We start from the raw sequence: 127,360 nt of genomic DNA on the forward strand, positions 1-127,360 counted from the left end.
GAAATGTTCCACAAAAGTTCTTTGCAGGTCTTGTGAGAGCTGCCTGCGAAGGAAATGCAGCTCTGTATGTGGGGTGTGATTATGCTAACGAGGCACTAAATTAGTACATTACATGCCCCATTTAGCACTACTGTGCAAAATCTGAAAGTACTAATAAATTTTGTTACTAGGGTCAAGAGTGATTCAAGGATGGATTCTCAGCCATTAATTAGCCAGGAAATTAAAGTCTGACGGCTGCTTTTCAGGTCTGATTTCCCTTAAATGGCAGTATTAAATTGGCATTTTTTTTTTGTAGGCTGCAGAATGCTCTGCACTCTTCACACAGCCCAGCCCGTCTGTAACTCTGACAGACATACTGCTTACGACTGCTGCGTGCTCAGAGGGCTATTTACAGGGCTGGCAACGTTAGACCTGCTGTGGGACCCGGTGCCCCTTTCGGTTACGCCTCGTAAGTGACCAGGGCTGGGTGTCCTTAGTGCCACATCTGCCAGGTTTTTATTACAAAAGAGTCACTTGTGCTGCAGAGGAGACCACAAGGGCCTCTGCTGTGCACAGGCGAGTCCAGAGCGAATGGCATGTGCCCCTCTGCCACGTACACTGCCCACACGGGACAGCCCCTCTGTGCCAAAGGACCAACGGACACAAGTCAGATGTCAGGAACGGTCACACACCCCAACCTGGAGAGGAACATTCTAACGTCTCTGGCCATTTGGTCATGGATGTAAAAGCAGCCATCCTTCCACAAAGGAATTTCACTAACCCGCTACAGAGAGAGTCTGCAGAACTGGAATTTATCTTCAGATTTGACACCATTACCCTAGGCCTAAATAAAGACATTAACTAGTGGGCACATTACAAAACCAATTTCTCCTGCCTTTAACATCTGCATTTGCACATCAATAGCTATGAATGAGACACATCCAGCCCATTTAATTACCGTATATACTCGAGTATAAGTCGACCCGAATATAAGCCGAGGCACCTAATTTTACCCCAAAAAACTGGGAAAAAGTATTGACTCGAGTATAAGCCTAGGGTAGGAAATGAGGCAGCTACTGGTAAATGTAAAAAATGAAGATAGATACCAATAAAATTACATGAATATTTATTTCAAAGAAAAACAATAACCTAGCTCTGTAAGTGCAAAAGGGGGTCAACAAAAACAATATGGTATCAAAAATACCGTAACTTTAAAAGTACAACAACCTTAGCTTAATCAGCAACCAAGCTAACACACAAGAGCTAAAATCCTTCAAAACTGGAGTTCTCCTCCTCATCATCTGTATGTCCAAACAGAGCTTCAGCTGGTGTGAGGTTATCCGCATAGACATTGTCATCATCACTGACAAACTATTATGGAGTAGTTTTTTAAGAAAGCATATTGGAATGTATTTAACTCACTTAGAAGCAGTCCCAGCTCTACGAACATCAAAATGCAGTATGTAGAAAAAGTTGAAAGAAAAATATAGTAAATCTGCCCTCTTCCACAACAAGTAAAAATAGCACCTAATGTAGCATCATTGCCAATCTACAGCAGCTATTCAAGTACATGAAAGTTTAAGTAAAATACTTCCAACTTAATCTTAGAAATGTTTTATACCCTTTTAATATATCATTTTTTAAAAAGTTCCTATAAAGCTACATGTGGCATTTCATTTCTTTTCACAAGTTTTAGGAACTGAACTGAGCACTTTTAATATGCTCTGGATTATAAATTCTCTTTAAAAGTTTATTGTGAAATACTGGCAAAACCAATTGTCATTCAACTGGTATATAAACGAGACCCAAGAGTATAATGAATTTCTATCTACAACATTTAGTCAAATCCACCAGGGAAGGGCAGTAATTTCTTTTAAAGTAGAACCCTTTAATTGTTCCTACGTACCTTCCAATATTCAGTTGTATTAAATACATTTCTTCAGACAATTGTCCTAGTATTCAGTCTTTCTTGTGTTTAGTTCACTAACAATCTAGCGTAAGTTACTGTACTAATATGAAACTATTCAGCAGTTTGACAGATTAAATATTTTTAATAAAACAGTACAGGCAGTCCCCGGGTTACGTACAAGATAGGGACTGTAGGTTTGTTCTTAAGTTGAATCTGTATGTAAGTCGGAACTGGCGTCCAGATTCAGCCGCTGCTGAAACTGACCGCCAGTTCTGACTTACATACAGAATCAACTTAAGAACCCCAGGCGTCCCCAAGTCAGCTGCTGCTGAAACTGATCAGCAGCTGATTCCAGGAAGCCCGGGGCAGAGCAACTCTGCCTGGGGCTTCCTGTAGTCAGCGCTGGTCAGTTTCAGCAGAAGCTGACTTGGGGACGCCTGGGGCAGAGCAGCTGGGGTGCTGCTGGGTTGCTCCAGTAGCTCCGCTCCTGGGTGCTACTGGACCAACCCAGCAGCACCCCATCTGCTCTGCCCCAGGCGTCCTGATTCAGCCGCTGCTGAAACTGACCAGCAGCGGCTGAATCAGGACCTGGGGCAGAGCAGCTGGGGTGCTGCCGGGTTGGTCCAGTAGTGCCCAGAGCGGGCGCTGCAGGACCAATCGGCAGCGCCCCAGCTGCTCTGCCCCAGAGTCCAAAACAAAAGCCTGGTCTGCTGGGGGGAGGGGGGGGAGCACACTAGCTGCGCCCCCCCCTCCCCAGCAGACCAGGGACACGGGGAGCAGAGCCTCTGAGGCTTTGCTCTGGCAAAGCCTCAGAGGGAGGGACCCCGCCGCGGCTGCGGCTTCAGTCCGGGAGCCTGTGGCCAGAGCAAAGCCTCAGAGGCGCGGGGAACCGCCGCTGCTGCCGCTTCAATCTGAGTGCCTGTGGTCTGCTGGGGACCGTCCCCAGCAGACCACAGGCTCCCGGACTGAAGCCGCAGCCGCGGGGGGGTCCCGCGCCTCTGAGGCTTTGCTCTGGCAAAGCCTCAGAAGCGCGGGAACCCGCCCGGTGCCCCTGGTCTGCTGGAGACGGTCTCCAGCAGACCAGGGGCACCGGAGCAGCTGTTGCCCCGACTTCCGGGGCTAGACCCGGCTAGACCCGGCCAGCGGCAGAGACGCGCTGAGCCCGCCCGCCTCAGTTCTCGAGATGCTGACTCGAGTATAAGCCGAGGGGGGCATTTTTCAGCACAAAAACTGTGCTGAAAAACTCGGCTTATACTCGAGTATATACGGTAACCTCATTAACACAGGTCCTACAACTGACAGGTACTACTTCTGCTGTTATACACATCTCTTGGTTTCTGTTATTTCCAGTCCAACTCATCTGAGGAAGTGGGTTTTACCCACAAAAGTTCATGATTCTGTCTATGTTGGTCAGTCTCTAAGGTGTGTTTATACTAGGAAACTCTTTGGAAATAACTAAATTCAACTTAACTCCCAATTTTACAAAATCAAACTAGCGTGTGCCCACTACAGGGAAGCCTCGAAATGAGTGCGAGGCAGCTCCCTTACTGTGGACGCGCTATCTCGACTTGGAGCCCCAGGAAGCACAGGGGAGTAATTAGTTCTGTTTTCCAGATGGGGTGCAGGCTCTGGGATGGAGGTTGGTGCAGAAGGGAGCTCAGGGTAGGGGACCGGGGTGCAGGAGAGGGGGTGGGGCCTGAGAAGGAGTTTGGGTGAAGGGGGAGGGGTTCACAGCATGCAAAGCTCCCTCCCCCCCAATGGTGCAGAGAAGCAGATGGAGCGGCCAGGTGGGACTGTTCCCTGCCTGTCAGTCCAGTGGGGTGGGCCGGGAGAAAGGCTTGGTGGGCTGGATCCAGCCCCCAGCCCGTGTCTGGCCCATCCCTGGTCTAGCTGGTGACATTTTAATCCAATGGAAAAAAGAAAAGATCAGTTCAGAGTCAAAGCTGGCTCCTCCCTGGCTCGTTTCAAGCTCAGATCCACGGCCCGGCACTGCCTGGTTTCTAGGTCGCCCGGGTATCAGCAAACCGGTTCCTTTGAGGCTACGCTCCCGTTTGCTCTTCCACAGGCACGAGCCTCGCACGCCCCGTTTCCCATTAGACGGGCTCATGGGATAAATGGGGTGACCTGGGTGATTATTGGCCTGTCGACCGGACACCGATCCCAGGTAAGAGAATGGAGGGGCTGACGCAGGACTCTAGCCTCCTTTGTCAATAGTGTCAGTGATGCCAATCAACACGGGTCAATGGACAATAGATCCTGTGGAACTGACAGCTGTCTCTTCCCGGATCGCTGGTAAGTTTGGCTGATAAAGGCTACAGCGTCGACACAGCGCACAGACTCTGTAAGGTTTGACGGGTGACAGCGTGATATTCTGATTGAAACACTACAGGGGTACCCGATGACTAGGGCCCACATGAAACGGATTAAAAACTGGCTGACTGATACGTGTCAACGTGAAACTGACACTGGGGAACCATGAAGGAGCAGGTCTGTTTCCAGCGGGCTCCTGCATTTTCATCAGTGCCCTGTGGGAAGCCAACCAACCGTCGCCGATACCACTGGCACGGGACCCAAGTGGAGGGGTGCGGGGTAGGGAATGTAGGGAAGTCGCCGATGCAGAGCAAGCCAGACGACTTGGCAAACCGGGCACAAGTCAACAAGAGGCATTGAAATGCAATTCAATGTATCCGTGTGCCTCTGGGTCACACTTACATGTGGGGGGCTTTCGGGGGAAAGGGGTGTCTGACAAAGATTTGGGGTTCGTGGCAGACAAACAGCTCAAGCAGGACTCCCAGTGTAGCCAAAAGAGCTAAAGCCTCCTGGGACTCTCGCGAAGGCCTGGAGAGGTAATTCTCACTTTGTAGCTGGCACTGGACTCATGAGCATTGTTACCAAACTCTGCCCAAAGTCGTGCTCTCACCCGGACGCAGGGGCTCTCCCGCTCCGAGCAGACAGACAGCTGGGAGCTGGGATGATGGCCTCATGTCAAATCGAACTACGTCAATGATAGCGACAGTCCACTAGGGTTGCTTGGACGGCTGCAGGTATTTGTAGGACTGGGCACTAAAAGAATTACCCTCAGCCAATCAGGAGACAAAAACAATACCATGTGACTTATGGAACCCATCGCAACTAATTAAGATCACTCGATTATCAGCCACTGCAAGCTCAACTCACAGCAACCGGCAGCCACTCCAGAGTCAGCAACACACTTAGTCTAAACAAAGTGCCCCCAAGTACATTTGAAGAAATAACGGTCCATGTGGACGCCTTGGTGAGCAGAACCAGAGACTGATTTCACTAAAAGATTGGTTGGAGTCTCTTCCCTTCATGGCACCACACATAGGTCTGCGGCATTTTACAAGGAGGTGACATTTTACTCCTGCAGATCACATGCGCGTTACAAAATTTGAGCTAATTTTGCCACTGCCAAAATGCAGCCCCCTCTGGGGAGAAGAGCAGCAGCCACTTAACACAGTCCCACAACCACGTCGTGCAGGGTTCTAGCCCTTTGCTCAATCTGGTTTCCATGTCTCTGGCCTTGGGGCTTCCTCTTTCTTCCCTTGAAAGGTTCTTCTGCAGCCCAGGTACTGCATCACCCCCACCAGCATTTAACACACAGGAGCCGGCTCTCAGCATCGCCGAGAATGGCTTACACGTCACGAGACGAAGACCTGCTGGGTTACTTTGCTTTCTGCTTTCTGCTCTCTGCTCTCTGCTCTCTAAAGTTGCTTCACGTTTTCTGACTTTCCTCTGTGACCACAAACATTCTCTGTGGCCTCTGACTGTTTAAAACACGGCGAGCGGAATCACAGGATTCCCAGAGCTGGGGCTATAAAGAAGCACACAGAGCTCATGAGCCTCGTGGCAAAATCACAAGAACTAGCAACTCGGTTCGGTTGTATTTTCTGTTATTCAACCTAAATTCTGGTTTTTGTGGTTGGCTGCTCTTACTCCCCATTTTGCCTTCTTGCGTCACCCTGAAACCATCGGCCTCGAATGCGATACCCCAAATGTCTTTTGTGCTGTGAACGATACGAAATTTGGACTCCAGTATGTCACGTTACTGGATTTTGAGGGAAGCAGCCAGATCACTGCTGCACCCATAAGTGGGGGTGTTGGCCCCAAAAATGGTATGTAAGTGGGCCATGTGGGGTGTTGAATAGGAGCTCACTGTCTGCTAATCCTGTGTATGCTGGTCATGTGATTGTATAATGTCTGTGTGTGAAATTATAAGCCTGTACTTTGTGTGGATACTGAATATTTCCCTGCATGTGATTGAGCATTGGGCAGAGCCCGGCCTATGGACATGCTAATTAGCGAGGCCCTGTGGGACAATGGCACTCAATGGGCCAAGGACACACCTGGGGAATGGTGACCGACACCTATGGGCTACCAGCAGGGAGCACAGGGATAGGCCGCTGGCCAGGTGACCTGCTGCAGACAAGAAGAGACCAGGAAGGATGTATAAAGATGCCATGTGGCTGACTCCATCTTGGTACTCAGCTCAGCACTTCATCCCAGAGGCAGCAGTGCAGGGATCGAAGAGCTGGAAAGTCCTGTGAACCCATCCTGGTCCTAGGATGTGTAACAAGGACTTTTAAACCAGCAGTTGTAACATCTCTGCTAGAGCCTGCATCGAGAACTGGGAGATTCGGTGCATGTAACGTATGATTCTTTAGCAACCTTACTCTCATGCTTTTGTTTCTGGTAGTAATAAACCTTTAGATGTTAGATGCTAAAGGATTGGCCCAGCGTGATCTGTGGGTAAGATCCAGAGGGTAAATTGACCAGGGATCTGTGGCTGGTTTCTTGGAACCGGACAGAACTTGTTCAGGGAAGGTGAGATTGGGTGCTAGGACCCCCCATCTGTGAGGCCCGGGGCCATCTGGGGCACGGATATTGCTGGGGTGTCGGAGGGGTTTTGCTTGGGAGGCTTCAGGCAGGCTGCTGAAGCGCTCTGTGGGACTGGTTTGTGGCCTGTTTGGAGAGGTCACCAGTCTGGGGGCTGTAAGGAGCCCTGGATTTGAGCAATTCGCCCTGAGCGGACGCCCTCAGCTGTGCCCAGACACGGCCCGGTCCGCCACACAGCATAGTGTTGTCTTTTTCTTGCTGAGAGCAGGGAGCTCGGCTCCAGCCATCCCACGATGACCACGTCCCTGGAGCTGAATTCCCAGGCAGGCTGCAAAGAGCTGGACATTATCCCCCGGCAGGCAGAAAAAAGGCAAATCTAATTCGTGCCCTTGATGGAGAAAAGCTCCCTGTTTCCCCAGCAAAGGCGGCTGAGGCGGCAGCTGTGTAAGAAAGGGGCGATTGGGAGGGTGCTTGAAAACGTTTGATGAGTCTCCTGACTTGAGCGTTATCTCCTATTTCCTTTGAGAGCCCCCAGGAGACGGCCTTCCCAGTGCAGCCTCTGAGGTGGCCTGTTCCGCTTTTGTCTCCCTCAGCAAAAAAATTTCTGCCCCAGTAGCTCTGGACAAGGCTTCTATTAACTCTGGCCCTGTGAGGGCAGCACGTGGAACAAAAAGCCCAAGGCTGCATCCCAGCCCTCAGACAAGCCTGGAAACAAATGTTGCAGGAATTTGTCCGAATAGAATCATCCGCTCAGTGTCACCGCATACATTTACCTACCTCAGCGCCTATTCAGGGCCTTTCAGAGAGGGGAAAACCAACAGAGAGAGATGGGACACCGTCTCCACGGCAACATCGCCGCGGAAAAAATGATAGCTGCCAGAAGAGAGGGAATCTTTTTATTTTTCAATTGCCAAGCGCCCTAAGTAGTCTCCCCCCCACCCCGATGAAAACAACGAGGTGTCCTATGGCCCTTAAAGACTAAGACATTTATTAGGGCATCAGCGTTTGTGGGCTGCTGGGCCCTCCCCCAGAGCTCTGTGGCAAGGCAGGAGAAGGTTAACCCAGGGATGTGCCGCGCCGGAGAGTGCGCAAAGAATGAAGACGTGGATCTCTGGCGCACTCAGATTGGTCAGCCAAGCGAACAGGCTGGCGGAGGAAGGTGCCGCTTGGAGCGAGGAGAGGGAATGGAAGACAAGGCAGGGTAGAGCCATTTCAGGGCTTGGTTGCTTTCCAGAGCGGTCCGGGATCCATCCCGGCGGGAAGCGCTGTACCAGTAGAGCACGTCGACGTAGCCATACGTGCACCTGTTTCGGTGAAGTCATCCCGCCTCTTGGGGAACGGTTACGTCCCACAGGACCATCAGGGCTTCGACTGGGAGCAGCCGGGCCTGCCTGCGGGAGGCACGTGCCGTCAGGTTCTCCTGTCTCGCGACGTATGTGCCTGCCAGCAGCCCTTCCTCCAATTTTATTTTAAAGCACCTCTGCCATTATTAAACACCCCCCTTTTTCCCCCCCATGGTACTCTGAAAGCTCCAGAAATCAACAGGCTTTGGGCCACGAGAGCAGAATATTGCTCCCTTGTACAGCATGTGCGTGCACATGTAACATGCGTGTGCACACGCAGAAAGTGTGATCGACACACTGACCCAACAATGTCAGTATCTGAGCAGCCCCCGTGGGCAAAGTCTGTTCTCTGCTCACCACTCGGGAAACATCCCAGGCAGCCGACACCGGCCACAGAACAGAAACTGGAGCAGACTCTGGTTTGCTCCAGTGTCAGTTAGGAGTAACCCCGGTGACACAAGGAGCATTCAACATAAACAAATGGAAAGTGCCTCCGTGAAGATCATTTCGTCCTCCGAGGGAACTCAAGCGCCACAGGGAAGAATTCCACGTAAGCGCCGTGGAAAGCCGTGACTGAATCGGATGCTGAATTACTGCTTCCCCGTCCACCAGCGCGCAGCAGTTCCCAAGCCCCAGAGCGACAGTGATGGCCACGCTCGCAGGTGCGAATTGCCCCGAGCGCCTGGCTTGCAGAGGTTGCTTTGACCCAGTAGCGAAAGCGAGGGACTGAGCAGCTGCTGCATTTGGATCTGAACCCAGAACTCCCAAGCCCGGCAGTGTTTGGGGCCGTGTCTATTAGTGGGAAGGGAGACAAGCCGCCAACCCGAGAGGCACGGGGTCAGCCGCTCAGAATCCAGTCCTAAGAAATCCACAGGCGTTCCAGCCGGCGGGAAGGGGATTCCCTGAATGCCTGCTCCAAAGCCGCCTGGCACCCAGAGCGTGTTGCGGATACTGACTGTACTGGGGCAGCACGTGGAAGGTGCCAGGGGGTGAGCAAGGGGACAGACAGGCAGGGGCAGAGGCACCGGCACACCAGAGGGGATGCGAAAGGAAGAGATTTCTTAAAAACCACTTCCAAATCCCTGGATTCAGTCCAAGTCGGGGAAAACGTCCGTCCCCCCCCCAGCCACGGCGATAAGAACATAAGAACGGCCGTACTGGGTCAGACCAAAGGTCCATCTAGCCCAGTATCCTGTCTGCCGACAGTGGCCAGCACCAGGTGCCCCAGAGGTGGGGGACCGAAGACAATGATCAAGCGATTTGTCTCCCGCCATCCCTCTCCAGCCTCTGACAGAGGCCAAGGACACCATTTCTATCCGCTGGCCAATAGCCTTTTATGGACCTAACCTCCATGAAATTATCTAGCTTCTCTTTAAACTCTATTATAGTCCTAGCCTTCACAGCCTCCTCCGGCAAGGAGTTCCACAGGTTGACTACGCGCTGTGTGAAGAAGAACTTTCTTTCATTAGTTTTAAACCTGCTCCCCATTAATTTCATTTGGTGTCCTCTAGTTCTTCTATTGAGGGAACTAATAAATAACTTTTCTTTATCAGCCCTCTCCACACCACTCATGATTTTATAGACCTCTATCATATCCCCCCTCAGTCTCCTCTTTTCTAAACTGAAAAGTCCCAGTCGCTTTAACCTCTCCTCATATGGGACCCGTTCCAAACCCCTAATCATTTTAGTTGCCCTTTTCTGAACCCTTTCCAAGGCCAAAATATCTTTTTTGAGGTGAGGAGACCACATCTGTACACAGTATTCAAGATGTGGGCGTACCATAGTTTTATACAGGGGCAGTAAGAGATTCTGGGTCTTATTTTCTATCCCTTTCCTAATAATTCCTAGCATCCTATTTGCCTTTTTGACTGCCGCTGCACAGTGTGGAAGTTCTCAGAGAACTGTCCACGATAACTCCAAGATCTCTTTCCTGATTTGTCGTAGCCAAATTAGCCCCCATCATACTGTACGTATAGTTGGGGTTATTTTTCCCGATGTGCATTACTTTACACTTATCCACATTCAATTTCATTTGCCATTTTGTTGCCCAATCACTCAGTTTGGCGAGATCTTCTTGGAGTCCCTCACAGTCTGCTTCTGTCTTACCCATTACCAAGATAGCTTCCCCAATTATCACCTCTAATACCATTAACTCACAAACATCCCACTCTCCCCACCTCTAATATCATCAATTCACAGACACTTACCTTCCTTCCTTCCCCCCCCCCCCTGCATCCCCCTCCTGTTCTGCAATGTGATTTGTCCTTTTCATATGTGTTCATTTTTTAATTGTATCCTTTGGTATATGTGGTTGTGACTATTTTCTTCCACTATTTGATCTGAGGAAGTGGGTCTGGCCCACGAAAGCTCATCACCTAATAAACCATCTTGTTAGTCTTTAAAGTGCTACATTGTCCTGCATTTTGCATCTGTCTTGACTACCCTAAACAGTTTGGTATCATCTGCAAACTTTGCCACCTCACTGCTCACCCCTTTCTCCAGATCATTTATGAATAAGTTGAACAGGATTGGTCCCAGGACTGACCCTTGGGGGACACCACTAGTTACCCCTCTCCATTCTGAAAATACAGCTTTCTACCTCCGCCTCCCCAGAGCGCCATCTCCCGTCGGGCACCTCGCCCCCGCTGGAGAAGTTCAACCCTCTCGGGACCACGCGGCGCCGGCCCTGGGGGGAGAGCAGGCCCCCCTGAGAAGTCAATCGTCTGCTGGAAGGCCCAGCTAAGCTGTGCCGCGGGGCTGGCGAGAGGGGGAACACGGGGGAGGTTTCCCCTCCAGCTGGCCGCCGGCGACACGACCTGCTCTGCGAGGTGGCCACGCTGCCATGGATACGAACATGCCCAGGGCCTGGCCACTGGGGCAGGTGTGCAGAGCTGTACTGAGTAAGACAGGGCCCCGGAAGGAGGCCGGGAGCGGAGCAGCCCTGCGTGCACGGGCCGGTCAAGCCTCCTCGCGGTACTGATCAGTGTCAATACGGGAGGAGAAGGCGAGAAACGGCCTCGTGGTTACACCAAGGCCAGGCCGCAAGCGACCCCCCGTTAGTGCCTGCTCCGCACGGCGTGCCACATCGATCTCGCGCTGGCACCGAAAGCCCGGGTGGGGGGATTCAGGGGAGTGCGCAGCGGTGCCCAGGGCTACTCTGGGCTGCCGGCACCCCCAGGAAGGTTTCCTAGGAGGTTTGTGTTCCCAGGGAGAATGAGACTCTCCAGCCCCGAGCCACGAAAACAGCCCGGTTCCAGAAAGCCCTGGGCCCAGGGCTGTGACTCGGCGGCTTTGTACATCACCAACCGGAGCCCATGGAAGCCAAAGGACTGTCTGTTCCCCCGGGTCCTGCTCTTCCAGGGTCCGTGTGCGAAAGACAGTGGGTCCAGGCTGAGAGCAGGCAAGGGCCAATGCTCATCCAGGGTGGGAAGGGAGGCACGGTTGCAAACCCACCGCTGTCCGTGCCATGCGCCAGCAGAGCTGAGCCCGGCTCTGGGCATGCCACGCCTGGGTGCTAAGTCCCAGAGGGGCAGTCGGGCTAGTATCTGCAAAACAGCGAGGAGTCTCGTGGTACCGTAAAGACTGACGCTAGGTCTGCACCAGACCTACAAGGTCAGATAAAGGGACGCAACTCCAGCGCCGCAGAATGGTAGAACATGTTTTGGCGTGCTCCCAAAAGAACCGGATGCCAGCGGGAGCGCCCTCTGAGTTCAATTTAGCGAGTCTAAATCTAGACTCGCTAAATCAAACTCCAGAAGATCGATCACGGCAGAGGCAACCTTCCGTTTAACGTAGACAAGGCCTAACCGATGTATTTGGGCACGAGCTTTCGTGAGTAAAAACCACTTAGATGTGTTGGTGTCATTTCCACACCCATGCATCTGACAAAGTGGATCTTTGCCCACAAAAGCTGATGCCCAAAGATCTGCAAGACTCTACGGCACCCCAGGACTCCTCACTGGTTTTGCACCGAATGTAGCCTGCGTCCGGGCGCGACGGACGCTGAGACAGCGATACCGAGTTGGGGCAAAGCACACAAACGTTTGTCTGTGAGAAATCGTCTCAGAACGAATTTGCCGCAGCTTTGTTTGGGTGCCTGTGGGCTCACGGACACGGGGAAGGATTAGCAGAAGCTGACTCTTAAATTCACAAGCACCAGTGTTCATGATGGTAGGACCTGTGGGCCTCTCTAGCTGGGAGCAGAGACCCTGCCACACAGCGTAACGAGGGCATGAACTCCTTGCTGCTTCTGTACCCGAGCACATCACGTCCTGCAGGGACTCCTGGCATCTCTCCACTTGCTGTAGCCAGGCTGGGGCGATCTGGGGGTGGAGCCCCAGCCGTGAGGCTGGGTGTGGGTCTGCGGGGGTGGAGCTCCGGCCATGGGGGGCCCAACAGCTGGGGAGAGGGGTCCGAGAATGGGGTAGTCCTGAGAGCAGGGGGGCCGAGCGTAGGACCAGCGGCCGGGACCCAAGGCCCAGGCGAGTGAAGGCTGGAGAGCGGAGGGTGGGCTGAGGATCGGGCAGGGGGCATCGCTGTGGGAAAGCCCCCCCAGCATTTACAGGTAGACCAACGACCGGGGAGCAGGATGCGGGCCAGCAGCCCCGCATAGAACCTGAGGGGGTGCAGCACCCCCCATCCCGGCTGCCCACGTCTCTGCAGGGCCCACTAAAGCCCTAGGCCACTGCTACTCCCCGGACAGCCCAGAGCAGCCGCCAAGGGGAACGAGTGTCTGTGCTCCCGCCAGCAGCGCTGCCATGGAACCGAGACGCAGCTGGGGGCAGAGTCGAGGGGCTGACACTGGGACACACAACGGGGTCCGTGGCCGACCAAGGGCAGAGGAACGTGGCTCCCCCCTCCCCTCACACACATGCTGACACACCGGGAACCGAAGGCTCGTAGGCCTGCCGCCGGCCCGCCGCGCACACAGCCGACCCGGAGCCGGATGAAATGCTGGGGGACGGGCGGGGGCCAGGCCCGTTCCAGCTGATGAGCGGCGGCTCTCGCTCCGTGCCGAGGCGGCGCTTGGCCTCGATCTATCTTCTTAACGAAGGCGGCGGGGAAAGCTCCCGGGAGCCCGCGGAGCAGGGCACGCCGGCGGCAGGCCGGGCCGCGCTAATGGGAGCTGTCACTGGGGCTTTTCCAGGTCACCAGCTAAGAGCAATTAAATCAAATTGGCGGCTGCGCGGGCAGGTAGGGAAATCATTAGCGAGGTGGGTCCTTTCCATGATAAATGGTCCGGGGAGTCCGACGTGCTGCTGGCCATTCATCTGGGCTAATCAGCTTGAAGACTGGGTTGGTTTATTTAGTAATTAACTGGCTTGTTGAAAAACCTGCTCCATGGCCCCGTGCGAGTGGCTCCGGCGGGCGGGCGGGGACAAGAATGCGGAGCAGCGGGGACTCTCTCGAGAGCAATTCCTGCCTTTTCAATCACAGCCTGAGAAATGGCTCCGGGTTCGTATTGACGCCTCGGAAAGAAAAGCCGCCAGTGCCCGAGCCGAGGGCTGGTAATTGCTCTCCGCCGCTCGCGGGAAGGGCGCTCAGCAAAGCCCGGCCTTTCAAAGTGCCTTGTGTCCCCCGGCCATCAGCAATAAAGGAGCCAGAGGGGGCATTGAAAGCCGGCAGTGAAATAATGGGGGGCCGGAACAGACGGATCCTTTGTCGCTGTGGGGGCTTGACCGGCAGCCCCGAGTCTCCCCACTCCAGTGCACAGGCAAAATGGGGAGCAGACGGGGCCTTTCCGGCTCCCAGGGGCATCCGGAGCTGGCAGAGAGGGGGGAAGTGAGCAGGACAAAGGCGCTGGAGGCTTTTCCCAGGACGGGAGGCACTTCAGCATCGATTGGCGTCGTCCCGCCAGCGAACACGGGAGCAGCCGCCCAGCCCAGTGCTGCGGGACAGGGGGTTCACGGCGCAGCACGCGGGAAGGACTGGCCAGGCCAGCCTGCCGCGCCGGGACCCGCCCAGGGACGGCTTGCTCCAGCCACGCCCCACCGGGCGGCCCGGGGACCAAACGAGACACGCCCAGGCCCTGCAGCATAACCCCTTCTCCGCGGCAGGCTCTGGGCCACGGGCCTACAACCAGCTCAATTCTCCTGGGGCAGCGCTGGCCACGGAGAAGCCGGCTGGTTGCAGGTGCGGGTTTTACACACCTCCCCGGCCTTGTTTCCGGCCCCGCTGCCGCCACCGGGGGAACCGAATTTGGGGAACCCGCCAGCAACCTCTGGTTCCCACAGAGCACGGGACACGCACATGGAACAGCACAGAGGCCCCTCCGTCGGGGGAGCGGCCATACAAACCCCAGAGCCAGGGAGAGACTCGGGGCCGGGGGAGCGGCCGTATGACCCCCGGCCCCAGGGACAGGCCCAGGGGAGCCACCGTACGATCCCCGGCCCCAGGGACAGGCCCAGGGGAGCCGCCATACGATCCCCGGCCCCAGGGACAGGCCCAGGGGAGCCACCGTACGATCCCCGGCCCCAGGGACAGGCCCAGGGGAGCCGCCATACGATCCCCGGCCCCTGGGACAGGCCCAGGGGAGCCGCCGTACGATCCCCGGCCCCAGGGACAGGCCCAGGGGAGCCGCCGTATGACCCCCGGCCCCAGGGACAGGCCCAGGCCCGGGGGACCCGCCGTATGACCCCCGGCCCCAGGGACAGGCCCAGGCCCGGGGGACCCGCCGTACGACCCCCGGCCCCAGGGACAGGCCCAGGCCCGGGGGACCCGCCATACGATCCCCGGCCCCTGGGACAGGCCCAGGGGAGCCGCCATACGATCCCCGGCCCCTGGGACAGGCCCAGGGGAGCCGCCATACGATCCCCGGCCCCTGGGACAGGCCCAGGGGAGCCGCCATACGATCCCCGGCCCCTGGGACAGGCCCAGGGGAGCCGCCATACGATCCCCGGCCCCTGGGACAGGCCCAGGGGAGCCGCCGTACGATCCCCGGCCCCAGGGACAGGCCCAGGGGAGCCGCCGTACGACCCCCGGCCCCAGGGACAGGCCCAGGCCCGGGGGACCCGCCGTATGACCCCCGGCCCCAGGGACAGGCCCAGGCCCGGGGGACCCGCCGTATGACCCCCGGCCCCAGGGACAGGCCCAGGCCCGGGGGACCCGCCGTATGACCCCCGGCCCCAGGGACAGGCGCAGGGCTGCTCCGGGGACGTGGAAGGGGCACGCAGAAGTGCCATGCAGCTGGCCTAAGCCCCGCTGCTCGGTTGCGCTGCTGTTTCCAACCAACTGCACGTCTCAGCTATTTGCTCTTGGGGCGCCTTTGATGCAAGCGAGGGGGGCGGGGACGGAGCAGGGCCCCGCCAAAGGCCACGGAACAGGCTGCTGGGAGCAGAAAGCTGGTGGCAGCAGGCAGCCCCGTGTGCGAGCCCCACCGCGAGGACCAGCCCCGCAGGAATGCGCAAGCCCAGCAGGCTGGGCCTAGAGCCGGTTAATGAAAACCTCCCCCGGGAAGCGGCTCACACCAAGGCCACACAGAAGCGTCAGATCCCCTTAAGCTGCACTTTGAAGAGCAGCCGCGCAGCAGAGAGATCAAGGGAAGGTCAGAGCCCCCGAGCCGCCTCCCATCGGCCGCACACTTGAGTTAGAAAATCATTGTTGCCATTTGATGAAACTTTGCAAGCGGACGACGCGGGATCCCCGATTAGGAGCGTTCCCGGGGTCCGTGCTCCCTGCCTCTCGCGCTCTCAGGACGGGCCGTGGGGACTAGACCAGAGCGGGACTCTGGAGGGGCGTAGGGCATGGTCTGCCGAGGGCTGTGCCAAGGGGCCTTTGCACCCCCCAGACAGCTAACTGCACCCGAGGGAGCTGCAAAGAGCAGCGACCCCGGCACCAGCCAGCAGGGCTCCCGGGAACGCAAGTTGTGTGCGGGTAATTCTCCTAAGCGGTAACAGCTGTCCCCACGGACGCTGGCGAGAGGGGCGGGATGGGCGCCACTGGGTTTATTTCCATGAAATCCCCCCGCCCGGCCTTTTTAGCTCCTACTTTAAAAAACACCCCTTGAGCGATCATTTCCAAACCAGCGTCGCTGAGCTGCCCGCGCCGGCCCAGAGGACAAGTCAAAGCGCCCGGGGCGCGGCAGAGCCCCTGGAAAGCCAGGGTGGAAAAGGCAAAGCGGAAAGGGGCCCAGCAGCCAAGTGCCGGGAGCAGGAAGCGTGATCCCGTGTTTGGTTCCTTTCACGCACCCCAGACTTCACCAGGCCTAAGGAATTCACGAGCACAAGGGCTCATGGGGCGGGGAGTTAGGACCCGTGGGCTCCATTTCTGCCTGAGTCACTTGAGGGCTCTGTGCCTCAGTTTACCCACCGTAAATTGGGGCTCAGGCTCTTTGTACGTGCTGATTACTCAAAAAGCAGCAAGACAAAGTGATGAGTAGCCAGCATCCTGCTAGATTCCTCCCCCTCCCCGCCTTCTGCTGGCATTCCCCCAGGCTCCCCAACGCTCGTCAGAGCTGCTCACTCCTTCCTCGGGCAGGAGACACAGGCCTGGGGAATCGTGCAGCACAGCTGCCCCGACTGTGTTGGCTGGGGACAGTGCCAGTCCTGCAGAGCCTGGCACGGAGCGCCCACTCCCAGAGGAGAGTTGACGGCGGAGGGCTGGGTGCCGGGGAAGCCAAGAGACTGTTGCCGGCTCCCTGCACTCAGCTCAGGCCTCCAGGGATGGGGAACGGCTTGGCCAGCTGCTCCTAGGGGCTGGGAGCAGCGGCCCTTGCTGGTGTCGGTCTGTACGCGTTCGCCGCCCCGAGGAAGCACCATGTGGAGAAGGGGGGGTTTGATCCGACGGGCTCAGCTGGAGGGTGCAGCCGAAAGCCAGGCGGCTGCAGCTGCCCCCGTCACGCTGCCCCACTGGGTCCGGATCTTGGCCTCGCATGTCCCAGCTCTCCGGCCTTGAGAGAAGCAGGCTGAGGGGGCCGGAGACCGGTCTCCCCGCACGCTCAGCTCTGGCAGGGACGACCCGGCTCCCTTGTTCTCCGTGGCCAGCTCGGGGGGCAGGAAGGGGCTGAAATCGGCAGCAAGGGAGGTTTAGGGGTGCCCTGAGCTCTCAGGGGCGGCGGCGGGGCCCGATCATTGGAAGCTTTACAGACACGTTGGCCAATCCCGGCTGGGAGGGCCCATGTGTGCTTGGCCCTGCCTCCACACGGGGGCCAGGCTCGATGGCGTCTCCAGGGCCCCCGCCGGACGCGTGGGTCTGCGCAGGAGGCCGAGCCGAGACAAGGATTTCCCCGGGACTGGTTCCCACCGAAGAGTGCCCTGGCTTCCGCCGAGTCCTGCGCCTGCCGCGGGCGCGTTGACCGAACGGCCCCGTCCGGCAAATGCTCGAGAAACTTCCCGAAAGGCAGCTTGGGAGCTTGCGCAAGGGCTCGCTGGGGCTGAGACGCCCGCCCACTGAGGGTCCAGAAACGGCCACCTGGGGCCACTGTCCATTCCCAATAGACTCCTGGAGAAGATCCCGGGGACCAGCCAGTGCTGCGGCCTAGCGAACAACGGCAGGTGGTGGCCAGAGCCGGAAGCAGAGAACCATTTCCCGGGGCGGAACGAGCTTTGGACCAAGCTCCCCGGCAGGGCCGGGCTCCCCGCCGCTCTCCAGCGAGGCCCAGGCGACGGGCTGGCCAAAGGAGCCTCCCGCTGGCTTTCTCCCGCCTGCGTCTGGAGAGGGGAGAGCAGGCGGCTCGAATGCTCCTGCCAGGCCCCCGAGCAGGCGATGGCTGACGGACAGAGGAGAAACCGCCAAAGTGCTGGTGGTGCCGGCACGCCCAGTCGCTCCACAGGGGCCTGCGCCGCGCCGGAACCAGCAAAGGGAAACGCAGCAGAGGCGGGACCCGGCTAATCCCCCCTGCTCCGGTCGCCGGCGCTGCGAGAGCTGGTCTGGCCTCCACAGGATTTTGGAGCAAGTCGCCCAGCCCAGGCGGGCAGACCCGGCTAGCAGGGCCCAGCCACGGCGTCTGCCGAGGCTCGGATGGCCACCCCCTGCTCCAGCCCGAGAGGCTTCGTTTCCCTGCCCTGGGCGCGTGCCCTGTGCCCGCCTGCCGCCCCCGCCCCACGGCCTGGCGAGCAAACGGCCGCGCGGCGGGAGGTAACCATGGCAGGGGCCGGCTGGCCGCGGGGCAGGGCCTGGCTCTATTGGCAGAGCAAACACTCGGCCCGGCTGTTGACAGAGCCGGATGCCGGGAGGCCGGCCCACGCCGCACTTCAGGGGACAATCCCCTGATCCTGCCACTGTCAACAGTGCTCCAGGCCTGGAGCCTTTCGGTCAATATTTGCCGGGGCCGCTCGGCCTGTTGACTTAGACGCCTCAATTACTAGAGAAACAAGGCGGATTCAGCGGCAGCTGCTGGTGCCCGAATTCCAGCCCAGCCCCGGCAACCGGGGGTTCCCTGCAGAGCACCAGGCAGCTCCCCTCCCCCGGCTCCCAGGGGGTTCCCCGCAGAGCACCAGCCAGCCCCCCCGGCTCCCAGGGGGTTCCCCGCAGAGCACCAGGCAGCCCCCCTCCCCCCGGCTCCCAGGGGGTTCCCCACAGAGCACCAGGCAGCCCCCCCCCCCCCCTCCCCCCGGCTCCCAGGGGGTTCCCCGCAGAGCACCAGGCAGCCCCCCCGGCTCCCAGGGGGTTCCCCACAGAGCACCAGGCAGCCCCCCTCCCCCCGGCTCCCAGGGGGTTCCCCGCAGAGCACCAGGCAGCCCCCTCCCCCCGGCTCCCAGGGGGTTCCCCGCAGAGCACCAGGCAGCCCCCCCTCACCCCCGGCTCCCAGGGGTTCCCCACAGAGCACCAGGTAGCTCCCCTCCCCCCGGCTCCCAAGGGGTTCCCCGCAGAGCACCAGGCAGCTCCCCTCCCCCGGCTCCCAGGGGGTTCCCCATGGCGCTCCTGAGAATCCCCTCCCCCGCGCCCTTCTGGGGCGCTCGGACGTGCCGCTTGGGTGAGCGCCTGGCAGGCTGGGACCAGGGCCCCCTGCAAACGCAGGCTCGGAAAAGCGAGAGTCTAACCCTGACGCCTACAGGCCCGGGCAGCCCACGCGGCCACAATGGGCCGTTCGCTTGGCCGCAGAGCTCAGCCGCACGCCCGGGCAGGTCCTGGCGTTTGCTCTGCCCTGGCTTTGGGGTGAAGCCTCCCAGAGCGAAATCAGCCCTGCCGCCCGCCAGCACCAGCACGGGGGAACGGGAGGCGAGCGGCTCTGGCCGAGCGACCACCAGGCACGTTTCCCTGCCCCCGAACTGCTGGGTCCATTGCTGGTCCCGGGGGAAACACCCAACCCGAATCCAGTTACAACCAACGTCTCCGGCGCTCCCTGCGCAGGCGCCCAGTGGGACGGGGCCTGGCGGTGCCGACAGGCCAGGAGACGTCCGGGGGCGGGGCTCAGGCAGGCTCCCTGCTGGTCCAGAGTCTGCGCGGCTCCCAGGACCCTGCAGCTCCTAGGCATCTGGGGTAGGTGGGGGGAGGCGCCCTATGCTGGCCCTGCCCCATCTCAGCTCCCATAGGCCAGGAACCCTGACCAATGGGAGCTGCAGGGGCGGTGCCTGCAGGTGTGGAACCGCCCTGGCCCCCAGCCTAGGAGCCGCAGGGACCTGCTGGCCATTTCCAGGGAGCCGCCTGGGGTAAGTGCTGCCCAGACCATGCACCCCAACCCCCTTCTGCAACCCTGAGTCCCTTCGGGCACCCCCTCGGCCCCAGCCTAGAGCCCCTTCTGCACCCCAAACGCAGCCTGGTCCCACCCCAGAACTTGCATCCCTCCTGCAGGTCAACCCTCTGCCCCAACTGCCCTCCCAGAGCTGCCCCAGAACCCCGCCCCAGCCCTGGGAAAGCGAGGAAGGGGGGAGGGGGACAGGTCCTTGGGGGAGGGGAGGAGGGAAGCGGGGCCTTGGGCTGGGACAAACCTGCTCAGTTTCGGGTGGTTGGCAGCCCTGCCCCCTTGCTCCCAAAGAGAGGGAGCCCCAGCCCTGCCTGGGTGCAGGTATACGCTGCGCTGAGCGGACGAGCATCTCGGCGCCGCATGCGGTGAGAAAGTCTGTGCAGAACGCGCCCCCCCCCCCCGGGCTCCCGGAGGTGGCAGCTTGGAAAACTTGCCCCCCGCCAGCGCCACAAAGCGAGGGAGCCTTGGACCCAGCCGGACTGGGCAGCGCAGCCTGGGTCTGCCTTGGGCACGGCCGGCCGACTGGGCAGCCCTCTCCCGGGCGCCCGGCCCCACGGAGGCAGCGTTGCACTGGCCATTCGGTCTGCACACCACAACTGGCAAGCCCTAGGGGAGTAGCTGCGCCCCAGAGGCTGGGCGGCTCCGTCCTCGGACACTGAGCTGGTGCCTGGTGCTTCCCGGCAGCGAGGGCTTCGCTTGGGGCCCGAAGGCTGCGCCCGGCGGGTCACGTGCCGTCGGGCTGGGCCGGGCAGCGGTGCTTGAGAAACGCGAGTGGCCGGCCCTCCGCCTGCTCAGGCCAAGCAGCCAGAGCCCGTGAAAAGGAGAGAGCAGGAACGCGCCGCGGGGCCGGGCCTTTGTGCTCTGTTTGCCGAAGGGATGAGCCACCCCGCCTCCCTGGGGCTCGTCCTCAAGAGTCATGAATATTCCCCTGATCCGCCTTTTCATCCCGGCGCCGGGCCCTGGCCGAGCTCGTCCTGCGCCCCGAGGGTGCCACATGAAAGGCAGCGCCGTCCCCCCCCCCAGTCCCTCACTGAGCCACTCCTCAGACTGGCGCCGAGGCCACCAGCATGTCGGGCTGCTGCCAGCCCTGACCCAAAGCAGGGCAGCTTTCCCCGACGCACGGCTGAATGCATTCCCTGCCCCCTGCAGATCGCACGGGGGGGCGGAAGAGAGGAGGGGTGTGTGTGTGTGTGTGTGTGTGTGTGTGTGTGCGCGCGCGCGCGCACGCCCCCTTCTGCAGTAGGCAGGGCTCGCCAGCCGCACGGTTTGGCATGGTGCGCAGACTGCACTACGCAGCTGTGCCAGCCTGTAATTTACTCGCCATAGGCAAGTAGATTACACTACTTGTCGAGCCCTGGCAATAGGGGTGTGATAGGTGTGTGTGTGTCTCCTCCTGCAATAGGGGAGTGTCCTTCTGCAATAGGGGTGTGATGGGGTGTGTAGGTCTCCTCCTGCAATAGGGGTGTGATGGGGGGTGCCTCTCCCTGGCTGGTGGTCGTATTTAGCACGGGAGAAGGGCTGTGGGATGGCAGAGTTTGTGCTTCCCTGACTTGAGTCTGATTTCCCAGGGGCTACTGGGGAGGCCCTTCCAATTAACACGCCTGCGCCAGGGCCCGGCTGCTGGGGGCCGAACCCACGCGCTACTCGAGGGCAGCCTGACCACAAGGCACCTTTCACTCCCACCTGCACAGAAGGTCGAAACTGAAGGAGGATGGCAAAGCTGAAGAGCAGTGGCTGTCGCTTCGCAGGGGTGGGGGCGGCCCTGTACCACCGGGCACCAGGCCGCCTTGCTCCCCCTTTCCGGGAACGGGTCTGAGATGGATCCCTGAGCGCAGGGCACGAGGGCCCGATCCTGGAAACGTTCTTAGGGTAGACCCTGATCAGGGGATGGGCAATCAACTCCTGTTCTAACCGCCCAGGACGTCAGCACCCAGCTGGAGACCGTGCTCTTCGCTCCAGCTCCTCTGCACGTCTCCAGCCGGGATGCGGGGCAGCATCCCTTCCCGGCCGTTGGTTTAGTAGCGCCTGGCCCCGCTTTCCTGGAGGCCGGGCTCAGTGGCTCCGGGTGCGGCAGATGAGCCTTGCCAGGCAGAGCGGAGGAAGCGAACACTCTGCAGAACAGGTGCCCAGGTGGCCACCGTGGTCACGTGCGAAATGACTCCCTCTGGCAGCTTCCCCCTTTAATCCGGCCCTACGGAAACAGCCGAGCACGTCTCCGCTTGTACCCAGAATGCTTTCTGCTCGGGCGGCTTCAGACAAGGGCTGCATTAACTCCCCAACCTGCAGGAAAACCACTGGACACAAAGGATTCTGCGATGTCCCTTTCCCTCCGACAAGCCTGGAAACAAATGGTACAGGGATGAGGTCAGCAAGGAATCATCCGCCCACCATCCTGCTGAATTCATTTACCTACCTCAGAGCCCATTGAGGGGAGGGGCGGGCTGGGGAACAAGGGATGCTATAAAGCAAATGAAGCTTTGGGGTCGGTTGCTACATTACAAGATTTGACAGGCCTTTACCAGCCTTCAGCTTCTTTGTGTCTCTCGCATAATGGAGAAACACAAACTGAGCAGCCCAAGATCTGGGGTTGCACTAGCAGACAGAGTAAAGCCTTTGCAAATGCTAATAGTATTGTAGCATCCTGTCAGGCAGTTACACAAAAAGGATGTTGATTTTCACATGAACCAGAACAGCCCCATTGTAGGGCGCGGCAATGAATGTGCCATATCTAAACGGCAAGCGGGCCAGGCAAGCACGCGGATTTGGCCCAACACTGTGCTAAGACTTCCCTGGCCTGGACGGCTCTCAGAGAGCTTCACTCGCATTCAGAAAGGAGAATGAGAGGAGACCGGCCTGGAAACTAACAGCTGGTGGGTTGGATGCAGAACTCACCGTGCGAAAGTCTGTGCAGGAGACCCGGCTAAATGTTCCCAATAATTTCTGCCGGCCCGTCTTGGCTGGGACGGTTCCTGTAGGACGGAGGTAGCAGTAAAAGCAGTAACTTGGGTTCAGGTTGGCAGGAAGGCTGATCAGATTCTCCCAGGACTGTAGCCAAATCTGTTTCCTCTTCCTGCTCTCCTGGAAACACAGCAGGTTTTAGACCTTGACAAATGCTGACCGGCAGCCAGCCCTGTCCTGCGAAATGGGGACGCATGCATGGGGAGGCAGCAGATTGGTTAGTTACGAACTAGCTGCAGGGATTACAGGTTGGTGAGCCCAAGGCCCTGACAGACTAGTTGGGCGAGGACTTTATTGTACGTTTGAAAACGTGATGAATATCCCCATAAGATCTGTGCAGCCCCAACTCTGCACATTCTACCCTCTAGAAACACATTGAACGGCATTTGTCAGCCAGCGCTGTGGTCACCTAAACTAGCAGATGAATTGCAACTAAGTAATAGCTAATAACACCCTGTTGATCCAAAATAGAACCCCCACTTCTCGCTGGCTAACAGATTGACTTGGGTTTCGGTTTCCAATCTGACTATACTCTAGCTCTGAACGCTTTGCTTTTCGCACATTTCTAGGGCTTTCATCTGTCCCCTACCTGAGGATTAATTTGATAGCAACACCCAGACCAGTGGTTCTCAAACTTTTTTGGCTCGTTGCAGACCCTTCTGTGGGCCACCAGCCAACCGCCCATGATGGCAAAATGGATGTAGGAGGGGGTGGGAATGCAGTCTGGCCAGGAGGGGGGATACAGGAGTGGGCTGAGGAGAGGGCAGTCTGGGAGGGAGGGCGCAGGAGCAGGCTGAAGGGTCTTGGCAGGACGACGGGTGTGTGAGGGGAATGGGAGTGCAGGGTCTCGGCCTGAGGGACACTTACCTGTATCCTTGCATCCCACTGCTCCCAGACACCGCCCCCGGTTGCTCCCATTGGTCGTAATTCCAGCCAATGGGAGCAGTGGGGAAAGCCTCCAGGTGAGCGGTTTCCTGCGCTGCGGTTCCTCCAGCTGGGGAGAGGGGGAGGGGTAGCGCATGGAGCCGCTCCCCCCCCCCCCCACAAGTCAAATCCAGCCCCCAAGGCTCTTCCGCTGCCCCCTCCCTGCAGCGGGAAGGTTCAGGGCTGGAGCACCAGCACAGGCCCCCCCCCCCGCGGGGGGCGGGGTAGGAAGCCCCAAGCCCCCAGCCCACCTGCAAGATGGTCACAGATCTAGACGCAAGGAGCCCGTATACTTGAAAATAACCAACATACCCGCTCCAGGCCTTTGTGACTTTTTCCAAAGAAATTTCAGGAGACGCTCCCCACCCCACCCCACCCCACCCCACCAATGGGAAACTCAAACATCAGGTGCGATAGCAAGTGTTGTGCATTCAAGGGAAATCGTCCCTCCTGTAGACAGCCAAGGGGCGGGGAATGGAAATCGAGCCTCTCTCCGAAAGCGGCGCTGATGTTAATCCTCACGGCTTGAAATAGGCAGGAATTACAATTGCATTACACAGACTCACTCCATAAGGTGTCCGTTCTCTCTCTGCTCAAGTCCCTGCCACACCGGCTTTACTAGTCTCTAAATATCCTGGGTTGGCTAGCTTGACTTTTTCAAGTACATAATAAGATTTTGGAGAATTTGCGCTCACTCTTGTACAAATCATAACAGTAATTAATTTTATTTTAATATAGTTTCAAGATAAATGTAGACAGCAAATCTCTCTCATTATGCTGATTTTACATCATTAAAAGGAAAAATCCATTAAGGGTTTTCTTTGCACTCAGAGATCTTCATAAATGTCTAACTTCTGGTCTTTCACCAACTGTAATCTATCTCATCTGGCTTTGTGGCTGTCTGATTAATCTTTCATTATTAACGAGTTAAGTGCAACCTAACTCCTAAAAACCAACCCACTCCCCGGGCAAAAACCACTAAACAAAAGATCAACATAAAAATCACCACTGGGAAACTGGTAGGCTGATTGGTCGTTCCAGCATACTTTGAGGTTGAGCCAATCAGATAGCATCTTTTTAGTGCATTCAGAGCTAGGACATTTTCTGATCTGTTTAAAATTGCACATTAATGTAATCGCTAGCACAACTCTACCCCTTTCAAATCTCTACTGTTGGCAGGGTGAATTCTTTTGAATTGACATTCAGTTCCTGGACACAGACAAACCACCTCCTTCCTTAAGGCAGGAGGCGCTTTAAAAGAGGCAGGAACATGTAAAGCCAACTGATGCATGTGCACAGACCAGGACGTAAATGCTTCACATCTGTTTTGCTTTCCGAATGTTTCGGTGTTTCACCTGGACCTTGAATTTTACAATCTGTTTAATATAACTGGCACGCCTTCTCAGTTGTCAATGGGTAGCTGTTAATCTGCACTGTATACTCAAGGCCTGTCATTTTCAGTTTTTAATTGGTTTAAATTTGCCAGAAATTCATGAGTGTTTATAACAAAAAAGGTGAAAGAAAGAATAAATATCCAGGTTAATATTTTGGGGCAGGAGGACAAAAAAAAGCAACATATGGAGAAAAGAGTATTGAAAACAAAAGCAGTTTTATGCTGTGGTTTTATTTCATAAACTGTTAAAACTGTGCACACATAACAGACGTACCCATGTGTATCTTCTGCTACATTGCATTACGTTAACAGACAACCTCATATTTACACTTAGTCTAACTCTGTACCATAAACACATCTACCTAATGAAAGGTACTAGATTTGCCTAACATATTTGAGGTTTTCACCTTCTCGAGCGCTCCCAAAATGTAGGTGAAATAAATCAGCAAAACAAAACTAATAGTTTTTATAAAACCCAAGAATTTTTCAGTAAAAATCTGTGGAAGCTGACAACAAAGAGCCTTCGACATGACAATGTGTTAAACTACTTCAATAGGCAGAGAGAACTTTTAAAAGCCTGACATTAAATCAGAATTATACCAGATGCATTCCTTTACTGGAACCAATACTTCTGTGTCCTTGATTGAATCTTTGCAAAACAGGTAACCAACATGTTTAATTTCAGAGTGTTACTTGTTCATTTTGTTATCGCTTTTGTAACATTTTCTGAATCTGCAAGGTAAGTTTTAGCGCTTCAGAATTTACCTGATTTGTTGACTCCCACTTTGTGATCATTTCCGATTCCACTGTCTTACTAAGCATTTGTGTGCTATAGCAGAACCTAACAAACAAATGTTAATAAATGCAAAGTAATGCATACAGGAAAACTTAATCCCAACTCTACGTATAAAATGATGGGGACTGAATTAGCTGTTACCACTCAGGAGAGAGATCTTGGAATCTTTGTGGATAGTTCTCTGAAAACATCCACTCAGTGTGCAGCAGCAGACAAAAAGCAAACAGAATGTTAGGAATATTTTTAAAAAGGATAGAGAATAAGACAGAGGACATCTTATTGCAACAGCATAAATCCATGGTGCACCCACATCTTCAATATTGCCTACAGATGTGGTTGCTTCATCTCAAAAAAGATACCTTGGCCCTAGAAAAAGTTCAGAAAAAGGCACCAAAAATGATTAGAGATATGGAACAGCTGCCATATGAGGAGAGATTAGTAAGCCTGGGACTTTTCAGCTTGGAAAAGAGATGACTAGAAAGGGAGGTGATAGAGGACTATAAAATCATGCCTGGTATGGAAAAAGTAAATAAGGAACAGTTTAACACAAGAACTAGGGGTCACCAAATGAAATTAATAGGTAGCAAGTTTAAAACAAACAAAAGGAAGTTTTTCTTCACACAACACACAGTCAACCTGTGGAACTCCTTGCCAGAGGATATTGTGAAAGCCAGAACTTTAACAGTGTTCAAAAAAGAGCTTGTGGAGGTTGGGTCCATCAATGCCTATTAGCTAAGATGGGCAGGGATGGTGTCCCTAGCCACTGTCAGAAGCTGGGAATGGGCGACAGGAGGTGGATCACAGTGATTATCTGTTCTGTTCATTCCCTTGAGGGGACCTGGCATTGGCCACTGTTGGCAGACAAGATGCTGAGCTAGATGGACCTTTGATCTGACCCAATCTGGCCGTTCTTCTGCTCCTATTAAAGTGCAGTACACTCAGGCTACGTCGACACTGCAGGCTTTTTGCACAAGAACTGTTTTGCGCAAGAGTTCTTGCACAAAAGCGCGTCCACACTGCCACGTACTTTTGCGCAAGAATGTCCATGGCGGTGTGGACGCTCTCTTGCGCAAGAAACCCGTTGCCCGTCCCCACTGCCTTCTTGGGCAAGAGGGCTTATTCCCCGTGGGGAGAGGAATAGCTCTTGCACAAGAAGCCCTCTGTTCCGACGCTTTACTGTAAATTTACTTGCACAAGAACGCGCGTGCAGCTTAGATGCTCTGCAAGTTTTTGCGTGAGAACCCTTCAGTGTAGATGTAGCCTCAGTATAAAAGTCTGAGAAAATTTCAGGCACACAGAGAAAAGCATCTATGCACTGCATAAACATGGGAGAGCTGGCAAGCTTCTCACGCAGGGCCCGTGTCTTGTTTGCCTGGAAAGCACTATGCCGTCTCTGGTGCAGTACTAACGCTAACGGAGAAATCCCCTCGGGTACGTGTAAGGCCCTTTGGTTTTGGTTTTTATTTTGTTTTGGGAATTTATCAGTCCGCATAAACAAATTAAACAGCTGAAAATCAGTGAAAGAAGAAAATGAAGGGCCAGAGGGCAAGGGGATTCTTCTGTTCCCCCCAGGCCTGGCTCTGCAGCGGTCGGCATTTTTGGCTGCCAGGACCTGGCTGCTTGCCCATCTTGCTGCCCCGCAGCACATGGGGCCATGCTGAAAGCCTGGGCCGGAGGGGACCCTGTCCAGTACAGAGAGCAGACAGGGGCTGTTCCCTGGCTCCCTTCCCATCTCTGGGGCAGTGAGAGCAGCAGGGATCTGTGTAGGGTAGTGAGGCAGGCAGGCAGGCAGCCCCTCTCAGCTTCCGGGACTCAGCTCCCTGCCGGTCTTACTCTCTCTCTGAACAGCAGCAGCCAGGAGACGGCAGTGACTCTCCTTTGTGCAGCTCCGTGGGGACTCGGTGAGGGGGGGAGTTCCAATGCTGGCAAAATGGGGGTTAAACCTGGGCTTTTTCAGAACCCGGGAAGTTGTCAGGAAACGTTGGTAAAAACCAGACCCAGGGGGTGGTATTTAGACCTGAAAAGAGTAAGTGCATTGAGCTGTGGCATAACGCTCTATGCTCAGAGATCTCAGCCCACTGAAAGTGGGGCACACTTCTCCTCCTCTTGGCTCTAGTTCCCTCTCTGTCGAGCGGTGAGGAGTGACTTTTAAACTGTGCATACAACATGAACGTTTAGTGGTCCAAGCCCGAATTTTATTATTTTCCCTTCAATTACATCTGCTTTCAATAAATACCCAACTCCCAAGGAATACATCATGCCAAGTCGCAGGTCAGCAACAGAGAAATTATAACCAAAAAGTGTACTGATCTCACACTGAAAAAAGCTGCACACTGGACCACTGGAGGAGACATTTTGCAACATTTACACTACGCAGAGATTTCAAACAGTGATCAAGTAAACCGAAAAAGGATTTTTGTACAGAGGAATTTCATATAAGTATAGACTCATTCACATGATAGGCAATCCATGGAATATGCTTTCCTTCACCATTGTGGAAACAACTTAAGTTTCTGAAATTAACCAGTCTGCGCCAAAAGATCACAAACTGATTTACCATTTCCCCCCTTGTTTTCCTGTAATAAAGTGGTTTTAAGTAAAAAGAAGTCCCAATGCTCAAGCTGTTAAGATTATCCTGTGATGTTTAATTTTAAGCACCACGGTATGAAAAACTACACAATGGTGTTTAGTTTTATTTTTGATTATCAAAGTGTTAGGGGTTTCCTGTTCCAGTTCTAGAATTGCTCTGTGCCAATCACAATGAGAAATGTGTTTACATACGGACTCCTCCTTGCTCTCAATTACCAGTAATTCAAATCATTCGCCTCTTTCAGAGGGCAGACTACAAGCCTGTGTCGATTTCTTATCCTACCCTTGGGGGTAATTGTACAATGAGCTGTTCCAACATCCTTTTCCAGGGCAGCATTCGCGCATTCAGCACCATTTGTCAAATCTAGCTGGGCTACTACACTAGTATTAAAAACAATGCAGGAAAAACAGAAAAGGAGCTTTAAAAAAGTACTGGACGGTCTGTGAAATTGTATTTAGACCATTTTCTTAAATCTGTCCCATTGACAATTTAACAGCAAGAGTAGCTAAGTTGAGATATGTAAAAAAGACTACGTTCTTTTAAGGGAGGCTGATGTTAGACAATTTATAACTGGTAGGCAAGTTAACAGAAGAAACAAGTAAAAGCGAGTGAGGACAATGCTATGCGATACCTCAAGGAATTGATGAATATTGGTTCAATACACCACACTCTTGTATGTCAATTACATCCTCTTTCTGGGCAATATGACAGACTGAAGGAAATGAACACCACCGAACATTTAGACCACACTACACTACACAAGGCAAGTGGCTCTGAAGGTACTTTACGTGTTACATCACTTTAAAGCAATTTGGGCCTTAAAAATTCTCAGTAAAAAGAAAATATTAAAAAATGTGTTTTTTTCTGAAATATTTATTTGAGAGGGTCAGACAAACTGAGTTACACTGTTGAATTATTTTTCTGTCTTACCCACACACAATCAGCTCACTTTCCAACGGGACATGGGGAAAGTTAACAGGAAACCCAGTTAGTGTCCATGCAACCCCTCGAAATGAAATGTTATTGGCTATGGGTCAGCGTATCACCATCTAGGAGGAAAGCATCCATCAAATGAGCAGCTGTTGACATTATTTCCTGAGCCAAATTTTTTAAGGAGTCAATGAATGGCAGATCGTGCTTTTCAAGTGAAAGGAGCTAGAAGAATTCCTTGGATGATAATAGCTCTGAAATGCTTAAGCAAAGTCCACAACTTTCTCTCTCAGATCTCCGCTCTCACCACAATGAATTTAAACGTTGTGTACGCTAGTGACTGAGGATGCTTCAACATAACATATACAGGTACAAACAATATTAGTTAGCAGGGCATTAATTCATGTATGTACAGATGATAAATCTTTATTTCAAACTCCCAGGATTATTTGCAGGCAAGAAACTAACACTGCCATACTCGACTGCTGCCAACAAATAAAAACCTCTCCTTGCTCTGAGAAACCAAACTGAATTGAACTTTGGCAGTCTCTCATCTTGCCATTTCATCCCAACAAAACCTGGATTCTGCTGTCATGTTTGCTTGCTTCAAAAATTCTAATGGCAGGTTTCATTCAATTCTTCTCAATCTCATGTGAGAACAACTTCCCTCACCCCCTTGGCATCCAGGTGCTTCCAAAAGATACGTCAGAAAGAAGAATGGGACAGAAAAGCCATTTCATTCAGTTGTCTTTGTGCAATGCATTTTGGGAAAGGACTGCATTCTCATGGTAAACGTTCCGCTGAAATATAAAAAGGCAACAAATGTAATTAAAACAGGCGCAATCATATTCTATACGAGTCGAGAATTAACACAAGAACTAGGTGACAGACACGAAAGAAGTCTGAAAAGGACAGTCAGGTCTGAGTGCTGACAAAAATAATTTTCACGTACACTAGCACTTTTCAGACACAGAACTCAAAATCCTTTACAAAACAGGTATCACCACATGTTACTGACAATGAGCTGTAACTGATCTCACATTTCAATGCTGACAAATTGTGCACTCAACGTGCATCGTAGAGCAGTTTCACAAGACCTGAATAATGACCCTAGAGAATGGAGCTGTGATACTTTTTTTGGACCAACTTCTGCACATGAGACAGACAAGCTTCTGACACACACACAACTCTCCTTCAGGTCTGGGAAAGAAACTCACAGTGTCCACCTAAAAACTCTCTGACTCCACCTACTATAAAGAACTCAGAAGTGACCTCCCAACCATAGTTTAATCAGGAACTTATGGTATCATCCAATCCTCCCTCAAACACCTCTTGGACAAACTCTACAGACTCATTTCCCACACATCCAGCCCCGGGGCCTTCTACATGCTTCGCAAGCCAAACAATCAAGAGGACCCAGGTTGAACTATCATGTCTGGCCATGGCACTCATTGAAGGGACACTGGGATTCATGCAAACCACTCAGCACACAAAGGACCAGCTTTCTCCAAGGTGTGTGTGTTCGTCCATCGAGGTCGATGAGGACCACCCAGTGTCATCAGTTTAGTTGGGGGTGGGTTCAGAGATGGCTGATTAGTCCAATCCGAGCCCGAAATTGACGGTTACAGTGGGGACATGAAAGATCGGACTGCCGACCGGAGGAAGAGAAGATACCTGTCCTGGACTTGCGAAGAAGACGTTTCTCTGCAGCATAACGCAGTCTCTTTTGTTCGTGGGCTATTGCACCATCATGTATTCGTCTGTGCCAGGCGGAACGATCATCAGCAATACTCTCCCAATTTCCAGGATCCATGTTACAGTTCTTAAGGGAGGCCTTAAGGGTGTCTTTGAATCTCTTCTTTTGACCTCTAAGAGATCGCTTGCCGTGTTCTAATTCACCATAGAGCATCTTCTTGGGCAATCGATCATCAGACATGCGCACAACATGGCCAGTCCATCTGAGTTGTGCCTTGCAAAGCATGGTGTGAATGCTTGTCATATTAGCCTGTAGAAGAACATCAGTATCTGGAACTTTGTACTGCCATCTTATCTGCAGCAGTTTCCGTAGACAGTTCAGGTGGAAGTGATTCAGCTTTTTCGCATGCCGACTATATACAGTCCAGGTCTCACAAGCATAGAGGAGGGTGGGCAAGACGACCGCCGAGTAGACTTTTAGCTTGGTCTCAGTCTTAATGCCTCTTCGATTCCAAACATTAGGTTGAAGTCTTTCAAAAGCTGCACTGGCTCTGGTGATTCTCCAAGGTACCAGTGAACTCCTTGACAAACACCACACCATAAACAGTCTCCTTTGGCACACCATCCTCACCACCAGGGGTGTCACTGCCCTACACACCAACAACCCTCAGACTGACATCACTACACACCTCCAATATTGACAAGACAATGGACAGTCCCCAGATCTTCACCCCAAACACCATACCATGATCATCCTCACCGATAACAATTTTACATTCAGTAACAAACTTTGTCCAGAGCCCGGGTACCAGGGTGATTCTCAAAATGCTAGACTCTTCATAGGCCACCCTGAAGAAGAATTTCTGAACAAATGTACCATGAAACCAAATGATATAGCTGAGATGCCTCAATATCTCATCTTCTAAGCAGACTGCTTAAACTCCTTCATAGATTCCCACAACCTCAACCACCATCACTCATCCATCAGGCTCTCTCCAATGTTCCCGCTCCAGCATTGACTTCTGGGACATCACAGTCAGCTTCCACAATGGAAACCACAGACAACCCATGGCTCCCCATAGCTACCTTCAGAGATCCAGTAAGCACCAGAACTCACCAAGAAATTTGTAATCTACAGCCAGGCACTCAGATTCCCTTGAGAGCATATTCTGTGGTAAGTCCAGGATGAACATCTGAACATGCTCAAAACTGCTTTCACCAAAAACGGACATGCCACACACAAGCTTACATCATGGACTGAGCCATCCAAATACCCCAAGAGACTCTCCTTTAATACATAAACAAACCCCTCTCCAATCTCACACCCCAGCTGTCACCTACCACCTCACACTGGAACCCACGAGGGGTGCTATCAAACCACCACAACTTGAGCTTGATGTGGACCTGAGCCTGAAAAAAAATCTTTCCTGAACCTCCACATCTGGCCTTCAAACAACCCTGCCCAAACTCATCATCCGAAGCAAGCTCTTCGCAGAACAGGATGCACCAAAACAGAACAGCACCAGACCCTACCAGAACAACAGATGCAAACCCTGCAGCCAGATCTCAACTGCCACCATGCTCAACACCCCCCCACAGCGCATCTAAGTTCCGGGTACACACACATGCCTATCACAACACGTGGCGTACCTCATACAGTGCACTACGTCCCGAGTAACAACGATGTGGGCGAAACCAGACAATCCCTGTGCTCTCAAACAAACTCGCAAAGGTAAATGAGAAGAGTCAAAAACACCGTCACCATGGGTGAACACTCTCCACAAAACGATCACTCTGTCAGACCTCTCAGTCCTCTGCCTCCCAGGAAACCTGCAGAACACTTCCAAGCCACAAGCCTGGGAGTTTCAATTAATAACTCTGCAAGACACGGAAATCATGGACCAAACAGACCCTGCATTCCTGGCTCTCTGCAGCAATCTGCAACCCACCAGCCTCTTGTTTTGTCCCAGGGCTGCAGAGGTACCTTGAACTGCTTGTTACTATATAGCGAACTCCTTCTGCTAAGCAATCTGCTCCACCTTCAATTCAGCTGCCACATCATGTGTTTGCTTCCCAGACCTGACACAGCTCTGTGTGGCTTGAAAGTACACCTCTGTCACCAACAGAAGCTGGTCCAATAAAAGTTATTTTACCCCCTTCCTCGCCTTGTGTCTCTAACCTGGAGAAAGTGTTTACACTACACTTCATGTTCTCTTGCAGTCAAAGGTGAATCCTGACACTGACCATTGGAAAGAGGCCAGGGAAAGCTGTAAAATAACATGGATATTCTGGAAGCAATTCCTTCAGCAGCGTGTGGGAGGGGCTGCTGGGTGTGGAGATGGTGAGAACGTGATACCTGCTTGATCAATCTACTTCTCCTGATGGAGGGCTTCAATGAAGACTTCAAGTTTTTCCTGGATTTCCCGAACTTTTTCTAGAAAGATGAAAAAGATTGCCATTCACATATCTAGCCATTTGACTGAGGATAGCTACATAGCCCCCCAACTATAAATCAGAACGAAATCCAAGTTTGGAAGCAAGCATTATCTTAGATGTGTGATGCATTGAATGCCTTTGTGTGCAGTTTCTGTATTAGACATTAATTAATACACAACCTCTTCAGGATGTTTTTTTTCTTTAAAGAACTTTTACAAGTATGCACCTTTTTTCCATAAATGCTAATTTAATAATTCCAAAATGCAGCAAAGCAATCTGACACTGAAATCACTGTGTTTTGAAAAGCTTAGATTTCCACGGATTCTCACACATCAAGTCTACAATGTGCCTGTTGTTACACGGTGGAAATTGTTGTCCATTAAGTGAAGTGCACTAATTTCTCTCTCTTTTAGCCAAATATTATTTGCCACGTTAGCAGCACAAACACCATTAATCATTCAAGAAACAGTTACAAGTTAGTGACCTGGTACTAGATAGAATTTCAAGTGATCAGAGCTCAGCATGCAACACGCTGGTACAAAAGACCTGTAGTGGCTGCAGTGAAGAACTCTACCTGAGTTGAATATTCAGTTAGTATTTAGTCTTGACCCTTGCATCTCAGCACTGCCCAAAAGGATGCAGTCAATTATATTCTGCACAACCTCTAAATCTGGAATCATTTTCCCCATCAGGAAAATCACTAACAGGGCAAAACTATATGCTGTTACTGACAATGAAATGTAAGGAAGAAACAACCCCCCCCCCCCACCTTTATTTTCTACCCTCATTATGCACCTCTCCCCCACTAAAGATCTGGTACAACATGCCTTACTGTCTATGTATCTTAGAGCGCGTCTGCCTGAGTCCGTTTGTTCAAGAACCCCCCTGAACAGTAAGAGCTAGGGCCATCACATTTGCTATGCAGTTTCTTCTCCTACCAAATCAAGGTCAGGGTTGGGTTGTGCCAGGACAACCAGAAGCCCCAGGAAAAGGACTGGTTTCCATAATGTGCTCAGGGAGGGGCAGCGAGCCATATCACATATCACTGGTGGCAGCGAGCCAGCAGGGTCCGCCAGGGACAGCCACACCACCACCGGCTGCCAGCAGAAAAGGTAAGTTGGGCCCCTCTGTCCAAGAAACAGCCCCTGTTGGAGCCCTCCACCCTGGTAGGGGCAATAGAGGAGGGAGAGAGCCTCCAACCCTGAGACAGGGGAGAGGAAGAGAGCCCCCGCCAGCCTCAAAGAGGTCAGGAGGGGAGGGGAGGGGGGGGAAAGAGAGCCCTTGCAGCCCGCAGGGAGGAGCCGGTGGGAAAAGCGTGCAGTCCCTGCTGTCCAGTGAACACCCCCACCCTCTGCCCTGACTCCTACACCCCCCATCTCTTGCCCTGACACCCTTCTCTTCCCCCCCCAGCCTCCTGCCCTGAGCTCCCCACAACTCCACGGCCCTGCCCTGACTCCTGCACCCCTCTGCACTGCCAGCCCCCTGCCCTGAAGGCCCCAAGCAATGCCAGGTAAATTGTCTAGTAGTATCTATACGTTAGGTGTAAACTGCAATGATTGACAGAACAGACTTTAAACCCGAATGGGATTTACAAGCCTCCATGCTTTTCCCTCCCTGCTTGAAGTTGCTTCTTGTAAAGCCGTGCTGAGACAGATACTCCTTTGTCAGTATGGGAAGGGAGGGCGGAAGTAGCTCGCTGCACTTCGAATAACCCTGACAAACCATTCAGTCTAATAAAAGGCAGAATGTGTGTGCACACGCTCACATCCAGTTTTGGCAAACTAAAAATATCAGCTGGGACAAGCCCAAGAGTCCCTTTCGGGAGGCTATAAGGGAAACACCTCGCTCTATTCTATTTGTAGGTTTCTTCATTTTCATGGCTACTTATTACATTTACAAAAGCCCAAGTACCCCCTAGTCGTCACCAAACAGGATACGCACACAGCTGGGAGGAAGCACCAAATGTGGTCACCAGGGGAGTGTTTGTAGGAGATTGCTAGGGGAAGCAGTAGTTTCATTGAACAATGGCACTATCTTCATGCTTTACACTAACGTGTTTCACAAGCAAGATTAATGTACTCTAATAAAGGAAAATTCGGCAGCTGAACCAGACTGTTAACATGATTTGGCTGGCCCTTGAAACAAACAGTGAAACAAGGCAGTCCTCCTTCTGTCAGGGTTTCCTGGTGCTTTGTTAACAGCTTGGCAGAAATGGAAATTTGACTCTTGTCCACAGCCAGGTGTGGACAGGCAGCTGGTGGGTAAGCTCTTCCATTGCTCTGTCTGTGATCTCTGGCTGGACTAACCTCTTGAGGGCCAGACACAGTGTTGTCTCCTTACCAAGTTGGTCCTGGGGATTGCAAGGAGCAAAGGAAGGATGTGTATGCCAGAGAAAACTTAAGGACAGTGTGTGCTGACTTGTGTTCATGGCTACCCTACACAGAGCTAAAACATCTACAAAGCACGTCACTGAAGACTTCAGGCGATATACAGAGTTCAGCCCGGTGGTGTCTGAATGCCTTCCAAAGCTAAGAATTAAATATTGACATGTCTGCTTTTCAACTGCAGCTTCCTCTCCATTCCCCCATCCTCATGTCCTGCCTTGGAAAGGACACCCGGGTTTGTTTGGTTAATCTGAGTGCATTCCTAGGCATCTCTCAGGAGTGGTGCTATCCAGGGCAGCCAGTCTTGGAGCTTGAAACAATCTTTCAGGTATCCCGGGGGTTAGCATTTCTACTCTTGCACATACAGAAGGTGACTTCCTGGCCCCATTAGAGTTAATGGCACAAGTCCTATGGACACCAGAAAAGCCCTGGTGCAAAAGAAGAAGTAGAGAGGGGTGTGTGTGTGCGTGCGCGTGAACGCGCGCGAGAGAGGGGACACAAGAGGTATCTTTAAAAGACTAATTTTGTATTATGTTTGAGAAATGCATCTCAATTTTTTTGAACATTTTGAAACATACATTACTACCCAAAGCAAGAAATAATTCTGAATTAATTATTTCTGATTTGGATTGCTTTATTCCGCCCAACATTCTTTCCTCAAATATGATTTTTATATTGATCAAGCTATTAGTTCCATTGAAAGCAGACATTTAACAGCATTAAATGCAAATATTTTCCCTACTCAACCCTTGGTTAGTGAAGTGTTCCAGGGCTGGAAATTCACAGCATCAGCAAAACCATAATTTATGAGTTCACCCTTTAGGGAAAAAGGGGCTGTGCTGGCAATACCTACGTTAGTTTTTCAATCAAGGCATGTTAAAGTAACTGGATAGCCAGTATTTATTCCCCGGACTGTAGTTGTCAGTTGTGTTTGCGCCTAGAGAACAGACATACTAAACTAAAGTTGTCTCTACAGTATCATAAGCACTTTTATTCATTTTTATACCTACATGGAATTGAAGTGACTCCATAACTGTAATAATTACGAGGTCTTCAAGTAACTTAACACTCTGAAAAAAGATTCTTAAAAAAAACAGTCAAACAGCCTGCCCAGAAGCTGCAATACAGCCTTACTAAGCTTTGCACTCCTTGAAGGAACACAGCTTACCACACAAACAGATACGAATCAACAGGCAAAATGTATTTCAGTCTAAGGTGCACAATGCAATAGTGCTCTGTTTAGTTTGCTTTTCATTGCATCGTGGCAGAAAGCATATTTACACAACTGTGGCCAGTAAGACGGTCATTTTAAATCCTCAGAGATCCTTATTTTAATGAGCAGCAAGGTGCCGTGACTGAGTTGGTAAGTATGTCATTACTTCATATCATTTACATTCAAACGACAGGACAGTAAGGCTAACTGGCCAAACAGAAACATTATATATTAACTACCTGAAGCTGGCTTCTGGCTTGAGCATGCTTTGCTGCGAGAGAGATTAACACTGCCGCTTCCCCCAACACACCCCATTTTGGAGGGGTCCTGCTCCAGTTCTAGATCCAAGCTTCTTGGTTTGAGCCCATCTCTAATTAAGCAGGACAATGTCAATACATTTTATATTGCAAATTAATACTTTCCAAAAAAACCAAACGCCTCCATGGGTTTCAAACCATGACACCTCTTCACATGAATACGCATTAAGGAGATGGCTAAGACATACAAAGGATATTTATGTAGCAATATTGTAGTCATCTAAATACAAATAATTAATTTTTATCCTCTGACTACAAGATAAACTAAACCTGCTAACGAGCATTCCTGTTTCTAACACACTGAACTTTCTCCAGAGTGACTGCCCAATGCTCCAATGTCACATCAGGCTTCTAAGTGCTATACTGCTGCTATAATTTACTTCACATGTTTGTATTTAGACCATTGCTCACAACTCTAATCACGTCAAAACAGATTTTGGCGTTATGAATGCATGATTCTTACATTTCTATCACTGTTCAACAGGTGGGGTAAGTGAAACCAGTGCCGGAAAATGAGAAGAAACCCCTTGGTTCTAACTTTGGAACAATGACATGCACAGGCCTACAAGCAATGAATGCTCATTGTACTTTCCATTTACCCGATGTTTACCTAAAAGATGAGCTCTTCCATACATCAATTCATTATGTCTCCTGATCTGGTCATGAATATTCCCATAATCCTTTCCCAATATCCGATAAACCTCCACTGACACAGAATGAAGAAATTCTTTATTCAAACGGCTCAAGAGACCCATTCATGTTTGTTCCCTCTTTATCTCCACATGAAATGATACCGCTGCCCACTCATTTTCTTTTCATTAATCCTCTGATCCTGACTCTAAAAGGCTCAAACCCAGACTAATTGATCTGTAATTAGGATTTGAATACATAGTGAATACAGAAAGACCCAGCCTTAGATAAGGTTTACTTTTGCTGTTAACATCAATTTAAAAAGGAGAAAAAAGCTGCAAAATATTCAGTCCTATAAAGACAGTCTACTTACTGGTCCCAGCGTATAGCTACATTGTTAACAGGCCTCACCAGTACAAGCATGCAACTGAGTGCAAGAGCTGTGCTGTTAAAAATCGAGGCCAGTTACTTTCCAAGAAAAGCTGATGAGTTGGGAGAATAACCAAAACAATATAGCTAAAAGAAACATGAGTAATGTTTCAAACCTGCACTTAAACATTGCATATACTGCAGTCCGAGAAAGAAAAATAATCAGCTTTATAATCAAATAACTATTTTTAAGAGAGATATTTAGTTTTCCGGCGTCAAACATTTCTCTTGTGACTGAAAAACCATGGTGTGTAAGTTTCCTCAGAGGCTAGAAATTCTCCACACCTAAATGCAGAGATGCAACCTGGCTGCTTTGAAACAACTCAAGAAAATGGGGCAGCCAACACTCTGTAGGAATCTATTCCTCAGACCAACACGCCTCTGTCGAACGTTTCTGCTGCTTTTCAGCCTGAAACTTTTGCTCAGCATCAAACTACCACCTATAAAGTTTATACTTTAAAAAGAGGAGGAAATCTTTGCACAGCCATGACATAAGCGTGCCTCAAAGCAGTGACCATAAAAGGCAGGCAGGCCTGTGACCCTTGTGCTTCATTGCCCTCCTTCCCTTTTGCTGTTTCTTGCATCCTCACTTATCTGTCAGCCTATCATTCAAGATTTCATTGTACAGTCTGATCTGCACAGGGCGTCACCAAAATCAATGGAGCCCATTTATAGATATTTAACTGCAAGATTAGGGTCTGAGAATATAAACTCCTCGACAATAGATCTCTCTTCTACAGGTGGAACCTCTCCAGCCCGGCATTCTCTGGCCTGACATGATTTTAATTAGCTGGATGTCCACTCATCATGAGAGTGGCTAAGTTTCCCATGGCCCCATACAATTGGTTTAGAGCCACCAATCCTGGCTCTAAGTGCTCTGTGCTGTCATTTAGCTCTAATTTACTCCTAAATGTCTTCTAAGAGCCCAGTAAGCAGTGGATGTGCTGGTAATGCTGCTGGTAAGACAATACTGAAGTCCCGTGGTGTGGCAAATTCTCTGGTTTGGTACCTGTCAGATCCAGAGAGTGCTGGACTAGAGAGATTCAACCTGTATGATGAACTTTGCTGGAAGATGCTAGTAGACTGGGGGTAGTACATCACCCCCGTAGCTATGGGTTCTCTCTCTTTGTTAAATAATTCCTCTGCTTTTTGTGTGTTTACACCTTTCTGATATTCACAGGTTTTGATCTGTCCTTTTATCTGGCGCTTACTTTAGTTCTTTTAAATCCTTCCTCAAGTCCATTTTCTCCATTCCGTTCCCTGAATTCTTTCTACACGAGAAATTAGTGTGTGACGGTTCCTTTAGAAAAAATCTTTGATTTGCTCTTGTGAACACACCATCTTTCCTTCAGTAAGCAGAAATTCCAGTCCATGGTCAGATTTCACTAGAATGCCCCGCATGACACACTTCATAACTGGTAACAAAGATTCCCAGTCCACTGAAGGAAATGGAATTTTAACTTATGGCTAACTAGCCCATCATCCCAGTTACATAAACAAAACCATACAGAACAAAAATAAAAGGGACGAAGTGAAATAATCTCTTCTTGGTTCAGCCCTTTGTGCCATGTTCCTCCATATTCTATAGGACCAAAGACAACTCCAGTTCTTGCTAAAACAAGGTGGGGGCAGCATGCTAAAGACTGTCCAAAAGTCAAATCCCAAAACATCCCCTATATCCACAAGTTGTAAAACTTGCGTCAACATGCTTTCTCCCACCTCAAAAGGCTAAGAGGTGCTATAATTTACTGATCATTGCAGGGTCATGTCCTGCTGTCTGTTTTTTTTTAAACTCTGAAATTGCTCATCACATTTTTTGCCAGTTTCCTCTTGTTCACATACCATATTTTCCTCTGGACATGTCAGGAACGCCAAAACTAAGAAAAAAGAAAAACCACCCAGGCAGCTCTTAAAGAGACAGAACATCATTAATCACCTGCAAAGACAGATTTATAAGAAGAGGGCCCCCTCTGTTCCTTTAAGACTGCAAAACAGATGGGAAGTGAATGGACAGTCAATGGGTCAAGAAAACACATGGGTGGTGCTGCTTGTCTGCTGTATGTATGTTCCCAGCATAAGAAAGAGGTCAAGATTGTAACTGCATGGCTGGGTGCTGGAAAGGCCCTTTCTTCAAGCTGATACAAAGACAAATGCTGTTCCTCATCCTGCTGTCAAACTGTTATAAATATTGGTTTGTCAAAAGCCCTTCAGTGGCTGAAAGTTTTTAAAAAGACAGAACAGGAGGATGAATCATGTGAATGATTCTTAAACAATTAGCTCAGTGTAATAAAAGCACTGCAGTACCGGAGAAGTTTAAATGGCATTTATAATAGTTCATACAGTAAATCCATGAATCATTAAAAGCACACAGCCTTAAAATGCAAGCTTGCAGAAAAGTTAGTGTACCACTTTGTTACTGGTAGCCAGAGTCGAATGAACAAAGCCAAAGTCGAATGATGTTACATTGGAAAAAAAACAACTTTCATTGTTATCAGAGTGCTTCTCAAATCTACTGCACCATGCAACTGATTCAAATATATGGCAAGACTTAAATAATACTTTCTGCACATTTTGAACTTTGAAGTATATTCATTGCCACTGGCTAATCAAGACACAAAAGCATTAAGCACATTTGAAAATAAGACTTCACATAGCTAGACAGATAAAAATAGCACTAATATGTTTTACTAGCCAGATCCCAAAGCTCCTGACAGAATTTAATCATAGTGGCACTAAGGCACCTTTCTAGCCCTTGCAAGTAGGTGGCTCATTTTTGGGTGCTACAAGAATCTGGATATTCCTCGTGGAGGAAGGAGGTGTTCTGAATGGCTGAGAGCCTATGTGAGATGCTTTTATAACGTATTTTCAGTGGATAGCATCATCTGAGAGATACTATCTCTCCGCCCTAAAACAAAAACCAAATATTTAGCACATCCATTTTTATAGCTACCCAAATATAACCAAAGTTTCAAGAGTGGACATGAGCTTCTCTCTGACCTCCTGCTGGTGAACCGACCAAGTACTTTGTTAAACTAGTGCACAACAGGAAACATCAGGGGACCCTGCTCCCCCACCAGAAAGAATGTCTCACTCTTTCCTGTTTTAGAGGAGGATTCAGCCAAAGGAAATTTAGCTACCTCAGCTTGTATGGCTAACACACTATAAGCCAGAACCATGACACTAGGTCAAACACGGCAAGAAATGGATACTAGGAACAGTCTGGATAGACAATGTATAATCACCATCATTCATGTCAATTTAGTGACTGGCATTAATGATACTTTGTCCTCAAATCACATTTCAAAGAAGTTATCAACTGCCACTTAAGACCCACCGTTGCTTCATCCGAGGGGACAGGGCAAAGCCAGCTTATTTGAAGACATGAAAGCTACTTTTACCAAGCACTCAGTGCTTGTTTTAACATTGCTAAAAAGCTTTTAGAAAAAAAAAAGACCAGCATAAAACATGAATTGTGCATTGTTCTGACGAAAGCGTAGGCTACTAATTAATCAACGTCTTGACCCACACTGGCCCGAGGTCTGCACACGAGCCCGTCTCGGCTAATGAAACTGTTTCAGCAAGACACTTTACCCTCCCCAATTAAAGAGAACAGAAGCTGGCTGTATGCCTCAGGCTGTCCCCAAGGCTCCACAGACTGGCAAACATGAAGTTATCATGCCGTTTGACAGCACAGGAGCACAGCAGAAAAGCCAGGGTAGCTTGGCTGAGGTGAAAATGACAACTACTGAGACTTTTGTCCTGACACTAGTCATGTTTCTGTGAACATGTCACGTGTCAGATCCTCTATCCTATAAAAGGGAGGTTAATTAATGCCACAGCACAACCATAAACAGTTCTCAGAGCCTCCCACAGGTTTCAAAATTTTCATTAAGCACAGGATTTCCAATTAACATTGCCAAAAATGAAACCGAATGGACATTAGTCCATTAGTCACATTACTATCTGGGTGCCTATCAGTCATCATTAAGACAGTGACCAAGAACCTATGGCTTGAATCAGCACTACAACTGTGGAAAGAAAACGATCATTTTCATTCACTGTAGCAGAAAATGTGTCCATTAACTACAGAGCAAGTAAATGAAAAACCAACTAAAAGCAAACCATGAACACTATGTCATGACTCATCCAAATACATATAAAGTTTAAATTCCTTCAGCTGATGCACAGAAGTCTTATGAGACTAACCTTATTACTAAAGGCGATTATCTGGGTAAAACCAGTACAGCAATGTGAATATAAATCCTTTTAAAGAAATTGATACATTGGGGTCCTCAAACCAAAGGACGATTGTACTCAATAGTTACTTGGATAACAAACCAGTGAAGTCCATCTACTACGACATTTATGTTAACTACATCATTAAAACATAATTTCAGACATTTTCTAACTAGAAAAATGTTTAGAGATAAGATAGACATCATGGTTCCTCTCTTCCGGCCAGGAATACAGAGTAATTGCTTAAGTGTTCCTGTTCTGAAAGACAAGATGTTACCTTATTCTTCATTTTCTTTTTTGCTGTTATTGTCATATTAATTACTATACTTCCTTCTTTCGTTTTATACTGCCCTCCATTTTGGAAACTAGATGAAAAAAACCACCACCACAATACCGAATAGCCTGGTAAAGACACACTGATGACCGTAGTTTCTTAGGACTTTGGGGGTTTGATTGATATATTTCACAGCTCAATAGTGGTTGAAAGGAAAAGCTGACCCTTTAATTCAGCTACCTGCAATAACTTTGCATTTCTACAAACACTATTATTTGTACATGAGAATCCAATTAATGCTGTGTATGGCATCTGTACATATAACTGATCAGATTTTTTAAAACTAGTGCCCAATATTTCCATTTTTGTAATATGCAGCAAACCATAGGAGGAGATTAAATTTAGTAAACATAACACTAGAACGCCATGCGTCGAAGGGTAGATTGCTGGACTAGGACAAGATTAATAGGCAGCAGATATACCTTCAGTCCTACACTGATTTATCATTATCTTTCTGTGCTGACTTTAAATGATGGGCTTAGTTGGTGAAGAATGTGCTAAACTTTGTAAGGGCCCGGTTTTGAACCTGGACATTAGCGCCTGGCTCTTCAGCAATAACTTCAAGTAACCACAGCACTTGGATTTTTACCATCTGGGATTCTGAAGTTAAGAAAACCACAGTGCTCCGCCAGAGGAGGTTTTGAATTGATGCATGCTCTCCCTTGAGGATTACTTCTCTCTTTGACAGGATGCGGCTCTTTAAAGCCCTTTCTGCCATGACACAAAGCAGGAGCTACCTTATCTGCACTTTGACACAAATAATCCTACACATTCCTCCAGCAACTGCTTTACTTTTTCTGTTTCACACAGCTGTCCAAAACTAAGTAAATTCAAGATGCCTCCACTTCCACAAAATACTTTAGACAGGCTCGTATGCTGGGATTAATTGAATTAAAAGTAAGGCAACGGTGACTAGGTAAATTCAGCTATCTGCACTATAACTGAACAGATTGGAGTAGGAACACTCAACACAAATAGCTGAATACATTTTATTATCAATGATAATAATCTTATTCAGTGTGCATGTGCAAACTATACATGTGTTCGCTCTCTCTCCTCCCCCGCCCTGCACACGCACACCCTCTCCCCACAATTCAGCATGCACCTGGGGAGTGTTGTGAAGAAGCACGACATGTTGCCTCTAACATATCCACCTTATCAGATACAGATGTAGGTGAGCACTCAACTGAGACAGGGGCATAGCTGGGGGTGCACTAAACAAGGAGCAGATCCAGAAAAGACTGAGGTGATATCGGTCTGTTGGGAGGAACCAGTGGAAGGTCTGAGGAAGATAACAGCGTCTCATAACGGAGGGCATATACCGACTTGAATCCACAGGCTTTTTAGTTACTCAGCTGCTGCAGATGATCAGATAGCCAGGCCTGCTGTTTGATCTGCACCTGTTCAGAAACTTACAGCATTTTCAGATGCAGGCCTCAATACTATTATCCTTGCCTTTGTCACCTCAAGATTAGACTACAGCAATGGATTCTTAAGAGAAAACCCTAAGGCCATCAGGAAACTTGTGCATACCCCAAGCTGCCCTTTGTTAAGTGGTGTATCTCACTATTTGTAAACGTACCATCCTCTCTCCAGTCAAATCTCTTCTAAAATCTCTCTCCTTCTATGGCAATAATTAGCTCTAAAGATCCATGTATGTTCTTCCTGCCTTTGGATTTTCAAGTCCAAGTCCATCTCCTGGAGTCCCTCTTGGGGCAGAGACTATATTTGGACCCCACAGCAAATGCTTACAGCATGAGATCCTTCAAACTTTGTCTTGCAGATCCAAACATATTGTTGGCAACTAACATTGTAAGCACCAATATGAAATAAAAATAGCCGCCGGGCCGCTGCACTGCAAACTGGTTACTTGTTGGTTTCTAGGGAGAGTTTAAGGTGTCGGTTTTGCCCTAGCGATTTGAGCCTTCCACCTTGGGAGACTACCCCTCGCCCATGGGTGTGACCAGTCGAGAGTTTTATCGGTCCTTACGTTTAAAAGGAGGAAGATCCGATTTCGAAGGAAGAGAATCTAGAGCAAATGGAGGACAAGACTTTAAGGAACGTGTATGACCAGCAGTATGGCAGAGGAGGATGGAGTATAGATTATAAGCTCAGTCCAGGAAAAGGTCATTAGAAACCTTGTAGTCATCCCAGAGGAGTGAAATAGCCGGGAGGGAGGCGAATGGTTAGCTTGCGGAGTAGCCCTCTGCCTGCTGTGGGCATGAATTCTTATTGGTTACTCGACTATTCTACAGTCCCGGGGTTGGGACAGGCAGCCAGTGCGCTCTGGCCTCACTCTCAAGGAGCCCCTGCCACTCCGTGCTGCTGCCTCTGCATCAGAGGCAGTAGAACACGGTGCCAGGTGGGAGCTGATCTATGAGGTAAGCCAGTTTAAAAATCAGCTCCCTTTGTGGACCAGCTGCCTGTCACCCTGTGCTGCTTCTTCTGATAAAGAGGCAGCAGCGCGGGGTGGCAGCAGCCCCTGCCTGGGGCGGGGGGGGGGGGGGGGGGGGGGGGAAATTGAGCTCCTGCACCCAGCGTGAGCTGGAACTGAGCTGGACTTTAAATGCAGAGCTGCAGCGGGAGTAGGTCCCGGCCCCAGTGTGAGCCAGAACTGAACTGGGCTGTCTGCATGCCCTGCTCCTAATACACTTTAAATGCAGAGCCACAGCAGAGGAAGATCCTGAATCCATTGTAAGCCAGGACTGAGCCGGGCTGCTGGCCAGCCTGCCAAAAAATGTACTGGTGTGGCAGGGGGAGGGAAATGCCTGAAGTCTATAGCATTAACCGATAAGCTTTTGCTTATCAGTTAATCAACTACATTCTTACATCTCTAGATTAAATGGGATTTTACATCCCTACTTGGCACCACACTATAAAGTTAGTTTCATGCAACATTTTCATTCCGCAGCTCATAGCAATGTAGAAAATAATGTCACCACAGAATCACAACACACCAGAACTGGAAGGAACCTTGAGAGGTCATCAAGCCCAGATTCCTGTCCTCATGGCAGGACCAAGCACTGTCTAGAGTGACCATCCCTGACAAAAGCCTATCCAAGCTGCTCTTAAATATCTCCAGTGATGGAGATGCCACACCATGCAGTATTATGCTATAGCTGCCCCCCAATTATTGCTAATGGATTCTGGCCCCCAGCTACACTTAATGTAACTAAACTGAGGTGTGTTTTTAACCACACTTCACTGTAAAGAGACATCCCAACAGACTCCAGGAACACCCTTACTTGAATGGAATCTAGCAAATGGTCATCTATAATCCATACACTTCAAAACCTGGCTCCACTAAAACCTCAGCATTTTAATTATCAGGCTAATCTGGTGAGAAACTGGACAAAGATTAGGAATTTAGATGGCAGTTGGCTGATAGGTTGTTACATTCACACTGAGGCTTGAATCCAATTCTGATAAATTCACAACACAGGAAACAATTTAATACAATGACTTCAATAGGCAATTAAACAGCAGAAAAGTGTTTTGAAGTATTAGTTTAATTATCTTTGATCTTAAGAAGAAAACAAACAACAGCTAATTCAGTGCATCCAGATTGTATTTTAGAATTATGACAGAATTTAAGAAAATAGCCCTGAGGTAAGAAATTTTGTGTGCGCACGTTTAAAACCTTCGTCTGATTCAATAGGTCTTTGTGTAGGAAGAAGTCTTGACTCGTCTGTGACACCTGCACAGGTGTAAATGCCTCATGCGCTGATAAAACTACTTGGGGATTGACCCCTCCACAGTCACACAATGTCATTTCAGAATCAGGTTTCCATCATTTGCTGCTGATTCCTCCCCTTCCAACTGTGTTTCCTGCCAACCCCCACGCCACAAATCTGAGCTGCATGGGGTTTTGTTCCTGTTTTAGGGTTTGTTTGTTGTTAAATTACCTGAATTATAAGGGAACACAGTGAATGGCACACAGAACAGCAGAAAGATGCTTTTCATATTAAACAATTCTTACATGCCATGTACTATGCAGAAACTGGATTTTTAAGACAAGCGTTTTTGTTTTTTCTTTCAGCATTCATCGTTAAGCTCTTCAAAAGAAAGGACAGCCTGAGATCTAGATTAAGTTTCTTGGAGGAGAAACCCTGGTGAAACTTCGGCACTACCAAAGTCAAAAGCAAAGTCCCCTTTATGTCTGTATTGATGGCTCCCACAGTGCGAAGTGCTATTACAAGCTACATCTATAGTCTCTTATGTATCTTCAGAAGTGAAAAAGGCCTCATGAACTGTTCTGTGGCTTATTTTCCAAATGATTTGCAAGATTATTTTTTGTTTATAATAGCAGCTACTTACTGAAATTACTTTGTAAAGCCAAACTTTACAGTCCAGCCATGGCTAAGAACTTGGCCGCGTAGCTACGACAAAGGAAAAAGCTTCACCACCAGTTGAGCAGTGCAAAGTGCTGAGGAAGAAAGAGCAAGAGCACGGAAAATAAGAGGCATGCCCAGACAAGTGCTGTATCCTCCCAAAGAAAACCACCCAACATCTGAGCAACACATGCTCATTGCCCGGGCTGCCAAGAAACAAACGCTCGGTGCCTGGATGATGCTTAGGGTTCAAAGAGTAAAGCACAGTAACCATAGGTGGGAGGCCTGGCAAGGCACAGCGCCTGCCTGCTGATCCTTCCAAGTGCCGCCTCAAAGGCCGGATGTTGCCACCTTGTGTTAGAAAGCTGCTCAGCAACTCTGAAAAATCTCCAGTGATGGCGATTCCACAACCCCCAGGCCATTTATTCCAGTGCTTCACCACCTGGACAGGCAGGAAGTTTTTCCTGATGTCAAACCTAGAAGAAGTCAGTCGGAGTGGAACTCTTCACACAGACAGATATTTCTGGGATCCATTGCACTGACACACTCAACTGCAAAGACCATCTCAGTTGGGAAGAGTTTTGCTGTACGATGAAAGCCACTCCCACCACATTCATCTCCTATATAGCTACAGAGTCTAGGTGCTAAAGTAATGGTCTGGATAACAGCACTGCCCAGATACAGTGCTTCTAATTGACCCACTCAAAAGGTCTGAGAGCCTGCACAAAGCAGCATGCCCATTAGCAATTGCTTACCCGTGATTGGTGCCACTGAAAAGCTTTTTGATGGTAACAGGAGCCAGTAACCAACCACCTACTATCTCCCTAACAGCACAAGCACATGCATACTAGCAGAACCACCGCTTTAACATGAGTAGCTATTTGCCAGCTCTTTGAATGTACAAGGCCAACAGAGAAATAATATCCTGAAATGTGCAGCATGGACTATATTAGCGAACACAAAGAAAGCAGAAATGCAGGAGAAATCATTATGTACAGGTAAAACACAATCAAAGATAGCATATTCTAGTCAAGGTGATGCATAGACGAGCCCTTTCCCAAGCTGTAACCATTTAGGTAGCAGTATGCCAGCTCTCCTTTATTTAAGCAGCAGAACTCAGGCTATAGAACTAGAACTAGAACTGTAAACTGTTCTCTGTGCATGCGGCCTTAGGCATTAGCATGGATTTTATGTTGCTATCAATATACGATACAGGTCGTGTTCATGGTAAGCTGAGCACTTAGGCTGCTTTTATGAATGCAAAATTTACTTTGTACAACATTTTAAACCATTACCGCTTTAATCCTCACCCCTATGTACTGATGCTAGTAGATCCCACGTATAAAGTACAGATTTAAGGAGCTGTCCTGTGTGATGTTAAGGGTTGCTTTGTAACCTGTGCTTCACAAGTGAAGCTTACTCTTGTTCCATCTGGGGTCCATGTGAACTACAAATACCAACAAGGCAGAGGACTCAATTACAAAGCATTTTTGTAGCACAGACAGGACTTCAACAGTAGCCTACAGATAAATGAAAGAATTGGATGTGTTTCGACTCAAGCTATAAAACACAGGTAAGGTCCCATCTAGGAGTTAGGGGACAAGTGAGTTGCCAGCAGGTCCCACCAACTGCCAAGTTTGTAATCTAGAAGCACTAGAAGTGCCCAGTTAGAAAGAGAACAAGACATTTAGGTGATCCATGCAACTTCCTCCTGTCTGCAAATATTATGCAAGATAATGAGGATGGCTAAATATTCCTTACAAGTAATAAATAATCTGTGGCTTTCTGGTAGCAAATCATTTGTGCTTTGTTCAATGTAACACAAGTCAAGCTTTTAGGTTGGTCTGTAGACAAGACATTTAAAAAAAAAATCACACTGTCTCCAGTCAATTACTCCCCCCCCCCCGCTTTGCCCCCCTTTTCCAGGTGTTTCTGGTTCCACAACAATTAGCGTTATTTCGATCACAAAGAGTAAGGTGGCTGCTCTGCATTTCTCTGAAATGAATGATTATAATACCGACATGCACATGCACCCACACACCCTTACACTTCCCCCCAAAAGAACTTGAATACAACTTTCAACACTGGCTGTATTTTACAGTTTGTGCTTAGCTGTGGAAGGAATCCATCATGAACAGGCTTTGGAATAGCTATCAATAAAATGTGGAAAGTAAGCTACTGTGACAGTGTTTGATTCAGGGCCAGAGTGATATTACTGAAATACGTATAGTAATAAAACCACCATTCCACGATTTACAATACGTACAACAAAAACATGCATCAGTCTCCTTATGAGGCTGTATCACCTCACCTCAAATACTTAACATGCCATCAGTTGGCATTTCAGGGCAAAAACAAACCAAACATTTTCAATGCTTCGGTGTTAAAAATGTGATGTACCATAGCAACACCGCCAGACTTTTGTTATCAGGAAACAAGTCTTGACATGTCCAAGGTATTTCAATAACCTAGACTTCCGTTACAAGGAGAGCTTCAAAGTCGGAAGCTAAATCTCAACTGGCAAATTAAAATCCAAACATGTAATGAGTGCAGATTGTTACTGAAGATTTCCTTTCCTGAAGTAGTCCAGTTCTGTTTGCCATTTCATGCTTAAGGAGGAGATTACTTGCAGGTTTTATTGAGACATCAGTGCCCAGTGAGATCAGAAAGGATCTCTCCCGTGTATGAAAATGGCAACAAAGACAAATATTCCCGGTACACTAAAGAGAAAGCCAAGAAATCTTCTCAACCATCTGCTCATAACATTAGTACCAATTAGCAAGGAAAGCACGCACAGGACAGCGAGGAATATGTTTCTGAGTGGACTGCAGAGCCAAGCACTGATGGTTTTAAAATCTTCCCAAAGGTACAATAAAACAGAACAATGTCAGCATACATCATCTTTGCCTCTGCATTCACGGACAAGGTGGGCTCTCGGACTAATGTGCTAAGTGACGCAAGATGGGATGAAGACGGACAGCCCTTGGTGGGTAAAGAACAGGTTAGGAACTATTTAGAAAAGCTAAATGTATACAAATCCATGGGTCCGGACTTAATGCATCCGAGGGTACTGAGGGAGTTGGCAAATGTCATTGAGGAGCTTTTGGCCATTATCTTTGAAAAGTCATGGAGATTAGGAGAAATCCTGGATGATTGGCAAAAGGCAAATGTAGTGCCCATCTTCAGAAAAGGGAAGGATGATCCAGGGAACTTTAGGCCAGTTAGTCTTACCTCGGTTCCTGGAAAATTCATGGAAGGGATCCTTAAGGAATCCATTTTGAGGCACTTGGAAGAGAGGAAAGTGATTAGGAATAGTCAGCATGGATTCACAAAGGGAAAGCCGTGCCTGACCAATCTGATTAGCTTCCATGAGGAGATAGCTGGCTCCGTGGACATGGGAAAGTCAGTGGATGTGATATACCTTGACTTTAGCAAGGCTTTTGATATGGTCTCCCACAATATTCTTGCCAGCAAGTTAAGGGAATGTGGATTGGATAAATGGACGGTAAGATGGATAGAAAGATGGCTAGAAGGCCGGGCCCAGCGGGTAGTGATCAATGGCTTGATGTCAGGATGGCGGTTGGTTTCTAGTGGAGTGCCCCAAGGTTCGGTTCTAGGACCGGTTTTGTTCAATATCTTTATTAATGATCTGGACGAGGGGATGGATTGCACCCTCAGCAAGTTTGTGGATGACACTAAGCTAGGGGGAGAGGTGGATACGCTGGAGGGCAGGGAAGGGTCCAGAGTGACTTAGACAAATTGGAGGATTGGGACACAAGAAATCTGATGAGGTTCAACAAGGACAAGTGCAGAGTCCTGCACTTGGGAAGAAAGAATCCCAAGCATTGTTACAGGCTGGGGACCAACCAGCTAAGTAGTAGTTCTGCAGAAAAGGACCTGGGGGTTACAGTGGAGGAGAAGCTGGATATGAGCCAACCGTGTGCCCTTGTAGCCAAGAAGTCTAATGACATATTAGGTTGCATTAAGTGGAGCATTGCCAGTCAATCCAGAGATGTGATTATTCCTCTTTACTCGGCTCTGGTGAGGCCTCATCTGGAGTATTGTGTCCAGTTCTGGGCCCCCCCACTACAAAAAGGATGTGGACGCATTGGAGAGGGTCCAGCGGAGGGCAACCAAAATGATTCAGGGGCTGGAGCATATGACTTACGAGGAGAGGCTGAGGGAGTTGGGTCTGTTTAATCTGCAGAAGCAAAGAGTGAGGGGGGATTTGAGAGCAGCCTTCAACTTCCTGAAGGGAGGTTCCAAAGAGGCTGGAGAAAGGCGCCATGGGCTCAAGTTGTGGAGAGAATATCCAACCTGGACCTCTAGGAAAAACTATTTCACTAGGAGGGTGGTGAAGCACTGGAATGGGTTACCTAGGGAAGTAGTAGAGTCTCCATCCCTAGAGGTGTTTACGTCTCGGCTTGACAAGATTGGGATTGGTCCTGCCTAGAGCAGGGGGCTGGACTTGATGACCTTCTGAGGTCTCTTCCAGCTCTAGGATTCACTGGAACTGTGCACTGGATGAGGATTAGTTAGTTAAAAAAAAAAATCCATACTTCTGGCTACGGCCTGGACTGGCAAGAAACAGACTTGGGCATTTTTTGTTGAAACATTTTATTTCATTAATATAAACTACTGGAGACTCATTGACATTCGTGGACTGAATTCACAGCATGTATGTAGGGCCCTACCAATGTGAAAGCCATGAAAAGCGTATCATAGACAGTGAAATCTTAATGTATATCCCAAATTAAAAAACACAGTAAGAGAACCCAAAAAAAAGCGCCACCGGAGGCCCCGGGCTGCACGTGGAGTGTCAAAGCGGCAGCGCCGTGTGGAGTCCGGGGTCAGCTGGGGACTCAGAGTCCCCAGCTAAGCCCAGGCTCCATGTGGTGCTGTCAATTTGAAATGCCGCAAGGAACACAGGGCCAGCGGGGGTTCTCCCTGCAGTGCTTTCACCTCTGAAGTATAGCCCTCCAAAGGTGGAGATGCCCTAACCGACTAATTGAATAGTCCATGCAAATTGCATCAACTATTCGATTAGCAGAATTAATCTAAATGTAACATCCCTAAATCAGAGTGTGACAAATGGCCCTTGCACCTCCAGCTGGGGTAGGGACACCCATTCCCCAGGGAGTACCTAAACTGGCAAGGGCACAATGCAGTAAGTTGCCAGTGGCCAGGACTAACAGCTGGGAGAGACTGTACCCACCTCCACCCCCGCAATGTCCTCTAGCAACAGGAAGCTCAGTGGCGTAGGAATGAGGATGGCAAGCCTTTGACACCCCCCCGCCCAGCCTATTTTTGGTTGGGACCAACACAGTTACATCAGGTGTAAACATCTGACATCGTGAACTGGACTAACTTGAATTGGACTACACCCTCTGGCTGTAAAATTGACCCAAATGGTTCATGAATTTGGCAGGGCCCCATATACAAGATGTCTGTGGTCACAAGTCATCCTACTGTCACTGGAAGTCTTGCTTTCTGCTTTAGATACCTTGTGGCAAGAAGCAAAGGTCGTGTCCTTCAGCGAACACAACTGGAAACCACAACAGTCTAGAAATATTCTACAGCAAGTAACACTTCCAAGGTTGTCTTACTGTCCAACTTTTAGCTTTTATAACTTACGTTTACTTCTCAGCACTAGGTAAGTAAGTAAAATCACCAATTCATCTCTGAATACTTGTGACAGCAGAATTTTCCAAAGCCCCCCCTTAGCAGCTGCCTAGCACCTCTCCATCTCCTCACTGGCCATTCCCTACGGCAGTGACTCACCACCATCATTCCCATGATCACTTAAAGTTATTTCCATCTCCTTCCTCACATGACCAAAGGACCCAAGTCTGTGTCTCCTGGTTTCTAACAGCAGGCTCTGCTTCCTCCCAGGTCATATTTCTAACATCAATAGTCATCTTGTTTCAACCCAGGGAATACACAAGAATCTTTGCCAGCATCACATCTTCAAGGCTTCAATTTTCTCCTCGTTTGCAGCACCAATTTACCAAACTTCCCAAGCATTTGTTTTACACACGTACTGATTATTTCTAAAACAGGGCTACTCAACACGCAGCTCACGGGGCCACATGCGGCCCACAGCCCGTTTATTTGCGGCCCACGGTGAGGTTTGGGTTTACGCAGGGCTCAACACGCGGCCCGCAGGTGGGATCCTTTGAACATGGCCTCCACTGGGAACACGCTCTACAATGGCGAGGCGTCTCCCAGGCGGGGCGGGCATTGAAAGATGCAAGCAGACGGGCTGGCTGGAACAGACAGTACAGGATGTCGGCATTTCTAGCCCCCAGGGAGGAAGTGCCAGGAGCACTGGGGCATTGTGGGAAGTGCTGGCTGCTTAGCCTGGCGGGCAGAGCCTGAGAGGTGCTGACTGGCTCACACTGGCCGCGTTCGGGTCTGGTGCCCTGGTTTAAGGCTTAATCTTGGTATTCATGCCCGTCAGTGTGAAAGAAGCTATTTTCATACATCTGCATATCAACGTGCATGTCTATGCAACCACGCTTACGTTGGGGCCCTTGGCATGTGCCGTGTCATTGTGACGCCCGGGGCTTCCAAAGTTGAGTAGCCCTGTTCTAAAAGATATCACCCATACAGCACTGAATACTGAAGGACAAACCAATGCTAGCAGAGAATGATGCTGTCATCCGAAGCTTTTGCAAACAAGAAGAATAGTGGATAGGCATCAAAGCAGCAAAAGGAGTATTAAAAACACAATATTAAGCAACAGAAAATGAACAGCACTTCTCACCAATCAAGGAAATCATTTCTCCCTTAAACTCATACTACCCTGTAGTTTAAATATCAGATTGCTTCTCGTTTTTCTTTAAGCAGCTCGAAGGCACAGAGGTAAAACCTGGTACTAATAAAAGATTTACCCGGTGTTGCTGAAATCTTTAACTCAAATAAGTCTGGTTTTTTTCTTCATTTAAATCATTGCTCTTGGGCAGGGCTGGGGATGAGGGGTTTGGGATGCAGGCTGCCCCAGGAAGCGAGGACAATCCCGGCCCCCTCTCACTGCACCTGTCCATGGCTGCTGCAGCCAGTGGAGGGATCCATGTCCCCCAGCTGAGGGAGAAAGAGACACCCCGATCTACTACGTATTTCAGAAAGTGTAAGATAGCTGTCCCTTTCTCCACCCCTGCTGGCCCAGTGGGGTTATAGTTGTCCCAGTCCCCATCTCTGGCCCCTGGCTGCCCCTTGTGGCCATTCTGCTGCATAACTATCCCACCAATCAGACCCTCCCTTTCCATTGTATGAGAAACAGTCGCATTCCAGGCACATCCCATTGTCCAAGTACAACCAAGCCAAACCTTACTTTAAGTTATGATAAGAGGAAGCCGCATACCAAATTCGCTGGCGCTAGCACTTACTTTTTAGGAGGAGATCTTGAATAAATGGACAGATGCGCATTTCTAAAATACATAGTAAGATTACTGTGGGGCTGACGTGGGGCTTCTGAAGCAATACTGATACTTTGTATCAACAACCAGCTCCAGCTCCCTATTTCACATAGACACTAAGATCAAGAAATAGACTAAGGATCTGGACTAAGCCACTTCAACAGCCAAAATTCTCCTTCACAATAATCCCAAAATACTAGAGCAACACCTTCTATGGGAACTCCTCCCCCCAATTTGTTTACACTTTTAATTTAAAGACAACACCGCAGGTTGTCTCTGTAACCATATGAACTGGTGATGTCAACAGCATGTCCTATTAGCCATGGAATTTGTTTTCGTATAGGATTGTTAACATTAGCTATCATACCCTTTGCTAAAGAAAAACATACATATACTAGGAAGATATAGCAGCAATGAGAGATGCAGCTTTCTACGAGATTAGAACGGCTTAGCTAAGTGAGGGAAAGCTGAGGAACATGCTAGGCTACGCTGGATAGCCTTCACTACTTACACTAACGCTATGCTAAAAGACAATTACTTAGTCGCTAAGTCCAGTTTTTGAAGTTAGGAAATACATATACTAGGAAAATGTATTGTTTCCTAGTATATGTATGTTTTTCTTTAGCAACGGTCCCCTGCAACTGTCTCCTGTGACCTTAATTTGGACCGCTTGTATAGCCCTCAATTATGTGATCAGGCTTTTTTTGCACAGTACATTTTCCTCTCATGGAGGCTCTGCTCTGCTTGCAGGTCACAGGAGGTACAGGGGCACCATGCTCATGACATGAAGGATTTTGGTGTGATGCCCCAAAAACCAATCTGTGCTGGGTGAGCAATGGCACTTTTCGTTGGTTTACAGGTAGGCCAATTCTGAGCAGCTTTTCACGAGGCCAGCACAAGACACTTCCCTGACGCGAGGACCATGCCCATGCCCAGGCTACATTTTAAAAGCCTGCTGCAGTCATGGAGTGTACAATGCTTCAGAAAGGGGTGAAAGAATCTATTACAATGGAAAGCATTAAGCGGCCTACAAGTAGAGGCAGCTTGTGTTCCCTGATCAGAAAGAAACAGATCTTAACCCTTCCACCCCGACAGCCTGAAGGAGACATGTACGTGGGATCCAAACATTCACTTTCATCAGGACACCACAATGAGCAACACACTAGTCCTCCAGCATAGCATGGCGTTGTTCGTATATTGGGTAAGATCCAGACCTAGCTCGAGGATCAGGATCTATATTAACATTTAGTATTGTCAGCAAACAGGCAAATTCCATGCAAGAAAGGGCCAGTGCATTATCTATTTCCTTTCCCAGCGTATGTGAAGTACACGTAGAACAGCTACTCACTGAGATCCTCTGCCAGCTGGACCCTTTTGCCTGTTAGTAACTTCACCTTCTTGTCGCTGTCCTCAGCAAAGTCCTCTAGCACCTCCTTTACATTCTTCTCCAAACGTCTGACTGCAAAACACAGGGCAAAAGAGTGCTGAATTGTGTGACAGGGTTTAAAATGAAAGAAATGTGCTTTCTTTTGCAGATTCCTCTTTTTTTGGAATGGGATGGAAAAAAAGAAAGAAAATTCCTGGTGTTTTGCGCTTTTAAAGTTTTGGGGATGATGGTCTGGGCAGACTGAGTTCACACAATTATTTAAACAACTAATTAAGTTTCCAAGTTTATCTTGCCTTAGATTTAATAAAACCTATGTATTGGATATTAAGCTATTAATTGAACTTAATTTTTAATGTCTAAAATACGATATCTAGACACACCTACAAACTCTGGTCTTCCCTAGAAAATCACATTTGTGCATTAATCAATTAACACCATGACAACCACTACTAAGGAACTCCCAAACACTCAACCAATCTCTCAGGAAAAGCCTGAGCAAACAGATAAACTCTGCCATTTGCCCTGAAAAATCAACACTGTCCACAGAGACACTCTAGCCCCAGATGTACAAATCTCCCAATTGTCCTCTCCAAATAGTTCAGCTGATCTCCAAGTCTGGCTTGGAGCATAACGAGAGATGGTCTCTAAAATACACAGGACAAAAGCGTAAAGGGACTCTAGCTTGGATTCCTGGAAGGAAGGCTGTTAAGACTCTTGTAGAGCATGAGGATTTTGTGCTCCATGTGTAAAATGCCCCCCTTCCCTTCAAAAAAGCCTCTCTCTCTTTAAGCAGTGAAGGCGGACAAAAGTATTCTTGGGTATCACGTTATCTTGGCATCCAACAGGAGCGTAGGAGCCAAAAGAACCACTAAATGGCAAACTGTTGGAGAAAAGTTCTGAGGGGTGAGGGTCTCATGTTCCCTGCACCATTTCTTCAGGCTGTAGAGCCATCTCCTTCATTTTCCATGGGCACAATCTCCACCAGATGCTTGGGAAGCCGAGAGAACGTCCAGTGTAGGAAACAAAAACCAGGACTATGCAGCACTTTAAAGACTAACAAGATGGTTTATTAGGTGATGAGCTTTCGTGGGCCAGACCCACTTCCTCAGATCAAATAGTGGAAGAAAATTGGCACGACCAGATATACCAAAGGATACAATTAAAAAAATGTAGGAAGTGAGAGGTCAAGAGCTGACGAAGGCAGTGCAGCTTTCCAGCCTCATCTACACGCCCTGACATCAGAACTAACAGCCACGTTCGGCAATGAGCCTTCGATTGCTCTTCCCGAGAGGAATCTAGGTGACAGGAGACTCTGCCCTGCAGCCAAATAACTCAGAGTTGTGAATCTCCTCTGGCTAGAGTCAGGCTTTGTCATGATTCTCCCTCTGTTCCTTGCTGAGCATTTTCATACCACACCCCCTTGTGCCCATTTCCTCCTGCATCCTCTGGGCTTGCTCGGAACAACCTTCAACCTTTTGAGGAGCGTACAATGAGTTAGCACCGGAAACTAGTTGGTGGTTGGCTGTTTCCCTGGTTTATGATATTTAACACGTTCCCAACATGAAAGCCAACTGAATGTTTCACACCTCTCTTTGCCCAAAGCCAGCCTTGCAGCGTAATGAACCTGGCAGTAGCATCCAGACGGGAGAGAATATTAGCACTGTGCTGCAAACAGGGCAGTCGAGCCAAGCCTCACCTTCAGTGTTAGTGAGTTGCTGCCTCAGCGTGTTCGCTGTAATCGCCAGCATTCGCTGTATGCGCCAGAACAGAACCACGTCGTTGCATTCGAGCTGGAACAGAGGAAGGTGTTAGCGCTGGCTGCCTTCCTTGCGGAGCCCCTGCACTAGAACGGTGACATTGCTCTGACACACACCCCGAGAACAGCGACTGTAGCAGAGACATGTTTTCTGCATGTCTTCGCACAAGTTAAGATGGGCTGTGTATGACCAAAAAACCAGCCAAAATCCCTATGCCCAAGGCCGCTCTCGACCTCGTTAAATATTTCTCCTACCCCTGCTGGCATGCAGTTGTTCACCCTTCTCTAGAGAAAGGTTGTGAAGGGACACAGAGGAAGCGACCTGCAGGCACGACATACAAACTGCGTTTGTGCACATGGTGCTCTCGGCTGGATCAGATCCACAAGGCGGAGACAGGCTAACTCCAAACTTTGTCTTGCTGCCTGACAAAAGCTTCCCAAGACAATGTAGGAGTTAGGGGTTGCACACGTGGTTGCAGGAGATAGCCCGGGTCCACTGGAAGCTCCAGTGTCTTAGAGGGATTGCCAAAGAGAGTAGAACATGGAAGGGACGCTGACATATCAACTACAGCTGGGTTTGCTGCCTTTAAGCCTGGTGTCAGTGGATGGCAACTCCCCAGCTTCTCCCTGAAACCCATCTTATGCCAACTGCCCCGCCCACACCAGTCCTGCAGAAAGGCTTCTATGGGAGGGACAAGGAGGGTTTCAGACTGTACATTGATTCTTTCCCATTAATCACGGGGAGATTCTTCGGTTTTCGTTTTTTGGCAATTTTCCCTTTATTTCAGCACACTGATTAAAGAGCCTAAAAACAAGCCTCCCTTTTGTACCTCTGCAGACAGCACTGCACTCATCCAACTCCCACAGTTTAAAATACCAACCATATATGAAGCTACAAAAGGTGGCTCTCTCAACAGACGAAATATTGTCAGCTTTATCATCCCATAATTGTGAGTATAAATCTGTGAAACGTGCTGAGCCATTTCCAACCTCCAGGGATGATGTCCATTAGCAGGATCAAAAATAGATTTCCAAACCACTGCACCAGAGCAAAAATCACCATCTTTCTTCTAGCGTTTCTTTTACAAATACTGACAGTTCCCCTGATACGCTAAAAGGTTCAACAGAGGAAGTCTGAATGTTAGCTCTGTGGCGGATTGTTAAAAATGAAAATTACTTACACATGGCCCACATTTTATTGTGCCAAATATTAACCCTTACTTCTCTTTCCAACATTACTTTCCTACCCTCTTTGCAGAAAAGCCACTCTCCTTAGCATTAAGGCTTTTCTTCTACTACAGCTTTGAAATCTAGAAGTAAGAAGAGAAGACTTTAATTGGAGAAGGGGGGTGGGGATGGGGGTGGAAATAAGAGGATACCAGCGAGATGCCAATAGTCCACCAGGACAGTTGTAACATTAAATTGTCATAACACACTGAAGAGTGAGAATCAGGTAAATAGATGCTTAGTTGATTACTGACATCTAGTGGGCGTTTTATATAATTACCACCTCATGGAATTTTGTCCATTTAAAGCAGTGAGCTGGGATTATAAATACCATATTGAATATTTAAAAGCTTATAAAAAAAGATTAATTTTAAATGGCTGCTTTCTTTTTGACTAGGTCTCAATAGACATTGCAACAGTATGCATTCCCTAAATTCCCTTGTTTTCCTTAAGTTACCTCAGAGTCCACAAAATGCCTTTGGTAGTAATAAAAACCTCTTCGACACAGATTACAGTGGCTCAAAGCAGTCTTCAAGAAATGTCTTCTATAAACTTGGTGCCATGTGTCTTTAATCTAAGAAGAAAGTGGATTAATTGCATAAGCATTCTCCGGTTAATATTGTATGTATTTTAATAAGCACATCTCATCCGCAAGCACAAGAAAAAAGTTCAGAACTGATTTAAACATTGAGGGAAAAGGATTGTGCAAATGTTATGCGGTTAACAGATAGTAAATTAATGAAAGCTACATATAATCAACATCTTAACTGAATCCAAAGCAAACATTAAAAAGGATTCTGTCAAATAGCATGTTTACATTTCTGCTCTACAAAGTCTGCAACATCCTCCCAGAAGCTTAACATGATTGTGTGCAGACACTGTCTGCATGTTTAAATGGCACACAGTTACTCTGAGTTAAATGCAAGTAACATCATACGCTGCAAAGACTCATTTGAGCACAATGGATCAAGCGCTCTGAATGACCTACGCTAGTTAACTTGCTGTTTAGCCAGGTAAGCATATGAGTGGGTCTTAGGTTTCTGAAGGAAGTGCTCACACTTAGAACTTTCCTTGAGCAGATTTCTTTAAGCCCCAAATCTTGAAAACTCTTCAGCACACACTCTGGTGTCTTCTCACAGCAGTGTGTTCTAGCACATGAAGGACTGTGCTTGAACTCTGAAGAAATGGATTCTGTTCTGACTGCCACTGACTAGCTGAGGGCCCTGGGCAAGTCATGTCACTTGACCTCTCTGCCTCAATTTCTCACAACTCTAAGCAGGGGAAAATGCCACTACTTTCTTCTGTAAAATGCTTTGAGATCCTCTGATGAGAACTGCTGTATAATAGTTAAGCATTACAACTATGTACTTAGCTTGAGTGTTCATGGTAGTAAAGTTAAGCATGTGCTTAAGTGTGTGCAGGATTGGGGCCAAAGTTACTACCAAACAACACAGCACTGAAGAAAATGTTCATGTACCTAATACTGACAACATCTGAAATTTCACTTAACTAATTTTATAAGCTGAATGTTTAATGAAATGAAGAGCCTAGGACTTGAAGAACTTTATATGACTGGAACTGTTGACCTTTTTCCACAAGATGCTAACCCTGCTGGCCCAGCCCTTGGACAGAACATGCTCCCTTTGGCCAGAGCGAACTTCAACCTCCTTGGCTACTTCACCTCATGGACATAAAACATGAACTTCAGTCAAACGCAACTGCACATACAATTAAATACAAATCACAGAGTCTTTGTAAATAACTCAGAATAGATATAATTATTACTCTGTTCTCTGTGGAAGATTTGCCTCCCCTACACACTGTATGGACTATGCTATTTAGGGACAGACATGCTACCATATGGGCTTTTGTCACAGGCAATATATCTGCATAGCAGATTCGGATTCCACCCTGAACTGCTGAACTTCAGTTATTTGAGCCAACAAATAAGGCCTACAACAATGTGTGTATTGCGTGAAAACATTCATTTAATCATTTATTTTGAAACATCTGAATTCCAAGTTTAGTTACTTAGATAGTTATTTTTAGGACACCTTGGAAGAGCATACAAATACTTCCATATGTTCTGCTAGTAAGTTGCATCTTACCAAACACGGGTCCACTGTTACGCCTTTTGCTTCAAGGTTCTTTCGGACAGTTGTCACCTCGTCATTTGCAAGGTAAGCTGCGTGGTCTTCATTGCATTTGATCATCTTCTCAAGTTCATTTTTTGTTTCACTGCGAATATTCTTAAATAGAAGAGATTCAATTCAAACACAAACACTCCCACAATACTTGCAGTTGGTCATTTCCCAGCACTACCATTTGTGTGAAGTTGTCACTCTGTTTGCACGGCATACTATATCTATGCCATTAGGCCATACTAAAGAAACCCTTAACTAGACTTAACCCTTGAGCATGTGTAGTAATAATAAATATATCTCACACACACACACACACGCGCACACGCGCACACGCGCACACGCGCACACGCTACGTCTAGACTGGCATGATTTTCCAAAAATGCTTTTAACGGAAAAGTTTTCCGTTAAAAGCATTTTCGAAACAGAGCGTCTAGATTGGCACTTTTTGCGGAAAAGCGTCCGTGCCAATCTAGACGCGCTTTTCCGCAAAAAAGCCCCGATTGCCATTTTCGCGATCGGGGCTTTTTTACGGAAAAGAAATCTCAGCTGTCTACACTGGCCCTTTTGCGCAAAAGTCTTTCGGAAAAAGACTTTTGCCTGAACGGGAGCAGCATAGTATTTCCACAAAAGCACTGACAATCTTACATGAGATCGTCAGTGCTTTTGCGGAAATTCAAGAGGCCAGTGTAGACAGCTAGCAAGTTTTTCCGCAAAAGCAGATGATTTTGCGGAAAAACTTGCTGGTCTAGACACAGCCAATATGGACAAAACATCTGAAGTGCAGATTGCTTGACAAGAAAGGTTTTAATTAAAGACTGCATTGAAAACTCCACCCAGCTGCACTGTAATTTCACAGCCTGTTATCTGCTCCTTAGACAAAGTACCACATTCAGTCTTAACTTCTCACAGAACCAACCTTTTTCGAGTCACCCTGAATATCGAATGCTGAGAAAGCAAGCCATGGAAAGAAAATGGATCCGTGAACTCTGTCAACCCAATAGGAAAATTTTCAAAACTCTTTCTTATCTTGATCTTGCTGCTGTTAAATATTATTCACGATGCAGTCTCCTGCCTGTGCTATGTTATAGCATGGTCCCCCCCTCCAAGGTCTTTCTACAGCAGAACCTCAGGGAATGAAACTCCCAGGAAGTGGAAGCTTTTCACAACCCTGAAAAGCTCAGAACTCTAAACAAAACATTATGGTTGGTCTTGCAAAAAGTTGACAACTGAACACTGATTTATGACAGCTTTGAAACTTTACTACTCAGAAGAAAAATGCTGCTTTTCTTTTTTTTTTAGTTAATGTTTTTACACAGCATTGTTCTGTACTGGCCTCTTTTTTGAGGGGTGTGTGTTCTGTCTAATTACATACTTCTGGTTCTAAATGAGGTTGTGGTTGACTGGTCAGTTTGTAATGCTGGTGTTCACAGCTTTGAGGACCTATTGTATACAGATATTCTCAAGATTACTCAAAGGGGAGTTGAGTCCCAACAGACACATTACATTTAATGGAAAAAAGTTTCTCACTTGCTCATAACTTAGAAGAGTGTGTTAGACAACATTAACTATCCACGGGCCAGCTGTAAAACTGTAGTTTGTTACTGAAACAACATTATTTAGGCATGGTGGAATACTTCACTGTGTGATGCAAAAGACTAAATTAATTAACCTCCTGCTTACATATAGGTTTATCTACCAAGAATAGAACTTTCCTCATTACTGCAAACATCCAGCGTAACAACTGAAGAGTAAAACACATAATTCCAATGAAGTAGAAAGGAAGTAAGTTTATAATCTTTTATCTAATGCAAGTGGCAGATCTCCAAGAGAAATAATGTCCTCTGGGCTGACACAAGCTTAGAAATGATTACTGGGAAATGTAACTGTATACACAATCACCTATTTGGCATGTGCAATAGCACCAGAGTGCACAGGCCCATAATTTTAAACTTTAGTCACTAATAATCACCATGCCCATAAGAGTACGCAGCTGCAAGCCATCCAGTATTTGTTTGCTTTTACCTGTTCTTTAGTGCGGCCTACCCAGTAGAACCATCTCTTTTTCCAGTCTGGGCCCACCATGTCTTCAATTACAGATTCAGCTAGAAAAGGAAACAAGATATTAGGTATCACTCAGAGGCCTTGTTTATACTTACCAGAGGATCAATGCTCCGGCGATCAATCTTCCAAATTCGATTTAGAGGGCCTACTAAACACCCATTAAATCAAATGCTCAAGGTGCCCCCATCGACTGTGGTACTCCTTGCAGTCACAAGGAGTCAGGGAAGTTGATGGGAGAATTTCTCCCATTGACCTCCCGCTATGGGGCTGCCCTGATAATCAATGTCAGGTATGTCGACTCTAGCTATGCAACTGATGTAGCTGGAATTGCGCAACTTATGTCGATTTTCTCCACCAGTGCCGACTAAGCCTCAGTAAAATACATGCTACTAGAAAAGTTGCTTCTTAAGCTAAAACCTTAAGTATGATAAAAAAAGTGGACTTTAACTCCTCGTATTCACTTTTTAAATGAGGTTTGAAATTTTCAAAGCTGTCTAGGGGATTTAGATCTATCGTTCATTAATTCTAAGTGTGCGAGTATTGCATCATCAGTGAGTCTGATGTGTACTCCACACCGAACACCACTGTAATTAAACACCCCCACAGCCCTGCACAGAAAGCTTTTCCCTGTCAGCAAATAGAAAATATGACACTCACTATCTTTGAGGCGACTCTGGAGAGTCTCCTCCATGAAGTGAATAGCTGCATCCCACTGCTGTTTATCCGATATTGACCGATCTTCCAAAGCATTGTGCTGTATCACTCGCTGGCAATGCAGACAAACAAGATTAGGGTTTACAGAGCATCTTTTCAGTTGGCAAAATAAATGTAGAACCTACCTTAAAGACTGAAAGTGGCAAACAAAAAGTCAAACTTAAAACAATATTTCTTACAATGAAAACATGCCCCATTCAAAAGTGATTTCTGAAAACTACTCCGTTTTAGCAGTAAGTGCTAGTCAGAAAATCTTCATGGACATAGCACTTACTCTGTGTAGTACACCAGTAGGACAAACTTTCTGCACATCACCTAACATTGCTTTGTCTTGATATTCAGCCCCCTATGTTTCTGACAAAAGGCAAAACATGTGGAATGATAAGTAGAAGAAAGACAAGTTGGGTACAGTAACCTCTCTTTTATTGAACTAACGTCTATCGGTGAGACACACAGGCTTTTGAACATAGAGGTTTTCCTTCATGTCTGGGAAACAGGCTCGGTGTCACAGCCAAATATAATGTGGAAAAGATTGTTTGGGTTAAGTATTAAGGCATATTAAGGTGAACTGGACCATTAACATCCTTCCGGTCACAGGAAGAAAGGAACTGGGTGAGTGCGAGCTGTTAGTGAGTTATAAATTGTTGTTATAAGCTATAAATCCAGCACCTCTATTCAGTCCATGATTTTTAGTATCTAGCAAAATTCTGAATTTAGTTACCAGGCTCATGTTTTGAAAATGCTGTGCAGGCTTCCTTTAAGTATGAGGACAGAGGTCAGATTTAGAGTGATTTAGAGAGTGCCACTGGGAAAAGTGTTCACCCACAGGTAACAAGACGTTTTTGTCTTTTATCATTTTTCTATGCGAGTTCATGCAAAAGACATAGTTTCAAGGACATAGCTCTTGTTGGGACGTGTTGTGGTAGGTATGTCTAGGATCCATAGAACATGAAAGATGTTTTGAGGAGAATGTTGTTCATTGTAGCAGCAGAGATCTAGCTGCAGGTTTTGCTTTGTTCTGGCAGGGTCTAGTGCCGCTTTGAATTGGTTTGTCCAGGTTTGTGGGGAGCTTGCTTCTAATTAGGAGTTTGGAGAGGCTAGGGGGTTGTTTCAAGGCAGATTCCGTTCAGGTTGGGATCTTCATTGATTACGACTGCAGTTGTTTGAGGATACCTCACATGCGTTCCAGTGAGAGGTGGTAGGTGACAGCTGGGGGTGAGAGGTCAGAGGCATTTTGTTTCTGTATTGAAGCATTTTCCTCAGAGTATCTGAGTGGCCCATTCCACGGTGCAATCGATTTCTCTAGTGAAGAGTCCTTGTACATCACAGGTGGTTTTGAACGGGTGACGGTGCATATGCCAAACTTTCTCCTTTGAGCATATTCTGTGGTACCCAAGTGCCGGTGTGTAGAGAACAGAAGGCTTGTGTGCTTGGGGTGGTTACTGTATCTATGAAGGTAGGTGTGGGGATCAATGGGTTTCTTGTTTATAGCTGTCTGTTGGGTTGCCTTACTGAGGCTGATCAGACAGATATACACAAGAAACACACTGCTCAGCTTGACTCCCCCCCAACAGAAGTTGGTCTGATAAAAGATATTATTTCCTCACCTTATCTCATCTCTCTAGTATCCTGGGACCAACACAACTACATTCGACTGTCAGCCAGGAATCCCTCTGGATCATGGACCCAGCCTACCAGAGGGGCACATAACTACTATTTACTACACTCTTAAGTTTACATTATTCATTCATTTTACTTATTTATGTGATTTTCATCCAGTGGGTCGTGGGGCACAAGAAAAAAAAACCTCAATAAACCTGAGGACCAAACAGTGAGATTATTGGGTACTGGGAAGGTACCTGTCCATGAAAGGTATGGTTAAAATGAAATAAAGTAAAATAAAATACAAAATAATAAAAAATAAAATGAAACAACCCCCCCCCCCCCAAAGAACCACTCATTCACATCATGCCATTCAAAAGCAAAGATTCAATTCCCTAGAACTTCTCCCAACAGTTTTATGATTTAACACAAAAATGCAAGTAAAACGAACAATGCCTCTTAAATCAAAATGAGTTCAAAGGCAATAGCTTGGCAGCCACACGAATGACTACCACACCGTACCAGGCTGTCTTCTGCTCTCTCATTCCACTTGTGTCGTTTTATACTTTCTTCTTTGACAGCTTGTTTCAGTTTGTCAAAGATGTCATCATGCTCTTTTCCTTTCCTTTCTGTCATGAAGAGAGAAAATTCTTCCTGCAGAGTCTCCCAGGCCACCTAGAAAATTAACAGAAAGTTTCCTTCTGGAGCAGTCCATTGCTGTGCATGTATCGCAGTGACTAGCACAATCTCGCAAGCGTGCAAATACTCGCTCACCAAGACACGAGAATGTAGTGATCTGCTTCCGTGGCTCACATATCAGAGAAAGGAACACTAAACTTTGCTCACTTAGCGGCAACAGAGGAACAGAAAGATGAATTATTCAGGTGGGACTGGGGGAATATGGATACATTTAGCTTCCAGCTTTGACACTTAAGAGGAATTTGTATTGGAAAATATTTAGTGGAACAGTCAAATAATGTTTCCAGTGGTTTTGTGGCTCTGAGCTCTTACAGATTAGCTGGAATGGGCAGGAGCACGGCTGTCAGAACAACAATCAGAACTGCTCTTCTGGTGCCATTTAGTTTTAATTCCTAACCTTCCTTTCAGGAGGCTTGCCAACAGAAAAATGAAAAGTTGTGAATATGAAAGCAAGGAGATATTTTTAATTAGAAAACTAAAATGCATTCTACCAAATAAATTCTAACCTCTACTGCTTTATTAGGCAGTTGTTTGTCAGTCCACTGCTTCAGCTTGATGTCCACAGTGGTGTTGAATGTCCCTGAATTTGTGGTCTGTGCTGCCGGCAGGTAGATGTTCTCAATCACGTGAGTAGATACTCTTTCCCACAATGTTTTCTGAAGAATCTCCTCCCTAAATTGAAAAGTAGAACATCTCTGATGACTTCCAGTCCACAGAGCTCTAATCCATATGGCCAATCCACCTTAACCTACTTTAATAAACTAACAAAACAGATGTGCTCTTGTATTGTCATTATTCCTAACGCAAACCCCTATCCATGAACTGCCTGGAACTTTTACCAATGTTCAGAGGCCTGACGAATAATGAAACTAGCTAAGGAGTTATCATGAATATACGACACAGTTCATTTGTTATATTAGATTCTCATGTTGCTATGGACCGAACAACCATTTTTCCTAATTGTATTGTATAGACAGTAAAGAAAACACAGGCTTTATTAGTGATGATTTAGCTCCCCCAAATCATTTTTAAATACTGTTTTAAAACATTTTAGAGAGACAAGGTGATTGAGGTGACAACTTTTATTAGACCCTTTTCTGTTGTTGAGAAAGACAAGCTTTGGCACTGACAGAGTTCATCTTCAGCTCCTCACCCTCCTTTTTCTATATCATCTTGGGACTGACACAGCTACAGGGACACTGTATGAAAATATTTTGGAAAATTTCACATAATAGGCGCTAAAGGGGACAGCGTTGTCATTCAAATATTCAGGACACAGCAGGCTCAAGGCCAGCTGATATGCCAACTCAAGAGGAATGTCTGAGGAACTTTTCAGAAGTGTCGCTCCACTTCCTTCCATTTCACTAGCATACTAGTAAGTCGGCCTTTGCTGTACTTTTATTAAATATCTTTATTCTCCTCAAGCTGTAGTAACTTCAAATCTGTCTGCCTGCCACATCAATACAGACGGGGCTGAAGTCACTCCATTCTTTAAATTTGGGAAAGGATTTTGGTTTAAATATGTTTTCAAAGCTTGTAAAACTATTCATAGGAACCTTCAAAAAACAAGAAAGAATTCTGGAAAATTTACCATTAGTAAATAAAAATGGCTATGGTCTCTAGCAAAAATGATGGTTTCCTGAAAAGCTTTTGTTCACACCACAGTAAGTGTGAACGACAAAGCACAAACTCCTTTACTGGAGTAAGGAGAGCTCTACTGAGAGTGATGATATTGCATGATACTTTTGCTTAGGCCAGGATGCTGGAACCATCAGGGAAGGTGTTTGTCCCTTACAATGAGTAACAGAGTGAGGCTGGATCCTCTGACTATGAGCAAATGCAATCTCAAAAGCTTCCTTATTGTCAGGCCAGTTTCATCAGATCAACAAATCAACCTTAAAAAGACACAATGGAAAGTGTAACACGTTAGAACAATATGCAGTCCTCAGCAACTCGTCACTATCACTTTGCATGTGCTGATCACTTGTTGCATATCATTCTGTACTCAGTGTCTAACACATGGATATTTTTATGGCCCAGGTTGCCAGTTTCCATGTCACCAACAGCAGACTTTTTAATAATTAAATTGGATCATGGTGGTGACATGTTAGCATCTGACAGATCACAAGTATAGCAATATTGGTACTTCTCACACATGTGATACAATGGGTGGAACAGAGGAACCTGGGTCAGATTAGGCAATGAATGCACTGAGCTCTGAAACCTTAGGCCAAAATAGGAACCCAGAAGAACGTACTGCACAGAAAACAGTCACAGCCGAGATCTGTTTTGAGGGAATTGTTTTCTTCAATGGACTGCAATTGCCCCAGATTCTAACCTGTGACCAAGCTGCAGTTTCCGAGGCAGAGGGTGCAAAAGTGGCTGAAGCTAGAATGTGGGAATGTTTGGGCTATGCTCTTTCCCCTAGCTCTCCTGTCTTACTGGATAAAAGACAGTTAGAAGTAGAACGGTGTCTGTTAGCCAGGGACTCCTCTGTGTAGAGGGAAACCTCAAAAGGAACCGTTAATTCTTAGCCTTGAAGTTGGCTTATCTTGTCTTTCAACCCCCAGACTCTGATTTTCAAAGAAATTACAGAAATTAATATTTTCAAGATTGTGTATGGAAAACATGTGCGCTACCTCAGCACACTTGGTGGTACATGAATCAAGAAAATTAGAAGGATTACAAAAATTCACACTTAGTGAGAACATGACCAACTGTTGATCCATTATCAAAATGTAAAAGCATCCTTGCTTTTGCATGTTCAGGTTCACGCCTGGGACTATCATTTTTGGAAGAGGAACATATAGCATAAACGTGGAATTGAATAGTTACTGTACCAGTGCTTTGGTGTGACCTGGCTCAAACTTATAACCTCATCAAGGATTTCATTCTTCGCTTTCTCAAACAGTTCATTCTGTGCAAAGACAAGGATGGAAATCAATGAAGACCCTGTGATGATGTCTTTACCTTGAATATGTCCAGACTTTAGTTTTCTATGAGGTGCAAATGAATACTTTTTCATGGCTTGCAAATCTAAACCACAACCTTCCAGTTGTGTTCTGGACAGCATTCACTCTTACACACGCTAGCCCAGTGCATAGTCCTTAGTCGTTTGTTCCGCCCAGCTGCTCAATTCCTAGGAGCAAGCTGGGGGATTAAAACAGAAAAGAACCTTTACAAAGGACCAGAGAGAAAGACAATTTCCTGTCTTCCTGCAAGGACAGAGAAAACAGGATGAGCTGACAGAACAATAATCTACATGATTACAAAGAAGCATCATTCCTTGTTAGAACATAAGAACAGCCAGACTGGGTCAGACCAATGGTCCCTCTAGCCCGGTGTCCTGTCTGCTGACAGTGGCCAGCGTCAGGTGCTCCAGGGGGAGTGAACAGAACAGGGAATCAGCAGGTGATCCCTCTCCTGTTTCCCATTCCCAGCTTCTGGCAAACAGAGGCTAGGGCGAGTAGATTGACTCAGTAGAGAATACAGGATTTCGGCAGCACTGCAGCTATTTGAAAACTGAGACTTACGTTTTGTTAAGCTCAAGTGACTAAATTTTTGAAGCAACTGATTTCATATTACCTAAGATCTGATTCTCATTTACACAGTTCTGGTGGCTGCAAGAGGCCTTAAAAGTGAAATGAAGATGAATTATGCCTTTAAGGTCCCCTTACAAAGCCAGAGTGCTGCAAAGGAGCCATAGTACGAACGAGGATGAGACCTATCATTTCTAACCCATAATATTAACACACAATTTCTAATGTATCAAGTAAATGTGCAATGGAATTTACCCGATCAAGCTCTCGCAACCGGGGGTAGTTGTTCTTCCACTCGGTCTCAAGATTAAAACGTGTTGCTATCGAAAGAAAAAGCAAAGAGATGCAATTAAGACATTTATACTCTGTTCAGAATGCTTAGCTGACATGTTTTATTTTGCTTAGTAACTTACTTTGATTTGTCTGCTGTTACATGCAATCACTTAAATCCTACCTTTTATACCTAATGAAGTCACTCTTGTTTATTAATAATTACTTACACTGAGTAGTGATTATAATCTGGGGGAAGGGAGGGAGGAGATAACAGCTGTGCACAGCTCTCTTTCATTGATAAAGGGGGCTAACAACTTACGAGCTCACTCTGAATAAGGATTTTGGTCCCACTGGGGCTGTGCACCTGATGGCTGTGCCAAGTCCCTTTGATTGAGCCTTCCCAGAGCTGAATGGCTCTTGGAAGAGCAGCCCACAGGAAGGGAAGAGAGCAGGAAATCTCCAGTTTCATCCCCCCTTCCGTTTTCTCAGCTGGGGCCCCACACTGGGCGAGTGATTCTCAGCCTGTGGCCCATCAGCGGTAGATGGGGGTGAAGTGGGTCAGGATCCTGCTCCCACGCCCCGTTCTCCTTGTGCTGCGGAATCTCAGCTGCTCCATCACCCACAGCCAGGAGAGCCCAGCACCCAGCCTTCTCATTCTGGGGCCGGGCCGGGCTTCCACTTCTGGGGCACCTACGGCAAGATGCTTCTTGGAGGATTGTCCACCCCAGGTCTTACCCTTCCCCCCTGTAAGACAGACACAGCGCCTCCCTCAGAAGGAGCGGCGGGTCTTCTTTCCCCTCCTCCTTTCCAGAGGGAGGCAGGGCCGGCTGCCAGCTCTCTTCCTAGAGAAGGTCGTGGGATTCCTGATCTCCACTCACACAGCTGCAGGCTCCTTAATCCCATGTTACATTCAGGCATGTCTCCCCCTCTCCCTCCCTCCCTGAATGTCCCCACAGCGGTCTCCAATCAGTGCAAAGGATTCTGGGGCACATCTGAGGAGGTGTCCCACATGCTGTGGGCTGTGACCCCAAATCTGTGCCATTGCTGGGGGAGTCACCAGAGGTGCTGCCTCAGCAGGACAGTGTAGTGGGGTGCCCCAGAGGACAGGCATGCAGGCTCAGTGGTATGATCAGCACATCAGGTTACAGTCTCAAGGGGATCTCTGTTATGGGCTCAGTCTCAATCAAGAACACTTTATGCACATCTCTGTTGTGTTACATTTATCAGCTTAGCAGCGGAGTGAATTCAGTTACTGTAAGAACACAAAGGCTGAAACTTTCTTTTCAGCTCTCCTTGTGCCTAAAAAGCTTGTGAGGGGTAGCGAAGTTAGTCTGTTACTGGAAAAAACAAAAAAACCATAAAAAAACCAAACTTCAAATTCGTTATTTTACTATTTTTCTTGTAAAATTTCTCTTTGTGGCTAAAGATATTATTTAGCAAACTGCAAAGGGTTCCCAAACTGGAGAGATGCCAGTTCCTTTACAGAGAAAGGAGCAGGAGATCCCCATTATATCTGTACAGGAGGAAAATGTGGACTTCTCAGCACAAAAAAGAAAAACGTCTAACAAATTGGACTCAAATAGGAAGGCCTCTCCGCAGCAGTGGGAAGACAGGCAGAACCCTTAGTGCCACTGCAAAGATGGTAGGGCCCGTGGGAGGAGGAGACCCAGCTGCAGCACATGTAGAAGGCTAGGAAAATGGTTTCCGTGGGAGGAGGAGGAGGATTCGGTTAGGGTTTTACAGTAACTGGGATGAAGCTTGGCGGAGCACGTTGCCACCAGAATGTCAAGAAGAGGAAAGATCATTTAAGGACACTGTGGATTGGTCAGAGCGATGACTCATGTTCAGCAACAAACAGTTAGGCCCCTCACTAGCACAGTATGAATTTGGTCAGCCCTGGACACCCCTACCTTCCACAAATTCATAGGGCAGCGGAGATGGAGTTGGCTTTCCTGCGGGTTTCCTGTGTGGATGCCAGGGCTTCTCATCCCTCCTGACTTAGTTACAGCCCAGCTCAGCGTCGGGCTGTGCCATAGGTCGCTCCTCTGGATCTAAGGAGCCCTCTTAGGGCTTGCCTACCCTGCAGCTGACAAAGAGACTCACAGCTTAGCCACGCAGTCTTGTGTTAGTGGGACTCAAGTTAGCATGCTGCAAAAGCAGCCTGGATGTTGTTACTTGGGCATGAGATACACAGCTCCGCCCAAGCGGCCAGGCCAAACTGCTATCTGCAGCCCGGCTAGCGTCAGTCTGTTGGCCTGAGTAGCTGGCTGGCTGCCGGCTGCAGTGCAGGCAGACCATTAGTGGCTGGGAGGGGCTGAGCTGCACCCGGTTAGCTGAGCTGGGAGAGACGCAAAGGGCCATTCAGTTTCTCCTTCTGCACCAAGGTTTTCCCTCTTATCCATCCACTAGCAGGGGAGGGCACATGCCCAATGGTTCTTTTCTCGGGGAGGTTGGTTTATTGCTGACTGTATCATGGTGAGATGTTAATTTGTTTATTTAATAAAGTCGAGGCCTTTGAGCCACAAACTACCCTTCACTTGAGATCCCTAAGGCAGCACGACACGGCAATTTCTCATGAATGATTCCATACAAGACAACGCGCAGATGCGCACTGGCCAGAGGACGCCAAACACTGGAATTACAGATCATTCATGCAACTGTGCACAGGACATTAGCAAAGCTCCATGACACACTATGGCTAACACTAGCCAATACTAGCAGACTTTGTCGTTGGGGTATTACCTTTAAAAGCATCCGCTTGCTGCTCCACCGACTCTCTCACCATGTTCCAAAAGCAATCAGACACAGCAAGACTCAGGTTCCGCGTTGTCACCTGGTGTGCCTTCAGCATACACGTCCTGTACAGACAGAGCAGCATTTTAAAAGTGCCTTTGCTCCAGCAATAAATCTTTGCTTTCTATACTGAAGAACAATTTAACACCAGAATATGCATCATCCGAACCTAAAACCTTGACTCTCCCCACAAAATATCTAATGTACATAACGGTATTCGGAGTTCTCCTTGAATAACAAGGGGAAAAAAAGTGTCCTGCAACCCCAGAAGGAAAGTCTGGACTTCACTGCCTAAGCAACATGAATCCTACTTCTTTCCTGAGCTCAAGTGTAAGTTTGCTAAATCAGGGTGGGCCACACAGCTGCACGTCTGAAAGGACAGCTCTGCTTGCCACCAAAAGCTCTGAGGATTAGTAGACCCTGTAACATATACATAGAGCTTTCATGCTAAAGGTCTGCAGCAGAGTTAAGCTACAGGAATGTATGCTAGCTTACTGATGAGAGTCACTTTAGTATCAAGTATAAATAGCAACCTACTTCAACAATTTTGAATTTTGAAAAAATTCCTCTTCATAGTCTTTAATAGATTCAATACTTTCACTGCTGTTTCCTGGAGAAGGGAGAGAGAGCCATAACAATTCCATTTAGACTTTGATTCTGTATCAACAAATAAAAAAGAACCAGGAACAGAACTCTGATTACCTTTTCCTGTAACGACTGCAAAGTAACCCAAAGCCTTCATTGGGAAGAGTTTACCTTCAATGATTTGTTGTATCTACGGAAATAAAGTACAAAAGTATGCTGATCTTGTATCCATTCTCTTTTTAAATCCATATATTAAAATGTCTCCAATATATTCCACAGATAGACTATATAGGAGACTATATAGGAGATTATACAGAGGTTTTATTGCACTTTGAAAATGATAATTAAAGAAAGACTCGAATACAGGACAAACTCAATACCAAAATCCACAATAAATAGCTCGAGGGTGGAAAGCCACTTCAAAATCAATGTTCACTGGACTGAAAGTTCTCACAACAATTAAACTTAAATAAACTTATGAATAATAAATGTTTTCTTGACTGTCTTGGATATTACTTAAAAGAAAAATACATTTTAATAGCAAGCTATTTAGCGTTTTACTTCCATATATTACAAATAAGGGAAATATATACCTATTTTACAAATGGAGAAAATAAGAGAGTTGAAAGGTCTTTTGAAAACCTTCCCCAAAAGTTAGGTGTGATTTTATGTTTGTATTTGCACCACAATCTTCTGCACTAGTGCCCTTTTATATGCTTTGACATAGAAACAGAGGGCTTATATAGTTACCCTGTTTGGGCTGGCCACGTTTTTCTCAGCAAGGTCCACTTTAGTCAAAACAAAGATGGTCCTTTTCCCATGAGGATCCATTTGACTGACTAAATCAGTGACGATACTACGTTCAGCATCCACCGACCCATCTGAAAAGATTTTTAAAATGCCATTTCAAGAACTACTGTACAATCTTCAGTGCTCAATCTCTGACTACTCAGCTGGCACTACAGTTATTTTGTAGCAAATTGTTTAAGTTAAAAATAGTAATGTCAGAATGCTCCTCATTATTTTGCTTTTAGTACAAGTAGCACAAATTTGCATCAGAAAATTATTTTCACCTGGTGACTAATAATGCAAGTAAGTTTCCACCAAAACTAAAATACACCAAGACTTGAAAGTATTCACCAAAATTATTTGGAAAAAGTACATGATACAATTCTTTGTACAAAAATCTCTCTACTGTTGTTAAGCGCAGGAGAACACTGTTTTGGGGAAACCTTAAGTATAAACAGTTCTATTGCGGTCTTGGTTATATTTTAAAAGTAATAAAAATAAATATAATATTTTTTGTGTTAGAGGCAAAAGGGTCAAACAATGGCATGAGTTTAAGAAAAAAAATGTAGATATCACAGTGTACACTGTGGAGCCCACAGTGCAAATTCCCACAATATTTCAAATGACCTGCCTCGAGAGCATTTCCTAAAACTGCACTGAGAAATTAAGAGCTTTTTGACTTCTGTTCAGGGTTACTGTTCTAGAAATCTAGATGAATGATCTAAAGAACACACTGCAAGGTTTTAATTAGCACAATTTGCCATTTATTGTCTAGAATCCTAATTTACCTTGAATACAAAGGATGATGGCATTAGGGTTCTGCATGTAGGCCTTGCTGATGCTAAAGATAGTATCCTTCGTGTCCGGAGCCATACCAGATGTCACAGTCTTAAAAAAACCAACAGAACGTATTTTTTAAAAGAAAGATGGAATGAAAGATTGCATCCTTTGGGGAAGACTGCATTAATTGACTGCTCTCTACTTACACTAATGACACCGGGTAAATCTACCAACACCATCCTCTGCAGACCAGGACCTTTCACATTTAAGGAGATAGTCTATAAAAAAAAAGTTGGAATAAACTTTTCACTGAGGGGGATATGATAGAGGTCTATAAAATCATGAGTGGTGTGGAGAGGGCTGATAAAGAAAAGTTATTTATTAGTTCCCATAATAGAAGAACTAGAGGACACCAAATGAAATTAATGGGTAGCAGGTTTAAAACTAATAAAAGGAAGTTCTTCTTCACACAGCGTGTTGTCAACCTGTGGAACTCCTTGCCAGAGGAGGCGGTGAAGGCTAGGACTATAATAGAGTTTAAAGAGAAGCTAGATAATTTCATGGAGGTTAGGTCCATAAAAGGCTATTAGCCAGGGGATAAAATGGTGTCCTTGGCCTCTGTTTGTCAGAGGCTGGAGAGGGATGGCAGGAGACAAATCGCTTGATCATTGTCTTCGGTCAACCCTCTCTGGGGTACCTGGTGCTGGCCACTGTCGGTAGACAGGATACTGGGCTAGATGGACCTTTGGTCTGACCCAGTACGGCCGTTCTTATGTTCTTATGTTCACTAGGGGGTATGACTTTTTTTTTTTTTTTTTTTTTAAATAAGAGGCCAGCTGACCAAGATACTCAACAGCAGAACCATTTTCATGGTATAAATATGTTTCTCTATACAGTACAAGATCTTGAAATAGCTACAAACTGATCAGGCAGAGCCTCATAGTCGATGGGACAAGACTTCGCATGAAATGAATGGTGAACCTCACCTCAGCACTGACGGTACAGCCTTCTTTCACACTCTTCCTCATTCGGATCTCTATCTCATGTCTCAAGGCTGCAAGCTGGGGTCACACACAGAGATCACATTATATTCATCACAAGCAAATACTACTTAATACTCAAGAACAGACACCAACTGTGGCAAGCAGGATGACTTAGCGGCTGTACAAAGCCCCTCCCCCAAAGGTCAGCGTTACAGTCACTGACTCAGCCTCAAAACAAAGCAGAATATCAATTTGATAGTTTGGTAAATGGAAACACGGTGAGGGTTACTGACTTGTCCCAGGACTCTCAAAACTCAGTCACCTACCAGGGAGCAGGAGTGGTTGCACTCAGTTTTCTGCTATATTATGCTCACTTCATTGCCATTCAAATCTAGGCAGCAATGACACAAACTGAGGCCAAGTCTTTGCTTATCCAGAAGTTCAAATTAAGATACGCAACTCCAGCTACGTTAACTGCATGGCTGGAGTCAACATACCTTCATCTGATCTTTTGCGCCAGCTTCACAGCAGGAGGTCGATGGGAGCAAATGCCTCCCTTACTCCTTATGAATCCAAAAGGACCAACATTGATGGGGGCACACCTCCGAGTTTGATTTAGCAGGTCTTTACTAGCCACCGTAGCATCAATATTCTCCCTACTATAGACCTAGCCATCATGTAATAGTTAACAAAGTGCCCCACTTGGTTCAACAGTCTTCTCCTTGTTTTACTCAGTGGGCAATAGCCAGCACAGACATCTATTTTTCCACACAAAGAGGTGATCAAGATTCTTGTACTTACATCCTCTTCCTTGGACAGATCAAACTCCCGAGAGCTGTCTTTGAACACAGCCACGTGATGGGGACCCTCGCTAAGCGTCACCTAATGGTTGGAACGAAGAGATGGGTAACTAAGAACATTTGAATAGCCAAGATTTACAAGACAGAAAAAACCCAAAAGCAAGAAACAAAATTGGGGTTTTTAACATTTACCATCTTTAGTTAAAGGAGTTTACTACCGAAGAAAGGCATTTGATTGACAGCTCTCTAAATGGAAGCCCTGTAAAGATTCTCGGAACTGATAAAGTGTGGCTGAGCGATGATTTTCACATGCATTCGTAGCAATCATGAATCTGAATAAAGCCCATGACAAGCCCACCCCGTAGCAGCAGTTCCTGTGTTACGGGGCTAGGCCTAGCATCAGCAACAGAAATGGGGGAACCAAAGGGCCAGGCATTCCCCCTCTGTTTAAACATGGCTGGGAGGGAGGATGACGTGGTCCATCCCGAGAGTCTGGCCCCCACCCACGCTGCTTTGTTCCATGTGCCAGCTGAGACGCACTACGTATCACGCCACGTGACAATGGCCAGGCCCGCACCTGCCAAAACCAAGGTGGCAGCAACTCTTGGCATCAGGGACCAGCTGGGTCCAGGAAAATGGACAAACCCATCGCCCAAGGGCTTTGGGCTAACCAGCAGGGAGCGTGAGGACAGGAGCGTGGGAGGGTTTCAGGATCTGTCGAAAAAGGCTTTCTCTCTCGGCAGATCCCCCTATAGACTGCCGCTTTTTGCCGACAAAGTGCTGAATCGGCAAAACGCTGTGGCCATTTTTATGCAAATTAGGCACAGGATATTTAAATCCCTGCCTCATTTGCAATGTCGACCTGCCTAATCTGCATAAACAGAGGGCTGCAGTCTATACACACCCAGAGGGAAGGGAATCAGAAGCTTCAGGAGGGTTGGACCTGTGGGGGAAGGGACAGTAGGTGCTGGGGGGTGGGGACCTGGCTGCCAGAGTCATTCTGGAGCCCCCAGATGGACGGGGAAGAGCAGATAAACTAAACCAGAGTGGGGCTGTGACTGTGTATGTCAGGTCACAACACCTGCACCAGGGAAATGGGCCCACTGCTGCAGAGTAAGTGAAGGGGGGTTCTCTCTCCAACCTCCCTGCCAGCTCCCGGCCCTCCCCTTTCAGCACCCACTCATAATTCAGTTACCCCTGCCCGGAGTCTGCTCTTGTCTTCTGTAACCAAACATACTGCCACTAACAAAATCTGCTGTTTAAATTATTGGGGGGGGGGGGGAGAAACGGGGAGGGGGAGAGGAGGCGGAAGGAAGGAAAGCATTAGTGTAATAGTTCTTGGTGACAGCACGGATTCAATCATCATTTCTGGTAAATCTGACGGTTTCAAAGGAGGAAATGTATAGCTTTCCCTTGTTAAGGACGGCAGGTGGAAATACATTATTTGGTGACCTTTCAAGACTTTCAGTTTTCTCCCTGCACTTCTACCATGCAATTTACTATAAACTTCTGTGCCAGATTTGTAGGCGTAAGAACGGACAATGGCTGCACATACCTTCAGTTCTGTGTGTCAGACATGACTGCACTGGCTACCTCTAGAAATAAGAGCTACTCCGTGCTCATTCAACCGGTGGGCGTCTCTAGTGAGTGCTGATTAGTGGTAATGCCTGTCCGCTGGTCCCCAGGCCAGTTCTTAAGTCAGATGGCAGCGGCATTTCATCCCAAACCAAACACTTACACATTTTTTCAATTTTTTTGCCATCTACACAATCGGTTTCTAGTAACTTTTTATCTTAAGCAAGTTTTGTTAGAAGCTTGTATGATCCATGAATAAAAAATGGCCTTGCTAACCTACAAAGTGCAGGCATACAACTGATTTGCCCCTTCACTGCTGTCAGAGGGGCTCTCTGCTCAATAACGATACAACTAATAACCCTCCCCCACACACTTCAGCTGATATTAGCACTTTTCATCAGTATGTAGCAGGGCACTTCACAATCTTTCCAAAGCATTTCTCATCAAATCACCCCAGGAGTTAGAGAAATAGTATTCATTAAAATAGAGGATGAGGCAGAACTACTATGGAGAGACAGAAGCAGCCCACATTTATATATTATTTTGCATTTAAAAATTACAGCCCCAATTCTTCAAATACCTCTAGGCATAATGTTTACTTAGCATGAGTAACCCCAACTGAAACCAGTGGGGCCGCTCACATTTGGAACTGCTACACCCTGATACAAAGTAGTGGTAGGAGACCGGCAACAGCCCATTTATACTGAACGCTTTAAAAACACACCGAGATATGCAGACAGAGATAATTTGGCTTGGTTTCAGTCAGCTTATAGTACTTGGACATTTTACAGTATTTTGAACTTGAAGACTTGCCCAGCATTGTGCGGGTCATTTGGGGTAGGGGGCTGGTGGTATGGGGGGGTGGGGTGCAGGAGTCAGAGCAGGGTCACGGGGATATGAGGGGGTCTCTCTGCAGGAGGCTGGAGACATGGGGGTGAAGGAGTCAGGGCAGAGGGTTGGGGGGGGGGGGGGCTCAGGGGAAGGGTTGGAGCAGTTGCCGACTTCTCCCGGGATCTGGCACAAGGCGCAATGGGGGCCACATGGCAGCTGCTCCCCGGGGCAGGCTGAGGTGGCAGGCACTATGCTGCTGGGTTACTTGCTGCCCTCCCTCCACCCTCATGGTCATGCATGAGTATAACTGTCCCTGCTATTACACCCTCCTTTTCCCTATGACATGAAACAATCAATCACTTTCCCCACACATCCTATTTTCCCAGCACAACCCAAGCCTGGCCTTGCTTTAAGTCATAAGACCTACCTGCCTAACAAATGTGGTGGTCCCAGCTCTTACCATTTAGGAAGAAAACAATGAGTAGTCCTGTAGCACCTTAGAGATTTTTGTTAGTCTCTAAGGGTCTGCAGGAGTGGCTTGAGGCCGGCTGCGGCCGTGACATCATCATCGGGCGCCCGGGCCAGCGGCACCCTAGGCAACTGCCTAGTTTGCCTAGGCTCATGGGCCACCCCTGAGGGTGTCTAGACTACAGGGTTGTCGACAAAACTATACCTGAGTCTACACTACTGCCGAGTTCTGTCGACATAACGTCGACAGAACTTGGCAGTTTTGTCAACGGCGGTAAACCTCATTCTACGAGGAATAACGCCTTTTGTCAACAAAGTTCTGTCACCAGAAGGTGTTATTGCATCTACACTGTCCTTTGCATCTACACTCTCATGTCGACCAAGCAGCTTGCATTGTCGACAGAACTGGGTGTAGTCTAGATGCTCTTTTCCTCTGTGTACAAAAGCCTGTAGTCTAGATGTACCCTAAGGTACTACAGAACTACTTGTTTTTTTCAAGTTACAGACTAACCCGGCTCCTCCTCTGAGACATTCAGGAGGAGTTCTTGAACACATGGACTGACAGATGGACAGACAGACATAGCAAGACACGGTTAGGATACAGTTTCTTACCTTAACAGGGGAGCGTGTCATCATTTCCCCCGAGCCTCGCGGGAATATCCGGGCTTGAGCAATCATCTCTAGCACACTGGTTTTTCCTGCACTCTGATCTCCAACCACGACAACCTTCAATGAAGGTATCAGTAGTCACTGGCTTCTCATACTTAAGTTAGTTTCTTCAGTAGAACAGTTTAGTTACATAATACACTGTAGCAACCATCTGAAAACCCATAGTAGAGCTGGATACATTTGTTAAGTTTTGACAACAGAAGTAGTGCCACAAGCAATGCATTCCTTAATAGATTCACATCCATTTATTCATTTATTTTTCCAGTTAAGGAAAAGCAACAGCATCTGGATCCGGATCAGGCCTTGTCTATGGTTCAAAGCCAAATTAGGCTTTGATTCAATGATGATGAAGCCACATGGTGTATTCTCACAAGATTTTGGTCACATCTGAACTGAAAAATAAGCCTTTTTCGATCTGGATCTGAATTTGTATCCAACTGCAAATTGGATGCAGACATTCAAATCCAAAATGATAGCATCCCTGGGCATTCAAAGAAATGGTTCATATTCAAGGCTGCTGGTTTAACCAATCATTTAATAGTGAAATGGACCAAACATCCAGAAGTACACAAGAGAGAAAAGTCCTGCATTATCAGGCTTATGGACTCTCTCTACTTTTCATTATTCTAGGATATATGACGGTCTTTAGATTAAATGCGTAAATTACATTTCTAGAATGTAATATTAAAATTGCCTGTAACTCTTCATTTGGGGTCTGCAAACCAATGCATATAACTTATTCATGCACTTTATACTACAGTACTTGTTCCACAAAGTACAATTTTCTGCACAAAGTTAGGAAGCCCTTTCAGACTTCACTGACTTACCCGAGGTAGATGATCTTGGGTATTATAGCTGGCATCATAGTCAGACAGAGTGTCTAGAACCTCAGAGTACATATCAATCAAAGATTTCTAAAAATAATTGAAATACAAGGGAAAAAAACTCAACTGGTTTCAAGAGTTAAGACCAAGTGCTAAGAGTTTTCATCTTTAGGACCTACAAGAGAAAATTATTGCATGCTTATCCCTTAACAAGGTTTGAGCCTTAAACTTTCATCACTACAGCCCACATCTCTTCTGTTTTAGCTAAAGTATTAACGACAATAACTGGCAGCATTAGTAGTCTGTCACCCTCCACAAGAGCATTTCTAGCTTGCTATAACGATGGGTACATATATACGTGATGCCCCATTTTATAAACCACATAGCCGAGTCCTTAGGCATGGCAGATTCTGAAAGTGGCTGAGGGATTCTCACTGTAAGAGATCTAGGTTCAGTTTTCAGTTCAGATAGAGGGTTTGCTCAATAAGAAGAGTTGAGAAGGAAACAGAACTAATAACCTGTCAGTACAATGAACTCATTAGATCCTGGTTCCCAAGAAGAAGATTAATTTTGTCTGTGCCTCATCTGGAAGGGCTCTACACAAGGAACAGTGGAGAGCGCTGATGGATGCACGGTGCCGATAGAACACTCAGAATTTTTTACAGCTAGTGAAGAATGAGCTGTCCTAGGCAAAACATTTGGAAAATGGTGGGTCTTTTTCAACACGTCTTTACTCATTAAAATCTGCATGAATTTATATGGGGGTATCAGAAGACACTTCCTCGTCCTCAGAACTGCCCCTCTGCCAAATTTCAAAGTCCCTTTTCAAACCATGAAAGGCCTAGAGATAGCATATAAACATCTAGAATAATATTTTTATAATTAAATAAAAATGGAGATTTTAGTTATATTATGATGCACAAACCACAAATCCAACTTTTTTACTTCTGCAATCTTCAAGATAGACGTAGTAACTTCAGCAGTGTTCTTGGTATGAAGTTACTGACACATGTAAGTACATCCAGTGAAAGCAGTTAGAAATGCGGTTCATCCAATTGCATAGCCAGTATCCTTAAATGCAAAGTGCCACTCATCAACAGCTAAAAATGCTAAGATGAATTTTTAAGGCTAAAAAAAACCCCAACCGCTACGTAAGAATTAATGAAGTTAAGCAGTTTAGAGTAGCACTGTAGAGCGAATGGCTGTGACGTAGTGGGGGGTACCTTGCTGGTTGCTATGCTGGGCAGTGGATTGTGAGTGACCCCCACTGGCTGCAGCACGGCCCAGCAGGGCAGGGGATGAGTCATTATGCAAAGGGGGCTTTGAACCTGTCTGACGAGCTCTTCCCCAGGGAGTGGAACAGTGTGAAGAAGGGGGAGTGGAACCCTGACTGGGGGGCAGGGCTGGAAATGAGGAAGTTAGTTTCTGTCTGGGGGCATGGAGGAGACAGCCTAAGGAAAGGGGCTGGAATTTAGGGGTTCAGCCTCCCCCATCTCAAGGGGGGCTGAGGCATCCTAGGCCTGCCCTGGAACCAGATTACATCTGAGCTGTATTCTGGAGAAGCAATAAACACCCTCTGTTCTACTGGCTGGTGGAGTCTGTCCGTGCCACTACGGCGGTGCAGGAGACGGGAAAACCCCAATGCACCGTCACACTGGCCTAATTCTGTTTTGACACTTGTGAGAGACTGTTAACAGTACCTTTAGCTTCCTTTGATGAATGCCCTTGTCATCCTTCTGCAACACCAGCTTTCTTAGTTCTTTGTTTTCCTTCTCTAAGCGCTCAAGAATTCGTTGATATTTCAGCTACAAAACAGTCATACAGAGTAACCAAGTAAAACAGAGTGCACAGATCAGTAAACTTTTCCCTAAGAATTTTACTACATGAGGAAAAAAAAATCATTCTCCAAACAAGTCCTTCCGAATCTCAGAAAATATTTAAACTACTGAAAGCTTGTTAAAATCCTATATAATCAAGTGAAAACTATTCAAAAATGACAGACTGAAGAACCAATTTGGCTATACCATCATCATGAATGAAATGAAAAGTTTTAAACCATCAGAAAAACAATCAAACCACACTGAAAGCCATGGATACAAGAGACCCCTCATTAAAGTGTCCTTTCATTTGATAGTCCATTCTTAATGAAACTAGATAGAGATACAACATAGCAAACTATGGTCCATGAAAGATTTCTTGGTGAAGCAAGACAGGGCAGGAATGCAGCTCTCTGATAGGTCTTCTACAAATTGGCTGTGTCTACATTGGCCCCTATTCCGTAATAGGGATGCAAATGTAGCACTTTGGAATAGGAAAATATTGAAAGTAGGAATAAGAGATCCTCCGGAAAAGAGCTTATTTTCCGGAGGATCGCGTCCAGACTGGCGCTTTTCTCCGGCTTATCTACAAGCCGGAAAAAAGCGGCAGCCATGATAATGCAAATGCCGCGGGGGATATTTAAATCCCCCGCGGATTTGCCTATTCCAAAGTGCTACATTTGCATCCCTATTACGGAATAGAGGCCAATGTAGACACAGCCATCGTGTACACCCACCATTCCCATAGACATCACTTATATACCAGTGAGAGCTGTGGATGCTTGCTATCACCAAGACAAAGACCCTTATTATTTAGTGTCTACATGTGAATGTAGATGCCTGCTTTAGATCTATAATTGACCATTGTGACTCTACTGCCTGTCACAGCCTCCAGAACAACTGTTCCAATTCAATCCTGGCTGACATGAAAGAGACTATTTTACATTATGTCAGCTCAAGGAAAAAAGAAAGCTGTTTTAGAAGTTGTGCAACATCAGCTAGTTTTAGAAAAAAAATTAAAAAAGTGCTGGGTCATCTGCACAGGTTGGAAAATTGAAGCGCTCTGCCTGTAGTAGTCAGCATGGCTCAAAGTTTTAAGATACTTCCCCCAAACAGTTCTATGGGGTTCAGTGTCCTAAGCCCATGGATAAATGGGTCAAAATACCCAAAGGAAAACATTCCAGAACTCTACCATTAGCACCTTTTCACACTGCAAGCATAGCACCACATATTTTAATTGTGTCTATGCCAACAATGCCACTCTGCTCGTAGAAAACGAAACACACCGGTTCTTGTGAATTCCCATCTGGCCATAAACAGAATAGACTATCGCTTTCTGTGGTTTGTATTTTACAAATCATTCTTCTCCTATTCTACATTCAGGCTTTGTCTACACTGCAAGTTTTTGCGGCAGAAAATATGCTAATGAGACTAATTAGCATAAGTCACGATGTCATTAGAATATTTTCTGCTGTTTCTTTTTGCGCAAAGGTTTTTGTGCAAAAGGCAGTGTAGCCGCTTCCGTTTTGTGCAAAACCCCCAGAGAGGATCTTGAGCAAAACGGGGGTTTTGCGCAAAACGGAAGCAGCTACACTGCTTTTTGTGCAAAAACCCCTTGCGCAAAAAGAAATGGCAGAAAATATGCTAATGACATCACGATTTATGCAAATTAGTCTCATTAGCATATTTTCTGCTGCAAAAACTTGCCATCTAGACAAAGCCTCAGACCCCCGAGCTTGATCATCTAATTCACTTTAAGAGCTTTTTGTCTCTCCTAGAAATGCCATTTAATAGATTAAGAGATTCAAATGTCATTTTACCATATATAATCCCATTTCCCATGTATAGCAAAAGCATGCTAAGGAAGCAATCATTAAAAATATCAACACATCAAAATATCAAAAACGGTAAATAAAAACCGCTGCCCAATTAAGGAAGGAATTAAAGGCTTCTTCTCCAGCCATAATTTTTTTAAAAATTCCTTCAATTTCTGCAAGATGTCTTACATTTTCAGTCCATTTTGTTCAGTGATTTCAGTTTTGCACACACGGTGCTCTGATTTTAGGCCCTTTTTACTAGACTACATACCTGAGTGTGCAGAAGTTCTTCTTGAAGCTGATCAATCTTCTCCTTGTCAGAGACCTATAATGTTAAGAAACAATCATAGCCACTGCTTGGTTAAACAGCACAAATGTTTAGTTTATCCTCAGGATGCAACTGAATCCCAAACCAGAAGCTTTACTGAACATAAAATAACTGATTTAGCATGCCTTTTGAGTCAAATCAAGTTCTTAAATCAAATCATTTGGGATGGAAGGTGGCTAAAAGTTCCGTCCAGAGCAGGAAAATCCTATCAAACGAAGTCTAAATCTTTGTTCAAGCCAATATAAAAATTATCGCCTTCAGGACCAAATACTGAGAAATTGGGCTTAATGATAAACAAAATTCAGTAGCTTCCTCAGAGAATCTCCCCTCCACCAACGGATTAATAAAGTCAGGTAGCCAAACTGTCTGGGCCTTACTTTATTTTTTTAAGGGATTCTAAAGGTGCAAACACTAACTTGTATCAATTTGGTTCCAACACGATTTTCCACTAGGTATGCCAAAACACAAAATCTTTCTAAACTATCAGCATCCTCTAGATTGCACAGTGGCTTTTTGTTTGGTGTTTATATTTAAAATGCATGAACGCCAGAGGCTAGGCATCACATTCTTATTTGTGTCTTGCACACAACTGAGCACCACATGAATTTATTTATGTAGCCAAATGTAACAGGAACAATGTATTCTGCAAATAGTATTAAGTATATTTTACTGTTCTATTATTTTCATTTTTCAGTATGGAATCTTGATGGGATGCTTTACATTACCATACATAGTCACACAGACAATAGTAAAAAGTAGGAAACAACGCCGAAGAGTGATCAGAATGTAAAATTTATCAGTAGACAATGACCTGAAGTCTGATCCTACTATAGCTGTGAAAACATGAAGGGATTTTTAGTTAAATCCTTTCAAAAATGAAACTGTAAAATAAAGTAGCTCTTAAAAAAAGATAGGAAAATCAGATGTTCAAAACAACTTTTACATCTGTTTCTTCAAAAACATGCATACTGAGCTTGTGACTTTGTAATACTGAAATAGGCTTTTATGCAAGTCTTTTAAAAATAATGTAGAGCCTAAAGGACAATCAAGAAGAAATGATTCATGAAAAGTTAATGAAATAATTATAGCAATATAAAGAAATTCAACTCAACTTTAAATGAAGTCACTAACAATTCAAGCAAATTAGATTAAAGTCAAGGGAGTGAATCAACTCAATGCATGGATGAGATGTTTACAGGACATAAACCAACGCAGTCACGCCAATTCATAGTAACTGTTGGCCAATTAACAATTCCCAGTTCTTCGTGGCACTTGGTTTGTGGGAGTTACTTAACCTACAAGCGTCACATGAGTATGCATTTAATTTGCAAAAGGCAATGACAAATTACAATTCTCCCTCCATCCCATTGTTTTCTTATTCATGAGCTGATCCTTGAAGCAGTGAAGATGACGTGTTGGAAGTGGGCCACCTTCTGTTTCTACCATGGACCAGCAGCAAGGGGAACATGTTCTCTTAGCATCCCAATGCAAGAGAACGAAGAAGAGTTCTGCCACAGGGATGGTGGCCTGATGCCTTTAGCCCCCCCTCCCCCCCACACACACCCCACACACTTTCCATTTAAAGTATGTATATAGAGGTGAGCACTAGGATGTGAAAGGTTAACTGGTAAGCACCACCCTAAACAGATAACGCTTACTGGCTCCCGTTAACTAGTAACCAGTGGGGGCTGGAGCAGCTCCCTGCCCATCGCAGACAGGAGGCTGCTCCAGCCCCACAGAGGACAAGGGCTACTCTAGTGTGGGCTGCAAGCTGGCAGAGCTAGAGCCAGCACCAGTGCAGGGCTGGAGGTGGGAGCCCCATGGGGAGGGGGCTGTTCCAGCTGGCTCGTAGCCGTTCCCAGCTTGGATCCCACTATAGTCGTTTAACCAGTTAAACGTTAAGTTAACCCAATATTTAACCAGTTCATTGATTAATGGGGATTTTACATCCCTAGTGTGAGCACCACCCACCCAAACAGAAAGCACCCCAGAGATACGACAGGGCAGACAGGGATAAGAAGCGAAGAAAAGAGGACAGACACAAAAAAGGGAATACAGACAATGTTTCTGGGCTATGCAAACATCCAAAGAACAGCTATGTCCCTCTTCTCATAAGCATTTCCTGGGGGATTGAGAAATCTAGACAAACATTCCACATCCTCTCCCCCAAAATGATTACTGAAAACGTTTAAAGAATACAAGGAAATATTACAACGCTCTCAAAGAATGCTCTAACGCAGCCCTCAAAGTGGGGCATGACTCTTTTCTCCACTAACGGCACTGTACCCTTCAGGAGAAGGTGGGTAGATAATGCGCTAACTTCTCTTCTCAGAAGAGCAGGGATTGTGGTAGCCTTAATCTAGTTCCTAGAAAGCAGCCCTCTAATAATGTGCCACAAAACAGAGCAGGAAAATACCCAGCAGTGTGACCCTTCTAGCAGTAACGTACAGACAAGTGAACTACGTCAGAACTAAGGGCATGTCTACACTACACACCTAAATCGACCTATGTTAGGTCAACTTATAGCCACTGCAATAATTACTGCAGGGGGCTGATGTCCACGCTACCCTCCTTCTGTTGGTGGCGAGAGTCCCCACCAGGCAGGCTTCCACTGACTGAATGGGGCCGGGGAGAGCAAGAGCCAAGGCTCTCAGCTTGACCCCTAGGCTTCTTGCCTCAGGGACCATGGGGGTTTACATAGGCTTCTCGGCTTCCAGAGCAGGGAGCTTGCAGGCAGCAGCCCAGCTGGGAGTGGGAAGCCAGTTTCTAGTTGCCTGGCTTTCTTGTCAACAAGACAGCCATAGCTGATGGAAGTAACAGTGTCCACCCAGACGTTGCGTCGCCTAACTACACCAACTGGAGCTCTACACCTCTCGTGGAGGCGGAGTCATGTCAGCGTAGTTGGACACCTAGGGTGTGTCTAGACTACAGGGTTGTGTCAACAAAAGTGGACTTTTGTCGACAAAACTAAACCTGCGTCTACACTACCGCTGAGTTCTGTCGACAATGTCGACAGAACTCAGCAGTTTTGTCGATGCTAGTAAACATAATTTTACGAGGAATAACGCCTTTTGTCGACAGAGTTCTGTCAACAGAAGGCGTTATTGCATCTTGTGACGGCACGTTGGGGGTTCCCCGTCTCCTGCACCCCGAAATGGCACAAACAGACTGCACCAGCCAGTGGAATTGAGGGTGGTTTATTGCTCCTCCAGCACAGCGCAGCACAGATGTAATCTGGTCACAGGAACTGGGCTAGGATGCCTCAGGCCCCCTTGAGATGGGGGAGACTGGGCCCCTAAACTCCAGCTCCTCTCCCTAGGCTGTCTCATCCATGCCCTCCGACAGCCAGCAACCAACTCCCTAACTTCCAGCCCTGCCCCCCAGCCAAGGCAGCATTCCACCTTCCTTTGTTCCTCTCCATGGGGGGTGTCTGGCCACTGGTTTGCATAGTGACTCATCCTGTTTTGCTGGGTCGTGGTACCCACAGCAGCCAGTGGGGGTTCCCCCAGAGCCAGCAGCATAGAAACCAGCCAGGTACCCCCACTACGTCACAGTTCTCCCCCCTCCGAGAGCGAACTGAGCAGGGTCACTCCGCTCGTGACCTAGGGAAGTTCGGGTCCTCTGCGTGGGAACCCGCCCTGGGGACATGGGTGCTCCCCTTGACTCGGGCCGGCCGTGGCGAGGCCCCACATGAATTGGCTTCCCTCTGTCCACTCGCCGCCCCGCTCCAGGGCGACTGGCACAGGCCTGTCCTCGGGGGTCACACCCACCCTTCCGCTGGCCTTGATCTCTGGCCGGGGTCTCTCGGGCCAGGGCCATGAGCCCAGCGAGCCTTCTCTGGACAGCCAGGGCGGCTTCCACCCCCGATGCTCCATCCAGGGAGGACTTCCCCTCCCATAACTCTCTCAGCAAGCCCAGAGGGTCCTCTATCTGGGGTAGAGACCCCCAAGCCGCGTTCCTCCTGTCTTGGGCCTTCCCGCCCCTCTGGCAGGAGTCACAGGACCGGCAGTACCGCTGCACGGCTGTAAAGATTCCCGGCCAATAGAAGTGCTGGAGCAGCTTCAGCCGGGTGCTCCGGATCCCCCGGTGGCCCCCAACGGGGACATCGTGGGCCAAATACAGCAGCTTGAGGCGATACTTTCGGGGGACGACCAGCTGCCGCTGGACACCCCATGCCCTCGCCTTCCTGGGGGGGAGCCACTCACGGAACAGGAGCCCACGCTCCCGCAGGAATCTCTCCTGGCCACCTCTCCCCCGGGGCTGAGCTGCACGGAGGCCAGCCTGGTCCCTCAGCCTCTGCAAGGAGGGGTCTGCCTGCACCTCAGACTGGAATTCAGCTGCTGAGGCAGGGATCGGGACCTGTCCCCCACCTCTGCCTAGGTCCGGAGTCCCAGCCTGGCTGGACCCCGTGTCCACTGGGATGGGACCCTGAGGACGCTGCCAGGAGTCCTTCCCTGGACCCACGTTGTCAGCCCCCCGCTGGCTCTGGCTCCGGGTAGTGACTAGAGCCCGCTGGGATTCATGGGGCCACTCCTCTAGGTCGTTCCCCATCAGCACCTCGGTGGGCAAGTGCGGGTGCACCCCCACTTCCTTGAGGCCTTCCTTCGCCCCCCATTTCAGATGCACCCTGGCTACAGGCACCTTAAACGGGGACCCGTCTATGCCCTTCAGGGTCAGCTGCGCGTGGGGTAGTATCCGCTCCTGGGCCACTATGTCAGATCGGGCCAGAGTCACCTCCGCCCCCGTGTCCCAGAAGCCCGTCACCTTCCTACCATCCACCTCCAGGGGTATGAGGCACTCGCTCCGCAGGGGCCGTCCTGCCCCCACCCGGTACACGGAGGAATCCGCCTCCTGAGAATCAGACCTCCCAGGGGAGGTGCACTGAGCATCCTTCCCCTCTCTCTGAGCTGAGGTTTGCCTGCCAGCCCCTGCCTCTGGGGCAGCCTGCCCTTCCTCCCGCCCCAGCCAGTTAACCCTGGACAGTCCCCGGTCCTGGGACCTGGTGCACTGAGCCCTCTTGTGGCCTTTTTGCCCACAGCGATGGCAAGTTAGGCTTTGGGCTGTCTCTGTCCAGGCCCTGGCTGGTTCTCTGGGGTGCAGACGACCTGTTCCTTGGTCTCGCCCCGTAGTTGACTCCCTCCGTCGCTCAGCCGAGATCCGGTCTCTGCGCGGTTCCCTTTCTCTCCGGGACTCCCGTTCACACCCAGACCGGCTCTCCGTGAACTCATCCGCCAGTCTCCCGGCCTCCTGGGGGTTCTCTGGTCTCCGGTCCTTGAGCCACAGCCTCAGTTTGGGTGGGCACGCTTCATAGAACTGCTCCATCATGACCAGCTTGAGCAGCTCCTCTGCGGTCTGGGCTCCAACTCCAGACACCCACTTGCGGCAGTATTGCGCCAGGCGGGAGGCCAGGTCCACATAGGTCTCCCGTGGCCCTTTCTGTACCCCCCGGAACTTCTTCCTGTATATCTCGGGGGTCAGCCCGAACTTGTGCAGCAGGGCCTCCTTGACTCGGTTGTAATCCCCTGGCTGTAGGTCCTCCAGCTGACTGAGCACTCCGGCCGCCTCCTGGCTCAGTGCGGGGATGAGCTCCTGCAGCCAGTCAGCTGGGGGAACCCGTTGCAGTCCACAGGCCCTCTCAAAGGAGCTGAGGAACCCGTCTATGTCACCCATGTCCTTCAATTGGGCCACCACGAGCCTCTCCAAGTGGCTGGCAGCCCTGGGACCTTGGGGCCCATCCGCACTTGGCGCAGCCGGTGCCCCGCCGGTTCTCCGCTCTGCCATGGCCAGCTCATGCTGTCGCTGCCTCTCTCGATCTTGGCGCTCCTTCTCTCGGTCCTCTACTTCCAATTCCCTGATCCGCAGCTGGATCTCCAGCCGCCGCAGCTCCGCTGGGCTGGCCCCTGCCCTAGATGGGCTACGGCTTGCAGGCCTCCCGGGAGACGCTGTCTCATCTCTCCGTTGGGTTCCAGCGCTCCTCCCCCTCTCTGAGCCTGACACACTCTCAGGGGGGGTCTGGCTGCTTCCCCTGGGGACAAGATCCTGGCCCTGTGGCTGGTCATTCTCTTCCAGCTGGGTAATCAGCTGGGCCTTGGTTGCTTTCCGCACAGGCAAGCCCCTCTCTCTGCACAGCCCCACCAGCTCTGCCTTCAAGAGTCGGGCGTAGGCCATCTGCCCGCTGGGCCCCTCGGTGCAGACTCACCAGTCCAGTGCTGCAGCGCCCCACGATTCCCAGGAACCGCTTCGCTCTGTCTCCAGCACGCCTGGCTCCAGGGCTCTTGCTTCTACTGCGCCTTGTCGCTTGCCGCTGGGAGCTTCATCCACGGGGTGCAGTGCATCCCACTTCTGACACCAGTGTGACGGCACGTTGGGGGTTCCCCGTCTCCTGCACCCCGAAATGGCACAAACAGACTGCACCAGCCAGTGGAATTGAGGGTGGTTTATTGCTCCTCCAGCACAGCGCAGCACAGATGTAATCTGGTCACAGGAACTGGGCTAGGATGCCTCAGGCCCCCTTGAGATGGGGGAGACTGGGCCCCTAAACTCCAGCTCCTCTCCCTAGGCTGTCTCATCCATGCCCTCCGACAGCCAGCAACCAACTCCCTAACTTCCAGCCCTGCCCCCCAGCCAAGGCAGCATTCCACCTTCCTTTGTTCCTCTCCATGGGGGGTGTCTGGCCACTGGTTTGCATAGTGACTCATCCTGTTTTGCTGGGTCGTGGTACCCACAGCAGCCAGTGGGGGTTCCCCCAGAGCCAGCAGCATAGAAACCAGCCAGGTACCCCCACTACGTCAGCAGTTTTGTCGATGCTAGTAAACATAATTTTACGAGGAATAACGCCTTTTGTCGACAGAGTTCTGTCAACAGAAGGCGTTATTGCATCTAAACTGTCCTTTGCGTCTACACTGCCATGTCGACAAAGCAGCTTGCTTTGTCGACAAAACTGAATGTAGTCTAGACGCTCTTTGTTGACAGAAGCTTTGTCGACAGTATCTGTCGACAAAACTTCTGTCAACAAAAGCCTGTAGTCTAGACGTACCCCATCATTGGTGAGACCAGGCTGTAGCACACACACTGACACAATCAGGTCAGCTTACATCCACCTCACTGTGGTACTGGCCAGGCCTCAGGGGCACCCGCAGAGGAGCACAGTGAAATATGCAGCTCCACTGACTTCCCACTGAACCGGAGCGTCACTGATTTCAATGGACCTGCTCAAGTGTTCCACTGGTCTGGAAGGTCTGTGTCACCACGGTCACTTTGAACATTTCATTCACAACAATACTCCCAAGCATTTCAACTCTGCTCATTGATGCAGTACTGGGCAGCAAGCTACAGAGTAATAAATGGCCACCCATGCCTGATGATAATTGACATGACAAAAGAAACTGTCGACTTTTTTACCAAACATACATGGCTATTTACGACTCGTTTTAGAACAGATTTCAATTGTTGCATGGATAGAAATGTTTGATGTTCCATTTCATCCAAAAAGCCATAGACAACACCACGACTACCATCCCACAGGGCCAGATAGGGATCTAAGCGGTATGTCTGAAAAGCCTCAGAAGGCACTTATCTGCATCTTTAGGCAAATAAGTGCCTGTAAAAATCTGTGTCTGAGTCACTGACATGCGATCACAGAACAATGACAAACCATGGACATCTCACACTCATACATTCAGAGCTAGAACAATTCTCACTGGCATCACTGAAAACGTCAGTGCACAGAGAGATGCAGCCATGGGTTCTTGCGATACAACACACCCCCTCAGGTAAATACAGTATTTGTTAAGTGGGTAATAATAGTCTACAAGGAAAGAATTACAAGTATATGAAGGGATTAAAAATGAGAGATGGAGTTATAAATTTGCATCTAAAATAGACAATCTATATTATATAAAGAGTCTAGACTGAAGATCAGGGCTGTGCAAAATATAGCCCAGGGGCCGGATCAGGCCTGCCAAGCCACCAGATCCAGCCTGTGGACACAGCGGGGGACATCAGGCAGACTCCCTGCTCGTCCTGTGCCCCACTTGCACGGCTCAGAAAAGCAGCTGTGGCAGCCGTTTCTCTTTCAGCTGTAAGCCCTAGAGGGAGGAGTGGTGCTTCACTGGCAGCTCCTGCCCCCAGCACAATCCCATTGGATGATTTCTGGGCAATGAGAGCTGCCCATCTGAAGAACAGGCAGCGAGCAGTGCACCCTCCCCACTACCCTCAGGCATAGTCTCCATCGCACATGGTCCCTGCAGCCTATGAGAGGGCGGGACAGCAGGGAAGCGGTCCAATAACCCTACAGGGCTGCTGCCAGGAGTCACCCAGGTAAGTCTCCCAGACAGAGCCTTCCTCTGGCACCCCAGGCTCACTCTCCCCTCAACCCTCTGCCCCCTCACTCCTCCCCCCCACTCAACACAAGCCAAACCCTCTGTCTCCCTCCTGAGCCCATATCTCCCAGACCCTGCACCTCAATCCCCTGCCCAAGGTCACAACTCAAATCCCTGCACCCCCTACTGCACTCCAATCCCCTGTCCCAGGTCACAACCCCCTCCTGTCCTAGGTCCCAACCCATACCCCCGCATCCCAAACCAGTGCCCCAGGTCACAACTACTTCCTTCACCCAAGCTCTCAGACACCACACCACCCTTGTGCACCCCAATCCCTTACCCTAAGCTCCCTTCTACACCCAACTTCCATCCCAGATGCTGTACCTTCTCCATCAGTATCATGGAAGAATGGGGCCCTCAATCACTTTCTAAAATCTTGGAGTGGACCCCCCATCAAAAATTATTTTATATCATTGTTAGGAGGATTTGTAGACCATGGCACTGGTAAGTCCTTCTGCTGCTTGATTTGTTTATTCTGCATTCTGACAATGCCAATGAAATATTAAAGTAACAGGAATATTCAAGCTTAGAGGAATGGAAATGAAACAAAATCATATTTTTAAGTCGATAGGAAACAGATAATCTTGCAAAATAAAAGCAGACCAAGTTGAGCCTGGTATAAGTGGGAGCAACTTGGCAGATTTCAGTGGGAATCGCACCTGTTTCTACCAAGACACAGTTTGGCCCTATGACTGGAATCTTTAAATTTTATCATTTTAAGGTGTGTACTGCAAGAGCTCTGTTTACTCAGCCATTCAATTTTTCACAACAAATGGGTTAGTTGCAGCAAAATAAAATGCATCACCATTCCTTGCCACTGGCATGCATCAAAGTACACACATCCAGGTGATAGCCCTGCAAGTAGCCTGCCTCTTACTGAGACACATCGAAATGTGTTTGCCAAATAGCTTTGATATTTCTACAAGGCATGTGATGCTCAAGCATCTTGGACACAAATTTAAGACTTTCCCTTATGGGACTGTAAATCATTTACTGCTAGAGACATACTTTTTTTCCTGCAATTCCGAGGCCATGGGATTAGTAGCAAGAAAACGCTAATGATGGTGAATTGTCTGTAAGAATAGATTCATCCTCTCTGTGCTAGGTCCTTAGAAGATGGAGCTTTTAAATATCAATTACTGCATTCCCTTTCCAGCAGCCGTAAGGTTTCATAGATCCAACACTACACAAATAGGAACTCTTCTTAATAGCCTTTTTAAAAAGTGGGAATTACACTTGGAAAAGTTCTAGAATGTAGTCCCCTTCAGCACAAGTCAATTTAATGCATTGCACTCGAGACAAAAATCCTACCCAGCTCTGTCTTAAATACAGACACTGCGTGCAACCTGACAAAAGACTGAAGGAGTCACTCTTAATACGCAAAGGAATCCGTAAACTAACAAGCCGGTTTAGTATGCTGAAGGTATCTCTGGTCTTTTGCCAGCAACACTGCTCTGGACGGGAAGTAGGAAGGACTATGTAGCCTACCATGGGACAAATTCGGCTCAGAGTAGTCAGACTCCAGTGCATTACTCTTCCAGCATCTTTATTACAGATCATTAAGTGCCTCACTGAGGGCAGGACTGGCCAATTGTCTCTAAAATCCAATGTTACATTACCTAGATGAGAGAATACCTCTCGCCCCTTCACTACTCATCTGTCCTACAGTTGTACAGAGGAGGAGGAAGGGCAGTTCTTGAACTGCAACGTGGAATGGAATGTTTGCTTAACATTCAACAGTAGCTTGAAAAAGGGCGGTAGATTTTAAACTTCTTCAAGCCCTTTGGTGCAAATCAAACACTTAACTTCAGACAATGTTACGCACGGAACTTTAAGTCTTTCCCATCTCTCTCAGATACAACCACAGAGGCAGCCTGCTGAAGGCGTGTATCTAGTGATTAGTTCAAAAGCTATGGAACTATGGAAATTCAGAAGGAACTGTAGGCTCTATGGACACGGAAACTAGAGATAACTTTGTTTTCAAAGTCACAGAAGCAGTAAAGAATTACACTAGCTACAAAAATTAGCTCTGAAGAAATCTAGACTACTAAAATCATCTCAATCTAGTAGGTAGTATGCCAGTAGCATTCTAATGCTAAAAAATTACTCCAGCGCCTAGTAAAACAATGGAGAGATGACCAACAGCCTAGCTACACAAAATCAGCTACTGAGATATATTTATTAGGTTTGTATTTACAAATACGAAACTTTGCCCACTGACAAGCCTACTAATTTTGTCATGGGGAATTTTTATCATTGCAACTATATTGGGGAATTCAATTACTACAGTTTCATCCTAACACAATGTTACAGGTTGCTTTACACAGCATTATCACTCCACTGGGAATAAACTGAACTAGGCTGTCTGAAGTATCCTTTTAAAAAACTGCATCTGATGTCAGAATTGGAAAGCTAAATCAGCATTTGCTCAGCTTGAGACTGACTTGGATTCTTTGTTTTCCCTAAATCCAATTTCTAGAAATACAGTAACTTAAAACACAAGTCAATTTAGAAGTAAACCAAGGTTTCAGAAGCAGAAGCTAAATTACTTGTGAGACTGCCCCCCCCCCCCGGATATCCCCAATCATTTAATGGCACCCCAATTAGAGCAACTGGAAGCAGGACCAATTTAGCACCACGTGCTCTTGCAAAAAGATTTTTGTAACAATCATTTCAGCCTGTGATCACATTAAAATGAGCTGCTTCCACACCGAGTGAAGGCAGCTGAAGTGCTTGGTTAGTGCGAATATAGTACATAGCGCCCTTTGAACCATCACCTTTCGCTTCTGCTGGGAGGAGCCCGTGCTATATTGGCCAGCGGCTCTGCGTGCTTCCTCTTCATGCTGCTGGATTTGCTGTTGTAATAGAATGAGCTCACCAAGCAGGCCCTGCCATGAGTTTACAACAAGGAGAAGGAAGGGAAAAATTGGGGGTGGAAGGAAAACAATGTTAAACCAAGGAGTGTTACATAAAAACAGATGAAAAAGACAGGACTGAATGGGTCACTTCAAACAAAAAACGGAAACCTAATTGCAATTACTATCCAGCTGGGACTGGAAACAACTAGCCAGCCTATAAGTCATGTAGCACAACAAACAGGCTCCATTTTAGAATTAAAATAGATTTTTAAACAGTGTCCAAATCCTAAAAAAAGGTTTAAATTAGCCTTGGTTAGAGAGAATTTGTGGAGATTTTCAGCACCTCATCCTCAATTATTCACTTCATGATATTTGAAAACACTTTTGATTTTTTAAAAACAAGGCAAAGAAGAAAGTTTAACAAAAAAAATCTGACGTTTGGATTAGGGTTGTTAAATTCAGATCAACTAATCGAATAGTCGATGGAATCTGCACCGATTATTTGATTAGTCGATAAGGGCGCCTCTGCCTTTGAAATGTAGCAACAGCTCCACCAGTTCTTGCCACGTTTCAAAGACAGAAGTGCCTCGGGAGCACAGGGCCAGTGAGGACTCAAGCAGGCCCCTGCTGGCCCGGTGCTCCCCGTGTGCTTCGCTTCTGAAATGTACTAGAGGCCCCTGGGGCTCTTGTTTAGTTCAAAAGCAGGGAGCACAAGGCCAGCGGGGGACTGCTTGAGGCCCCCGCTCACCCCATGCTCCCCGCAGCACTTCTGCTTTTGAAATGCAGCAAGAGCCCCACTTTTGCTACATTTCAAAGACAAAAGCGCCACCAGTTCCCTGCTGCGCACTGCCCTGACACCTCTACAGAGACAGTGCTGGGGGAACTGGCTTCTAAGCCAGCTCCTCCCTGCACTGGCTATTGCTCCCCCCCTCACCTTGCTGTCTCTCTCTGACAGAGGCAGCAAGGGGGCGGGGAGCAACTAGTCGAGTCACTAGTCAACTAGTCACTTACATCCCCAGTTTGGATGCTCTTCCAAAGTTGTACACAGAGCCATATGTGTAACAGTTAAAACGCTCAACTTCATTAAGAATAAACAAAGGTTTTTTTTTTATTCTTACCTACCTCAGCTGCATGGATAGTGTATCAAAAGAGGATTTGCCCTGATGCACCACCTCCAAACTTGAAGGAATGAAAGACTTAAAAAAGAATATTTAGGGGGAGAGAGAGAGAGAGAGCGAGCTCTCTTCCTCTCTATAGCAGCTTGGCAATGTCTAAACAAACTTCATAGTTCCTCTTACCCATTGCAAAAATATGACATGCTTAATAACTTCAACTTACTTTCTAGTTTCTCCATGGACAAAGTGCCTAAATTGCTTTTGTCCAATTATCCTATAAATGTGTCTTTAAAAACTCATATTTTTTCAGAATAGTGTGTAAATTAATTTTTACTGAATTTCTCATACAACCAGTTTTAAAAGTTGGAGATTAATATTAAATATATTAACATATTTAAAAAACATTAAGAAGTCTTTGAACGATATTCTGCTCTACATGTTCATTTAATGAAAACATTTAATAGGATTATCCATTTCAAAATATATAGTGTTAAAAATCAAACTTCTGACATTTGAGGCTTGTTTTTAAAGAAAAACAATTTAGTTCTTCAGAGCTCATGTATCAAACACACACACTATATATATATTTTCACAGCACCAAAAACCCACGTACATAGGCATGTACACATAAGTAAAGGCATACACTATATGGATGGATACAAAAATTGAACAGACACTGTCGAACAGGATACAGTGCAAATAAGATTTTTTTTTTTTTAAAGATTTATCAATCTTTGTAGGAAGAGAAAGATTCTCATATTTATATTGCAATAAACATAAAGGGAAGATGTTGTTTTGTTTTGTGTGTGTTTGTTTTTAAAATCTCTGCACTGCTGGAAAAAAATCAAAAGCATCGTGCTAATGCATGAGAACCAGAAATTAAACCAATCCATCAAGTTTCACTGTCCATGAGCAAAAAAGCTAACAAATAAAAATGACGCCAGTTTCTAGAATTCGGCTAAGTAACACTGTCATAGCTAATGAGAAAGGAATTTCTCAAAATGACTTGACAGTGTCCCTTTAAAAATTACGGTAAGGGTCAGGACAAACAAAAGGATGGACCTATGGAATGTAAGCTGCTGTTGAAGCCTTTAGTATTTAAACAGGCACAGCATATCGTGTAACACTGTTCCACATTATCAAACGTAGTTTTTGTTGACTTTATGATTACTTGCAGTAATATGTTCTCTGGGCTTAATGTTCCCTGGGGAACTAAGAAAAAAGCTTCTGAGGGTATGTAATTGTCTTTAATACAGTGTCGGAGCACAAATGGTGGCAGTGTGAGGAACAAGGGTACTTTAACTGCTTTTCCTTGGTTTATCGTCAGAGCCATAGCAGTATTACATACATTTCCTCTGGCTTTTTCTTTTCTTTAATGACAGCATTGAATTTGAAAGAAAATTCTCTGAATGCCATAATGGCACACACAAGAACCATGTTGGCATAGACAACAAAAGCAAACAATGGTTACTTACCCTACAGGAACAGAGGCTCTTCGAGAGGGTGTGGCCTGTGAGAGTCCCCCTGTCGGTGTGCATGCTCTTCTTGAGCACAAGTTTGGGGTCTTTGGAACAGCGGTGTCCTTAGGAACCACACACGCGCACACACCCTGAGTCTCCTTGTGCTCCCTTGTGAGGGTATAAAAGGTGGAGGAGCTGCAACCCCCCCCCCCCCAGTGGCCTACAATCCACACCCTATCTCTGCTGAAAACTCCAGAAGTGGGCCAGGCGGGAAGGCAGCTGTGAGAGCCACGCACACGAAAACATTTCAAAGAAACCGTTATTACAGGATAAGTAACTGTTCTCTTTTGAATGCACCTCAGGGTAGGCCTCACTGTATTTGACTGGCAACCACCACCAGATGGGGGAAAATTAGGAGTTTCAGCAACATCCGTCAAGCAGCGATGGCAGTACTGCACTCCCAACCTTGGCATCCGAACTTTTGGCTAGATCCAAGCACAGTTTAACAAAGGTCAATGGTTGGGTGGAATGTGACTAGAAGAATGGGTTTTCAATGAAGGTGTTTGTAAATAAGCTACAGAAAGCACGAACAGAAGTGGGCTGGACAGTGCTAGGTTTCAGCTCAAGGCCACGGGCAGTAGGAGAGAATGGAGAGAGGATCTGCGTCTTTCCACCCTTTATGTCCTCACACAGGAATATGGTGAAGTCCCAGAGCACCTGCATGGCTCAGACAGGCACTGATATCCAAGACTAACGTTGCATGCACACCTAGAGGGGCATCTACACTGACAGACACATGCTCAAAGAACCATCTCTCCTTCCACTGACCTTGCCATTGTTTTCTCCTAACAAAGTTAACCACCACTAAAAAGTAAAATTCTATTAAAAATAACAGAATTTTACTCAGTGAAACCACCATGAATGATTATATAAAGCTATTCATGGGATTTTGCATGAGAAGACACTGAATTAATTATTAAAATGCCACTTCTGTTATAAAGATCAATAGTTTTATCCATTTGCTGATGAAGTACAAATCGCACAGAAGGAATGCACAATCACATGAAATGATGACAAACTACTGTATAGGTTACAACTTTTACAAATGATTGCTTTTCATAACACAAAAGTAATTAGTTTACATTAACAGATGTATTTCTCAACTTACTCTATCAGGTTTTAGTTATATAGGGTCAAATTTTCAAAAGAACTTTAATGGCATAGGAGCCTTGGCCTATAGACACTTAAGTTTATGCAGGATGCAGTCCTAACACATGTGCTTAACTTTACTCCCCTGAGTACAGCAGAAACTCAGAGTTATGAACACTAGGGGTACTAAGGGAATGTCTCCACTACAGGGAGATCAACATTGCAGCAACTGATCCACAGGAGGTTGATTTAGCGAGTCTAGTGGAGACTCACTAAATTGACCGCAGATCGCTCTCCAATTGATTCCAGTACGAGAAGCATAGGTAAGTCAACCGGAGAGTTTCTCCCATCAACCCAGCAGAGTGTACACACTGCAGTAAGTTGACCTAAGCTATGTTGACCCCAGCTACTTTATTTACATAGCTGGAATTACATAACTTAGGCTGACTTAACCCTGTACAGTACACCTGACTTAACTGACTAGTCAACCACACACCTCTTTTGGAACTGGAAGTATGCAATCAAGTAGCAGCAGAGTAAAAATCCAAATAAAGGACAGTACAGGTTGAACCTCTGTAAACTGGGACTCTTGTCCTGGACCATCCATGGTCCTGCCAGAGCAGAGAGAGTCCAGATGGAGGGCTGGTGCCTAGGAGCCCTGCGGACTGGCAGGGTTGTGGGCTGCTGCCAGTAGGGCCAGGAGCCTAGATCCCTGCAGCAGGGCAGCCAGGCATGCCCCAGCAGGGCTGCTCATCTAGGCTGCCCAGCACACCACCCCTGCCGCAGGGCTGCCTGGCGGGGCTGGAGCCTGGCACGCCACAGTGAGGCTGGCCAGTGAGGCAGGAGCCTAGTGCACTGCGAGCTAGGCTGCCCAGCATGGCAGGCAAGTGGGAGGCAGAGACCAGCAGGGCAACAGAGCCTGTAACTGGTCCAGCCACCAGGGGAGGGAGTGTGGTAGGAGAGAGCCAGATACGACCTTTTCTGGTCTAGCAAAATCCCTCATCTGGGACTGGTCAGGTCCTGAGAGTGCCAGGCCAGGGAGGTCCAACCTGTAGTGCATACTGTTACAAAAATACAGGGAAAGTTAAAAAGGCAAGAAAAGTGTTTCTGGACTTGTTTCATTTGAATTAGGATAGTTAAAAGCAGCCTTTTTCTTCTGCATTAAAACGTTTCAAAGCTGTGTCATCTCACTGTTCAATTGTAAACTTTTGAGAGAACCAGTGTAACATTTTGTTCTGAGTTACAAACATTTCAGAATTACAAATAAGCTCTATTCCCAAGGTGTTCATACCTCTTCAAGTTCCTCAATGGGGCTATTCGTGATGGTGAAGCACACACACCAATCTTTTGCAGGATCAGGGCCTATGATAGATAATGGGATTCTGGCTTCTTTATATCATCTAAGAGCTTTTGAAAACTGTACCCACAGAGCCTAATGAGAGAAGACTTATATCAGGGATGTTAAAATGTGCTTATTTATGCAATTTCATTGTGTAACCACTGACATTTTCAGCAGTTACACATTTACATGGGGAGGGGGCAGCAGACGGCTCTCACGGAGTCACCTGTTCCCTCTTGCTGCCTTTGCAGAGGCAGCAGCAGAGGGAGTGGGGAGGGAGGCTGCTCCCCAGGAGCCGGTGCGCACACAAGTTGGTTTGAAATCCAGTTCCCTGTGTGCACTGTCTCTTGCCTTCCCCCACCCCCTGCACAGCTGCTTCTGATACAGAGGTAGCAGCATTGGGTGAGATGGCTGCGTGTAACCGTGCACATTAACGTTACAGGCTCACATCCCTAATCCATACATTAAGTTGAGATCTCTGACCAGAAAAAGATTGACCAAAAGTTGCCAGAGCAAACTACTTCATAGTGTAAATCAGAAGTCACTGTACTTCTTAAAATAATTAATACAACAATAAAATCAAAATCACCGTAAGACTGACAACATATCAGACCTATATAATTTGAAATGGTAAGCCTTTGAAAACAAATTTAGAGAAATCAGCAACAGTAACTTCAGAGCTGTGCTCTCTGGAAAGATGGAGTCATGAGAACAAGAATACGTTAATGCAGAACCAAGGAAGTAACCAACGTCAGGGACTTCTGTATTAAGGTATGCATACTACTTCTTACTCTTTAACATAGCCTAATATTGGCTTGAAATGAACAACCCAATGCTGATCAGAAATGGAATGTACAGTATGAAGAAAAGTCATCTAACCCACTGTGCAGAAAACAAAACATTTTGGTTGTCAATGACCCAAGTTGCTATGCTAGCCTCATTATCCAATTCATCAGTGAAAGTCAAGCTTCAATCACAGTCTTAAGACCAACATCAAGTCCTGAACAGCCAGGATACCTTTAACTCTTCGTTTTGAGGAGTCATTCCCTGACAGTAAGAAAGTTATTCCATTAGCAGAGCTGCTGGATAGAATTAATATAGTTAAGGCAGAATTAACTTTAAGAGGCCCACAGACTTAATCAGAGGCCTGTTTTCCACAATACAGCCATGAGCTGTGTGTATAACAAAGCTCTTTGGTTACAAAGGCATGAAAAAAAAAAAAAGGAGAGGGTTTCCTCTTTGTCCCAGTCAATTTAGTCCTCGGAATGCAAAACGAGGTCGAAGATGCATAGGACAAGGTGAACAAGAAAATGGAATAAGAATTATTCCACTGCCCACAGGGTATAAAGAAAGGAAAGAGCAGGCAGAGGCAATTATGAGATAAACAAATTATTGCTAACTCACTAAAGAGGGTCTGTGGTACAGTAACAGCCATTACTGGACACCTGATTTCTAATTCTAAGGCTTCCATAAAACCTTCATTTCACTAAATAAAAGGATAGCCATTGACTTCTGTGGCAATTGTAGCAGGCCCATAAGCAGCAAATTCAAGTCTAGAAATGCTTTCTTGTGACCGTAATATTGCTTACCATCCAAATACTCCCACAGTGAATGCCACAGACAAGCCAATCTCCAATCAAAGATTTGTAGACTCCTCTTTCTCTGTTTTCATATTCCCAGTAATACAGAATTCAGCGTAGCCAGTTACAAACATAGGTGAAGAAAATCTTCATATGAAGAGAAGATCCTTGGATGAATTTTCACTAGGAATTCAGATGAGTGGCCATAGCATTTTGTCTGACTAGGGGGCAGTTAGTCATTCAAAGATAAGTGGGGCTTCCACTAAAAGTTATGAAAGAATGAAACACCTTCTTAAAATTGATTTATTATAAAACTACTTATTGCCTCTGTTTTATGACTTGATCTTTGCATTTGGAAATCAAGCTTAGTGAGCATTCATTACATGTGTGGTACTCAACAAAATATAGACAAAAGCAAGTAATTTGGCTTAGCCTCATAAATGAGTTGTACGACAACAGTTAAGAACTTCGCTTCACAGTCCAAGCGGAAAACACTTCAACTTTTGAACTGAAAACGCCTTTCATAAGCAATCTTTCAAGGCAGACAAATCTATTCAAAAAAAGATCAGCCCCTGGATGATCGAGATAAGGAACACTCAAAGACGATAAAGTCATTGCAGAGAAACTAAATTATTTTTTTCCTTCAGTCTTCACGGTTCAGGATGTCAGGGAGATTTCCAAACCGGAGTCATTCTTTTTAGGTGACAAATCTGAGGAATTGTCCCACACTAAGGGGTCATTACAGGAGGTTTTGGAACAAATTGATAAACTGAACCGTAACAAGTCACCGGGACCAGGTGGCATTCACTGAAGAGTTCTGAAAGAACCCAAATGGGAAACTGTGGAACTTAACTGTGGTTTGTAACTGATCCTTTAAATGGGCTTCTATGCCTACTGACTGGAAGATAGCTAATGTGCTGCCAATATTTAAGAAGGGCTCTAACGGTGATCCTGGCAAGTACATACTGGTAAGTCTAATGTCAGTACCGGGCAAATTAGTTGAAACTATAATAAAGAATAAAATTGTCAGACACATGGATGAATTTAATTTGTTTGGGGAAAGTCAACATGGTTTCTGTAAAGAGAAATCCTGTCTTACTAATCAGCTAGAGTTCTTTGAGGGGGTTAAACAAGTATGTTGGCAAGGGGGATCCAGTAGCTATAGTATACTTAGATTTCCAGAAAGCCTTTGACAAGGTCCCTCACCAAAGTAAAGTAAGTTGTCATGGGATAAGAAGGAAGGTCCTTTCACAGATTGATAACTGGTTAAAAGACAGGAAACAAAAGGCAGGAATAAATGGTGAGAATAGAGAGAGGTAACTAGTGGTGTTTCCCAAGGGGTCCGTACTGGGGCCATTCCTATACAACCTATTTATAAGTGATCTGGACAAAGGGGTAAACTATGAGGTGGCAAAATTTGCAGATGATACTAAAATGCTACAGATAGTTAAGACCAAAGCAGACTGTGAAGAGCTTAAAAAAAGATCTCACAAAACTAAGTGATTGGGCAACAAAATGGCAAATAAAATTTAATGCTGATAAATGTAAAGTAATGCACATGGGAAAAAATAATCCCAGCTATACATACAATATGATGGGGACTAATTTAGCTATGCCGACGCAAGAGAGATCTTGGAGTCACTGTGGATAGTTCTCTGAAAATATCCACTCAATGTGCAGCAGCAGTCAAAAAAGCAAATACAATGCTAGGAATAATGTTAAAAGGGATAGAAAATAAAGACAGAATATATCTTATTGCCTCTATACAAAACCATGGTACACTCACATCTTGAATACTGCGTACAGACGTGGTCACCTCATCTCAAAAAAAGATATATTGGCATTGGAAATGGTTTAGAGAAGGGCAACAAAAACCATTAGGGCTTTGGAATGGGTCCTATATGAAGAGAGATTAAAAAGACTTGGACTTTGCAGTTTAGAAAAGAGGAGACTAAGGAGGGATATGATAGAGGTCTAATAAAATCATGACTGGTATAGAAAAAGCGAGTAAGGAAAAGTTATTTATTTGTTCCCATAACCGAAGACCTAGGGGTCACCAAATGAAATTAACAGGTAGCAGGTTTAAAACAAACCAACAAAAGGACGTTTTTCTTCAAGCAGTGCACAGTCAGCTTGTGGAACTCCTTGCCAGAGGATATTGTGAAGGCCAGGACTTTAACAGGGCTCAAAAAAAAGCTAGATAGATTCATGGAGGTTGGGTCCATCAATGGCTACTAGCCAAGATGGGTAGGAATGGTGTCCCTAGCCTCTGTTTGTCTAGAAAAAGGGTGACAGGAGAGGGATCACGTGAGGATTACCTGTTGTGTTCCCTCCCTCTGCGGCATCTGGTATTAGCCACTGTCGGCAGACAGGACACTGGGCTAGATGGACCGCTGGTCTGACACAGTATGGCCTCTCTTATGTAATAAGAGGGAAAACAGAACATTTCAAAATGCAGAGACTTTGCAGTGCTCCTAAGACAAGAGATTGACCAATAAAAGGTGCTTTCTTGTACTGTTTTCACCGTAAGCATGTATAGTAAGTATGCAAATGTAATAGTAATATCTTGTGTGTGACTCCTGTGTGAATGTATTAGATTTCATTCTGATTTGTGCAGAATTTTTCAAAATGTACAATGGCAAAAATGAAAACTACAGGTTGAACCTCTATAGTCGGGCACCCTCGGGACTTGACAGAAGCTGAACCAGAGAATTTGCTGAACCATGGGAGGTCAATATTGTAGCAAGTGGGTCTCTTTTGATCTCTAGTTCGCTGAGGCGAATAAACAGAATTATGCTTAATAATGTATGATTATGCTGATACACCCTATATACCTATGCCTAGCCAAGGCATATCAGCTTGCTTCATAATGAAGTGTTAGCGTTACACAATTTCACTGTATTGGCACAAGGAGATAAGCAGATATATTACAAAAGTTATGCTTATGCTCAATGATATTACCAACACTTCCACTGTTTCCTGGGCTCTTAAAAGGCATTTAATGATAAATTAGAGCTAAACAGCACAGAATATGGAGCGCCACAATTGGTGGCTGTAAACAAACTTCACGGGACGGCAGGAAATTTGGCCGTACCCATAATAAGTGGACATCCAGATAACTAAAAACATACCGGACCACAGATGTTAACAGACCAGAGTGTGCCTGGACTAGAGAGATTCAATCTGTACTATAAAATGAAATTTATCAGACAGTGCTGTTAATCATGAAATGCCATAATAAAAATAAAATCTATGATCTACAAGTATGCAATTCTAAACTTTACTTCTCTCTCCTCACTGGCAAGGCAAAAATTAATGATGCAGGCTAATAAACTTTTTTAACCAGCTGATGTGACATTTCACAAAGCAAAGTCATCTTCCAGGACCAAAACCAACCAACCAAACAAACCCACCCCAACCTTTTCTAGAAAATAAGCAGGCCCATAAAAACAATTGCAACACTACGTTTTAAGCAGAAAAAAAATTAAATCCAAAACTTGGTACATAATAGTTCAATGGAAAGGTTTATCAGATGAAATGCTTTAGGACATACAACTAAAGCTGGGGTATGATGCAGCACTCTGAATTTTATATAACAGCCTGAGACGACAACACCGTCACAGTCACAAGCAGTAAGTGCTAGCATGGTCAGGCTGCATACAAATTCAAAATAAATAAAGAATGACTTCAGTAACATGTCCATTACAACTCAAGTCTTTAGAGAATATCATTGTGAAAGAAGATTTAATGACTTTACATTACTCTCTCCTTCAGCACAAGACATGTTAACTGTTAATCTAGCTGCTATAAATTACAGTATTACTAAATCATTTCAATTCTCTCAAGCTTCTTTAAACTGCAGTTAGATTTATTATTGAAGTGCCCTTTTAAAAATGTAACTGTTACAGAAAAACACAGATTTTAATTTTTAAAAAGCTTTATTATTGAATGACTAAATATTTTCTGTAAACATACCTTTTTGTACTGCTTGTCATTTTCATATCCCTGGTCTGTAGCTCTGAATGCTGTTTCTCCCTGGGAACCTAAGACATAATTACAGAAAATTAACTGAAATGTCTTAATACCCCGTTCGAAACCCAAAACTAAGTCTAACAGGAGGTCCACTTTTTAGTGCAACTCAGTACCCAGGAATTTACTATACAAATAACTTTTTGAAATTATAATAATTCTACAGATTATTATTAATAAGCATAGAAACAGCTTAAAACTGATTTATTATGTGTACCAGTCTAGTATCCACCTCAAACGGAATGGGCTATTATAAAAGGTAATAGGAAACTTCAATTAGACCATTTAAGTTCTGAAGACATGTTGCTGATGAAATGACTGCGTGTGCTAGACATCTGATGACGGGACATATGTTATTTTATCATTTGTGTTAAGAAACACAAAATATTCCCACATATTGTAAAGAATGTTGTTTCTGAGCACACTTCTGAAAAAAGTCTAGCTATAGGCATCTGTTTAGTGGTCTGACAGTGAGCCATTAACTGTTTGTTGCCACTGTAGGAACTGAATTTAAATAGTTATGAAACGTTTCCAATTCAAGATTGAATTGCTGCAATTAACTGCATTTTTGTTGTTATTCACTTCCTTTTTAGTGTACAAGTATTTAATTTATTTTAAAGAGGCATGTTAAGGGCAGTAAAAAGGGCTTTTTACACACCTAACAAGAGAAGCAGATCAGAAGCTCCTATGACTTCACTAACCAAATTGTAACCTGTGAAAAACCAGCAAAAAAGGGGAAATAAAAATTATAAATACAAACAAATGGCAAAGCAAAGATGTGAGGGATTTCAGTCTTAGAGTTGAGGGACCAAGCAGTCATAAGAGCAAATATGCCAATCTTGGTAAGCTAAAAAACGCAGCAAAAAGGATAACAAGTAATTCACACCAAAGTCCAGATTACATTCCAATTAAGAATACCTTAAACGCATAGGAGGTCTCATCTACTTATCTCTGGGTTCTGATATTGACCTTCTCATCACCCTCACACTCGAATCCCATTTAGATTCTGCTCTCTGCACATTTGTTTTTAGACATATTATGCTTTCTAATAATATTAAATACACATTCCTTGCATGAAACAATTTTGTTTCAGACAATGCAAGTACAACATGCAAATAGAACACCAACAGTTACAACATTTTCACACAAATGAAAAAAAGTGTGACTAAGACGTTTATACGTACATCTACGTCTTTCTAGCTCCATCTACATTTACAAAATGCTGGTATTAGGCAAGATTAGATGTGTTTCTAAAAGATCATCTTCATTTCAGCCACAAGTTTAGGGGGCTGATAATGTTACACCTGTGTAAAAGGGAAGGAGAATTCTCACCACTGCAGGAATGGCTGGCTAAATGTCTACGCAGTAAGTCCATCTAGAGTCTCAGGCCCTACCGGCTAGAAGGAACCTCCCCTGATGACTACTATGAATCTTTTTGGATTTAAAATCTATTAATTTTCAATGCCAGAACAGATTTTTAGAACATGTTAAAATGAAAAAAAAAAAGATTAGAGATGAAAATCACTAGAGGATGGACAATTAATAGGGTGTGCAAAATCATAAAATGGTCATCCATTTTCCATGTAGTATTTGAGTTTTAGAAGTCATTCATCGCCCTTGCTTTCAGTCAGCCTGTCTTGTAGTCCTTACACTTTTACTCAAGTAGAAAACAGCCAGGACAGCCCCTGAGAGATTACTAAGTCAGTCACAAATCTTCTGCAGTCTACTTACTGCTACACCTAAGGCAAATGGAGATATTTTGGTAGGGTGGTAATTTTTTTTTTTAATCTACCACCCAGTGCCTGAAGCATATTTCTTTAATAAAAGCATTCTTTCCTCCTATCATGAGCAAAGTGTTGAAGAGTGCTAACTAGACTTCTCCTTGTGCCATCATTGGCAACTTAGCTCAAGCACCTCATTGAAACATTTACATTCTAAATGTATCTGTTTTTAGTTTGATTGGGATTCTACAGTTCCCTGTTCAGTTTCACATCTCTCAGGTCTCACCAAATATTTGTTACCACAATTTATTGGTGCACAATTTCCATAAACCTTTTTCTTTTGTTGTTTAAAGACATATTTGTGATCTCATATGATAAGAATAAACATTCTCATAAGTTAAACAAAGTTGAAAAATTGTTCTCACCAGGTGAGAAAAAGCCCTTCAGTGAACTGAAGCTCTCTCCAATCTTGTCAAAGTCAGGCAGAAGTTTGGCAAGGTCTTCTGCATCAGGAAGAGCCTTACTAAGTTTTTCTAGGGAAAAAGTATAAACATTTTTTATAAGCGACAATATTTTACACTGTAAAAATCTAATAAACATCTAAAAATTAAAACACATTCACATGCTCAATCCATTTTTCTTTATCAGGAACCAAAATGTTTCTCTTAAAGTTTGTTTATATTTCTGTATATATGAGACAGTGAGAAAGAGCATCTGTATAATATAATTACTACAAACAAACATTTCAAAGATAATATTTTCGTATGTTTCAGTTTATTTGGTGTATTCAGCAGCACTTATAGACAGGATGTTTCATGGTTCCTTTTGCATATTCAGTCAGGTGGCCCTATGATTTGTATGAGTCTTTCACACAACAACCAGAAAGATAAATACTCACAAAAACAGACATTTTTGGAATACAATACCAAAAAACCTGCTGGAGTTTCCAGAGCCAACTGTAGCACCTTCTGCTACTTTTAATTGTTTTCTAACCAAAACCAAAACCAACCCTCTCTCACCATCCCCAATGGAATTTCAGGTTGAGAGCATATATGATTAAATTATAGATATGGAATATTTAGATTTTTTAAAATCTCTTCTTAAGCAATAATTCTATAGCAAGAATAGATGATTAATCACCTCCACATATTCATGTATTTTCCTCTTAGAATGCATATGTGAAGCACAAGTCTTTCTAAGACTCACCTCTTAGTGCATATCTTATTATCACGTTATAAGAACATCTATCTAGAAGCCATCAACTTCTAAGAACCCGTACTCTTAAATCCCAGTGTTGCATGCACTAGTATTTAGCAATTAAAACACATTTTAGCTTTTGTGATACCAAAGTCAATGTGCTCATCAAGCTCCCAGATGAAGTCAGGAACAATCCACTTATAGTCACTGAGATCAGGCAGCATCTCCTTCCATTGATCATATGTCTAATACAAACACAGAAAAAGAATGAAGCATATAAATCTTCCGCTTGAAAGAATTTACCTATTAATCTGCATTGTGCTGGCCTACCATTACAAACTGGCTTTGTGACACAGTTAAAGAGCATCTACAAAACAGTCACCAAAACCTCAACTGATTTCTGTCCAATAAAATCTACTATAGTATTTGAAATAACTTGACCCTCTCTAATCTCAGACTCATCTGTCATCAACTGACAGAACTCTACATTTCAGTGATTGCATCTATAACTACTATTCTGAAATGTCTATCAAGCAATATGAAACATAGAAAACGGCTTCGTCAAATAAATACCTTTTTTGCTGTATAGCCGCCACCAACAGCTGATCCTAATACAAGATAGCGAAGTTTTAGAAGTCTTGAAGCCAGTCTAGCTAGCCAGAAATTCCTATGGGGTGGGTAGCCATATTTTACAGATAAAAGTTTGGTTTTCCAAAAGGGAGGATGATTAAGAGAGGAGAAACGATGAACTGATATTCTTAATGGAAACTTTGAACTTGGATAATGGGGATGATGAATACTTCGGGAAACAAGGTGCACTTTTTGCAGTGGTAATTTTCTTTTTACTCCATAGCTGCTATTTGCTAAGCTTTGGCAGACAACACTGAAAGAAAAAAAAACAACAAATTAAGATTGCTTTGACAGCTCTACTCAAAACACCTTTAGTCCAGCTAGCCCTGTATCCTATCTTCAGCACACAAAATGTGTGTGACAGAGAGAGAGAGAGGGTGTGTTTTTACATTATATATAGCATATAAATATACAGTATATAGTATATAAATGTATATGCATAAATATAGAGTTCTGCAAATAAAATGTGCACACACTTGGTTTTGTGCATGTACCATAGGAGTGGAAAGTCCATACAGGAACATGGCTGCCATGTTTGATTCGCCTCTTAGAGAAAGAAGAAAAAACTTTTTACAAAAGACACACGATAGAGAGTTTACCAATCTACCTTTACACAGAACTGCATTCGAAAGCTCATCTGGGTTTCCCAACCTATGCATTGGGACCCAAATGTGGGTCGCCATTACATTTCAAAAAGGTCGCTAAGTGTCTCCCTAGGTGGCTCTGCCCTCCCTCCTCTCACCATTTTTGAATTGTCCTGGGTCATCAAGTCTTCCTGAATTGCCAAAATGGGGCCTCATCTGGAAAAGATTGGGAGCCCCTGTGCTAGAGGCACTTTCACATCAACAACTCCAAAGCCACAGTTTCTGTTAAAGCCTTAATTGATGAGTTTTAATCCTGTTGTGTTTTCATTTCAAGGTAGTGATGGTTGGAAGGGATTATGGGACTCCTATTGATTGGGCTCCTCGTCGCTTCCTCAGTGACACAACTTCTTAATTTATCAAAATAGAACAAACATCCTTCAATTATTTTTTCAAAACCATACTGTTTTTAGGAAAATGGACAGTTGGTAATTGCAACAGAGCCCCAGAGCCTCACTTCTTTTCACATATAGTGATCCTCTTTGAGAGCTGTGTGCAGGAGCGTGTGAAGGATTGAGTCTGTGGGGAAGGAAACACCGCCTTTCATGTACATTTCATTCCAACCTTTTAATCTCATTGCAGCCATAAAAGCTCACTTTCAGGCTCAAAGGTCCTTTTGCACCTTTGCCTTCTTCCTAAGGAAAGTCATCTTATGAGTTGTAGTGGAATGTTACGGCTGCAGGAGGAACACTCCCATGAAAGGAGCAGGCCATCAGACCTCTCTTTTCTTCTGGCAAATGTAACCAATTCACCGCCTCTAGTCAGAGAGCTAGGTAGGTGAATAGGGAAGAAGATGGGATTTCCTCTGGCAGTGGGAGACTCATGCATATTGTTATAACAGCCTGGACGGATGGCTGGAGTGGGAGGACTACTGTCAAATGAAATACAGGGCATGCAAAGTATTTGTAAGTAAATGTAAAAAATGTCAGTTTGATTCTTGGTGCTTTCTGATTTAAGGCATCTTAATACTGATTTCTTTGGTGTTGTCAATAGTTAGGCCAGTGATCCATTGCTTGGCAGAAAGGCATTTCTGCAGTTCTCCAGCCATGCCCAGGGAGAACACTAAACGGAGTTCACAATCCTGCAGGCAGCTGTGTATAAAAAAGGTGTTATTTCCAGAATGTTAGTATCATTCGGTTTTTGGATTATTTTAAATAATTTTTTTTTACTGATGCTGATATGGTCAGATTGGGCAAGAACAAAAGGAATCACTCCTTGAAAAGCTATCCACTCTTCCCTGAGATAGCAAAATAGTTTCAACAAACTTTTATAGTTTAGCGTTGAATGTCTTATAGAACACTCAATAAAAATAACAGAGAATGGGTACAGGGCTTTGTTCCATCCTACAGATGGATTCCACTGATTATAGGCAGTGCAGGTGGCAATGTAAATACATGTTGAACCTCTGTGGTCCAGGACTCTCTCGTCTGGCAACATCCATGGTCTGGCAGGACCACGGATGTTGCGGTACTAGGAAGCCCCAGCGGCAAAAGTTGTTGGTGGCTCGGAGTAGGGCTGGCCAGTGGGGATAGCGGGGCAGCGGAGCTACAGCTGGGAGGAAAGGAAGACAGTGGTGGTGGTGGGGGTTGGCGCTCACAGAGCAGTGGAGCCTGTACCCGGTGCAGCCACCAGGAGCTCTTGTGGGGCTGCCACAACTTGCGAAGCTAGGAGGCTGGGGAGAGGAGCCCAGTGGGGAGGCTGTCACCCTTTCCCAAACCTCCTCTGGACTGAAACTTCCCTGAGGGTGCCGGACCAAGGAGGTCCAACCTGTATTTACAGTTGCTTGGCACTTTCCATGATAACATCCTGTTTTCAGTTGCTTATGACATTGTGAAATTTAGTTTGTTCATACTGAAATTTCCATACTGGTGTTGGCCCGAGGCTAAATTATTCTTGGAAAAGTTTAGGCCGAAATCGTTCAGCTGTTTTCATGAATGAGATTACGGTAAAATAAGTGATTTTTGCCCATGTTTAATTAAAAATAAAGTAAACTATTCTCCTGAAAAGCTGAAGCACATAAAAATCTGTGTCATGGAGTAATTATATCTATCATAAAACATATTCACAAGGGACTGAATTAAGGTTGCATACAATGACATTTCCTAATGTTTGAGTGCTTGACTTTGTGATCTTAATAATGACCTTTTAATGTAGAGCAGTGGTTCCCAACTTTTTCCAGATGGGGATCCATTTTGACAATTCAGGAAAACTTGGTGATGCAAGGCAATTAAAAAACGGGGCGAGGAAGGCGAGCAGAGCCACATGAGGAGACACTTGGCGACCCTTTTGAAATGTAATGGCAACCCATATTTGGATCATGACCCATAGGTTGGGAAACCCTGGGATAAATCATAAAATTATTATTCTGAAAAAAATTCACTGGGTGATTTTTTGGTTTATCCTGAACATTTATTTTTTGCCTTATATTCAAATTGCATTTCCTTAGCTTTCACAGCAACTAGAACTGAGTTGACGATCATATTATCATTTGAATAATATTTAAAATACCAAATCCCTTTTGCTTTAAAATGTTCGTAAGAATTTCATGCCACTTCTCATAAAAATAAAGGCATATTCCAGAGTCATGCCAGGATCTTAGTTATCCTCTATGCTGTCTCATACTTTGGTCAGAGCTGGTCAAAACATTCTCAACTGAACAAGTTCATCAAAAAGGCAGCTTTTCAAAGTCAAAATGTTTTGTGAGAACACGCTGATTGACAAAGGTTTTTAGTGTGATAAAGTTGAAATATTTAGTTTCAATAACGCTATTTTGATTATTTTTATTTCGACATTTAAAATACATTAATTTTAAAAGTATAGTATATAGTGTATAGTATGTTACATCTATTACAAAATATAGACGTTTTTTCTTCTGAATTCTCATGAGTAATTTTGGCTTTCCAGCTCCCAACCAGTTCAACTGATGGTGTATTCCTGGCTGCCACTTCAGCAACTGTTGTATTCTAGTACAGGCTGAACCTCTCTAATCTAGCGCCCTTTTGTCTAGCAACATCCATGGTCTGGCATGATTTTAATTAGCTGGATGTGCACTTATCATGGGTGTGGCCAAGTTTCCCACAGCCCCATAAAGTTTGTTTACAGCCACCAGTCCTGGCTCTCGGGGTTCTGCGCTGTTATTTAGCTCTAATTTACCCCTCAATGTCTTCTAATAGCCCAGCAAGCAGTGGCAGTGTTGGCAATGCTGCTAGACAATATTGACCTTCTATGGCTCAGTACCAGTCAGGTCCCAGACTAGAGAGTTTGAACCTGTACGGTTCTGTGGATATCTGTAAAACATTTTTTCTGATCTTATATAGTATTCTTTGGTACCACACACAAGCACCAGGGATGAAAGTCAGTAGAACTGTAAAATGTTAATCATTAGCATACTGTTTTCAACTACAAACACACCCAGCATCCAGGGTCCAGTGTCAGGACATGAGCCATCCATTTCTAATGTATAAGTATTAAGCGATTTTTTAGTTCATAGATAGATAACCTTCCAAATATGAACCTTCTTGAGTAAACAATTGGACAACACTAATGTTTCTACTGTTGCTTCCAAGTTTGCCAAGAAACAGCAGAGTGAAATTAACAAGACTGTTCAATTTCACTGTTGTTGGCACAACTGGGCAGCAGGAAACAGTTAAGAATCCTATTAATGTCATGCTACCTCTTGGAAAAGCTACTGGATTGGCTGGAGAAGCAGACAGTGGAGGAATTTATGAGCAGAACTCAAGAAGGATTATCGAATGGTAAAGCAGAGAAGACCTTTCCCTTTCCAGCAACCAAAAACTCTAGAGAGAGACAAGCTAAAGAGAATTTTCCAATAAGTACAGGATGTGTGGGGTTTTTTTTTATTTTTTAAATAGCTGCCAGGAAGGGCTCAGGTGAAAGAGAAAAAACTCCCAAGCAAAGCACAAAGAAAACAAAGGTAGAAAGTAGGCATCCTGCTGAGATGGCCATATTCAAGGAGAAGTAGATAGGAGAGAATGATTGACATTTGCATCTGTCTGTGTGATTTTTGTGCATGAAATGGTGTCTATCAGTCCAATGGAAGCACAGAATCAAATAATGTATTTAGATTTTTAAAGGGACTTTGAGAAGATCCTTTAAAAAAGGCTGCTAAAGAGCCTAAGTAATTTATAGGTGTGAGACAAAGTATTGTAATGTGTGAAAAGCCAGTGAAGAGACAGGAAACAAGGTGTAGGAATAAATGGCCAGCTTTCCTTAGAGTAAATAACAAGATGCTTCAAGGTTCTACGTTAATTCTGGAGGCGTTTAATAATATTAATCTGGGAAAGGGGGTGTAGTGAAGGAGTAAAATTTGCAGATCACATGGTCATTTACATTAGTCCCTCCCCCTGCCCCCCCAAAAAATACTAGGAAGCCTTTCTGAGGGACTTAAACGAGCGAGGCAACTAGGTTACCCCAGAGCAGATACAATTCAACATGGAAAAAACCAAAGCAACACAGACTTGAGAAAGAAAAATCAATCGCCCAACCCCGTCAGGAAAGGGAACCGGCACATCGCCGCTGAGAGCTCGAGCTCTGCTCACACACAAACAGGATTTAAAAAATCAAACGGCCTGGCCGGGCACGCGAGGCGGCGGTGGCACGGGGGCGTTAGGACGCGTTCCCGGGTAGGGATCACCCTGAGCGGGGCGCTGCGCTCACTCGGTAACGGGCGCCCCGGCCCGGCTGGGGCAGCCCCCGGCCTGATGGGAGGGGGGGCGAGTTGCTCCAAGGATCCCACATCCCCACTCTACGGACCGCAGGGGGCGGGAAACCTCGAGCTAGCGCCGCTGGGTGGCTCCGGCCCGGCCCCCAGCAGGGTCTGCCCCCCCCGGCCCCCCCCGCCCGCCCCGCGGGGTGAGCCCTGGCCGAGCAAGGGGCGTTTCCCCCGTGACCCGCCCGAGCCCCCCCGCCCCCGTGACCCGCCCGAGCCCCCCAGCTGCCCCCGCCCCCCAGCCCCCGTGACCCGCCCGGGCCCCCCAGCTCCCTCCGCCCCCAGCCCCCGTGACCCGCCCGAGCCCCCCAGCTCCCCCTCGTAACCCGCCCGAGCCCCCCAGCTGCCCCCGCCCCCCAGCCCCCGTGACCCGCCCGGGCCCCCCAGCTCCCTCCGCCCCCCAGCCCCCGTGACCCGCCCGAGCCCCCCAGCTCCACCCCGCCCCCCCCAGCCCCCGTGACCCGCCCGGGCCCCCCCGTCCCCAGCCCCCGTGACCCGCCCGGGCCCCCCAGCTCCACCCCGCCCCCCAGCCCCCGTGACCCGCCCGAGCCCCCCAGCTGCCCCCGCCCCCCAGCCCCCGTGACCCGCCCGGGCCCCCCAGCTCCCTCCGCCCCCCAGCCCCCGTGACCCGCCCGGGCCCCCCAGCTCCACCCCGCCCCCCAGCCCCCGTGACCCGCCCGAGCCCCCCAGCTGCCCCCGCCCCCCAGCCCCCGTGACCCGCCCGGGCCCCCCCGTCCCCGTGACCCGCCCGGGCCCCCCAGCTCCACCCAGCCCCCGTGACCCGCCCGGCCCCCCCGCTCTCACCAAACGGCCGCGGCCCGGGCCCGCCACATCCTGGGGCCGCCCCGCCTCAGCAGCAGGCCGCGCGCCGGCTGGGTTCGCTGGCTCGGGCAGCGCGGGCGCTTCCGGGGGGGGGGGGGGGCGGGGTCCGTCGCCGAGCCGGGCCCGGGCCGGGAACGCGGCCACGGGGAGAAAGGTTCCGGGCGGCGGCCGCGGCGCGCGCGAGGGGGCGGGGCGCCCCTAGCGCGCGGGCGTGGGAACGCAGCCGAGGCGCGCGGGGCTCGGCTTCGCAGCTGGGAGCTGCCGCTGCATCCCCGTGTGCACGAGAGATTGACACTAACTTGTCCTGGGGTGACCCCTCGCTCCTGGGGGAGGGGCCAGTCCCCGCCTGCAGCAGCCACCAGCACAGCTCCAGCATACTGAGCCAGGAGCCCAGCCCTGCAATCAGCAGGTGCAGCTCTGTCCACACAGCTGCACCCGACCCCATCCTAGGGCCCACCCACATCAGCGCCACATCAGAGGCTCCCACAACTGCTCCTCCACCAATGCGCCTCTGCCATGTGTACAGCCACTCCCCGCGTTACGGCCACCTCCACTTACCCCATCCGCACGTACCACCAAAGCGCTCGTAAATGCAGATCCGAGTTACAAACGGCGATCTGCGCTTACGAACAACGCGGTCACCACGTAACTCTATGGGATCCGAGTTACGAACGGCGATCTGCGCTTACGAACAACGCGGTCACCACGTAACTCTATGGGATCCGAGTTACGAACGGCGATCTGCGCTTACGAACAGCGCGGTCACCACGTAACTCTATGGGATCCGAGTTACGAACGGCGATCGGCGCTTACGAACAGCGCGGTCACCACGTAACTCTATGGGATCCGAGTTACGAACGGCGATCTGCGCTTACGAACAGCGCGGTCACCACGTAACTCTATGGGATCCGAGTTACGAACGGCGATCGGCGCTTACGAACAGCGCGGTCACCACATAACTCTATGGGATCCGAGTTACGAACGGCGATCTGCGCTTACGAACAACGCGGTCACCACGTAACTCTATGGGATCCGAGTTACGAACGGCGATCTGCGCTTACGAACAGCGCGGTCACCACATAACTCTATGGGATCCGAGTTACGAACGGCGATCTGCGCTTACGAACAGCACGGTCACCACATAACTCTATGGGATCCGAGTTACGAACGGCGATCTGCGCTTACGAACAGCGCGGTCACCACGTAACTCTATGGGATCCGAGTTACGAACGGCGATCTGCACTTACGAACAGCGCGGTCTCCACATAACTCTATGGGATCCGAGTTACGAACGGCGATCTGCACTTACGAACAGCGCGGTCACCACATAACTCTATGGGATCCGAGTTACGAACGGCGATCTGCGCTTACGAACAGCGCGGTCACCACATAACTCTATGGGATCCGAGTTACGAACACTTCGAGTTACGGACCAAGCGTTGGTCCGTAACCTGTTCGTAACTCGGGGAGCGGCTGTACTGGCCAAACTGGACAGTCTCAGCCATAAAGGTTTAATGGACACAAATCAGATCGTCAAAAAGGTAACACACAGAAACCTGTTGGGGAACATTTTAACTTGCCCGGAGGACTCACTAATGGATCTAAAAGTGACCATATTGTTGCAAAGCAATTTCAAAACCCAACTTGAGAGAAAAGCTGCAGAACTTGGTTTCCTTGACAAGTTTGACACCTGGAATTGTGGTCTGAACAAAGCCACAACCTCAATGGGCCGCTACATTCCACACCCTAGTGCAGCGTTTCCCAATTTAAAAAAAAATCACACAAAACGCTGGCCTGCCCCTAAGATCCTTGAAAATAGCAGCCTGGGCGACCTCCCAGCTCGTCCACCCCAGAAACCACCTCTGGGGGGGAGGTGATCGAGTTCTCGTGGAACCCTTACTTTCACTTCACTTTCACTTTGGGAAACACCGCCCTAGTGACGTAAAAAGCTAAGCACCAGGTACTTAGAGCCCACTCTCGTAGCCTCGTTTAGGAGGGACACTCTAATTGACAATTTGTTTCTGCATTTCCCCCCCCCCCCCTTTTTTTCCGTCTCTTTCCCTCCCCAGTCCCTCTCTTTCTCTGCTATTTATTTGTAGCCTGGGCTCCTTACTCCAGTCATCCAAAGAAGTGGTCTGGGCCCACAAAAGCTCATGATCCCATCTACATCAGTGGTCGCCAACCAGTTGATCGGGATCTACCTGTAGATCTTGGAGCCTTTGACAGGCGACCCTGACTGGTTTGGCCGGAAGCCTGTCAAGTGCCGGCCCTTCATCTCCCCCTCTCAGCACTGCCGTGCTGCTCCTGCCCTTTGCCTTGGAGCTGTCTTCTCCCCCCACCCCCCTGCTTGCTGCGCAAAGCATGCAAAGAAGAGGAGGGGTGCTGATATCTGGGTGCCCTTCCCCCTGTACCTCATCTCCACAGAGCAGAGGATGAAGAGAGTTTGCTGTCTGCTTTTCGAGTGGTGCAGGGCCAGGATAGGGGTGAGCCTGGCTCTGCCCCACTGCACCACCACCCAGAAGCCACCTGTGGTAAGCAGTGGCCAATTGGAGCCTGCTTTCCGAACCCTGGCCCCTCCTGCACTCCAGCTCCCTGCTCCAGGCTCAGCTCAGAGCCCCTCCCACACTCCAAATGCTTTAGCCCAGGATCAGAGCCTGCATCCTCCTCCCCCTAACCCCAGCCCTCTGCCCCCAGCCTGATAAAAGTGAATGAGGGTGGGGGAGGGAGGAAGGGAGGATGGAGTAGACGGGGCGGGGCCCTGGAGAAGGGATGGGAAGGAGGCGGGGCCAGGGTATTTGGGTCTGAGGTGGATCCTGGATTGCATTTAAATTGAAAAAGCGATCTTGTGCTTACAAAGGTTGGAGCCCCCTGGTCTGCATGTGTTGTTAGTCTCTGGTGATGCAGGACTATTCCTTGAAGCAAAATGCAGGACAATGTAGCACTTTAAAGACTAACAAGATGGTTTATTAGATGATGAGCTTTCGTGGGCCAGACCCACTTCCTCAGATCAAATAGTGGAAGAAAGTAGTCACAACCATATATACCAAAGGATACAATTTAAAAAAATGAACAAATATGAAAAGGACAAATCACATTGCAGAACAGAAGGAGGATGCGGGGGGGTGGGAAGGGGGAGGAAGGAAGGTAAGTGTCTGTGAATTGCTGATATTAAAGGTAGGGAGAGTGGGATGTTTGTGAGTTAATGGTATTACAGGTGATAATTGGGGAAACTGTCTTGATAATGGGTGAGAAAGTTCAAAGACTTGTTAAGTCCCTGGTGGTAAGTGTCGAATTTTAACATGAATGACAGTTCAGAGGATTCCCTTTCAAGTGCAGATGTAAAAGGTCTTTGTAGCAGAATGCAGGTGGCTAAGTCATTTAGAGAGTGTCCTTTCTGGTTAAAGTGGCAAGAAACTGTTTTCTCTTTGTGATCTTGTCTAATATCTTCGCCAAAGGATTAATGCCCACAAAACAGATATTAGACAAGATCACAAAGAGAAAACAGTTTCTTGCCACTTTAACCAGAAAGGACACTCTCTAAATGACTTAGCCACCTGCATTCTGCTACAAAGACCTTTTACATCTGCACTTGAAAGGGAATCCTCTGAACTGTCATTCATGTTAAAATTCGACACTTACCACCAGGGACTTAACAAGTCTTTGAACTTTCTCACCCATTATCAAGACAGTTTCCCCAATTATCACCTGTAATACCATTAACTCACAAACATCCCACTCTCCCTACCTTTAATATCAGCAATTCACAGACACTTACCTTCCTTCCTCCCCCTTCCCACCCCCCCGCATCCTCCTTCTGTTCTGCAATGTGATTTGTCCTTTTCATATTTGTTCATTTTTTTAAATTGTATCCTTTGGTATATATGGTTGTGACTACTTTCTTCCACTATTTGATCTGAGGAAGTGGGTCTGGCCCACGAAAGCTCATCATCTAATAAACCATCTTGTTAGTCTTTAAAGTGCTACATTGTCCTGCATTTTGCTTCAACTACCCCAGACTAACACGGCTACATTTCTAGGACTATTCCTTGTTATTGAAGTTGGGTTTTTAACTTGTAATAGTTACTTTAAGCAGTAGAGGGCATCAGTAAACTAAAAGACAACACAACAAACCCGGAAAAGTTTGCTCCTGATAAATCTGAACTGAAACCCATGGAAGTCAATGGAAAAAATCCATCAGCTACAGTGAGGCCTTCTAAGTTACACATGGGGCTCTAAATACAAGTGTATCAAATCGCCAGAAATATAACAAAACCCAAATGTCTAATCTCTTTTAAACGGCTTTTCCTTTGCTTTCAGCACAGAGAAGGAACCCTCCATGCCACAGACTTTTCATTGGAGCCTTTCCATTTGTTTTAATCCAAGGACTGGGCCAAGACAGTGGAAAGATACGTGAGCCCGTGACCTTCCCCTAGAGCCTTGCATGGGGAGCTCCTTCTGCATACAGTTCACCCCCTTCCAGTGGTTCAGCCACTTCCGCTGCATCCGGCTCCGTTCCCTGGCCCTGCGGTCCAGAAGCAGAGACTGAGCAAGCTGGGGAAGGCCGAGTGCTAAGGCGATGCAGTGGGGGCTCTGTATGTTGGCCCCCACTTTAGAGTCATTAGAGTCACCTGTTCAAATTTCCTCTGCAAACATGAGGACTAGACAGAAACGGAAAGTGATGCTTCTCAGGTCACAGCTTGACTTCTGCAGGTGGCACTTAAAGAGAAACAGCAGCCATCATGGCAGGCGTGTTACGCACCCAGGGGCAAAGGCAAACTTTGTGCCCGCTGTCGCCATGCGGCGGGGCCCCGAGCCTGGCGCACGGCTGAGCCCGACCCTGGGAGGAGGGGGGAGAGCTTGTACCGTGTCTTCCCCCGCCCCCTCCAGTTTGGAGCCAGGCCCCCGCATGCACTAACCCACCGGCAGAGATGGAGGAGGGTTGGGCTGGGGATGGAGAGGCAGGGAGGAGACTCCAGTTGGCGGCGGCAGGCGGAGGAGGAGCAGGTGAGCCGAGGGGTGGCAGGGAGAATGGAGGGGGACTAAATTGGTGCCCCCCTCGCATGGCGCTTGGGGGTAACTGCCCCCCCTCACTACGCCAGTGCATCAGAAGGCTTGTGATAACATGGCAGCTGGCAACACCATGGGTGGGATAGAGTGTTCTGTGTTGGAGAGACCTATTATTCCCTCTCCAGCCTCGGGAAATCAAGAAAGAAATCAGTTTGATCGCCCAGGGAAAGCCCTGGTAGCATGGCCCTGCCACAAGCAGATTTTAGCCATTGTTTCATTAGCCAATGGCAAATGAAATGTAATGTGGATAAGTGTAAAGTAATGCACAGCAGGAAAAATAACCCCAACTATATGTACAGTATGATGGGGGCTAATTTGGATACGATAAATCAGGAAAGAGATCGTGGAGTTATCGTAGACAGTTCTCTGAAAACTTCCACACAGTGTGCAGTGATGGTCAAAAAGGCAAATGGGATGCTAGGAATTATTAGGAAAGTGATAGAAAATAATACCCAGAATATCTTACTGTCCCTGTATAAAACTATGGTACGCCCACATCTGGAATACTGTGTACAGATGTGGTCTCCTCACCTCAAAAAAGATATTTTGGCCTTGGAAAGAGTTCAGAAAAGGGCAACTAAAATGATTAGGGGTTTGGAACGGGTCCCATATGAAGAGAGGTTAAAGCGACTGGGACTTTTCAGTTTGGAAAAGAGGAGACTGAGGGGGGATATGATAGAGGTCTATAAAATCATGAGTGGTGTGGAGAGGGCAGATAAAGAAAAGTTATTTATTAGTTCCCATAATAGCAGAACTAGAGGACACCAAATGAAGTTAATGGGTAGCAGGTTTAAAACTAATAAAAGAAAGTTCTTCTTCACACAGCGCATAGTCAACCTGTGGAACTCCTTGCCAGAGGAGGCTACGAAGGCTAGGACTATAATAGAGTTTAAAGAGAAGCTAGATAATTTCATGGAGATTAGGTCCATAAAAGGCTATTAGCCAGGGGATAAAATGGTGTCCTGGCCTCTGTTTGTCAGAGGCTGGAGCAGGATGGCAGGAGACAAATCTCTTGATCATTGTCTTCGGTCCACCCTCTCTGGGGCACCTGGTGCTGGCAGACCTGTGGGCAGACAGGATACTGGGCTAGATGGACCTTTGGTCTGACCCAGTACGGCCGTTCTTATGTTCTTATGTTTCTGGAATGAGTTTGAATGCGATTCAGTTTGCCAGAGCCTCCACTGGCCTTTACATCACGTCCTCTTCCAATTCCTTGCGCTGTTCCTGACAGACGTTGCTGCACCCGCTTCCCCACTCCCTGGGCTCCCAAGGGCACCCACTGGCAGGCTTCCAGCTCCCCAGCCACGGCCTTCCATGGGCAGAGACATGGGACTCTCCCTCCTCACTGGGGTATTTCTAGGTGGAACAGTCCCCTCCACGCCCGGGGCTATCCCCAGCAAGACATAATGCCCAAACGCTAGGCGCTGTGGAGCGCGTTCTCTCCCCAGATCCGTGGTACCGAGCAGCCATCTTCACGCAAGCGCATTTGTTCTCAGGGTGAAAGCATAAACACCTCCCGAACGAGACAAGAATCGACCCGCTTCAGAGGGGAGGCCTGGTAGTCTGTCAGCAAAACCAGCGAGGAGTCTGTGGGGCCTAAAGACTAAGCCATGATTTGGGCATCTGGAGCTCAGGGCGAGACTCTATGTGCACGCCGACAAGCTGGTGCCAGAGAGCATCTCCAACGTCAGTCCCTCAGAGCCCACACAGGCCTTGTCCGTGCTTACGGGTTCCTCACAGCCTGTGCTCAGAGCAGCACCTGCGTGAACAGGTCCCTCTTTGCTTTGGCAGCTTGTGCCTTTGATCTTCCGATTCCAGGCCTGCGTAACCAGCGGGCAGCGGTTCTTTCCTCAGGGCAAGACTTCAAAAGGCCGAGTTCTTGTGTAACAATGCGGAAATTTGCATTGATCTCCCCCTACAGATCCTTCTCTCCCCCCCAAAAAATACTTGCCAGTGTTTGCCCCACAGTCCCCTCCTCTCACACTCGGTCACAGCAGTCTCTTGAAAACCACAGCTCTTGCCAGGGGTCACACCCCAGCTCCCCCGAGAAGTTGCTTGCAATCCTGGCCCACAATAAGAAATCACCTTGAACCCAAAGGTCTCTAGAGACACAAACTCAGTTCAAGCATTTTTTCACGCATGTTGCAGCAAATTGCCCCCTTGGCAGGGTGGCCCCTGCTGGAAATGATTTCTACGGCTAATGTACAAAAATTATGGACAACCAAACTTTGTGAACCACACGTTCTTGTGCAGTGGGCAAAAGATTTCTATGCTCTGGAGCGAAACCCGAGCAGATATAAAGATGACTCAAGAGGCCAAACGAGAACAACATTCCGTGTTTTTATTCGTGCATCACAACAGCAAGGTTATTCTGCTGGGCTAACTCTACACTGGCACGATTTCCCGAAAATGCTTTTAACGGAAAAGTTTGCCATTAAAAGCATTTTCGGAAAAGCGCGTCTAGATTGGCAGGATGCTTTTCCGCAAAAGCACTTTTTGTGGAAAAGCGTCCGTGGCCAATCTAGACGCGCTTTTCCGCAAAAAAGCCCCGATCGCCATTTTCGCAATCGGGGCTTTTTTGCGGAAAACGCTACTGTGCTGTTTACACTGGCCCTTTTGGGCAAAAGTCTTTCAGAAAAAGATTTTTGCCCGAACGGGAGCAACATAGTATTTCCGGAAAACCACTGACGATCTTACATGAGATCGTTAGTGCTTTTGCGGCAATTCAAACGGCCAGTGTAGACAGCTGGCAAGTTTTTCCGCAAAAGCAGATGATTTTGTGGAAAAACTGGCCAGTCTAGACACAGCCAAAGTGTACGCTACTCACTAGCTGCATCGGCGGCCTCCAGAGGGAGATCCTGCACTGTGGCCCCCACGCTGCCACCCGTCTTTGCTGGCCCATTTCTGACAGTCAATAATCCAGGATAGCAGGGGGCAGATTATTTCTTATATTTAAGTGACTGCCCTGCTCTGTAACTTACCGGCAGGAGCCTGTGGGAGACTGCAACACCCAGCCACTGTTCCCCGGCCCTCGCCCATCCCTGGCCACGTGGAGCCTGGCGGGGGTGGGGTGCTGCGCACATGCCCCCCAAACGCTGCTGCAGTGCGGGCACTAGTGAGGACGATGAATTCACAGTTGGAGGCCGAGACAAGCAATCCCCCCAGCAGCTGGCAGCAATGTTGGGGGTGCCTACAATGCCCAGAGTCCTGCCCCCTGCCCCACTCAAACTCCTTCCCTTCTGCCAGCCTAAGGCTCTAGGAGGGATGGGTGAGGGGTGGGTGAGGGGTGCGGGCTGTGGTCTGGGGCAGGGGATTGGGCTGCAGGTGGGGTGCAGCCTCTGGGAGGGAGTGTGAGTGCAGGAGGGAGTGAGGGGTGCTGGCTCTGGCCTGGGGCGGGGAGTGGGGGTGTAGGAGGGGGCCAGGGTGAAGCTCTGGGAAGGAGTTTGGGGACTGGAAGTGGAAACGGGGGGATGGGGGTAGGTTCTGGGAGGGAGTGGAGGATGCGCGGATGGAAGGGAGGAGCCACACTTACCTGGGGAGCGGGGGTCTACATGTGCTGCTGTCTGCCTGCTGCCCTGAGCCCTGAGCTTCCCCTCTCCCTTTTCCCCTTGCTTCCCCCTTCCAGCTCCCTCCTCCCAGGTTTTCCCCTCCCCTCTCCCACCCTCTCTCTTCCCCTCTCCCACCTCCTTTCCCCAGTCTCCCCAGAGGTCCATCCCCCCCCCAGTTTTGTTCAATAAACCCAGTTTCTATTTTTGAACATACGTGTCTTTTATTTAACATCAGGAAGGGGGGCTAGGTAGGGGTAAGTGGAAGGATGTGAGGGAGGAATGGGGCACAAGCCCCCGGTGGGGAGGACCAGGGTGGCTCTGAAGGCTCCTCGGGGTGGACGCTCTCCCTCAGGGCCTCTTGGAGCCTGACAGCCCCCCGATGGACCCCCTGGATGGCAGCCTGCAGTAAGTGCAGCCGGGCTGATGGCAACGACCCCACGAGATGCACCGGCCTGCCCAGGGGCAGCTCTGGCTCCATGTGGTCGAGTGCTGTGGTGTCCCAAGTGCGGGCGCTCAGGGCACTCCAAGACAGGACTGCTTTGCTGTCCCTCGTCGAGGTAGACAAGCAAGTGGGGAACCCTGAGAACTGTCTGTCCGGGGTGGGGGTAGGGTCCCTTTAAGCACAGAGCTCACTTAGCCTCAGGCAGCAGCCCCACACACTAAGTCCTAACCTGATGCCCTGCAGCACTGGTTCCGGCCAGCCTTAACTTCGGTTCAGGGTCCACTCAGGGTCCACTATTTCGAAATAGTTTTTGCATATAGATGCATTATTTCCAATTAGCTTAATTTGAATTAACTATTTTGAATTAAATTCATTTGAAATAGCATTGTAGTGTAGACAGACCCTTAATGCTTTCATGGACAAGTCCGAGTTTAGCTCCTTTTTACAGATGGTCCATGAATTTACAGACACTTGGGACCCTACCTCTGTCACAGGTAGCAGACGGTCATTCCCAGGGGGGCTGGCCCTGGCTCTCCACCTCCCTCTTCTTCTGGCTCTTCTGGTCGTGGTCACTCCAGGCAGCAGAGCATTGGACCAGAACTTGCCCCGTGCTGGGGATGTCTGGGTCTGGCGTTACCGTGGGCCGTCTTGGAGGAAAATAAAACCCCAGCGTGTAGGAGCTATTTTGTGGATCTCTGGATTCTTCTGCCAGGTTCCGGCCACAGTGCGATACACAGAGGAGTTTTGTTTGCTTGTTTTACTGTGGCCCAGTTCCTCTCTTCCTTGCAGATTTCTAAGCCGTGGTCGTCCCCCGGGCTCTGAGCCTCGGCCTGGAAAAACAAGGATAAGACAGGAAGAGGGAAAGGGCCCATAAAACAGAGGGCAGGGCAAATCATAAAAATGAGGGCGAGTTACCCATGGACGGACTTTGCAAAGCCACATGGGCCTAGGATTGCCAGGTGTCCAGTGTCTGTGGCCTTTGTCCAGTAAAAAACCAGACAATACCGGCCGGAAGGCCACTTGGGACAGTCCCCCGCAGCCACACCTGACGGGACTGGGGCAAAGTGGGGAGATTTAATGGCGCGGATTTGGTGCGGGTTTTTTGTTCAGCAACTTTGCTCCTTTTTTTTAACTAATTTTTTCCCTGCTGCGTTTGGTATTTTTCGTGGAAGTATCAGGCAGCCCTATATGCAGCCCAGTTCAAAAGCAAAGGAAGAGCTAGAAGAGGCAAGGCTGGGGATTAAAATCATCCCAGAGGCAAAGGGAAGGGAGCGGGGAAATGTCTGTGTTGCCCCTGCCTGCTTCCTCTGCTTCCTCTGCCCAGCCTCTCTGCTGCCCCCAGATCTGCTCAGGAGCGACACTGATGTCAGGGATGCTCTCCCCCCCCCCCCCCCCCGCGGATTCCAGGATCCCCAGTGGCAAGATCAGGGCCCAGTGCTGCACCTAGTGCTTAGACCCTGACGCATGCA

At 47.3% G+C, this 127,360-nt stretch overlaps 1 protein-coding gene across 4 annotated transcripts; it reads right to left on the reverse strand.

Annotated features, from left to right (window-relative positions):
- Nucleotides 1–25,195: 25,195 nt before the first annotated feature.
- On the reverse strand, nt 25,196–116,971 carry OPA1 (OPA1 mitochondrial dynamin like GTPase). 4 transcript variants are annotated; one of them, XM_075938291.2, is made up of 31 exons: nt 116,817–116,971; nt 110,586–110,895; nt 110,161–110,257; nt 109,241–109,348; nt 107,753–107,806; nt 107,041–107,108; nt 96,342–96,452; nt 85,127–85,180; nt 82,922–83,026; nt 81,225–81,311; nt 80,341–80,454; nt 76,856–76,936; nt 76,058–76,132; nt 75,278–75,349; nt 75,080–75,179; nt 74,253–74,383; nt 73,620–73,692; nt 73,455–73,527; nt 72,867–72,982; nt 70,107–70,171; nt 69,153–69,229; nt 66,819–66,984; nt 66,136–66,288; nt 63,955–64,063; nt 63,259–63,338; nt 61,201–61,341; nt 59,550–59,666; nt 57,806–57,899; nt 56,071–56,181; nt 33,351–33,428; nt 25,196–30,099 (listed from the first exon to the last, which is right to left on the reverse strand). In XM_075938291.2, exons 1-30 carry the CDS (start codon nt 116,843–116,845, stop codon nt 33,364–33,366), a joined length of 3,036 nt encoding a protein of 1,011 aa, XP_075794406.2. In that variant the 5' UTR covers nt 116,846–116,971; the 3' UTR covers nt 25,196–30,099; nt 33,351–33,363. The 4 variants fall into 4 exon arrangements, with proteins under 4 accessions (XP_075794406.2, XP_075794407.2, XP_075794408.1 ...); XM_075938292.2 differs by lacking the exon at nt 107,753–107,806; XM_075938293.2 differs by lacking the exon at nt 96,342–96,452.
- Nucleotides 116,972–127,360: the final 10,389 nt, after the last annotated feature.

Source organism: Pelodiscus sinensis, chromosome 10 (genome assembly GCF_052426305.1).
Source record: "Pelodiscus sinensis isolate ZL-2025 chromosome 10, ASM5242630v1, whole genome shotgun sequence".
Classification (NCBI taxonomy): domain Eukaryota; kingdom Metazoa; phylum Chordata; order Testudines; family Trionychidae; genus Pelodiscus; species Pelodiscus sinensis.

Coding starts and splice junctions, on each gene's coding strand:
- OPA1 (XM_075938291.2), bottom strand. CDS start 116,845: ATGTGGCGGGCCCGGGCCGCGGCCGTTTG. Junction 83,027..85,126: donor AAGAACTTCTGCACACTCAG/GTATGTAGTCTA, acceptor ACTGTTTTGTAG/CTGAAATATCAACGAATTCT. Junction 76,937..80,340: donor TGACACGCTCCCCTGTTAAG/GTAAGAAACTGT, acceptor TCCAACCATTAG/GTGACGCTTAGCGAGGGTCC.